The sequence below is a fragment of the Gavia stellata genome, chromosome 6 (assembly GCF_030936135.1).
Source record: "Gavia stellata isolate bGavSte3 chromosome 6, bGavSte3.hap2, whole genome shotgun sequence".
Classification (NCBI taxonomy): domain Eukaryota; kingdom Metazoa; phylum Chordata; class Aves; order Gaviiformes; family Gaviidae; genus Gavia; species Gavia stellata.
The window spans coordinates 36,497,388-36,631,866 of record NC_082599.1 but is presented as its reverse complement, the minus strand read 5'-3'; the positions used below and the strand labels follow the sequence as shown (position 1 = coordinate 36,631,866).

The 134,479-nt window shown below is 39.5% G+C and overlaps 2 protein-coding genes across 6 annotated transcripts; both read left to right on the top strand.

The window, feature by feature from the left end:
* Positions 1-5,445: 5,445 nt before the first annotated feature.
* LOC104263537 (cytochrome c) lies at positions 5,446-8,307 on the top strand. 2 transcript variants are annotated; one of them, XM_059818644.1, is made up of 3 exons: positions 5,446-5,555; positions 6,689-6,865; positions 7,032-8,307. In XM_059818644.1, the coding sequence occupies exons 2-3, from the start codon at positions 6,697-6,699 to the stop codon at positions 7,178-7,180; spliced, it is 318 nt and encodes a 105-aa protein (XP_059674627.1). In that variant the 5' UTR covers positions 5,446-5,555; positions 6,689-6,696; the 3' UTR covers positions 7,181-8,307. The 2 variants fall into 2 exon arrangements, with proteins under 2 accessions (XP_059674627.1, XP_059674626.1); XM_059818643.1 differs by having other exon boundaries at positions 5,446-5,559.
* A 55,303-nt stretch (positions 8,308-63,610) lies between these two features.
* Positions 63,611-132,886, top strand: OSBPL3 (oxysterol binding protein like 3). Of its 4 annotated transcripts, none has more exons than XM_009810938.2 (23): positions 63,611-63,734; positions 87,969-88,210; positions 96,405-96,521; positions 96,727-96,780; positions 96,979-97,092; positions 97,871-98,041; positions 101,388-101,514; positions 102,358-102,461; positions 102,612-102,704; positions 103,318-103,474; positions 105,883-106,013; positions 108,823-108,930; positions 111,720-111,854; positions 112,552-112,645; positions 115,863-116,113; positions 118,108-118,245; positions 120,951-121,014; positions 124,009-124,087; positions 126,055-126,199; positions 127,551-127,695; positions 128,360-128,486; positions 129,053-129,175; positions 130,735-132,886. In XM_009810938.2, the coding sequence occupies exons 2-23, from the start codon at positions 88,118-88,120 to the stop codon at positions 130,829-130,831; spliced, it is 2,667 nt and encodes an 888-aa protein (XP_009809240.1). In that variant the 5' UTR covers positions 63,611-63,734; positions 87,969-88,117; the 3' UTR covers positions 130,832-132,886. The 4 variants fall into 4 exon arrangements, with proteins under 4 accessions (XP_009809240.1, XP_059675098.1, XP_009809242.1 ...); XM_059819115.1 differs by having other exon boundaries at positions 96,402-96,521; XM_009810940.2 differs by lacking the exon at positions 108,823-108,930.
* The last annotated feature ends 1,593 nt before the right edge of the window (positions 132,887-134,479 follow it).

Below are 134,479 nucleotides of genomic sequence, written 5' to 3'. Positions count from 1 at the left end.
CATGTTGATAAACTAGGCTTTGAAAAAACTGTGGAGAGATAAACCTCTATCCTGAACAATTTCAAAGGCAAAGATTAAAAAAAAAAGTAAGTCTTCTGTACAGCTTTAGTACAATTCAGAAATTATAACAGTGCAAATTAGTCAGTACTGTTTTGTGATGAGGTAAGATTTATGACTCAAGCTCTTTCTTAAAACCAGCTCACGCCACCATGACTGCAGCACAAATCAGGGACTCACCAACACTGGCACAGTTAGCTGATAACTAGCAGCAGCTCAGGCTTGGCCCACTTCCACGCAGTAAGAGGAAGAAAAGAGGTCAAGGTACTCAAGCACCTAATCCCTGATGATTTCAACACAAGAAATGGGTTCTAAGGTATTTGTCAAAGACCAAACAAGAAGTTTATCACAGAACTGAGGAAAAAAAAAAAATGTTCTCCTGAGTTCCAGTCCAGGCCCGTAAACCCATCTTTCTTCTTTTCTCTGCAGTGCACCTCTTAAAGAGAACTGGTGGGCTTTTTTGCCATGTTTCCTTTAGTATTGGATGTCACACATTTGGTTTATTTTTCCTTCCTTCAGGACAGAATGACATAGCAATAATTCTGATTGCAAAATAACTATTGTTCCAGTGTGTAACGGTCTGAGGTAGTAAAAAGACAAAAGTATTTCAGGTGTTACCACAGTGAATAACTGAAAGACTAAAATAGGAACCTCCTAGGCAAACCACACCAAGGCAAACAGTCTAATGAATGTTAATACATGTGGGAAAGTAATAGTGCATTGAAAATGCGCCCTGAGTCATTTTAGTTTACTCCAGCAATTCAAACCCACAAAGCCAGGAAAGCCCTGACTTTGTCTTCAGCATTGCCTCTGGAAGTCCCACATATTCTGCCCTACAGAGAAAGTCATACAACATGTGTGGGATTCACACATAACATACACTACAGATGCTATACATAAGAGAGAAGGGTAATATTTCACTATTAGTCTGTCCTACCACAGAGAGTTTCAAGAAGTAAAACACTGGGCACCTTAAACGACCCCACTTCCTGCACCTCCTACTTTACTTACAGACCAGTTCTTAGCACTGTGTTGCCCCAGATTCACACTTTGTAACACCCAAATGGGCTTAAACAAATAAGTCAAGTCCTCTCCATTTGAGATACCTCTTCTTACTGGTGAAAACAAATCTTCTAAATTAATACATTTTTATATTACACAGAACCTCTGCTTCCACTAACAATACAGTATGCAAATCCACAAATACTCCACTTGTATCATTTACACCTTCATGAAAGGGTATTACATCATGACTGCTGGCAGTCACTCACACAGCAGACATCTGCATGGTCAGGTGTAAGGCAGAGAAGACAACAGTTCATTTTACAGACTGATTTTTAGTATACTGATCTTTAGCGCTGAAAACCTCGCAGGTTCAGTATTTTCCCTGAGAGCATTATTTCCTTATTTCAAAAGTTTAACAAAAAATGACTCAACTGTCTTGAATTACGGCACAGTTTTCAAAAACAGCTTCCTGGAGAAAAATTAAAATAACATTCCTTACAGTGTCCCTCCACATGCATCAGGAGGGTTAACCATGAAGCTCAACATGCAATGCTCAATATGGAGCATACATATTTAGAAGGCAAAACTCAACAGAAATTAAGAGCTACAGATGCTTGAAGTCTGCATAATGTGAAGAAAGGAAGAACCTTTAAATGGGTATCAGTGGGCAACAGTCCACATCAAGTGCTTAAAGAAGCTTAAGAATTTACACTACTGTAATTTCTTAAAGCAGCTTAAAAGGTACTTTCAGCTCCTTCCTCTTTTAAAGAAAAGAGAGACATGGGGTCTTATCACGAGTCTTGTGATATTAAGCTACATACATACGGCTCCTGGAATCATATAAGACACAGAAGACTTACTAAATAAAATTATAGTCCTTACAATCATGATAAAAAGTCTAAAAACATGAGTGAAGTGCACCATGAAGGTTCAAAACCAAATGGCAAATAAAAGAAACAGAGAATGCCTTCAGTTTTTAAACTAGTATCTTTCCAGTCAACCCCATAATCCTGGGAGTCTAACATAATTTGAGTTGGGAAACAATAGAAGAAGTCAAGATGCCAATTTAAAGTGGTTCCATTGCACATATATTACCTCACTCCCCATGAAGTATATGAATTTAGCTGTATATCTTAAGCAAATTCGTTTTATTGTGGTAAGTGTACTGTCAAGATTACAGTGTTAATTGTTAAAGTTTAGGAGTGTATTAATAAAATATTCATGTATACCTAGCAATGAAATGTTAGAAACCACACAAACATACATGTCTCATGCTCTAGACACCATGAACACTGGAAAACAATGCACTCTCTCCAAACTAAGAAGTGGTAATTCGCTGAATATTCTTATGAATTGCCTGCAAAATTCTGCCATCAGAGGAACCTTTGATGTATTTTTACCCTGTCCACATTCCCTCCTGCTTCATGTTAGAATCATAGAATTGTTTAGGTTGGACAAGACCTTTAAGATCATGAAGTCCAACCGTAAACCTAAACCTGATAAGTCCACCACTAAACCATGTCCATAAGTGCCTCATCCATACGTCTTTTAAATACCTCAAGAGATGGTGACTCAACCACCTCCCTGGGCAGCCCGTTCCAATGTCTGACAACACCTTCGGTGAAGAAATTTTTCCTAATATCCAATCTAACTCTCCCCTGGCACAACTTGAGGCCATTTCGTCTTGTCCTATCACTTGTCACTTGGGGGAAGAGACCAACACCCACCTCTCTGCAACCCCCTTTCAGGTAGTTGTAGAGAGCGATAAGGACTCCCCTCAGCCTCCATTTCTTCAGGCTAAACAACCCCAGCTCTCTCAACCGCTCCTCATCAGACTTGTGCTCCAGACCCCTCACCAGCTTTGTTCCCCTTCTCTGGACACGCTCCAGCACCTCAACATCCTTCCTGTAGTGAGGGGCCCAAAACTGAACACAGGATTCCAGGTGCAGCCTCACCAGCGCTGAGTACAGGGGGACGATCACTTCCCTGCTCCTGCTGGCCACACTATTTCTGATACACACCAGGATGCCATTGGCCTTCTTGGCCACCTGGACACACTGCTGGCTCATGTTCAGCCGGCTGTCAATCAGCACCCCCAGGCCCTTTTCTGCCAGGCAGCTTTCCAGCCACTCATCCCCAGGCCTGTAGCATTGCATGGGGTTGGTGTGACCCAAGTGCAGGACCCGGCACTTGGCCTTGTTGAACCTCATACAATTGGCCTCGGACCATTGATCCAGCCTGTCCAGATCCTTCTGCAGAGCCTTCCTATCCTCAAGCAGATCAACATATCCACCCAACTTGGTGTCATCTGCAAACTTGCTGAGGGAGCACTCAATCCCCTTGTCCAGATCATTGATAAAGATGCTAAACAAGACCAGCCCCAATACTGAGCCCTGGGGGACTCCACTTGTGACCAGCTGCCAACAGGATTTAACTCCATTCACCACAACCCTTTGGGCCTGGCCTTCCAGCCAGTTTTTTTACCCACAAACAATGTACCCATCCAAGCCATAAGCAGTTTCTCCAGGAGAATGCTGTGGGAAATGGTGTCAAAGGCTTTACTAAAGTCTAGTTAGATTATATCCACAGCCCTCATCCACTAAGTGGGTCTGATCGCCTGGTTGTCCTGTATGTGCTGCATCATGGCACTCAAGATGATCTACTCCTCCTGTATGTGCTGCATCATGGCACTCAAGATGATCTGCTCCATAACCTTCCCCAGCACCAAGATCAGACTGACAGGCCTGTAGTTCCCCAGATCCTCCTTCTGGCCTTTCTTGTAGATGGGCGTCACGCTTGCTAACCTCCAGTCCACCGGGACCTCCCCAGTTAGCCAGGACTGCTGGTGCTGCTGGTGGATGATGGAGAGTGGCTCGGTGAGAACTTCCACCAGCTCCCTCAGTACCCCTGGGTGGATCCCATCCGGTCCCATAGACCTGTGTGTGTCTAAGTGGTGTAGCAGGTCGCTAACCATTTCCCCTTCGATTGTGGGGGCTTCATTCTGCTCCCTGTCCCTATCTTCCAGCTCAGGGGGCTGGGTACCCAGAGAACAACTGGTCTTAGAATTAAAGACTGAGGCAAAGAAGGCATTAAGTACCTCAGCCTTTTCCTCATCCTTTGTCACTACATTTAGCCCCACATCCAGTAAAGGATGAAGATTCTCCTTAGCCCTCCTTTTGTTGTTAATGTATTTATAGAAACATCTTTTGTTGTCTTTTACGGTTGTCACCAATGCTGGCACTTCAAATGAGCACTGCTCCACAGGGAAATTACAGAAGCACACTTACCCCAGTTCCAGCACAGCATAAAAGCACACACAGAAGAAAAACTTTTTCAAATGCCAGACAGTGGGAAATTCTCAGTTTCAATGTGCACAGTTAAGACAAACAGTTCACCTCTTGTCATCACTGCCTTTTGATCACTGGACATTATTACACTAGGCTTTTTTAACAGCTCTTCTTCCTCCTTGCCAAGGAGAGTGAGATGGCAGTAATGTCTGAAATTCATTATTTAAATTCTGTTTAGAAGTTCACAATGTATGGGTATCAACACATCCTCTTCAAGCACCACAATGCTGCCCAGACTGCTGGGAAGATGTCTGGGGCATCTTCTTTTCTTGTGGTGGTTCCTTCTGTAATACTCACATCTTCTTCAAAACTGTGTAATTTTAGCACCCTACGAGCCCTGCTCCCCCTCCAGCTCCGCGTGGCGGCACACTGGGCAGCGCTCCCGGTCAGCCCTTCTCAGGCCTGGAGGGGTTAACCTCACTTCTGCTACCCGCGAGGGCTCCACCTCTCTGTTCTCTAGGCTCCCTTCAGAAAGTTTCAACGACACGTACGGCGGGGGGCAGCGCTTTGCTCGGCTTCACCTCACGAGCAGCCCCGGCTGCCTCACGGCTCCTTCCCTCACCCCTGGAAGGTGCCAGAAAGCGCCGCTGCCAACGGCTGCCACAGCGCCAGGGGAGAAGGGACTGAGGCTCCCGGCGACGTCACGGCCCAGGCCCCGCCCACCGCTCCGCCACGCGGCCGCCTGAACCACCCGCTGAGGTCGGAGGCCGCTCGGGGCGCTGCGCGATCTGTGCTTCGCCTTCCGCTGTGCGCACGCGCCCAGAACCCGCCCCCACTCACGCGCCCCCCGTCGTTCTGTACGTACCAGAGTAACGTCTGACGCCATTCCGCGGGGAGGGGGAGGGGGAGGGGGCGGGGGAAAGCAACCCGGCGCCCGCCGCCCGCAACCTACCCCACTAGCCTGCAGCGCCGTGACGTACACCTTGCCGGACAAGGGTCGTATCCAATCAGAGGTCCCAGGGCGGCACTTGATTGGTTGTCAAGTCGGGAGGGGTGGGCCGAGTGCCGGCGTGGCTTGGTTGCGGCAACACCGGCTTACATAGGGCGGAGTACGGCGTGTCCTTGGGCTCAGACGCCGGACGGTGCGGGAGTTACGGGGGTTGTGGTCACCGCCGTGGGCGCAGCGTCAGCGGGGCGGCCAGCCAGGCAGGTGCGGGCAGCAGCCGGCAGGGCAGCCGCGTGCGCGCGGCCTGGCCCTGGGCCCGACTGGGCCTGGGCCCGGGCCTGGCGCCGTGGCCCGGCGCCGTGGCCCGGCGGGACCGTTAGTCCGGAGGGGGGCCGTGAGGCAGCCGGGCGGGAGGGGGTGAGGGGCGGGAGGTGCTCTTGTCTGGCCTGAGAGCGCGATTCCCGCTTCCGTGGGCCGGGGTGGGGGGGCCCGGGGTCGCGGCCTAAGGAAGTGGCCGGGGTGCGGCGGAAGGTCACTGCGGGGCCTATAGTGGCCCTACCTCAGGCGGCTGCGGCCGAGGCGGGGGGGAGGCGGGGGGGAGGCGGGAGGGACCCAGCCCACCCGGGCTCTACCGGCGGCCCCTCGAGGTCGGGAGTGGCGCGGCCTAGTCCGCACGCCCTTGCGGGGTGAGGGCGCCAGCCGCCGCTCTGGGGTCGTGCCAGGGTCGCGTCGCTTGCCTGGAGGGTCCCCCTGCGCCGGGAGCCTGCTCCTCGCTTCAAGGTCAGCCTCCGCGGAGCTAGAGACGGAGCTGGGAGGTGCGGTTGCCCTTGGGTGCTCTCACCATGCCACCTGCAAATAGCGTTGCTCCTGGCGGCTGCTCGGGAGGCATCCCGGCTCGTGGCGAGAGGGGAGCAGGCCAGCTTTGTGCCTGCCGCCCTCGGCTCCGTCCAGTGTGATGTGTGCTGGCGCGCTTTTCCAGCTGAAAAGGAGAAACATACAAACGGTCCTGTCCCTTTATGCAAGATTATTGATGGCTAGGAAACTTTCCTATTATACCTATACAAACTATATGTGGAAGTCGTGTTCAATTTACTCTTCAAAAATTATCTCTATACTGTTTAAATGCTGTGAGACAATTACTTTGGCTGAGGGAAGGTTTTTTCCTGCTCTTCAAGCGTGTGTATCACCTTGATACCTTTTATGTAGTCTAATGATTCTATGCTAATCTTCAAACCCAGGATCTGTAGCTTGTGTATAGAAAGTGTGCTGGAGAATTACTAGACTAATGGGCCAAATATATGGTTTTGTAAACCAACAGGACACTTTTAAAGTTTCTGTTGAATAGGTGACCTTGAAATTGCGATACTGACCTCTGTGTGTGTTCTTGGTCTAGTACTAAAAATGGGAGATATTGAGAAGGGCAAGAAGATCTTTGTCCAGAAATGTTCTCAGTGCCATACAGTCGAAAAGGGAGGCAAGCACAAGACTGGACCCAACCTGAATGGCCTGTTTGGACGCAAGACTGGACAAGCTGAGGGGTTCTCTTACACGGATGCTAATAAGAATAAAGGTAAACTTAAAGCTGCTTTTCTGAGTTACTAGGAACAAAAATATTCAGTTCTCAGTGATAGTTCTAGAGTACTGAATTCTGCCAAAAGTAAAGTAATATGGAGGACAAGAATATAAATGTGTTTGTCATTTTGAAGTCACTGTTTTGTTTTTTTTCTTCCCTCTAGGTATCACCTGGGGTGAGGATACTCTGATGGAGTATTTGGAAAATCCAAAGAAGTATATCCCAGGAACAAAGATGATTTTTGCGGGTATTAAGAAGAAGTCTGAGAGGGCAGACTTAATAGCATACCTCAAAGAGGCCACTTCAAAGTAAAAGTTGTCTGCTGCCTTATTTATTTCACAAAGGAAATGGCAATGGAAATGTCTGTGATGAGATTGGTTTTTAAACTTTCTATTTTTACATGTACTGTGTCTAACCTTAAAATCTGTCTCACCCATCAGATAACGTTGCTCACGGTGGGTCACTGGAGTACATGCTTGTTTGGCAGCCATTAACTTAATGGAAACTATGTAATTGGGTTGATTCAAATTACTATAATGTTCAGTCATACTTGTTCATAGAATTAAAAAAATAAATAAACATTTCCTGCCTCTTCATTGTTTAAAAAAAAAAATCTATAAATAATCAATTGAGTAATTGTCAGCAGCATAATAGCTTTGACAGCCCAACTCTTCCAGATTAAAAAGCAGGGTGGTTTTTGGCATCTTCCACCATACATCTTCTTTTACATTACTTTAAAGTTTTAAAAAAAAACCAAAACGACAAAGGCAAAAAAAAAAAGATAATATTTTTCTAAGTTTAATCAGTGCTAGGTGTTGTGGTATATATTGATCTGTCTAAAGCTTGCAATAAAAATGCATTTCATCTGACTTAAATCCTATTTGTGAAATGGCAGTTGTGCCCAGCCACTTTTCTTTTATCTAGGGGAAGCATGTTACCTAATTTATCCAGACTTGACAGCGGCATGCACCAGTAGAGTATAACTCCCCTTCAGAAACATCTTCAGTTTTTTAAATGTTACTGAAACCCTTTGTTCAGTAAATCTTCTGAAAACAGCCCTTCTTAGTGTAATGAATAGAACAGAGAAACTTCCTGTTCTGGACGTACAAGTGCCAAAGACCAAGTTGAGAGTTGTTAAATCTTCCTAATTTAGCAGAAGCGTTCACCTAAAATCTACTGTTACAGGCAATTTCAGATGAAGGGGTAGAGGAATGAATGCACTGGTAGACTAAAGGGAAACAGTCTTTCTCTGTGCCTGGCTGTAGCCAATGTCATTACTTCTGAAGGTTCTGTTTTGCAGTGTAAAGTGGTATTTTTAATGTTTTAACTGCATTTTTTTTCATACTAAGTTAATTGTTCAGATGAATGTATTTACTGTGTACCAACAGTAAGCCATAACTCAGTAATCAATACTGTAAATTAAAAAAATTTAAAGTCTTGTTTGCTGTATGTGTCTGAAATTAAGTGAAAAACAGTGGGAATGTAGAGGAAAAGTTGGGCATCCAGTTTACATCATTAGGAAACAAGACAAGGAAAAGCTCAGCATGAAGAAAAGTAAGTGCTAATGGAGTTGGTCTGAGAGGCACAGGTGTGGCAAGGTTAGAAAGTATTGTGGACTAGAACTAGCACAGCTAAGCTCTTCCACTAGTGTTCTCTTTAACAGCACTTTTGTTATTTTTTCCTGGGTGGGATGGGAGAAAACTAAAAAGTAGCTCAAAAGCTGTAGCTGTGCTGTAACATTGGCTGAGTTTGAGTTTTGTCAAGTAAATAGTGTGCTTAATGACTGAGTTGCAAACAGCTATTGTTCAGAATTAATGAGTGAGAAGTGAGAAGAATTAAGATTACTAAAAAGTTGTCTCAATGGTTGCTACCATACATTTTGTGACTTTTCAAACTAAATGTGCAAGCAGCATTCCCTGCAAATGGAAAGGCAGACTTAATATTAACCAACAGCAGCTTCTTTACTAAAAGCTTGTTAAGGGATACTTTCAAGTTGTAGTAGTGAATGACTGTTCTAATTTTCAGAAGTGATGTTCATCATAGCACCTTTATGGCTATGCAGAACTTAGCTTTCACTGTGCCAAAATCCTGATAGAGCAGTCACAGAGACAGAATGTAACCTTTACCCAGCTCCACAGTCTTCTGAAATTACTATGGTGGATTGCATGGAGAGACTTGTGACACTTTCTGTTCTGCAGCACCTTTATGAGATGAAAAAAGAAATTGTGATCTCCAAGCTGCTCTTCTTCCCTAGTTGAGCTGGAGAGGAAATGGACTGTAGTGAAGAGAATTTTGCAGTAAGGTGGCATTTAATTCTGCACAAGCAACAACTTACAAAAAGTTAAATTACCCATCATCAGAAAAACTCCTTCAGGAGAAAGCAGAGTGATCTTTTGTCCAAAGTAAGTAGGGGACACAACTTAGCTTGTCTTGTTCTATCTGTCTGTAGCTCAGAGACCTTGGTACAAAGACGAGTGCAGCTTATACATAACCATTGAAGATGGAGAAGATTGAACTTTTTAATTCTAGACTGGGGATGCATCCTTGTTTCCATTTTGGGGAAGAGACCCTTCTGACCTTTAAAATTTCACCTTTATGCATACGGCCCTAGACAACAACAGCTTGTAAGATTTGCTGTAGCTGTTTACCACTGGACAGATACGTACTATAGTATTTCTAGTAGTGGATCAGCAAAGGAAGAGTATTGAAATGGAAGAAGGTTAGATTATCACTTGTTGAGATAAATATTAATGCAAGTGCCTGGGTGGGTTTTTTGGAGAGTGGGAGAGAGGTGTCCGGATTGGTTGTGGAATCAAGCTTTAGTTCTTTGATTTCTAGTGTTACAGAGTAGGTGAGTGGGGTTTGCCTTTGTTTTATGAAGTAGCAAGTTTTTCTTTCTGATAGTGATACAAGTTTAGACCTTTGGTATTTCAGTAGTTCCTTTACAGTTCCAAATTAGGGAATCAAGGCACCATTGCCAAACATTGCACCATCCCATAAAAATGGTTCTTGGCTACGAGTTTACAGATTTGATGGGACATGCCTTTAAAACTGATCTTGTTATATTTTCACATGTAGTTACGCAAATGCATGAAGATTGTCAATGTCAATAAAGACCGGACAAAAGGTAAAATTCAAAAGTATACTTTTTCACAGTATGACTTTTCAAAACCAAAATGAAAAAGGTAGGATACTTTTAAAATTATAGAAGTTATTTTTGCATCCCAGTGACATTTAGTTATACAGAAGCTCTTTTTTATTTAGTGAAGTGTAATTGCTCTACAAACAGCTAAATTTGGGAAAGTTCCATTCATAGCCATCCACGCAATTGTAGATAATCAGTTAAAGATCTGTTCATTTTAATAGTCTAGTCTTGTGGGGGATTATATAATGCTTTCCGGTTTTGGTATAAAATACAGTTATCAGTGATCCAAAACAAATGTGATATATTATACTTCTCTTATGGGGGATAACAGAAATTAAACAGCTAGTAGTTAAGAACTATTAGATATTCTAGTCTCTCATGTATACCAAAGGTCATTAAAGTGCCCACATTTACCTTTGTAGTAAGCCTTGCCATTTGCCTATACCTAAAACACATCCTAAAAACTCTTCCAGGGTCAAAGCCAACAGAATTCTATGTGTAACTGCGTATAGGATGAGTTGAACTGTTTCAAACTGATGTCCTGAAAACCAGGTTATTCTGGGAGGGGAGCAGCCCAGAGGTAGCAGTAGGAAATGTTAACCCTGGGGAAGGGTGTGAAATCCTGTCCCTTTCCAGCGCTGTAATGGCTAAGTCAGGACTCCAGGTAGTTATCGCCAGCTGCTCATGATTCAGAGCTTGCATGTAAGTACTTGCATGTTTTTTTCCAGGATTGTTCTTTCGATCTGAAATACAGAAAATACGATGGTCACTTTTTGAATAATTAGTTTCTGGTTAGAGTTCTCACAGGAGGTGAGAGCTGTGAATAACATGTTTGCTTCTCTGACAGGATACAGATTCACATCCCCAAATTCCCAGAAGGCTGCATTATCCGCCAAACTGAATATGTGTGCTGGGAAGAAGATGTTCTATACCTCTGTTGGAGCTGTCATTATGCAAAAGGAGAGCCAGAAAGAAAAAGAGCAAAGGAGAAGCTAACTATAGCATAGTGTTCAAAACACATACCTTGGAGCAGGGGAGAAGGTGTGTTCTTTCCAGGTTGTTTATGCATTTAAATTTAAACAGCCTTGGATAAAAATAAACCTGTCAGTGGAGATCAGAAGTCATTACTCTGCTGGTTTTACATCTCATTAACGCCGTTCATTGCAGCTTACTCATGCAATGTGAGTCCCTGCCTTGTTCCTTTCAGAGTCACCCAACTCTCCTGATGCATCTTCCCCTTCCTCATTCTCCATGTGTTAAAACATACTTTTGTATGTAAGACTGTGCTGTCCCTGTCTTACCACACTGCCAGTCTTTTGGTCATAAGCACTCAAAAGCTGTTGATGGAAACATCAAATAGTGTTCTCATCCTTAGAATAATCTGCAGAAATTCACTGCTGATGTCCCCATTCAGTCATGACTGTCTGGTGACAATTTCTTTTTAAGATGTCTGATGGTTCTTAATCTATGTGACATTGCCTTTTATTGACCTTTTTTAATTCTAAATTTTTAATAGATCTAACTAAAGCAGGTAAGAGTTTATGTGGCTTTTACCTGCACTATGTCTCACATTGTTTTTTTTTACCTGTGAGATGCAGCATGATGATGTTAGCATTCCCTGATGTGTAATGCTTCCAGACAAGTAGGAAAAATGCACCACACACATACAATGAATTTTAAAAATATCATTGGTGTCACCTACATGTCACTGGTAGCCTCAAGAATCTGGTGCTCTTACCCAGGTTTCATTGCAGGGATGTGCCTATGCTGACTGTAACCAGCCTTTCCCTGAAAGCATTTCTTGCATTTCTCCTTCCACTCGCTGTTTCATTGTTTGGAGAACAGAAAGGAATGGAAATCAGACTTGTCCATATCTTACCATGTTTCCTACAGGACTCTGTCATTTTATTTCCAATTATTCTGTCAGTTTACTTGCTATTGATATTAGATCTGGAGTTCTTCTAGTGCTATTTTTAAAGGAAAGGTACCACATTTTCAATTCCACAATTTTTTGCCATAGTGAATGATTTTAATTCTAATTCTCATGTACAAATTATCGCTGGTTAGCTTACCCATCTGGTCTTTCTCTTCTTCATTTTACGTATTAGTGTTACAATTTACACTTTTTTTGTATTGGTTGAACTGCAGGCAGCTTCTTGTACTTTACTATTCAAATGTACTCTTTAATTTACACATCTCTTAACTCTGGAGTAGACTGTTTTTTAAAGTTTCCAGGTAATGTCTTTACTTGAGAAATCCTTCTTTCATTGCCTTTTTCATTGTTTAAAAACTTTTTTTAAAAAATTCACTGAAAAGGGTTATTTTTTTAACTATCCTTCACACAATTATATTCTATTTAATTATTTTGTATACACCACTGTTTTGGACCCAGCTATTCTTATGTATTGAACAAGGATTGTGTCCTTCACATGGATACCTGAGAAATAGTCTTGTTTTGTGAGTCTCAGAAACACGCTTCCAAAAAGCAATCATGGTACGTGCTGAGAAACTTTTCTGACTGGCACTATTTGGTCAGTTTATTGCTTACACCAAATGAACAGGAGGGGGAGCCAAGGTACTGAAAAGCTGCAGAAGAAATCCTAACCTGCACTTGAAGGTAATTTTGAACAAACCTTGGACAGTTTGAAAGACGAAGTTCATTTGTACAAAAAGCAGTTTTACTGCAAGTGCTCAGCAAAAAGCGCTGGAGGTGATTAGTACAGCTGAATGCATTGATATGTCTGCAATAAGTTTAGGGTCTTCTGAATTCTTAAACTGATTCATGTTTCACATTTCATCAGGTTAGCTCAAGTTTGAAATAGCCTGTATTAAATTTCAACATACTCAAATGGTAAAAGATTCAGTTAGAAAGCAAAATGTTTCTTTCTGACTACTCAAAGAATCTTAATCAAGAGTGGCAATCTTTAATGCATATTCTGACTTTGTTCCTACTGTGGAGCTCACATTGATATCATCAGTTGAAGTATTATGCTTGAAATGGCTATGCGGATTGTAGTATAGTTTCTCCACTAGCAGTTAGGTAGGAACTCAATGATTAGTTAGTAAAAACGCACTTTAATTCTGTTTTTAATACTGTTTTATGGATGGTGTTTGATGATAGACTCAAATTACTCTGAAAATCATAAGAATTTTTATAATACAAATATAACTAAATACTAGCATTGTTACTATTTAAGGTCCTAGGAAAATTAACATTTGTAACATTGAGTCACAATTCTACTTCGCTGGGATATTTCTCATGGGGATATCAATTTTAATTTAACTATCAGTATGGTTTTTCTGGCACACGCCTGAATATGAAGCCTTTGCAACCCTTCAAAAGACCATGTTGCCTTTCTTCCTATCAATCCATAGTCTACATATATGTTGCAAGTTAAGGTTGTTTTTCAGTGCCTAACTCTATCAGGAGCAGTGTGATCAGACATTAAAAATTTAGATTATATGTATGTTTGCTGTCACTCTGAATTCTCAGAAAGATTACATCTGTCTCTGTACCAGCATGCAATGACACACCAGAAATAACTCCCCACAGAGAAGCAATCCAAAGGGAGAGCTTTGCAGTTGAAAGATACTTCCACATCAGAAAACATATCAAGAACATAGAGTAGTCATCTACAAATTAACAGTCACAGGATAGAAATCAAGATGACACAAATGAAGCAAAGAAAGGGGAAACGAAGTGGAAATGAAGCAAGGTTAGTACAGGGTGAAATATTACATTCTCTCATTACACGTTCAGCCGTTACAAAGATTGTGCCTGTGCTTTAACCTATTGAGCTTTAACCTATCGAGTAGATGCCAGGTTTTGCAGTATGAAAGCAAAAGCAGTGGAAACCCAGAAGCAATAAAAACCAAACTTGCCTACCTTCAGCTGAAGGTTTGGCAACTCTGTGTGTGTTCAGTCAATATCCCTTTGGTTGGATGCCTTTAATTTTGCTTCAGCTCTGTGAAGTTGTCCAATTGACGCTACCTGGCTCCAGCGGTCTGTGCTTTGCTTCCACTTATTTTAGTGATATATATTCCACATTAGCAAATCAGCCAGCTGAGAAATGGTGTCATGTTTACTCACTGCATGCATCAAATGATGTTTTGCAGGACTGTAAGCTCTGATCCTTCTGTAACACTAGAGCCTAATGTCTCCACTTACTCAAGCACAACATGCTTGAGTTACACTGCAGTTGATGGCATAGCTTTAAATTTTGCTCCAGCTTCAGATCTTACCTGAAAAGTACAGATCAGTAATCTTCAGTAGCTGCAGTGAACATAATACAGAGATAACGAAAACAAAGAAAGACTCTAAGCACAGGAGTCATACAGTCATACAGTGGAGTCAGCATGAAAAACAGCCTTTGTTTCTTAGCCAGAATATATAAAAAGTGTTGATGGGGAGCATGGCCTAGATTACATTCACATTGCAGATTATTTTTTTTAATTCAGGGATTCTCTGAGCTTCTCTGTGTCAATCCAGAACTCAGTTGAATGTCAAGTCATCAAGAAAGTCATCAACAAGTGAAGATAAAAAGACCCAAAGCCCAGTGAATCCACATCTACTACAGTACCATCTGTCTGTCTCTTTAACAGTTTTCAGTTTCTAGACAGTGCAGCCTGATGCTCTGACTGATCAGGTTAGCCAAAATTATGGTTTTTCCTCTCAGATAATGGTTTCCAATAACCTTTTTTCATTATTTCAAGATTTTAAGAAAACTATTCCTTTGGTAAAGCAGTTGGTTTTATTTTTCTCCTATCAATCAAATTAGCACTGTGTATAGCACTGATGCTGTCACCAGGAAAGCGGGAGAGGGCAAAGTCGCACTGAAGGCTTCTCCCACTGCCTGCAGTGAGCTGGGGTAGTCCCCTCCAAGGGTTTCACACCATGGCCCGGAGACAGCACCGTCATGAGTTTTGCACCCATGATAGTCTGGTGCCTGGGAGCTGGGGTATTTGTGTTATGGCTGTGAAACACTGCTACCAGGCTGGGGCTCTGCAAAACATTTCCCAGTCCCCTTTTTGTGATCTAATCATGTCAAGTCTATGCCCACTCCTACTAGGATTAAAAAGGGGGATGGAGGAAGAGACAGAAACTGTTACCAGTTTGTGCACTGTGATGTAGGGGTTCAGTATCGGAGAGTTTCCAGTTTGGGCTGGTGTGCTGAGAGGTGTTTTGCCACCCAGAGTGATCTTTAATCTTGATCTTCCCACCGCCCATTACTGTTAAGGTCTCTGCTACCCCTCACCTCCCCTCACTGCAGCTCCTTTTCCTGTGTGGCTGCAGCAGTAACCCCCACCAGGTCTTGGACATGTTTGACTTCTTCAAAAAGGGGGACAGTCTCCACTGATCTTCCAGCTGGGTGTGATTTTCTTTCTACTCTGTTACAATTTCCAAACATCCTTTCTTTCTAACCCTAGGGTTACAGATTTTGGTTCTTACTTTAAAGAGTAGCACAGGATGCTCTCCGGAACAGTGATTTCTTAGCTAGTCTTTTAATTTCTCCAGCTCTTTCTTGGGCAATCCAATCATGTTTGTTTGTTTTAACAAAAGAGTTGGGCTCTTCATGTTCTGTAAGGTCTTCTAATTTCAGGAGGGTGGGTTTTTCTGGGTTGTTTTTTTGTTTGTTTGTTTATTGTTTGTTTGTTCCGTTCTTTGTTTGTTTTGCAAGAACTAATAGGTTTTAATTTAGAGAGTCTCTGAATGGCCCAGCCAGTCCCTTCCTCATGGGAGAAGAATATAATAATATGATCACAAGGGCTTTGCTTTTTTTCCTATTTTTCTGACTGCTTGAAGGTGACTCTGAGGGACTTAAAATATTGGGTAATTATTGGGTAAGAATTTCTTATTAATTCATCTGCAGAAGTTCACTTTATTGCTGCACATCATATGCTCACTTTCTCTTCATTTATGGACCTAATGTAATTTGAGAGCTTATAACTTCACTGAAAATAGTAGTAAATATCAAGTGTACATTTTATGACAGTATTCAACATCAAGGGGTTTCAAAGGCAGTTTTCTTAATTTTCAGTTGCACAGGTGCATTAGTCTAAACAAAAGCTTTATACTAGCACGATGAGCATCTTTAACTTGGGAGTTTCATATTAGAACAAGAAAATATTAATGAAATTCTGAAATGTTTGACCCTCTGGTGACCCATCCTGCTTTCTTTTGCTGTCTTCAGCTATTACAGCTACATGTCTCCAGAGAATCAAATACATGGCTGTAGTGATTGCTAAGTCAGCTAGCAGATGCTTGTTTTAAGCTATTTTTAAGGGAGTTCCTGCATGAACACAATAGCTTCTTAATTTTTCTTTTATTTTTGTTTAACTGAGACCCTTGTCTCTCTCTCACACACACAGAGGGTGGAAGAGGAGAGGGGCTAGTGAACTCTGACCACTGTATGGAGCTCTTTTCCATAGCTGTGGATGTACCCTGTATAGGTGGGACTTTCTTTTTTTCCTGTGACTTGTTCATGGTACCGTTTCTTTCCATTCACGGAGGAGGAGACATTCCCCCTTTTGTAAAGCCATCCTTTGAAGGAAGGCCTGTTATTTTGTTGCCTAAGCCTGTCTTTTCCAGTAAATGTGTATTTCAGTATGTGGAATCAGTCTGAGTTTGTACACTCTTGTGCCTGTCTCTGAAACGGTTTCTTTTCAAGTTTTAATTGGTGGAGGAGGTTTACTTGATGAACAGGAGCAGAGTTTTCGTTACTGCCAGGAGTGGTATCCACTTACAGTTGTAAAATTAAATGCTTTGAACTTTCTAACTCTGGGCAAATATGCATTTGTTTAAAATTTGCAAGTAGGTGGAAGTTTTCTGTCCTGCCAAGCTTTGTAGCAATTACGTGGTACTACAAGCAATATGTAAGTATTGAATAGACTTTGATTAGTTAAAAAATGCTAGGGTTTTTCTGTTATACTTTAATGGATATATGGGACTGTGAACCTGCCAATATGTATTTAATCACAGAAAATGCAAGTGCCAGTAAGTCCATGCAATGTGGGCAAAGCGTGCCAGAGGTGTGAACTTCACTGTTTATTTCTTGTCAGTCTCAGGAAATTCAAGGTCTTAAAAAATTACAGGTGTCAACTAGAAATTAATGTGGCTCTATGTCTCACACATGTCTGCTTACACCCAAATGTCATTGGAGAGGATTTACTCTCCGTACCGGCCTTGGGTTTAGTTCCCTGTCACCATGGCCAAAATGAGAAACCTGTTCTGGGCATTGTATTGGCTGGGAAAGCTGGGTCTAGATCACTGTATTAAAGCATCTCAGTAGGGGCTTGCAAGGCTGGCGTATATATATATATCAGGCCTGAAGGTTTGGGCTTTTGTTTTTCAGCTTTGGGCTTTTGTTTTTCAGCTTTCATTGTTTCTTGCTGATATGTCCTTTCCTGGATTATTTCTCTTTAGGTTCAAAGCTTGCCTCAGAAAAGGTCAGAGGCCAATATTTGTATTCTTTGTTTGAATTCCATTTTATGGAAGACGTAGGAGAGGCAGTCCAGTACTTAAAAAGAAGTGAATGTTTTGCTGCTGATACCTTGAATCTCTTATAGCAAGAAAAGCTAATTTAATGACTAAAGCAACAACTTTGGTTAAAAAGACATCCTATACCTGGAATCCCAGATTTATGTCCTAGAGGGATCAACTCTTCATCCTTCATTTATCCATCATTAAACAGTCTGTTCAGAAAGAGCTTGTCTACAGTGAATAGATGATGAACCTTCACCCATAGCTCCTTCTGAAAAAGAAGTTGTGGTTTCTCTATTCTCTCTGAACAAAGTCTTGTCTTGGTATTGTTCTGCTGTTTGCTCATTGATTACTATCTCAAATATATATATGTTCTATATTCTCTTGCTGCTTCACAGTGTATATGCAGATAACTAGAGATTAAAAGTCTGCACCGTGTAAGTTACTACAATAATAATTACAGACTCAGTGCACTGAGTGGTTTTATTTTTTTAAAGTAATGGTCCCTAGCAGTTCAGAATTGATAAATAGGGTATTGGATAAAGATATCTAGCCCAGAACAATGTTTTCCACAATCCTGTTTTTGTAGCTCCTTTCCTACTATTCATACATACGCATTTTCTCAATATGTGTCTGAAGCTCAGGAGGACAATAATCAGCTTTTGTGGGATTTAGACATTACAGTGCTTCTCTATTTCTAAGCACTCAAGTAATAAAGGCTTTGGTAATCATCTGCAGCATACAGTATTACTATCTTTCCAAAGCTGTCATTGCTGTTAAGTTTAATGGCTACTCTACAACTTAGAAGCCGCTATGAAAATCAAAAAGGATGGCACCACAACTATAGACTGAAATCCAGAAAGCTGTGGTTCTTGCTCCAAGAAAAATATTGAATGCATTAGCAGAACATGACATCATTAACAACATTCAAAGTTGTCAGTTACGGGAAGGCAAGCTCTACTTTGGCACTTATTTCAGTGAATGACAACAACTTTTTGAATATTTCAACTAACGTGCATTGACAGCTAGTTTAGGGCAGCAAGTCTAAAAGCATTTAAGATTACAGCACTGTTCTTTAGAATAATATGAAGAATTGTTATTGCACTCATTTTTTTTCATTTTAAAAAGACATTTTGCAGAATGTTTAGCTTATACTAATGTTCATATATAATTAAAACCACAGGTATGTCTCCTAGCTAATTATGTTGCCCAGTATCTTTCTAAAAATATTGTCTTTTATACTTTTCTTTTTTCTTCATAGTAGACAAAGAAACATATTCTAAATTTTGCTCCTTCATGGCTTTTATAGTTTTGCCTAGGGTTGACTCAATTTTGGGTCTGGGGGGGTTGGATTGCTTCCTTCTGCTTCTCCTCTATCCTCACCTCTATACATGAAACCTACATAATTCTCATCAGTCCTTTCTGCAGCCCTGACTGGATTTGTTGATGATGTCTTATTCCTATATAGCCAGCAGTGAGTCCTCTCCTAGGCTGCTGTCACTGCTACTGCCATGCTGAGATTTAGCTTTTGTGACATTATCCATTCTGGGAACAGCAGGACAGATTTCTTGGATTTTTGCAAGCCACCAATCTGAATAAGAATATACCACTCTGCTGCTCAAAGACTGCTATTGTTTCCTGAGCCAGCAAAACAATATTGATCATATTTCTTAGCTGTTTTGACAATTTGGTTTTTTTTTTTTTTTCAGTCTCATGATTGTTACATGAATAGCTGTTATAATTTTGATTTAGGACAGCATCATTCAACGTTTCAGAAAATCAGGTTCAATTTCAATTAGGCTTTTCCAATTATCTTTTACTTACAGGAAAAAAATCGAAGTGGGTAGGAATGCTATTACGTCTCTGGGGATTTCTTGTTTACAATTGTAAGGCTTGATTGTCTTCTGTTTTACAGTGATACACATGAGGCATAAATGTAAGGCACAATGTAAATGTAGACTGGAGTAAAAGCAGGGGGGAGAGCAAAGAGTATCTCTGATAGCACAAAATAACTCATTGAGCTAAGCCTTATTTGCAAACTCACATAATGATAGCAATTCTTGGAAGCATCTTTCATTGCTGGAATTGATAGTCCTATAGTGTCATCTTCTAATTAAAGTGGCTTTGGCAATATGGAGTGGGGAAAATTACTACCCAAGCTCTATTTGTATTCCTTTTAATAATATTGACCTACAGTTCAGTAATAACCCAAATGTTGCTTATATGTAAATATATAGAAAGTTTCTATCCTCTTGATAATAAGTAAATGTCTAGGAACATGTGAAGCACAGGTTTAATTTCAACTGGAAATGAAGTTTTAAATAAGTTCTCGCGCCTCACAGGACAGGCACATTACTGGGTTTTTGATGATAGTATTTTCATTTCTGATCAGCTTCCTCTGTTTCTTGAATTTGTGCTTAGGAGAAGGCCTGGTATGTTTCAGCAACCAAGTAAAAACTCCTTTAGGAAGCAATGTTTGCATACTCCAAGGTGGCAGCCAAAATGGGAGCTTCTACTGTTCTTTTCTGCCCTAGGCTTGCTCTGGCTTTTCACTCTGTTAGGCATACCTGTGCTGCACAATGCAGCACTATGTAAAGATTTCCAGACTAGTTCTTACTGAGCTAGCATTGCTGTCAAAGAGCTGCATTATCAGAGCACTGCATGAGACCCAAGTTCTGCTGCCGAGAAACTAGCTGGGATGCCTCTACTCATTTAGCACCAGGTCAGGCGTCACAGCCAGGTATCACGTTCTGGCGTGGAGACGTGGGCAATGTTTCTGAGGGGAAGAGCACTGACTGCTTCCCCAGGTGATTCACTAGCAAGCCTGCCTGTTAGCAATACATGCACGGTGGCCCTGTGGTTTTCCAAAGGGCATAATTGTTCGTGAGTGACAGAGCAAGGCCGAGAGACCTTTGCATCTTTGGCTCCTGACCAAACTCCTCCATGAGAGGAGAGGCAGGCGGGTGTCAGCGGCTGACTGGGAACATTAGTCTGGGTATTGATTTGTTTCTTTCTCCAGCCTGAGCAGAGCAGCATCCTGCCGCTCCTTTCGAAGGGAACTGTCTGTGCGGGGGCTCAAAGCAGAGCAGCCTGTGTCAAGTGCTGGTGGAAATGCCTGGGGAGGCTCTGCAGTCATTACAGCCAACGCTTTACCCAGCACCAAGAGCAGTGCTATCGATTTTGCTCCGTTCTCTTGTCATCAAGCTGAGTCAAGACACAGTTCTTCTAAAAGCTGCATTAGAAAGATGTCAGCGGAAGATCTGCTGCACCTCCACATATTGTTCAGAAAGCTTGTGTGATTAGCTAGGCCTAATGCAGTAGGACAGTATAAAATCTTTCTCTTTGATTGCTGGAAATCTGTTGTTATGCCAGGCTCTGCCTGTCCTGAGAGAGGAGTAATATTGTGCCAAATTTCATACTGAGTGAGTGCAGTTCTATAAATCAACGTAAATGCTTAGCTTATTAGAACTACAGGCAAGTAAAAGAAGGCTAAATGAGCAGGACTGTGTATTTAACTATGTATGAGGCACAATTCAAACAGCACAAGGCCTGTGTATTGGATGTACTGTCAGTGGACTCAGTAATGAAGCTGTTTACTGGGGAATACTTACTTTCCTTTAGCCAAATGACAAGAAATCCTTTTTGGCACTGTATGACTGTGATGCTGCAAGTTTTGCAGTGCGGAAATAAACTTGAAAATCTAATTTAACACTGTGCAGTAGCTTGCTGATCACAGAACATAACATTTATCTTAAGGTAAATCACCTTCCTCTAGACAACAGTAATTAATGTTTAGACATAGCAGTTCAATAGGCAGTTCAAAAAGAGAATGTCTTCACCCCTGTGTCTCATAAACTCATTGTCTGGAATGTACATAGCTCTGCGTAACTTTCACCAATGTCCTCTGCAGAACTGACTGCAAGTGTTTCAGACATTTGCTTCTTAAAGGACGCTCAAAAATATAATGAGATGAAAATGGTTGTGATTTATTCTTGAAGCTGTTTGTTGCAAGATTCTGACCCAGATTCAGCTCTCCTTAGGGCGGTTTTGCACTGCACTCTGGGCAGAAAGCTCTTGAAGAGGGCAGAGCTGGTGGTGTGTTTGTGGACTACACTCCAAGGTGTCTTAAGGAGCAAAAGTCAAACTCTGCTTGCTCTGTGAACTTTTTTTTAAAGTCAGAAAAAGCTGAAGGCGAAAAAAGGAAAATATTTAGTTTGCAAAGAATATGCTGTCTAAAATCTGTGTTGAGATCATGTTTTGTAAACAGTGCATTAACAATAAATCAAAGTGATTCCTCCAATAAATCTGAACTCAGACCTTATTGTTGAAAAAAACAAGAGAGGAAATTAGCCATTCTAGCTAGTACCATTTGGGTTTGCACTTTGGTACTGATGCTGAAAGTGCCAAGTTGGCACTCAGAGTCCAGCTTTACAAACATGACCCTACTTTTACCTTTTCCTGAAATGCTGTGTAACATAATGGGGCTCTCATTTCCTTTTTTCCTGAGAGACAGGCTTTTGTCATCCTAATTCTGCTAAGAAAAAGAAAGGAAAAATTCTCATAGGAAACATCATCATCTCCATTGGCTTTAGCTTATACCTGAAACTTACTGTTCTTCCTCCAGCCTGTCCATTCTGCATTCTCCTTCCTCACATCCCATTTTCATTTCTCTCCTTCACCCTTCTCCCTCTCCCTCTCCTTGAGCAGGTAAGACTGCACACCTCCGTGACACCTGGATTAGAAAGCTATGCCTTAAAGAGGCTAAATGCTAATGCCAGCTCACCAGATTTCACAGGCTGTGGATTTAACCTAGCTACAAGGGTGCAAGGAGTGCTGCAGCAGCACAAGCCTCACCTGTATCTCCTGCACTTTCACTCTACTTTGACCACTTCGTTTTGTCTTTGCAGAAACACAGCTAATTTCTCAACAACTCCGCAGGGAAAGACCATGCTGTCTGTTCTTCTTTTCCAGAGACTCTTTTCAGATGTGCTTTAGCTGCTGGAATGATCAGATAAGTGCATCAATAAGGATTCCTGTCTCACTGCTGCCAGACCAGACAAATTCATCTTGATCCAAAGTAAATCAAGTTTGTTTGCTTTCCCTCTGTGTGTCTTACACACAGACACGTACACACATATAGCTTCCTTCCTGTTGTTTCTATCCCTCTGGGCCTGATTGTCACACTAGCAGGCTATAGCATGATGGAAGGACATTTCCACTCCTGTATGATTAGATTTGTCCAGTGACATCCCACATCATGAAGGAGAGCCAAGATCCAAAGCATCCCCCACAATCTATTACTTGTGGCTGATAAGCCGCACTGTGCATTGGGAGTATCATCAGATGTTGTATTCCCCTACGAGTAATGAACCTGTTCTTCAATGTTTGGCCTGAATTGTCTCACTATCTGTCCTAGGACTGAGCAGGCAGCGGTAGCTGGACTCATCACTGCAAACTACATTTAACTATTTGCTGTCATTCAGAGAGACGATTGTGCTAGCCCTGCTCATTCACCTGGCCTGTTTCACCACCAAAATTAGCCCAGTGCTTGCCACACACTTAGAGGCTGTTATATAGGAATATAAGAGTGCTATTAGGACTCCTCTCCACATATCTGTTAAAGGAGGCCAGCACAGCTGATCTGCAGAGCCTGGGGCCTAATTCTTCAACATGAGTGAAGCTGAGATGGAAATGTCTCCCCACACTTCAGGTAATGCAGAAGTCAGAATGGAGAAAACACTTGCTGCAACTGATAGCAGAAGTAGACTATAATCAGTCCCAAACTGCAAGTAAGTTCATGTTATAAGATTAGGTGTGAATGCCAAAAGATTCAAAGACTGATGCAACCTGTATGGTTTCTATCAGTGTCACAGTTCTGGCTTTCCTCATTAGAGAATAAATGGTTTTGTATCTTCCTCAATGGAAGGTTTTACAACAAGAGTGAAGCAGGTGTGCAAGTGTCAGGAATAATCTCCATAGTCTCCCTGCTGCCAGTGTCCTTGAGAGCTGAAATGGAATTGACATTTTCCTCCTTTAATTATGTCAGTTTTAATTTGCTGGCTGCTCATAGGGAAGCTGCTAGCCTGGAACAGCTGCTGGGGCTGTGTAAAATTAACCTGAGCCATGTCCAGGCACTAGCAGACGGGTGCTGCTCTGCACAGTCTGACGCATTTGGTGCTAACATCCCGTCTTGAAGCTGAGTGCAGAAGGCTGAAAGCTGGATATGCTCTGGAGATTCAGTATGTCCTGCCTTTCTCTGCGTTTATCTTCTTAGGCCTTGCAGAGATGGATTTATGGGGGGAAATCGGGAGGAGTGTAATTCTCCTCATCTGTAAGTACCATAGCGTATTTTGTGTCATGAGATGGGGAAGTGACCATGGCAGGCACCGTTTTCTCCCCCAAAGTGCTATCGCGACTGCTTTGTAACTAACCCTGAGCTATGGACACATAGGTAAGATACATTTGAAAAACTCTGACTACCTCCTGCACTCCACTTTCCACCCCAAAGAACGTGACAGAGTTTCTTGAACTAAGGCAAATCTGCCCTGGCTGGAAATTTTTAAATAGATAAGATACATTTGGAAAACCCTAACTACCTCCTGCATCCCACTTTCCACCCCAAAGAACGTGGCAGAATTTCTTGAACTAAGGCAAATCTGCCCTGGCCAGAAGTTTTTACCCCAGCTAAACCACAGGGTGATTCCTATCTTAGCAAAGGTGTTTTACCCTGGGAACAGTAGCTGGTGTGCTGTTTGTTGGTCTAGGGCAGCTACCTCTGGGCTTTTGCCTGGAAACTTTTATCTCAGGGCAAGTTTGGTTAGTGCTTTTGCTCTGGTTTTACCTGTTCTCTGAATGATACTGTGCAGTCTCTAGTGCTCCCAATGCAGTGCTTGGCTGCAGTTTGTCCAAGACTCATTCCGACCTGTCACTCTGAATGCTCTTATTTCAAATTAAGGCTATGTTTCACGGGGAAAATCAGCAATGTTATGGTGAGTCAAGAAGAAGTATGAAGTCAGTTGGCATAACTTAACAAGGGAGAAACCTGCATGTTGAAGATTTCATCCTACAAAATGCCTTTGAATCAATTCAGAGCACTCTTTCACCGAGGGCTAAATACCTAAGGATTAAGGACCACTTTAGTCACATTAGGACCACTTTAATCCTAAATGAGGACATCCATTTGAGGCTTTAATGCATGTTGATTTCCTATGGTCAGACGAATTGGCTTAACTCACTGAGTGTCCCCTTGCAGACAAACCCTAAGTGTCCTTTGTTTTGCATTTTTGCAGTGTCCTATAGCAAAGGACTGCTGCGTCACGCCTGCTACCCTACAAGTATAAATCCGCTTTCCTTCTCTAAGTCACTGACTCATCCCTTTCGTCAACTCTTGACTCTCTTTGCAAAGTTTTGTATGCTGCAAGCTATATAAAGTAACAAATTGCATTCAACTGTATTAGTAAGCAGCCTGGAGGGTTTTTGTTTTTTTTTCTTTTTTCTGTGCAGTGCCAGAAATGAATTTTCCCAATTCTTCAAACTTTCTGAAACACTTGACTGACATTCCTGAGTTCCTTCATGCCTTGAAATTACTGCATATGGTCATGTTTTACTCCTTCATTCACTGTGTTCTTTATTCAGAGAGGATAATTTTTTCAGAAATTATTTAGATGATGCTACAATTAGCATATTTCACATAGAACTAGCAAGTCCATCTACTCTCTCACTGTAATTAGAGAGAAATGTAACACATCTGAAAATAAATAGCCCAGGCGTGAGGTGATTTTGTGGAACAATACAGAACAAGTGGGTGGACAGGAATGTGGAAATAGAGCCAGGATTCTGGGTGGTAGAAATTGGCTCGTCTCCATCAGCTTGCTAGAGCTACAATAGCCTGAACTCTCACATTTGGCAATGAGCTATAAAATGATAAAAATACATAGTATAAGGAGAAATGTGTCCTTCTAAGTTGTTCTTTCAGTGGGGTTCTGCTGGCAACAGCACAGCTTCAGAAACAAACGATCTAAACTTAGGTTTCTGTAGTTGCACTCTTGGCTGTAACTCATGTGGAGTTACAGCAGAGGAACTGTGCAGAATGAAGGGGTCTCTGTGACAGCTAGAATGATTGGAGATACACAGGAAGTAAATGAAGAGTTTTCTCCATATTGTAATGATCTGAGTGACCAGGAAACATGATGGCTCAGACTGACACTTTATGTTTTCTAATTTTATGCCATTGAGCAGTGGAAAGAGAGGAATATTGAAAAAATCCTTGGATTTTTTCCCCTTCTTGTGAGCACAGCTGCTTCTTTTCCTGGGTTAAATTCTGGAGTACTGTTTTTAAAAATGCCTATATCTTTAGATATCTTTAGAAAAATCAGGATACAGATTCCAAATTCAAGGTGCTGTTGGAAGTTGTAATCCCATCCTGCCAGTCATCACTAACTTCCTATCACGAGTCTCCTGTACCACAGCTTCTGTTTATAATTTCTCACAGGCAGATTTCTGGTTTGTGTAAATTGATTGGGCTCTTCTGGCATCTTCCAGGAGATCATAGGCACTGCTCAATAAAGAACCAGGCACCTAAAATCTGCTTCAGCCATCATTTTGTCAGCAGTAAGAGGAGAAAAGCAGATCTTTGTGGCCCAACTTCCTGGTGTACTATCTATGAATAGATATGTGTCTTGAAGCAAGAGCTTATCTACTTGTCACTGTTTAAGGAAGTCAGGTCATTAAATCCAGTTGTTCATATCAATCTTTACTTGAGAATTTTGTTTGTCTTCTCTATTTTTCTATAAGTCAAAGATTTTATGACAGCTTAGAAAGATCTCATCATAGCTGTGCTATATTTATTAGTTAGAAGCCTGATAAGATGTGGCCTTTTCTCCTTATGACTCTCCAAATATATTCTTCCACTCATTTATTTGCTACTTCTGGCTGACAGCAGCTCTTCAAATGGCTTAATATAGCATGTAAATATCATGAATTTGCAGAATATGGAGCATCAAAGAAGAGAATTATGTTGTACTGTGTCCTCCCTCATTTCTCAGGCTAATATAAAATGTCATATGCTTCTGTTATTGAATTGGAAACAAGTTGTTGCTTTTCTTTAAATTTAGGTTATGGTAAAAGGCTAAGAGTACTCCCACATACTTACATGGGAAATATTGTAAGTATGAATCATCATCATTGCGTTTTCTTCCTCCCTGATGCTAGCAGTAGGGCTAGTGATCTCTCCCAGCAATGAGGTTGTGTGTGCTGTTCCATTTCTTGACATATGTCTGATGGCTGGGACTGGGACCAGTACTTGGTTTTCACAGTCGTCAGCTGAGTTTCACACTTATATTACTCCTATCCTGAAATTTGCGGGACAAAAGTATTTGTGCAGAGCTCTACTGAGCTGTTAACGTAAGGGCTATTGTTAGGATACTGTTGAGAAGCAAGACTCATTTTTCATTTATTATTGAATGAGGTATCGTGACAAGATTATTTAGTGTAGCTAACTCAGGTTCCCTACAATGAATGATCCAACAGTCACCTGTATTGCCACTGATCACACAGAGGTAGACCACAGGAATACTGGAGGACCAAAATTTGCTCAGAATTGTTAGTGTTGATACAGTTGAGAAGTCTGTAGCCTTTCAGACAAGATCTGCAGCTCAGGGGAGGCTGTGTAGGGAAGAGTCAGAATTGAGTCTGAGAACTTGCATGGTGCCTCCCCCCTCAGACGTGATGGGCCTTCTGGGCTCAGTGCCCAGGGAGAGCCGCCAGGGACTGCCATCATCACTTATCTGCAGACAGAAGGACATGAGTAATGCTTTGGATGTCACCCCACACCTCTCTGGCTGCAGAGCAGTGGTGCTGCTGCAGCAGAGCCACAATCACCCCCTGGAATCCAGGGCAGCAGCGGGAATGCTGTCCCGCTCATGTTTCGTATCTCAGACGAACCTCTGGGCATAAGTGACACTTCAGCCTTGGCTAAGAAGAAATACAGAGCTGAACCTGACGTTTTTTCCCTAGATTTTTGGTGGTGGTTCTGTTATTTGGAGCTCCATGCACCTTCAATCCTTTGCCAGGTTCTCACTTCTATAGGTCCTCACTATCCAGTGTATAAGGATGCTAAGTGTGCACACTCTTCTTCGTGGGCTATTTTTCTTAGAGAAAGAAGGAAAGAGCAGGTTTGTTTGGTTTTCTCACTTTTGTGTCTTCAGAAAATAAAGTCTTTGTCAAAGAGTTTTAAACATGTTAGCCAATTTCAGCAAAAGGAATGACTGGGCAGAGAACTCAGTCATGAAGATCTGACAGGTGACTGGATGGGGGCAAGAAAGAGGGAGCAGCAGGGGGAACTCAGATGAGATTTCTCTCTGACAGCAGCTGTTTAACCAGGGACTGTGTCTGTAGCTGTTCATACCCTGTGCTCGCTCATGCTCAGCAGGAAGCCTGAAGGCTGAAAAAAAGGGACCTAAGTAGTTCTTTGGATGTTGTATGAACAGATCAAGGGACTGTAAGAGGAACTTGAGGGGAGGAGGACTTAGGAGAGACAAAGATTGAGGGCATGGTGATGGCAGTGCTGCAAGAAACATAGGTGAGAGTTGGATTACATATATGGATTAGTGCTCAGGACACAGAAAATACATAGGTAAGACGTCAGGCTTAATTTGTTTTACTGATAATGGAAAAAGTCATTTCCCACTTCAGTCCCAATTGCTATAGCTTTGTTTTTGTATCGGCTGTCTCATCAGCAATAACTAGAAAAGCAGACGCAAACTTTTGCAGCTGCTTGAAATTTTAGCATGGCAAAAAATAGTGTTTCCTAGCCAGGGAAAAGCTCCCTAATAACTGCTGTAAGCAAATGGAAGAGCCACAGCTCTAAAGTGCGTGTATGCATGTGTCAGCAGCAGTTCTCTCTTTCAGTGCAGCGATCAGTACAAATTAGAAGCAGAAGTCACTACAGAGCCAGCTCACGTAAGTAGAGCTTACCCAAAGTGTAGTGTTTAACACCTTCTCCTACTCTTGGCTTTCTGATATTTTTAGTGTGGGTGTTCTGCAAATGTGAATAGGCCTTATCAAGCTGTGGCCTTGAAAGAGCTGCTCTTATACAAGAAACCAGATTCTGCTTGTTACAGTACTTCTGTAAAAGCCACTACCAGTCCACCATAGAGTTATTTGACACTTCCTCAGTGAATGGAGGTTTTTTCACTTGGCAGTATGCCTAGTTCAGAGTTTGTACCAACCAGAGACTAAATCTATATGGGATATGACAAAGTGAAAAGACTTGGGATAATTACCCTCAGACTTCCAGAATCCATGTTACTCATCATGTATGTGATCTGATGCAAAGTACTGTGGAATATTACAAGGACCTGAAAAAGGAAGAGCTGTGCTTCATCAGGGAACAAACAGCGGTTTGAAATCCTGGTTTCAGGAGCAAACCAGAGGCTTTGTACAACAGTCATTTCACCAAGCTGAAGGATGCTACAACAATATTCTTTGTAGACAGGTAACGCACACAGTCTGCAAAAATGGTCCAAAACAAAAAAAACGCACAAGGTAACTCTGCAGAAAATAAGACCATCATTTATTATTGTCCTAATCTAGGATTGTGAAGATATAGCAGTAAAAAGTGACATGGAAACGATCTGCCAAACTAGTGACACCTTTCGTTTCCTTCCAAGAGTTACACCACAGCCAGGGTCCTTGCTACTTTGTCTTGCTCCCCTCACCAGTAAGTTTCAGAACCTCTCTGAGAAGATAATTGTTTGTAGCTTTTATGATTACATCACTGAAATGTTGTCAGAAGAAAATGCTTGCCCTGAGCTGCCACAAGGTATTGTGCTGCCAAAGAAAGTGGGTCTTTGTAACTGAGCAACTGGAGATCTCTGACTTTTCTCAGCTCTGCTTACAAGACTTTGTTGAAAACAGCAACAAAAGGCTATGTCCGCATGGACAGCTTAACATGCTCATGAAGCACATATCTGACCATCAGAAAGAGTTGTCAAGAATTTATTGTGGACACAGAGGAGAAAGGAGAAACAGATTGCTAATACAATACTAGTGCTTATTATCTAGATGAGCTTAATGCACAGTAAGATGTAAGATGTCATTGCAAATCTCCAGTGCTTCACTTTACACCACAAAAAGGACTTGGGCTTAGTCACTCAAAGGTATGTCACTTTTAGATGCAGGCAATTTGTTTGAAAAGTAAGTATTACCATGACTCAGCTACACGCTAATCAATCTTATTGCATTGTAAATTGATTGTATTCCTGATAAATTGTTTTTAATTGCACACATTTTAACAGTTTTCAGACTTCTTAATATTGATGAGTTTCCGTATTAGCTCTTTTTATTACATCTGGAAAAGGCCCTTCCCATGCACAAATATTTAGAATACCAACATCTTTTTGAACCAGACCAGTGTTTACCTTTTACACCGCATTACTCTGGTTCAGGTGCCTACTTTCAAGGTTAAAATTGTCAGTGTTCCTCTCCCATTGAAAGGTGTGCTTTGGAGTGCTCGTGTATCAGCTGAGAAATCTTCAGAGGAAAGCAGTAATTATATGACAATGTTCTTTTTAATCTTTTGTATCACAACAGCAAAGAAATGTACAAAAGTCACATGAGGCTACACCATCTCTAGCCCAGGAAATGCAGGCTACTTTAAAAAGGGCAGTGTCATGGATGAGACAGAGTAAATGACAACCCATGGTGGATCTGGGAACTGGGGGTTACTTAACAACCAACAAGATTAGAACTTTTACCCCTTAATTATTTCACATACTCACTCATTCCCACCACCATCCCAGTGTTATGTCCACTAGGTCTAACCTCCCTTCCCAGCAGGGACATCACTGTCCATCCAGGAAGGCCATCCCCTGGCATTCACCTACACCCAGCCCTCTGGTCTCTAGGATTTTCCCCCACTTTCAGGACCTTTCCTCTAGCCAAGATCTTCACCTTTGTTTGTCCAGGCCACCTTCTTTTTATTGAGACTGCTTCTTTTCGGGAACCCTTCATTTTATCACCAGCTCTTCTTCCCAGAATTCCAGGACCCCATTTTTCCCAGTCTGAACAGCCAGTGTGCAGAAGCACAATGCGCATGATCAGCTTTGTAATTGGTGGTTCTGTCTCATGTCTCTTCACTAAGTGCAGGATTCAGGATGTGCCACTTTGTTTAGTCCAGGTGTTACCAAAATTTACTACCAACCTGTACCAGCTGCAGTTAGTAAATAGCAGGCTTCTGCTTGACAGTTCAGAAGTTCCATTTCAGACATTCACCCCCACACACATACACCCAACTATCTGTCCCCAGTGAGCTTTCACAATTTAAGCCATTTTTTCACCTAGTACAGGCAGGACAGAATCTTTCCACATTCCTCATCCACTGCATTAGCTGGGACTGGGATTAAAGGGCTTGGGGTGAATGCTTGAGGACAACTAGATTTTAAAGTACATCTAGTTGGAGAAACACTGCTGAATCCTATCAGGGCTGTACTGGAAGAAAAAATCTAATTGGGAATAACATGTTCATTTCTATCTTCCCGGGCAGAGTCTACAAAGGCCACCCTTGGGTTGCTGAGCCAGATTCAGGAGCACAGTTCTGCCAAGTTAGTCATGAGCGAGGTGTTAGGATAAGCTAGACAAGACAATAACAAAGTTAATACAAAGCACTGGTAAAACTTGGCATCAGCACATATAAAGAGATTTAATAGTAGGCAGCTCTGCAGTACAAGGCTCTCCAAACTAGCATGAGCTCAACCCTGTAAGTCCTAGAACACATGCCCATGAAAACACGGGTATGTATATTGCTTCTAGATTCAACCTGGCTCATGTGTGTGATTGTCTCCGTGCTGAAAGCACAGTTACCATTCCACCTAGTTAATTCTCCCCCAGCTAACCAGGAGGAGACTGTTATTGCTTTTGTTTTGGATGGGTTAATGTAAACTAAAACCCACTTGCCTGTATTTCATACAAGCTACAAAAGACAAGAATGACTGGATCGGATGAACAGGATGGCAGTATTTTACCAGAAGTCTGCTCCATACTTGCAATGCTTCAGCTTTTATTAGAGATTCTTTTGCCTTTTTCTTCTTTTGTATTTCTAGGAGCTAATTTCCATTTACAGAGTTATTTCAGCTGGATTGGATAGCTAGGCTTTACTTCTTTTAAAATGGCTGAAAATTATTTAAGTCTATTCATTGTGAAAAGAGCCCCCAGAGTGTTGGGCATTCACAACGGAGAACTATTTTAGTCTGTTTTCTTAAGGAAACAATGCCTACTCAGACAAGCTGTTTGTTCACCCATCTATCAATTTAGTTCTAATAACTATGAACCTGCAGACTGATTTCAGCCAGATTTGGCAAATTTGCAAAGTTCCTGCAAACAGTGTAAAAAATCTGTGGTTAAATAGAAAAAGCCTGTTATTTCCTTCATGATGCTGTGAAAATTCAGCTATTGTTCTTTTGGGCAAGAACAGGCTGGCCTGTTAGTCTGTGTTACTAATTGACCAGGTGCAGAGCTCTAATTCAGCTACAGCACATCTGGCCTCTTCCCTGCCTGGTAATTAGAGGACCTGGAGTGAGGTGAGACTGTTATAGGAGAGCTTAGGGATATGTAGGTAAACTGGAAAAGATGAGGGGAAAACTGGGGTTATTGAGTGGAGCTTTGCAGGAAACTTGTAGAAAACCAAATCTGTAGGAGATCAGACTTTGTTAGTTCTGCTATCCATGAAATACTGTCTTCTCTTTCCCTCTGGAGTTTCTTACTCTGATTTTTTTTTTTTTTTCCTCCCCCCATTTATATTCAGAAATCTCACCTAAATGACTCGGATATTTTCAGCTGGCAGTTTAAAGATGTCATTGCCATTCAGCCTACATTTACTGGATAAAAACAACAGCCACCTTTCTGGGCACATCCTCCCCGAGTTACTTTGAGAACTCATAAGGCCAAGCAGCACACTCCATTTTTCCCCACAAACATTGTCTGTGTCACTTTCCTTCCTTTTCTTCTTTTTGGGAGTGAATACTGAATATACACCTCACATTGACACTGGGGAACTTTTATGATGACAGTCATGATTTGTGAAAGTGTCAGCTGCTTATGTCTGGATCATTTTCTTTTAAGTGTGAGATTTCAAGAATTGAAAGCATAGAGATTTTTAGCATGTACCTGCTAAACAAGGTGCTTTTCAAATTCAAGTTATTCTCAATCTCAAATACATACAGAAATGACAGGATGGTCACCTGAGGAGGTGAGAGGGGGAAAAACAGAGGAAAAATAGTAGAGGGAATGTTGGGGTCTGCACTTATGGTACATGTGAGTCTGGTGAAGGAACAAAGGGGAAAAGAGGTAGATGAAATGAGAGAGTACGAATGCAAAAAGCTGCACAAGAAAGCAATGTGGGATGTCTTCAAAAAATGCTTTTAAGTCTCAAACCTTCTCTGTAACAACTGTTTGTTAACTGACAAAGTGAAGGCCAAAAGAACACTGCACGGTGTCGTTTTGCTTATTATCTTTCATTTTCTTCTTACAAATGTTAATACTTTACTCACTTTTTGACATCCGCTGAGCACTCGGCAGATGTCTTGGATGAGCCGCCAACATGCACTTGCATCTTGAGCACCACAAATTGATTTGACAGCTAAACTGGACAACTGAAACAAAAATTGGTTACAATCAGGGCTGAAGTCTATCTTCTCATTGCTGAAACAAAACTCTGAAAATATTACTGTTCCTGTTTCTTCAGTGAGTAAGTACTTGTGCTCCCATGATGTAGGAGCCCTAACCACCTGTCGAAAGCATTTGCTGGGACAGCTGAAAGGAATCAAGGCTTTTTTGGCAAACAACTAATTAAACACACTAGATCAGGTAGAGGCATTAAAGCACTGCATCTTGTTAGGAATAGTTTAATTGCTGCCAAAGTCAGGGATTCATTCTCCTTTTTTTTTTTTTTTTTTTTTTTGTCTGAGTAAATGAAACCCCTCAACACACACCCTTTGGCACAGCTTGCGCTGTGGTAGCTCTGGCATTCCCCCATGAGATATGCACCTCTCTCACAGGGGAAGAAGGGGAACTGGTTCTCCCACACCTTTGCCAAGTGCTCCAGTTACTACTTCACTTTTTTGAATCTGGCCCTCAAACATTTATGGGTCTTCTCTTGCTGAAACTATTTGGCAAAGTAAGTACATATTTGCAAACAGTCTTGAGATGACAGCAATCAGACTGGCAGTTTTACTGGAGGTTTTTTAATGGTCTTCTTGCCAGTTCTCCTTAGAGCTGTCATTGGAGGTTACAGTTCATTCAGAGCCCACTGCATACAAGTGTGCCACAGCCTACCTTCCTTCCAACAAGCCTTATCTTGAACTCTCTCTGTTGGCATTTTGTTTACAATTATATTGCTTCCAAACGTTTACAGTAGCTTTATTAGATTCATCTGGTATTCTTCAAAATCCTCCCAACCTGTGACAAACCCAAATAATCTGTATCACAAGCAAATTATACTACCAGACCATTCATCCTCCCAGACTGAATAATATACACAACACTGGCTCCAGCTGGGGTCCTTGGGGCATCCTGCTATTAACCTTTTTTCATTTTAAGAGGTAGTAATTTATTCTAGCACTTTGTAGTTTCTCTCTCTTAGCTATTTTTTAATTCATGACAGAACTTTAACTTTCACCTCTGATTCTCAAGTTCCGTTACAGCCTCTTTGAAATAGACTTTATTGACAGTGTTTCAAGACTCTGAATTAATTGCATCCCCTCATCCTTCATTAGTCATTATTTTAATATTGAAATAATATTTACATCTTAGGAAATAAATGCTTTTCCCACCATTAGCAAATGACTTTATTTTGGCTTATCAAAGCCATTGCAAGGGAGGCATATTCGCTTGCTTTTCTCCCTCTATTGTTATGGCTGTTTGCTTCCAGCCTATAATAGTCCCTCAGCTGCCTCAGAAATCCACCTTTAATTCCTTACCTCAACACAGAGCTAAAACTCTATAACCTATATGACTCCTAAAATCAACATGAGTTCTACTTTAAAGAGCGAATACTATGTTTTTCTTTTTCTCCTTGCAAAGTAAATGTTTGCCATAACACATTGCTTTAGCTCTTTGAGGTCATATAAACAGCCCGTTTAATTCAAAGTGCGTTTTTCATTTTGTGGGATGGCTTTTCCTGAATTCAGCTGCTTCTTATTTTAGTTCTCACTAGACGTTCCTATATCACCTGCTCCCAGTTATGTAACTTGATTTAATTTCATCTTTTCAAAGATGTCTCCAGGAGTCTTTTGCCTTTATTACTTTTAAAAACCAAGATAAAACCCTGAATTCCCCACAGGTAGATACTTCCTGCCATTCCATTAAACTAGTGTGATAATGAATGTAATAAACAGCTCCGTGTCTCATGCCAAATATTTTTCTTCTTTGGTTATGAATGGAGGACTTCCCCTTTTTAAAGACTTTAAAATACACTTGTTCACTCTTGGTTCCTACAAATGTGTACAGACCAATGACCTCAACATTTGTGCTATAGTACTTGCTTAACTTTTCAACAGGGTTTTTTTTTTTAATTCTATTAAAAAATAGCAGCTTAGTAAAATAAAAATCTTGACAGCTGGTAAATCCAAGGAGATTTTAAAACTGGCTGGCTTTAAAACTTTGTAGCGATATCCATTTTCCACACCTCTTCTGGAAGCAGGAAAGTGGAAAGGCAGCTGCACATATCTATCATGGTTGAGGGCACTGTTAATTGAATTTGTGCCAAGTGACTAGTTGGCTGATTAGCAACTGACTGGATTGAGGTGACCGTGATGAACTGGCTATACCTGGGCTGCAGTTGAGTGAATTTCCATTCATGCCTTTTGCTAGTGACCTCTATATTTGTGTTTGCCCAAGGTAGGCTATGTGGGAGGTTTGCTTTTTCTCTATTATACTTTATCAGTCAGTCGTGTCAGACTGTGGCACTAATGCCATAAATACTTTTGTTCTTCTCTTTCTTGGCAATCACCTTTGAGTTCAATTGAAGGCTTTCATTGCTTTATCATTGTCAAAACTTTCTTAACCACAGAGACTCATTCCTCAGCAGCAAACCCTTAGGAAAACAGCAGGGATTAAAGGATGCATTGAACAATAGACCGGGTAGCCTATCTTGCCTCAGTTATCATGGGGCAATAGTGGGGTGAGGCGGTTGTCCTCCCAACAGCTGCCTGGATTCTCATCAATGTCTTGAGATGCAAGAGAAAATCCCAGCCACTCAACCTTTTGATCCGTTAGGTGAGGCATCTGACCCAAAGCTTGCTGAACTTGAAGGATGATTTTTCCATTGATTTCAACAGCTCTAGATCTGGTCTGACGCAGCTGCCTGGAACTCTAATGCTACTTCAAATAAAGGTGAAGATTTCATTTCTTGGACATCCTTTCTGCCTGGAACCATTGCTAGCCTCTGGCAAAAAAAAAAAAAAAAGCAAATCTGTCTGGACTTACTGACTTGTTTTGTGTGAGTCAGGGTTATGATGTCTGGGAAGATGTATTTTTCTGTCAAATAAGGTCTGCTGGCATTATTGAAAATGGGAAATAAGCCACACTAGCATGCTTCTGAATTCATTTAAAACTCAGGCCATGACACTAATGGCTGCGGTACAGAAAGAGGAGAGGCTGCTACTGTACATCAGCAGAACTCAACCCACCTAGCTTAGCTTTTCCCCACTGAAACTTGGCAGCCAGACTGAACAGTTTTCCTGTTGGAATAAGTGTTTGCTAACAAGTTTAATGTCTGTAGGTGGACTTGCACACATTGTCGGGCTTGTGCTTGTTACTGCTGTTATTGACCCTTGCTGAGTATCACATGCATTCAAATGAAGCACTAGCAACTTTAAGGAGTTCACACAACGGAAAACTTTGCCTGTGCTGGCAGGAAATGTACCTTGTAGGTACAATTTACAAGGTTTGAACAATATAATTTATTTTTACTTTGAAGTGACATGCAAAGGCATCTATCCCATGGCCTTCCAGAAAATGCCTTCCAGATACAAATTCAGTGCCTTATCTTACCTTTTGCTTTCATGGTCCCAAAAGAATGAAATAACTTGATGTCAGCAGTTTTTATGCATTAATGTTTCCACGTTTTTTCCTATTGTGTGTATTCAAAGGAAAAGAATAGCTAAGCTAGCCCTAATAAGAGAAATCTGGATCCTATTCTCACTGCAGAAAACATGACAGTCTTCAAAGATTAAAGAATCTGCATGCAGTTCCTGTGAGAAAAGGAAAGCAGGGACCTAAACTCTGGACTTGAAATGCTCCATGCTGTGTGCAATAGTTACAGAGAAAGAATAACACAAGAGGTATGCCTGGGCCTCACCCAGAGCCTAGTGAAGTAAGTAGAAACTTTGGTTGCAATGTAAAATATATTAATTCTTCCATCTGCAACTACGTAAGACTTTAGAAAGGCAAAAGACCCTTGGGTGTGGAGTATGTCTGCTAATCCTTGGTGCCCCACAGGAGGTTTCTGTCTCTCCTACTCCAGAGAGAACGCCTCACTAGCAACCCAAATAACCAGGCTTGCATCAGTAGGGAAGGATAATTCAGCCCACAGTGCACTGAATTACACTGTTTCCTAATAGCTGTATTGCTCTCTGCCAGTTGAACGGCATCTGGATGCCAGATTCTGCAGAGACCTGTATCATATCTCTGTAAACATGCTTTCTGAATATGGTAAATTTCCATGTACTCTGATATTTTCTGCTTTAAGTAATATGGAAGAAACAGGACTATTTTTTTCCATCTGACTGCATTTTAGATAAATACTAAAATCCCAGAATACTTGGAAGAATGAGTAATAGTGACCAATAAGGGGGAGGAGGATAAATGTTATAAAACAGCGTCTGGCGTGTATGAAACCAGCACAAGACTGACAAATCCAGAATCTTCAATTGCCAGTTTATTTCGCTTTTCCTCTTAAAGGAAAATGCTACTATTTAAAAAAAATCAGAATCATTTTCTCTTGAAAACCTTGGAGTTGCCTCTCATTTCCAAGTCAGTATTAAAGTTACCACTTGAAGTATGTCCTTGACTGTACGAAGCAGAAACTTAGTGATTCTTAACTCCCTGTTTCTCCAGCAGTCTGGACGTTAGATTTGCTCATTTACCACACGGTGACCGCCTGATATTCACCAGTTGGCCCTCAAATATGGTAAGCCTGGGAGCTAGACCCCATACAACTGGGCCCTCCCAGTTTCCCCGGAGCTAAATGGAACAGACAAATGCAAGTCAAATCAACAGCAAGAAAAGTACTTTTAGCACCAATGATGAATGTTACTATTTGGAATTCGGGTATTTCCAAGTCCACAGATACTATTGTGGCAGGTGCTGCACAAACACACACACACAAAAAAGACAAGATTCTCCAGAGTCTGCATTTTTGGCTTTTGGGGTTTTTTTTAAAGAAGTTTTGTTGCATGCCTTCTCTATTTCTTTGGTGTGCACTGGTGCCTTCCCCTTCCGGGATGGATCAGCAGTGCTGTGGAAAGAGGCTGTAAAGCTATCATGTGTCATGTTACCCAGCAGGTACGCACTGTGCATGGCAGCCACACTAAATCTGTGCATCTTATTAATGTTTGCTGCCTTGTTCATCCTACTCCAGCTTTGTAAGTTTTGGGCCAGAGTGAACTTCTTTTGACCATTTGGCACAGGGACTCTCCTGAAGAGCAATTTGGGTATGGGAAAAGGAACATCTGCTTACTTTCTTCACTGTGGTACACTCCACAGAGATAATTCCTTGCTGAGTGCCAAGCTGGTGGATATTCATTCCTTTTCAGTTTTTCGCCTTCCCATTTTGACTAACTTCTGGCCACACATCTGCTTTGCCAACATGGAAAGACTGTAAGACTTCTGCTCCCTCTGCCCTCATCTGAATAAGTAAACTAGAGCCAGTTAAGCAGTTTGTAAGGAGAAGAAGAGTAAAGGTTGCTGTGACAGCAGATCTGCTTTCCCCTACAGCTGTAGAGCTCTGATCACCACACAAATGAAGAGCAGAGTCAAGACTGCTAAAAGTATTTGCAACAATTAATCAATTTTGCAACACATATGAGATGCTTTCACATGGGCATTACAGCATCAGGCACTTCAGAGGTGAACTTGGTACCTCAGAGGTATTCAGAAGGGAATTTAACAAGGCTAATTCTAGCTGGGAAGCCAGAGAAGCCATGGAAGAAGGCCCAGTGACTATGGTCATGTGAAAAGAGGCCTCGGCAGATTAGGAAGATAGGCAAGCATTTAGCAATACCAGCAAGAAAGACACAGGAAAGGTAGAGCCAGTAGCTTACATAATACCAGCCTGTAAATGCAACAGGACAACAGCAACATTTGCCAAAGCATTGTCAATAGTATAGAAGGCTTCTCAGCGGTGATCGAAAATAAAATAAAAGGTACTGGCATAAGGACAGAAATGACATGATGGGGAGGGCTGGTGGAAAGAGGAAAACTGCCAAGGACAGATTTATTTTGATGCACAAGGAAAGATATTGCTGAATTTTCAAGAGAGAGAACTCCTGCCCAGGACTGAAGATACATGTGCATAGTCATCAGAAGAGAAAGATAGATTAATCCAATAAATTTGCAATGTACACAACTCTGCTGCTGCTCACACCTTCTCAGCCACAAGGATACTGATAAATATATTCCTCTGCTGTTACTGATAAATATATTCCTCTGCTGTAAATGTAGAAGCTCTTCAGAAGTCTTATTAGTCTTAGCTGTTCAGCTCAAACCACAGGACATAACCTGTATCTCACAATGAGCCTTTCTCTGTCTGGTCTGTATGGAAGCTTGTTCGCTCACACAAGACTAAGATTGCTTAAACATGAAACATCATTGCATGTCTTTGAGTTCAATAGAGATGCAGTAATTATTTTCATCTAATAATTAAAAAAAAAAACCCATGGAAATCAAAAGACAATCCCTTTCATTGCACCACTGGAAACATTATTGTGAACTGTCTTTACAAAACGCTGGGAAAGAGCAAGTTAAAAGGACACACATAGTGGTAGAGTTTTAATTCAGGCCATGTAATTTAATTCTGAATTAGATCAAAGGGAAACTGAAATTTAAAAAAATACCTGTTGGATTATGCAGAATGGAGTTCCTCTTCTTAATAGCTCTGGAAAGATTACAGTGTCATGAGGCTCCATCAATCAGAACAGAAAAACCAAATAGCAAGGATAAATCGAAGGTTAAGTGCATGGTACTGAGGAACACACTAACCACCTTCCTTTCACTATTATAACCCAGATGGGTTTGTGTTTATGGACCTATTAAGAAGGAAAAACAGCAATCTGTATTCAGACAGAGGCTTTCTGCCTATATATTTCCCCTGATGTATACAACCATCTTGTATTTTGCCATCTCAGTTAACAGACTGTCTGTGTTTCTTTGTGTGTTGATTTTCTAACAGAAAGGATGATTTTATTCTCAAAGGGCTGCCTATTAATTTATTTCTAAACTTTTCTTTAGCCCAGGAAAAGACAGCACTCCAACATTTTGTCATTGTTTCTGTTCAACAGAAGGGCAGAACAAAAGGAAAGGAAACAAAGCCCTAAATCCTTAAAAAGATCAAACTCCTTCCTGATGTAACTCCAGTGAAATAATTTAATACAGCTCAGAGCAGTGCTCAGTCCATGTTTTTTGCTGTGATGAACACAGGAACAGTAAATGTCCTAAATGTTTCAGGAACCTCCAGTACTGCAACGTCTATAAGGCAGGATTCAAGATGGAGATTTTGGACTGGAAGAGAATTTTATTTTTGCTTCGTTCGTTTCCTTTTTGTTGCAGGGCCTGGAGACTGTACATCCTCAGGGAGCCACCCAATTCCTTTCTAAATCAAGAGGTGGCCCGAGTTTTGTTTCAGTGGGAGCTGGAACAGGCCGCACACACATAGGAAACATAGTTACCTAACAGTATGTTATTACATCGTGTGATCACTGGAAAGGTGTACCATCAGCATATTCCAGTTGCCTAATTTTTCCTTAACTGATTTGCTGCTGCAGGCTATTTAGTGCCTTTAGTTCAACAATTGTGCTCTTTAAAAGGACAGTACTAATTTTGTCTAAAACTTGCATTTATAAAAACAAACTTTTCTAAAACCTGAAACCTAAGGAATTTCTGTGTGTTATTTTTAAATTCCAGTTGTTTGCAAGCTGATAAATACCTTCTGGCAATACCTGAATTCCCACACAGCAACAACTTGAAGCTACGTTAAACAATATAATCAAAACTAAACCTAAAGCTTCTGTTGCTTTTCATTGACTTTGTTGCTTGAGTTTTCATTGTGTAGGCAGTGTCTCCTTAAGCTATCAGGCTGTATGGCTACAGTAAGGAGCAGAGGCAACAGAAGACCTCTCTGCTGTAATGGCACGTAGGCCAGCTCTGAAAGCGGCATTCAAGGTGTTTGGGTCACTTTGTTGTCTATGGTTTGGAAATCCTTTGCTGGGTAGCGTTCTTAATAAATGTGACACTCTGTGGTATCTCTCATGCCCATGTAAGATTTCATTCAAAGTGCAAGGTACTACTCTACTCCCACGTTATGCTACCACAAGTTCCCATCCATGAATACCCTCCCTACCTTTTGGGATGTCACTTGAGCTTGCTTTTCTAAGTGCTTCTGCTCTTTTCTAATGCAGTATGAATGGTATAAATGAAGAAAAGCATTTCTGTTTCACATAATCACTCCAGCTGAGAAAATCACTAACTTCTGAATGGAATCGAAAAGCAGCTGATCAGTTTTGGGCACATGAGGCTGAGTAGGGAAATCAGGGTGGTTCTTCCCACCCTCCTCCCTTTCTCTTCAGTGAGGATTAAATCACACTTTGTAAATAAAAACTGTGTGAACTGTGTGCCAGGTCACAGCCCATCTACATCCTTGCAAACGTAGTAATTTTTGAAAGATTTAGCGCAAGCACTAAAGGGTTTACAGAAGCAGTCCAGAGTGCTTCTAACGGCTTGGATCTAATTAGTCATTCAAGTTGTTTCTTTTTAAATAAGACTCAGAGGAACACGCTAATTTTAGGATGCCGGTGCAGGGCGGGGGGAAGCGGAGAGGGGCAGGGAGGGGTGTTTCTCTCCCACCGGAGGACCCCTTCTCGAGGCGGCGGGCAAGGCCGGGCGCGGGGAGCGCCCGCCGGTCATTGACTCCCCTTAGGCCGTTGTGGCTGCGGCGGCCCCCGGCAAGCCCTCCCTGTCGGCGCCGGCTCGCACTTCGCCCCGTGGGCGCAGGAAGCCGCGGCTTCGGGACGAGGCAGCTGAAGCAGCCATCGCTCCCCCGGCTCCGAGGCTCCCGCAAGGCCGGTGCGGGATTAGCTCCGCGCCTCTCCCCCGAGCACCGTGCCCTGCCCTGCCCGCAGCCTGCCCTGTCCCAGCTGCTTAAGGCCGGCTCGCGGGCTCAGCGCCGGCTTAGCCCAGAGCTCCTGCCCCCGCGTCCCCTCAGGGACCGCTCCCCACCTGTCCGCCGGGCGCCGCCCGTGACGTCATGGAAACACCCCCTTCCCCCATCTCAACGGCCGAGGAGGGCGGGCGGGAATAACGCCTCCTTAGCACGGGGTGGGGGGGAAGTGAACGGGCGCTTCCCGTTGGCCAGGGCGGCTGCCAATCAAGCGCTACGGTCCCGCCCCCGGTCCCTCTCGTGGACGTTCCCCAGAAGCCGACGCGAGCAGAGGTGTTGCTCCGCGCGCCCCCGCCGGGACCGGCGCGGGTAGAGCGGCTCTTTATGGTTGCGGCTGTCGCTCCGGCCCGATTCCTTCCTCTCTCCTTCCTGCAGGCTGCGGGGCGCCGCCGCTGCCCAGGGGCCATGGCGGGGGCGCCCGGCGGGCGGTAGCTTGGCCGGCGGCAGGTGAGGAGCTCAGGTGGGTGTCCGGGTGGGGAAGGCGGCCGCGGAGCCGCTTCCCCGCCGCGCCGTAGGGACGGGGCAGTGGGGGGGCGGTGTGGCGGGGCGTAGCCCCTGGATGAGCGGGCGGCGGTTGCGGCCCCCCTCGCTGAAGCGCCGCGGCATGCTGGTGGCCCGCGGGGCGGGCCGGGGGGGCGCGGCGGCCGCCGGCGAACTCAGCACGCGAGAAAAGTGGCTTTTTACCACAGAAAAAGCACCTTTCTCGCCCGGCTCACAGCGAGAGCCCGAGGGCTGCTGGCCCGGGCGCGGGCGGGCGGCTGCTGCCGGCGCAGCGTCTTAGCTCCCGCGCCTCCCGCCTGCCCCACCGAGCCCCTCTCGGGTCACCTCCTGCGGCCCTCGGGGTTCCCCGCTGTTACAGCTCCGCGCGGCTGCTCCGGAGCGGCAGCCCACTTAAACCTGCTTCGGGAGAGTGCTGCAGGGGGCTGCTCGTCATTTATTTAACTCCCGGTGTGCTCCGTGTGGCACCGAGACGGAGCGAATTCCAGATTAGCTGTGATACCCCGGGCAACTGCTTCCTAAACGCAATCTCCGGGCGGAGAGGTGGCTTTCCCGGAGGGGGTGGGCAGGGGCAGGTCTCCCCGCCTGCTGCGTGCTCTGGGGAACCGAGCTGGCAGCCGGCTGGCTGTTAAACGTAACTTCAGAAATCTTGGACGTGTTTGCAAAGCCGTCGCTCTCGTCTAAATCTGTGGTCTCTGTGCTCGTGTTAAATAAAATATGCCACCATTTTTTTTTTTCCTTCCTGCCCACATCTTCAAGAAAATAAGTTAATTAAATCCAGTCACTTCTGTTTCCAAATTGATGTAATCGCCTTTTGAGGACAAATTAGGCAATTTGAGCATTTAAATACTCCATTACTTGAAAACTGTTCGGTACAGTTCATTGACAGTGAATTACTCTTCACTGACACTTGCTGATTTATTTTTACTAGGAGGATATCTGGAATGGCTAGAGAAAAGTGCGTTTAATAAATTTACTTCTTCCTTGTAAGGTAGTTTATCTGCCTTACATATTTGTCCTAGGCCTCTAATGATGGTAACAGTGTTCTTTTTTCTCTGCTTTCTTGAGAAGGGACAGAGGGAACAGTTGGCTGTTGCTTCATCCCTTGACTTTCATCGATTAATCACAGAGTTCAGAATGCTTCTCTCTACTTAATTTCAACAGAGCTTGTAAGTCTGGTTTGGGTATTTAAAGCAAGTGTTTTCGTGAACATTTTCTGTAAAGCCATGGGTAACAACAGTTTTAATTCCCATGAGTTTTGTTTTTATTATTGAAAATGCTTAAAATAAAATCTTAAGTAATATTTCCTAGTCTGTACTTCAATAGATTAAGCTAAATATTTTCCACTGTGGCTTCTAGTCCATTGACAAAACAATAATGTTCACAATTCCTTATTCTCTTTTTCTTTACTCTGATATCCCCCTCCCCACACACTGTGTTAGGCACATTTATGTCCTCCTTTATCATTTTGTGTATTATCTTGGTTTGCAGGCAGGGAAGGTGAGAGGAGAGTTTTAGGGATTGGAGATGCTCTCTGTATATGAGTGTGCATATGCATGCACCGAACAGTTGTGGTTGGGCTGAAATTACTAGCATGTTCACCAAGGACAGGAAATGATGGTGAGACTCAGCTGGAGTCTGCTTATTGCAACACTGCATGTGTGGCTAGCTCAGTCACTTTTGTAAATATATTATATGCAAAACCTTATTTGTTTCTTTTTTTAGTAGCTCTGTGTATGTTATAAAGAATTTGGTCTAGTTCAAACCACATCTATTATAAACAGATGCATGTCAGTCTAACAGCCTTTCCTTTATTTGTTGTGTTCTGTAGGTCTTGTTACCTGCTGTGTAGAAAAGTAGAGTGAAATATAGGGCATTATTCTGGCGGTCTTGGATCTTATGGTTTCTAATTGTAAAACTGAGTTTTCAGTTGCTACAAACAGTGCTTCTTAGCTACAAAATGAGAAGAGCCTTCCTATTCAAAAGGTAATTAATATATAAATGGCTAATATATTTTAGGCTTAAATTTGTTTTGCTGTAATGTGTATTTCAGAAAAAATGCAGTGACGAACGAGGCAGCAGAATGAGCATGTGACTGTGCACTCATGGGGTACTTTTGCATGTCAGAAGCAGCATAGTGTGTATATCAGCATATTTTGATCTTTTTGAAGTCAGTCTCAATTGATAACAGTTATGTTAAGATTTGACTCACCAAAGGCACAAATTTTTGCTGGTAAAAGGTTCAGCAGTAGATACTGTGATACACCACTGCTAAGGTAGCCAAAGAAACTTCTAGGAGAATCTAATTGCCTTTTTCTGTATCAAGTTTCAGATAATAGGATGCAGATATTGTCAGATATGACAAACAACTCTCCAGCCTGGGACTAATGTGTTTCTGTTACCAAATTTACCCAGCTCTGCTCTTTGAGATGCTGGATTTTCATGTCTGCCTTCTGCATCTGTGGTTGTGTTCAAGCAGTATACTTTGGGGGACAGACAACGGTTTTAGTCTCCTGCAGCTGTCACTTGTGGTACAAGTATGTAAATCCTTGAATATTGTGCCTCGAAATAAATGTTTCATTGCTTTAGTTTCTTGTTTATCTGAAGGACAAGGAGGTTTGTGTATGTAACGTTCTGTCCTGTTGTGGGTACTTGTCCTTATTCTGCTAACAGAAAATATATGTCCTGGATGTTAATTTCTAATTACTTTAGAGTGAAGTTTGCTGTCTGCCTTCCAGGTTGAGGGATGTGGGTGTTGATGCTAATGAATATGACAATCTAGGTAAAGTTGGAAACATAACAACTAAGAAAAGCACAGCTGTGGGTCTGATCCTGGGAGGCAGGATATCCGTAACTCCTTCTCCTTTCAATCTGTTTTAGTTTGTTGCTCATGCAAAGTTCTTGAAGCTGCTTGTGACTTTCATATAGCGCATATGTTCAGAAATAGCAGGTTCCATTATATATGAAGCTATGACATGAATTAACACAGTGTTAAAGTAGTGGTTTTGGAGCTCTGTCAATATGAAACTCATGGCACATTGTTGCAAGTTGCTTGAAACATTTAAAAACGAAAAAGTTGAGGACAGCCTCAGCGAAGGAAGAAAACAGAAAACTTGCACAAATTCTTTCTGATTTTCTGTATTTATGTGTTCCAACTGAGATAATTAAGTGATCAGAGTTATTTTTTTTAATACAAATTCAATGGCAATTCTGGTACCTGCCTTGTTAGTAAAAGCAGTGAGCGCTCTAAGAAGTGCTAGCTGAGATCAAGAAATGCTTTCGGTCAGTTCAGCCCAGTGCAGCTCAGCCTCTACTCTTCTGCCTGTCTAGTGTGCCAGAACAGCACTGACTCACTGCAAGCTCCTTAGGGTAGAAGTCACGTGTTAGTGTGTAGCACTAAGCGTGGCAATGCTTAATCCTATTTCAGTGTCTGAGCACTCCGGGATGCTAACCACGAAAGTAAAGAAATAGTTGAGCCTCTTTTGATGTGGAAGGTGCTAAGCAATTTTTGCAATGTCTGTTTGCTAATGATGCACAGTCTTTGGATGAAGGCTATTCTAGACATGGCTCTTGGGTCTTTTTCTGTGGAAAATAAGTACTGATAAGCATGACTTGACAGGAATCCCTGTTATGTGCAACAGGCGGGAGGCATACGGGCGAGAACTGACTTTCACTGACCTCTAAGCCTTAAACTGAAGTGTAGTGTATTGAGAATTGCTGTGAGTTTCTAGCTCTTAGAGATGTCCAAAATTACTAATTGTATATCTGGCTGTAAGACAGCCTGACATAAAGGTAGTGGCTGCCTAATAGCACCTGGTAAGTCACAGAAAGAAGGCTGCAGATATGATTCTTTATGTGCCTCTGTGCATTGCTTTTCAATTTTGTAACACTTTAGGCTGAATTTGAAAAATCCTTCCTTTGAAGTCATTGAATAGCCTATTAGCTAAGCTCTGCATGCCTTATCTGACCAAGAGGTGTGTACATATCTGTGTTTCTAGATTTCAAGTCCAGTTGTTAAATTACAAGTACTTGAACTGAAGAGTCCCTCTTTAGTTTTTAAGTTGCAGGGTTTTGATGGCTGAATCATATTTAGGTTGGCAAACACAGCTGCTGCCATGTCAACACTTAATTATTTCTTTCTGCACATTTTATTTGGCATTTATGTTAACATGGGTGTGCAAACAAATCTCCCTTTCTTCTGTCTTCCAATGTAATGCATGAATTGGGAATTAAGGAGATATTTCTTTTGATTCATCTTTCTATAATAGCTACTTTTTAAGAGATAGCTTCAGATTCTGCCTGCATGTTTGTTGAGCTGAAACCTTAAAAAACCGTCACAGCAAAAACATGGTAGTCTGTGGTGCTGCAGTTGTCATGAAGCACTTCTATTGTTACTGTCTTTATTCTAAGAACAGCAGTTAAACACAAAATAGTAAAGGTGAGAAACTAATCCATGTTTGTACCAGTGTTTATAACTATTCTGTGTTTACTGCATTAATAGCTGTTAGACTTTTTGTTGCCATTAGAAAAACCTGAAGCATTGGGCTTTCTGGCTATTTGGTGTATCCTCTGATGAATGTTTTCAGGGTAGAAGTCTGAAATGTTTCCCTGGCTGAATGTAGTCATACTCTTCCCTCATCTTAATTTCTGCCAGTTCTGTTATTACTGCTCATGATTATACTGCAAAGAGTCTATTATCAGAAGTGTCATCTCTTATCTGTTGTGGAGGTTACTTTTAGGTCACTTTTAGGTCACCTCTCTCTGATCTGACTTACAACACTTTTTCCTGTGATTCTGGAGGCTTTTCCTAGTCACAGCATATGAATTGTTACTTTCCAGATTTTAGTCTGTTCCATTTTCATATAGATGCTAGTGAAAATGAATGATGTTCCTGGTCTTAATGGTTCTGATAAAGAACAACTGTGTGGGTATACATTTGCCTTACATGTTTACTTCTTTCTGCGCAGAAAGTAGTTGAAACCACAGAAGAGACAATTTCTGAACAGCTTGTCAATCACCAACAGAACCGTGTGGCAGGAGACTTTATCATTCTCAGTGCACAAGCCCGTCTGTGTCACTGTTAATTCTGCTTGTTACAGAAGGTTAAGTCCTGCCCTTCAAGCTTTCACATGAGCAGAGTAGGATACAGGTCTCTGGCACTACTTTCTTCCATCTCACCAACCACTCACATTAAAAAAAATTTGTTGCAAGGTGTCCCTCTTTTCCAAGATAATTGCTTTGTCAGTGTGTCTAGAAAAATAGCCTTGAGAAGGGACAGAGAGTTTCTTCATACTCTTAGTTCCCCCAAGTACAATTCTTATTTTTACAGAACTTTTGCTGTCCTGTCTGCAGTGGCAGCAGATGGCTTTGAAACCAGCCATGCTAAGTTTTATTGTCAAAAGGGTTCTGCCGTTGCCTCAGGCTGCGAGGCATAATAGCAGCGTCTCCCCGAACACGATGAAGAACGTGTACCATAGCACCTGGGACTATGCTGGCTCCAACTGTATTGCTAGAAAAGAAGCTTGTTTAATAGTCTTATAAAATACTGTATTCTGAAGGAGAGTGAATGGTTCTATAATTTCTTTCTATATCCCTTGCTTGTGACAAATATGAGTGCTGAGATCCCCTAGACAAAGCTTTGATGGCATAAACTATGAGTTTAAGTGCAACTTGTAATGTAGGGGGAGAGGAGGGAGAAAGTTTTGCTATGAATGTAATTGTCACTTACTGTCTCGTGTACCTTAAAAATGGAAACAGTGAGTGTCTGTTAGTCTTCTGTGGTACTGCTTGAGCACTTTAAAACAATGAAGTGTAAATCATCAGTAGCAGTGGTGATCCCTAAAACATGCTAGTGATTACTGTCTGCATACTGGGGAGCTGATGGACCTAACTCCAAAGGATGTGGGCTACTGAGTCTTTGGTTGTTCATTAGGATGACTGTGGTAGGAGTTTGTGGTGGCTTTCTCAGGTTCCCTCCCTGATACCTTGCTTCTTGCCAAGGGCAGAGGACAGGCAGGCTGGTACTTGCTGAGAGATGCCTTTCTACAATTTGGTAACTGTGGGGTTCCTCCCCCCCACCCCCGCAGTTGGATGTATCTGTGTCTGTGTAACTCAGTGGCACGTGACCTCTCTGTTCTTGGGAACTACGCAGCCATTTAGGTAGCAGATGTTCTAAGAACTTGCTAGTCCATTTTTTAGCAATTATTTCACCACCTCAAAAGAAGCATGCATCAGGCTATTTGGAGCGTTATTGCTAAAATATAGCAAGTCTTTGCTTTTTAAATAAGTGATAATGGAACAAAGAAACAAAAAATAGTAAGAGGTGTTATTAAGACCATGCCTGAAGAAAAGATTTCTCCTTAACTTTTCTTTTTTGCTAGTAAGAGTGATTAGTAGGGCTCTGTGGTCTACCCTGGTGCTGTGATGTCCTGGAAACTTCTCAGAACTGCATCTTATTTGCTGTTACTGTTAAATAGGGTTAGTAGAATCACTCAGAACAGCTGTGTTTAGTTTCCTTAAAAGATCACATTCTGATAATGGTTTTGTCACTTGTTAAGAGATGTGACAAGACCAGAGGCAATGGGCACTGAAACACAGAGGTTCCTTATGAACATCAGGAAATACTTTTTTCACTGTGAGTGTGATTGAGAACTGGCACAGCTTGCCTGGAGGTGTTGTGGAGTCTTCCTCCTTGAAGATATTCAAATGCTATCTAGAAATGGTCCTGGGCAACCAGCTCAAGGTAGCCCTGCTTGAGCAGGGGGAAAGGACCAGAAGACCTTCAAAGGTCCTTTCCAACCTCTACCATTCTGTGGTATTTCTACTAGTGTATTTTGAAGTTCAGTGTAGTGCAACTCTGCTCTTCAAACTCTGTTAGATCTAGAAATTGTTTTGGAAAAGCCAATCAGAGTCCTGGTATTCTTTTCCAGTCTTGCCTGTGCCTTAACTGAGTCAATAACCAACCTTGTGGTTGGGATACAGGTCATCTTTCGTACAGCAGGGTGCAATCATTGTTGGAATAGGCTTCTTATGGAGGATTAGTGGTGCCTGTCAGACAGAATTTGACTTCTAGAAACAGAGCTAGAACTAACGGGGTTTGCTAATATGCTGATACTAAGGTCAGATAACAAGCAATTTGTATATGAAGAGAGGAGAATCTAGGCTAAATCTAGTCCTGTTATTGAACTCCAGTAACAACCATGTTGGGAAAGAAGAGTTGATATTTCTTGTTTGTTTTCTGACTAAGGCCAAACAATGGAAAGAAAAGAATTTAGTGTTGGCCTACAGGATTTTGTCATGTCTTAGCAAGAAAGCTACTGGTTTTTTTAAGAAGTTAATTCAGTAGATGTACCCTTATTAGCATCAACAAATAGTATTTACTGAATGAAATGATGGACAACTAAGATGTATCATGGACCCTCATTTGCTTACCACTGTGGTATCTGTACCACTGCTAGGTTGAGCGGGCACCCAGCTAGGTTTCGATTCCTGGACTGGGTATGAGGGGCTATTTTCCCTTGTTATTCTTAACTTCCCATCCAAAAAACAGATCTAAAGGGAAATGAAATCTTAAGTTTTTGTCTTGAGCAAGATATTAGGCCAAAGTATTATGCTTGATTCTTGTCTTCCTTAACTGAATGGTGTTGATAATTTTTACTGAGTGACCTAGCTAGGAAGTAACAATTCAAAGCTCTTGCACTACTGCCACAGCTGCTGAAATTCAGGAAGTATAAAACCCATTCATTCTTTTCTGTTGTTTTAAAAAAAAAAAAGTGATATTGCTGAGTTCATTTGCAGATTTGTTACTCTCCTTCAAATCCACCTATCTCATCTGCAAGGCATTAAAACTGGAAGCGCTCACAGAATCACTAAGGTTGGAAAAGACCTGTAAGATCATCAAGTCCAACCATGAACCCAACACCACCATGCCCACTAAAACATGTCCCGCAATACCACGTCCACACGTTCCTTGAACACCTCCAGTGATGGTGACTCCACCACCTCCCTGGGCCGCCTGTTCCACTGCTTCACCACTCTCTCAGTAAAGAACTTTTTCCTAATATCCAGCCTAAACCTCCCCTGGAGCAACTTGAGGCCATTGCCTCTTGTCCTGTTGCTAGTCACTTGGGAGAAGAGACCAACACCCACCTCTCTGCAACCCCCTGTCAGGTAATTGTAGAGAGTGATAAGGACTCCCCTCAGCCTCCTCATCTCCAGACTTGAACAACCCCAGTTCCCTCAGCCGCTCCTCATAAGACTTGTGCTCCAGACCCCTCACCAGCTTTGTTGCCCTTCTCTGGACACGCTCCAGTCCCTCAATGTCCTTCTTGTAGTGAGGGGCCCAAAACTGAACACAGGATTCAAGGTGCGGCCTCACCAGTGCCGAGTACAGGGGCACGATCACTTCCCTACTCCTGCTGGCCACGCTGTTTCTGATACAGGCCAGGATGCCATTGGCCTTGGCCACCTGGGCACACTGCTGGCTCATATTCAGCCGGCTGTCAATCAACACCCCCAGGTCCTTTTCTGCAGGGCAGCTTTCCAGCCACTCATCCCCAAGCCTGTAGTGTTGCATGGGGTTGTTGTGACCCAAGTGTAGGACTCGGCACTTGGCCTTGTTGAACCTCATACAATTGGCCTCGGCCCATCGATCCAGCCTGTCCAGATCCCTCTGCAGAGCCTTCCTATCCTCAAGCAGATCAATGTTCCCACCCAACTTGGTGTCATCTGCAAACTTGCTGAGGGTGCACTCAATCCCCTCATCCAGATCATCGATAAAGATATTAAACAAGACCGGCCCCAAAACTGAGCCCTGGGGGACACTGCTTGTGACCGGCCGTCAACTGGATTTAACTCCATTCACCACAACTCTCTGGGCTTGGCCGTCCATCCAGTTTTTTACCCAGCGAAGAGTACACCTGCCTAAGCCACGAGTCGCCAGCTTCTCCAGGAGAATACTGTGGGAGACAGGTTTGAAGGCTTTACTAAAGTCCAGGTAGACGATGTCAACAGCTTTTCCTTCATCCACTAGGCGAGTCACCTGGTCATAGAAGGAGATCAGGTTGGTCAAGCAGGACCTGCCTTTCATGAACCCGTGGTGGCTGGGCCTGATCCCTTGGTTGTCCTGCACATGCCCTGTGAACGCCCTCAAGACGAACCTCTCCATAATCTTCCCCAGCACCGAGGTCAGGCTGACAGGCCTGTACTTCCCCGGATCCTCCTTCCAGCCCTTCTTGTAGATGGGTGTCACATTGGCAAGCCTCCAGTCACCTGGGACCTCCCCTGTTAACCAGGACTGTTGATAAATGGTGGAGAGTGGCTTGGCAAGCTCCTCCGCCAGCTCCCTCAGTATCTTTGGGTGGATGCCATCAGGCCCCATAGACTTGCGAGTGTCCAGGTGGTGTAGCAGGTCGTTAACTGCTTCCTCCTGGATCCTGGGGAGTTTTATTTTGTTCTCCATCCTTGTCTCCCAGCTCAGGGAGCTGGATACCCTGAGGATACCTGGTCTGGCTATTAAAGACTGAGGCAAAGAAGGCATTAAGTACCTCAGCCTTTTCCCCATCCTTGGTGACAATGTTCCCCCCCTCCTGCATCCAGTAAAGGATGGAGATTCTCCTTGGCTCCCTTTTTGTGGTTAATGTATTTGTAAAAACATTTTTTGTTATCTCTTACGACCGTGGCCAGATTGAGCTCTAGCTGGGCTTTTGCCTTTCTAATTCCCTCTCTGCATGACCTAACAAGATCCTTCTACTCTTCTTTAGTTGCCTGTCCCTTCTTCCAAAGGTGATAAACTCTCCTTTTTTCCCTGAGTCCCAGCAGAAGCTCCCTGTTCAGCCAGGCTGGTCGTCTTCCCCGCCGGCTCTTCTTAGGGCACATGGGGACTGCCTGCTCCTGCACCTTTAAGATTTCCTTCTTGAAGAATGTCCAGCCTTCCTGGACCCCTTTGCCCTTCAGGACTGTCTCCCCAGGGACCCTCTCGACCAGTGTCCTGAACAGGCGGAAGTCTGCCCTCTGGAATTCCATGGTAGTGGTTCTGCTGACCCCCCTCCTTACTTGACCAAGAATTTAGAACTCTATCATTTCGCAGTCGCTAAGCCCAAGACGACCTCTGACCATCACTTCTCCCACTAGTCCTTCTCTGTTCGTAAACAGCAGGTCAAGCAGGGCAACTCCCCGGTAGGCTCGCTTACCAGGTGTGTCAGGAAGTTATTGTCAGGCTTTCACAAAATTGAGTATTTTATAAGGATGACTAGTAAAATTTTTTTTTTCCTTTATTGCAGGAACACTTAGGTATACAAAGTCACTTTTTTCTGCCATGTCACATGCATGCAATTGTTACTGTACTGAAGATCCCTTTGTGGTGATAACCTTGCATTTTAAAAGATCAAATTTCAAGTAGTGGGACAACATTGAGTATTTTTTAAATGCATACAAGATCATTGTTTTCATCAGGCAGGCTTTAATAATCTTCTTTTAGTCCTACTTGATTAGTTTGATAAACTGAGCAGGGAAGATGCAACTTCCCATTAATTTCTAGCTGTGTTGTCAGCCATCTCTTTATTTTTAAACAAGCAGCTTTCTTAATTTCATAGTAGTTGAGTGGTAGAATGGTGGCTGTATCTCAGTATCAAGTGACTGAGTGTTCTCACTTTGGGAAACATTTATGGGGCTTGTCTGTGGTGGTGACTGCTTCCTACTTGAAGAGGCTTAGGAAATCTTGGTATCTGAGGCACGGCTCAGCATTTGAAAACATCTGCATTTTCCTAACTGTGGATGCCGTTTCAGTCCTGATAATCCAGACAGAATGACAATTCACATTGAACTACCAAACATTCCTTGCCAAATGAGCTTGCATTACTTACTTCAATATGACTAGAATGCATGGTTAGCATAAACGTACGCTCTATTCGGTGCAGGGTGAGAGTTGTTTGCTTCCAGCTTTTTCAAATTAAACTGTTATAGTTCAGTGTGCAGAGCCCTTCTGCAAAAGGATCATCTTTGCTTGCTGTTAAGTGACTTTTATGTTCCAAATAAAAAAAAATCTTTGTCCCTTGACTATTAGGAAGATGTAATGTTTTCTTGCTATGGCCTGTCTCCTTGCACTCATATCTTGCAGTACTTGAATTCTTGAGGAATTTTCATTCTTAATATCATCGCTTGACAGTCTGCAAGTGCATTGCCACTTGATCTGCCTTGCGATGCATAACTTAAGAAGAGAGAAGGTGTAGGCTGTGCATCTCTTGTGCACTACTTTATCAATAAAATCATACTTCTATATTAGCCTAGCCTAACGCACTTAGAGCTGAGAGGAAGGGTGGTATTTGGTAAGGGAACTAGAGATGAAGGGCAGGAAAACAGATTTTTATACGTTAGTGTACGTAACTTTAACTCTGACTTCTTATTTTGGTTGACCAAACTGCTTTTTTACTTCCCTGTGGTTCATTTTGTCCCTTGAAAATAATGGGGGTGTTCTGCGTAAAAACAGGCAAGGCATCTTATGAAACGATTTTGCCCAGTCTGAATGCCACTGAAACATTTGCATGCAAGAATGTTTTGTGGAATGTAGGAGTGCAAACAAAAATCACAAGGCATAGATTGGCTAGCCTTGTGCTTGGATTGGCTTTGTTGAAGAAGGGAATTGAAGAAAACTGTTTTGATCCCTTAATTCTTCTCTGCACTGAGATTCTGAAATGCTTGTTTCTATATATCTGAGTCCCAGAACTCTGGAAACTGCAGTCATCATCTTCGGAAAGGCATGGGAATGCAAAGTATTGACATCAAATCAAGATTAAAATACCAACAAATTTCATTGACACAATTGATGTAGTAGAAGCTACATATGTCTGATAACCTAAACATAGATTCTAAAAAGTACAGTTTCCTTGACCTGCCACTTTTTGAAATTTATATTCCTTAAAAAAACCCCAAACATTTGATCACAAAAGAAATACATGTAAGTGAGTAAAGCTGAAGTAATTTATTTTTATTAATGGAAACGTTGGAGTATTAGGGCAAGGTCAGTTTATAGCCCAGGTTCAATCATCAGTAGTAACATTGGTAAGTGGTATATAAAGACTTCCTTGCTGGAAGTGGCTGTTCTGACACATCATAGGACTGGAAGAGAGTTCCTGGACACTCATATTTGTTGCAGTCAATAGATTTGTATATTCCCTTTTGTAAAGTGACCAAGCATCATCATAAAATAGTCAGAGCTTTGTCCCCAGGTGTCCAATTAACAAATTATTCCAAAACTTCCCAGCTCTGACTAAAACTTTATTCCAGGATTCTGGCTAAATGTATCCATGACCACTTTGTACACCTGGCTGAAACTGGTATTTTCTTTCAGTGTTTAGAAGAGCATCTGCATTCCCTCTGAGCCTTTGTAAACTGGTTAACTTTTTTCTCTGTTTATGTGGGGGAGACTCTTCGCACATTCAGTCTAGGAGACCTGCATTTAAACTTGAAGAGATGCTGAGAATTTTGTGATGTGGCTGACTAGGTATGCTCATAGTATTCACTTCAGGACAATATTCTGCTGTCAGTCTTCCTTGCATAAGCTTACATTGATCTCAGGTATGTCTTAGGTGCTACTTTTTGTTTCCTGACCAGATTAGATGCTGGCAATGCCTTGCACAATGACTTTTTTTAATGCTTCCCTATATGTCTCTGTAGGAAATGCTTTACTTTATGTCAAGGGTAGCTTTTTTCTCTTTTCAGACTTCATCAAATTGGTGATTGAGTGAGTGTGTAATCAGCTCATACATGTGAGTACCTTCCCTCCTTGGTCACTTCCAGCTGTCATAGCAGAACGTCTGCTTATCTTACTCCTTTTGTCCTGACCTTGCCTTCAGGACTAATGAACTGAACTCTCTGTCACCGCTTCTGTTCATGTAGTTCCTCTCACCTGGTGTTTTAGTCATTCGGTGCATCAGAGGTACCTCTATAGTCTTTGTCAGCAACAATTTTTATTAGACACCTCAATTCCCTTGCCACTATTAGGATTGTTAAAACTTGCCCCAAGATAATTCTTGGCAAACTCTTCCAGTCATCTGTGTCAAGCCTGGTATTTTTTTTTATCATCTTCTGTGGCCAGTTACTTAGTCACTTTGTAATTCTTCTACTAAATAAGATCATTGCCAGCTTTATTAATTTTTTTTAATGTAGCTGTTGTCAGGTCCAGATGAGATCTACAGTTTTCCCTTGTCTTTTTTTAAATTTTTTTTTTTAAAGTTAATCTGTTACCGTTGACTTTGGTATTTCCTTCTGACTCTTTGACCTAATCTGAAATCTTGCATGTTACTAATTGTAGTAGGGCTGATTTCTTTTCCCTCTTTTCCCCTCACCTCCAACTCTAAGGACAGGTATACTGTTTGCTCTCCTGCCATCATAGAGTATCTCCCACTGTTTTTTTTTTTTTTGTCTGCTTAAAAAGTATAGATTATGTTTTTTAAATGTTTATATTGGCTAGATGTGAAGTAGGCACAATAACCTGAGAATGCATGGAAGTTTTATTTGCAACTATATATGCAATTTAATCTGCCTTTTCTTTCAGAAATCGGTAGCAGTATCATCTGGTTTCCTCAACTCATGCTCAGGAAGCTGTTACTTTTGATTCCATGCTGATTGTGATAGTTTCAAGGCCTGTGTCATAGTAGACAATCCTGTCTTTGTTTCTTTACTAAGAAATATTCACTGCCAGGTTACTTCTTCACTTAGTTTTGATGTGTTGCTGAAGAACTTTGTTTTTAATATCTTTTAAATCGAATTTTTTGAAAGTTTTAACTTTATACCTGTACTTTAACATATGAGGTGCAACTTCTTTAATCAACTCCTTCCCTGCCTTTTTAGGAGGTGTGGGGAAGCTATTTATCTAGTTAGGCCTATTTCATCTTGCAAGTTGTCTACTGCACACTGCATCCCATGAGGCGTTTCCAGATTTGTTTCTGCATGTTTAATGAAGCAGCAGCTCAGCATTATCAATTTAGAGAGTCTGAATTCCTCAGTCTACTTGACTAAAACTAGTTCCTTTTGCTTATCACTCATTTGAGTCAGAGAAGTTAATCTCCTGTAATGCCCCATTCACCAGGGGGTGAATTTTTCATTCTAATAAAATAAAATCTGTATAAGGCTGGTTTCTTGGAATCTACTGCAGACTCTCAGCACTCTGAGCAGGACTGTCCCTTTTTTAAAGTGCTTTTTTTGGACCCAGCCAGATTCTGTTTGCTCTTTTGCAGTGGTGTGTTTGGTTTTTTTTTTAATCGATCACGTTTTTAAGTGGGGTAGATATGTATCGCCCCTACCACTACTGGCTTTTCTGAATAGCATGCACATTTCAATACATGTTTTAGCCACTAAGACTCTGTTGTCCCTGTGGTATCTAGTCTTGTATTTAATTCACATTCATCAGTTTTGTAGTATAGGCCTGGGTTGGGTTTTTTGTTCTGTTTTGGGGTTTTTTTGTACACAAGACTTCAAAATGTTTTATCTGGTCATGCGTGCTTACCAGGGCAGACTACTTGTCTGCCTGACCCCTGCTGTCATCTGTGTTAGGACTTTCAGTCCTCTATCAAATGATAAGAGATAAGAGTCCTTCTTGGCCACATCCTCATTTTCCTTTGCTAGTGCAGTGAGGTTAGATGTGGAGATTGCGTGGGTGCTCAACAACTTTCACTTCTCACTTTCATCTGAAATCCCTTCTTGGGTGTGTCACCTTGTCCTAGAGGGTCAGTGTCCTTGTCTCATGAATAAGAGTTCTTCAGCAGGAGAGTCCTGCTGACTCTGAATACTCTAGAGTTTCACCCATCTTTCTCTCCTCGTTATTTTAATGCCTCTCCATCAAATCCCTTGAGATATAGCTGGATCAATTGTTTGAAGTCCTGCCATATAAATAATCTTTAGATTTCCTGCCACATTCTGTTCTCTAACTGTAACTTATGTAACCTTGAACACCCAGAAAGAATATAGCTTTAGATCAGCAGGGAAATATATGAAGTGCAAGGAGGAAGGGGAAGGGCTGACATACATGAATCACTTGATGAGACTGTGAAAGCATTCACTTAATATATAAATATAGTAATATTTTATATCTATAAACATTAAAAAAAATCTCAACTTGCATTTAAGTGAATGTATATATTTAACTGAAAATATTTATGTATAATTTTCTTTCCCCATGAAGTCACAGATACAGTAGTAGCTATTGCAAGATCTTTTCAGCAGCTAATGCTACACCTGAGGCAATTTTGCAGGTCACCAGATGTAGAAGAAAGCATCTCGTAAATAAATAGATTCTGGAATTTTTAGCCATCATAACTGGCCACATCTATTTCTTTATTTCCGCGGGAAAAACTCTCTGAATAAACTTAATGTGAAGAGGTTGCAGCTTCTGTAGGATGGTATGTATTTATTCTGGTGGATCCTGGAGAATGGTATATATTTACTCCGATGGATCTTGTTGTTTTAACATAATTGATTTTTAATTAATGCTTCCATTAAAGTTTTGTGAACGTTTAGGCCTCAACTGTCCTGACCTGAGGCTGATGATGCTTTTTTTTTTTTTGGTGCGTTTCTGTGTATACATGTGACACTAAGAGGAAAAGAAGGGGTTATTCTTACATAGGTGTTCTAATTTTGGAGAGGAGAATAAAATCTCTCTAGTGTTACTGGTGACAAGAAAACAAATCACCTTTTTCTGGTATCTTTTCTCTCCTGCTAATCCCCAGATCCAGATTTACTGGATAGTCACGTAATGCTATGGTAGCTGCATGCCTACTTTCCCAGACTAATGTCATGGTTGTTTTGGCTGATATCGACTGTTCTTCCATCCTTCCGCTTGTGTAGGTTTTTCTACAAGTTTCTTGTTAGGCAGCACGTGGTATTTCTCTACTCACTGCACCTTACATAGTGGTTTCAAATGTGGGGAGAGGGTGAGGGTGAGACTTGTGCAGCCACACCTGGCAGGCTGCCCTGCCTTGCCTGTATGTGGTTGCTGCTGCCTGAGAGCAGAACAGCTGAACTAGGAAGAGCACCGTGGAGTTCTAGGTCACTCACCTCTGATTCGTGATAGTTAACACATAGCATTAAGAGTATATTTATCCATGGCAGATGCATGATGTCGTGTGTGGTTTTTTTTAACACATTCATTTGTACTAAATACACTGTTGTGATTAGCAAAGTTTTAATGTAAAAATGCCTTCTGTAAGAGTGAGAGATGTAGTATACAGAGTGCTTCCAGTATTCATCCCTATTTTTGATGCTATTTATCCATATTCTGGTCTGTTTCTTCAGAAGAAAAAAATCTTAATGGCAATGAGTGTCATGATTTTGTGCTTTATCATAGTGGGTAAATGAAGTCTGTCTATGCCTGCACTAACAGTAGGGAGCCTTTCTGTTCTGCAGTAGCTCAGCTAGCAATAGAGCATGGATGTTCCAATGCAGAACAGTGCACGTCAGGAGGCTTGGTTTAAAATCTCTTTTAAGCAACAAATAAAACAAGTTAAAGGAATGTCCATCCAGCCTGGTCTGCACCTCAGAAATGGTAGGTAAGAGGACAGAAAAAGCTGTGGCATACTACCTTTGGTCTTGTTCAGTGTAGTAGGTACTTCCTGGCAGACCTTCAGCTGGCACTCCTACAGTGCAAGCACAGCTTTAACACAGGCAAGCCTGGAGTGTTAGCTGGCCCATCTCTTCAGCTCTAATGTGGCATTCAGTAATTCCTGTGGTCTGACAAATACTTTATTTTCTGTAAGTAGTGTTATTCTCTTCCCCACTTACCAAAGACAGGGATGAAGAAGACCGGAACGCTTAATAAAATTAAGAGTTCATCTCAGTAAAGAAAACAGAAGGTGGATCAAACCGCAGAGAAAATAGGTAGAGGGCACAAGCTAGTGTTGGGGGGGTGGGGAGAAGGAGGTTTGCAGTCATGGCCTGAGGGAAAGTGGAAAGACTGTCATTGCAGCAGTGGCTTTTTTTTAATTATTGAACTCCCAGAATTGTAGAAAAAGTGCAGGCCCTTCAATTACATAATGACCTCTAAAATGAAGGTGGACAGAAATGCTGACTCTGTAGAATACATTTCTAGCTGACTCCTCCTCTTCCTCTCCTGTGGTGCCTAGCTAGGTGGCACAGGAAGAAGCATGTGGGTACCAGGGCAGCTTGCTGGTAAAGGCAACACCTTGACTTGAAACACGGGGCAAGCAAGATTCAGTACAGTCTGCTAATAAAGCAACGAAATGGCCTAGTTAGAAAAGGAGCAGGTATGCATGCTTCTGTCACTTGCTGTAACTGGAACCAGACTGGTGGAATAGGAAAGCAATTGGTCTCTTGAAAATAGGAGTTCTGAATGAGTGTTGGAGACTCTAACTTAATCATCTTAATGGCTTACTTCCTGCTTCTCTGTGGTAACATGCAACTGTGTATGCCTGCATGCTTTTTCTAATGGGAAGATTTTTCTCTCCTTGAAAGACAGAAAAGCTGAGGAGGAGCTATTGAATCCTGAAAGCTATATTTAGCTCAGAGCAATTAAAGCTAGTACTATATAAGAACACTTGTAACTAGTTTATCCATCATGCAAACAGTAAGATTTTTAATGTTTGGTTTCAGTCAGACTTGGCATTACTGGCAGCTTTTGCTCACATGCATCAAACTCTGAATGTTAGAAAGCATGTCTGTTGCAGGTTGTTTTGGGCAAGTCACTTGCCTTCTTATCGTTCTCTGTCACTTTGTTCCTAGTTCCATTTTCAGCGTAAACCAACATAATCCTGTGTTGTTTCCAAAAGGGGTAGTTCTGCTCTACCCTCCTGTCTGCAGCTGCCTGATTTGCTCTTTTCATCTCCGATATGCTAGCAGCATGTTCATGCAGTGAACTGGTTCAGCAAACAGTGGCTAAAAATCTCGCTTTTTTCCTGGTTAGTTATAACTGCATTCATTTCCCACTCTCATTCCACTCTGCAGTCGTGTTGCTACTGATTTTAGTAGAAGTTGCAGCAGAAATAAATGTCTAACTTTGAGAAGGGAGAGAATTGGCTGGTTCCTCCAAGGGTTTAGGTTTGCCTGCTGCAGATTTACACCAAATTATGCTTTACTGACAGATTAAGTCTTTGTTGCACTCCTGGTAGGCTCTTGCAGAAACGCTTACAAATACGTAGCTTCTCTGGGACTAATGCAGTACAAAAAAGATGAATGAATTGTTGTAGAGTTGTTAAAAGTTCAGTTATTGCATGCTCATTCTCTTTTTTCCTTGGGTACCAAGTAATTAATTTTCTCTGTTCTGCATTAAATGAGCATTGCTCTATGATGCTCACATGAACTGTAGTCACCCACTGTGAGATGTAGTTATTGTTCACTTTATCCTTCTATTCCAATGTATCGGGCTTTAGAATTTTTCTAATGTCTGTGAGTAAGTCTGTACAAGCATGGATTACTTTTTTTATTTCATAGGCACAAAAATCAGTTATAGATCAATCAACAGTGCAGTTAAGCTGGTCTGAATTTCCCAGACGATTTTAGGAAGTGTGCACCCGTACTGCAAAATACTCAGAAACAAAGTATCATATGGGTGCACCACTATGCTCACTGATCGGATTAGATCACTGCAGCATGGTGGTTTGGGGACCAATGGGGAACATGGGACCTTTTCTGGACCAGCAAGTTATGGCGAAAATTTCATTTTGGGAGAGGGAGGACTTGCTGTGTGGGCAAAAATGTGGAAAGATTGTGGAACAACAAAGGAATCAGTTGGCTTTACGGGGTGACTAAGTGGTTGGTACAAGCCTCAGCTCCCTGACTGACTTCTCAGATACCTTTAGAAACATCATTCAGGGTGAAGGCCCCTGCATTTGGCTTGTCCTAGGTGGTGGGGAGTTCATGAATTCTGCAGTTGTGAAGACAAGGCCAAACTCTTACACAGGAGGCTGCACAATAAAGTGGAAAATCCTGGGTGATGTTTTGGGTAACTCTTAGCTAAATAAAGGCTTTGAGATTGAAATGGTGGAAATAGCAACTCCCCTTTCCTGTCCTGCAATCTGTGGAGTTGCTGCATAAGGTCTGACCTTGTGGGCTGTGTTGAAAAGCTCAATTATTTTTCTTAATTTTGGGATAGTGTTGAGGGGGTTTTTTTGTGTGAGGTTGTTGGTTTTTTTTTTAAGTCGTCATGTTTTGGAAGTTAGTACAGAACTGCTGATGCCCTAATGTGTCTAGTGAGGGAGAATGCTTAGGTTGTGTTCCCGTCTATCTGTCACTTCCCTTTGGGGTCCCTCTAGGGTCCCTGCTATTTTAATGTGATATGTAATATACTCCTGATAACTGATGTAATTGTCTTAATCTCTATCAGATTTTTTTTCCTATTTCTCTTACATTGTTCATGTAAATAACACAAAGAATTAAAGGCACTATTTTTCAAAGCTAGGTATTTTTATTTGTTTTTTCAAAGGTTTGTCATAAGGTGATTTTGTTGCTTTAACCATGAGAAATTTTTAGTGTATGATTAGTTAGAAGTTTTAAATGTAGAACAGCTTAATTTCTGAGTTACTGGGAAAAATGCCAGCCATAGATTTGGGAAAGTCTGAGTAATAAAATCATAAAGCTGGTTCATCACTCAAATATGTTATTATTTCAGCTACGTCTGCCCACTACATGCTCCTGCAGTCTAAAAATGTCAATAGGTTCTTACATTAATAGCTATTTTAGGTCTCTAATGTAAAAGGCAGCACAAATGAAAGAACCTTAGATTAATATAAAATATCCAAGTTAATACATCAAGTGTTCTTTCTTGCTCTAGTTTTAAAAACTTCTACCCTTAATATTTGGATTATTGTAAAAAATGTACAAGTTCATACATTAAAAAAATCTAATCCTAAAATTAGATCACAGATGTTTAGACTCCAAACCAGCTGGGGGTGGTGGCATTTTCAGGAATGTAACAAATAGAAGAAGCATAGAATTGAGTGTAAACATGAAATTAGGAGTTATTAAATGTAGACAACTGATAAGAGAATGCAAAAGTGTTGCTCAAAACTCAGTGAGTTGAAAACAGAGAAAAGGATTTCCTTTTTCCTTGGAAAACATGCTAACACTTAATGCTAAATAAGGGCAGTAATGTCGATAATTCAAGAAATGCAGAAGAACTTAGTTCCATTACTGAAATGAAGCTGTGTGGTCTATTGGCACCATACAGAAATAATAACTAAGAAAAAAGTTAAAATAATAGCCTTAGCAGTTATAATTTTAAAAAACCCCACAAACTACACAGTGGATAACAGTTTTGAATCTAGGGTACAAGTAACTTGAGGAATTCTCTGTTTCTCATATTGATCTTGAAGAAAGATCAGGAAAGCCTCAAAGCACTGGAGGAAGCTTAATGATGTGCTAGTTTTTATAAACAGTAAATTATATGGTACCCAGGCCATGGTTCATCTGGTGTTGATTACAGACTTTTGGAAATATTATCCTCAAGCTGATAGGGGAACTGACTCAGTGCAAAAGAAATTCAAATCTAATAATTGGAATGAAGCACCATAGAGTCTATGAATATAGAGGCTAAACTATTGATCCTTTTTAGCTAAAATTGAGCACATTAAACTTTGTCATAAGCCATTTCTGTTTGGTAGTGTTCATATTGTACAGAGAAGTCCTGCAGGCTGCTAAAACTGTAAAATTGGATTGTCTTCAGAAAAAGTGCATTTGACTAAATGTCAAAACTGCACGTTAGTTGCTTCAAAGCAACAGTTGAATAGTGGTAAGAGTTTGTCAAAGATTAGCAACCCCCGGCATCTCTTTCTATGCAGGATTCTTCTTCCTTTTTTTTGTGCTGACAAGATGTTTGAGTGGGTTTCCTATGCCCTCAGAGTTACACACAATTCTGGATCCCTGGGGCAAGAAAGATTTCTTCTTACAAAATGCATTGCTCTGTTTGTGTGTTAGTAGAACAAAACTTAGTTGCTTAGTTATGTAGGAGAATGTTGCTAACCTGAACTTCTAATACATACCTTTCAGGAGAGGAAGATGTAGCTGTAGGTGCTGTATTTTAGGGAAATATTTTGGAGCGGGGGGGACACACAAAAAAACAAGGTAGAAAATTTTCTAGATAGTCATATATTGTACTCCTTACCTCCTTAATGCTTTCAAGGTATGGAAGGACAATGCAGCAGGAAGTTTTATTTCTCATCTGATTTTTTTTGTTTGTTTTTCAGCTCCAACACCAGACTCATGTGAGCTTACCACACATCTTGCCTAATGGAATTGCTCAGACTTTCACTGCTGTAAAAGAGGAGGAGATTTCGATTCTTCGTAGTTGGCACTGAGAGACTACCCACTCACTGTAAGTCAGTTTTTGCTTATATAATGGATGTGATGCCCTCCCTATAGGAAAGCAGAAGTTAAACTGATGTGGAGCCTGTTTCAGCCTAGAGAGGACATGATGAAAGAAGCTGTGTAAGAAGGTTCTTGCTATAAAGAATCACTCTATCAATGGAAAATGGGAGAGGACTGTAGTATAGCTGGCTTTGGGGATGATACATTGTGCTTAATTGTGGACTGTAGTATAGCTGTGCTTAACCATATGTCTAGCAGAAGAATTGAAGGCTGTAACAAGGAGATGGAATAGGTAAACCTGAAGTTGTGCTAATGTAACCTTGTATTCTGCTGAGATGAGGGTAATTGTTCAAAAATACCTCAAAGCTATGTTACTTTTGAGGGAACTGGGAAAAAAAAACCAAAACATTTGTTGGGTTGTACTGTGTTTGGATTCCCTATAATCTTAGGCTTTGGGGTTTCCACTGATCACCTACCACGTCAGGAAGGGACTCTCTCACCCATTGCACCATGGGACTCTTTGTGGTTTGTGTCTCATTCTGAAATGCTCTATAGACTGCAGCCAAAGATAGGACTTTGGCAAGGTTGAGATTACATTACCAGTGATACTGAAAAACTTCTGTGTTGCTGGTGGGTGTGTGTTTTGCCTGAGTATTCACTAATTGTGAGATTTATCATTAGGAGGAAATTCTGTCTGAAGTCATAATTGCCAGTCATGGAACTTGTGGCATTTTACCTTCTCTGATAGCGTGTAGATGTACTCACAGAACATCCTGAATACTTAACAATTTCTCTTTTGGGGTAGGGACATTGATAATGCACTTGAGCTTCCTGGCTAGCTGCTTGTGCTGCATTTTAATTTTTTTTTAGTATATTCTTGGCCTTTTTAACCTATACGCATTGAATTAGTGTTACAGGGCACATAGGACAGGTAGGATGTTGCAGGTCTTACATACGTATAACTTACTTATTTGTTTGCAGTTGTGGAAGGCTGGATGTTCTGAACTATGCGGTTCTTACAGTCCTGTGATTCAGTTTATAACTGAAGTTTTGAAATTAGTCTTAACAGGCTTACATGGATCTCTTACCTGTAAAGCAGAATATAGCACTGCTGTTCTGCACTAATTTCCCATTATACTTGTATCTGTGTCTCTGTAGGCTTAGTCACTGCTTTAAGCTTGGTGAATTCTTTTAGGCTAAATCTCTCACAGTTTCTATTGTGAGCATGTAAAAGGTATTGCTAGCTGTGTATTGCCCATTAGGACTTACTTTCCTGTGGAAAGCTGGAGATGAGTCATTAAAACTCAGGCACAAGGGTTGAATCTTTGCTAGAGGTGGCTGCTGTAAAGCACATTAACATCCATGTGTGTTTTCAGCTTCTACAAATTAGAAGCTGAAAAAGAGTCGGAGGAGGAGAGCAAGGAGTGGAAAATACTTCTACTTAGTTTATTTGTGTTGGTAGGTACTGCCATGCTGCTACAATGGGCTCTCTCTGGGAGGTGCCCAGTTGCTATGGGATCCTTTTACTTACGCAGGTGGTAGAGGTTATCAAATACTATTACAAAATAGTTATCTGATCATGTTGGGAATTTTTATGTTTAAGTAGCAAAGCAATGTTTCATGATTGTCTAATGACTTTCAAAGTTTCAGTGTACTTAGTAGAAATGAATATAGACCTGCCCCACCCTAGTATGCAGCTATGTGGCTATTTTATTCACAGAGGGGGTTCCTGTGGAACAGGTATGTTCTTGACTTCACATGGAGTCATGCAGGAAACCTGTGAAAAAGTCAGGGCAAGCCCTCACTTTGCTTATCCTAATCTTTCTAGTGCAAGAATGTTCTCCATTGAAAGACAATTTTAATAGTTGCTAAAAGGAAGGGTGGTGGGTCTACAGGGATACAAAACTAACAGAGTTTGAACAGTTACAGAAGGGTATTTTTCATTGCCTTTCTAATAGCTGTAGCAGAAGGCTGCAATGAGAACTAGTATTTATCCTAACAATAATATTTTTGTTTTCATATTGACGTAGTACCATCCTGTTGGCATATGTTCTTGGAATGCATTAATAATTTGTAACACCCTTTTTTGAGACATTAAATCTCACATTAACACATGGTGTACTTTCACTGAATAGCTCTATGTCTTTGAAAAATAAAAGAAACAATACTTGGTGCTAAAAGTGAATTCACCTTAAAGTGAAGCTATCTTAGATTCAGTTTTCGACTTTGTAAAAATGAATTTATAGCTGTTACAGAAGCAGTTTCCATATGTTACTGAGCCTTTAGTGGAATTCTTTACTGCTCTCTTGAACGTAGGCAAATATAGTGAAGGAAGTGATCCTCATTCCTCAATCCTCATAAATTTTATGTAAGAAACTTCATAGAACCCCTGTGTATTCTTTTGTTGGTATTTTCTCTCAGTTTTGCCAACCTAAAATTCCAAGCTTAGTTCTTCACAACAAATACTATGTACATTGATTTTTGTTTTTCTCTCATTTGGACCACTGGCATAGTAAATCTTGTAAAAAGTATTTAATTTTACTTTGTAAGCTGAATATTGACAGAAATGTTAAGAATATTGGCAGCTCAACATTATCTGCTGGCTCTTTACTAACTGTCTTATATGAGGAACGCTTTGTACAGAACTAAATTCTGTGCTAAATTATGTCATTTTGTACTTCCTTTGAATGAAAATGAGGTCAAATCTTAGTGTGCGTATACTTGTAAATGCAGAAATAACCAATGTGCACAACCCTAGCTCTTCTTTGTGCACAAGCTTATGTCTATGAATTTAAGCTACTTCTCTCAGATGAATTCCAAAGTGTTTCTTGTGGATTGAGTTATGAATACTTGCACCAACTTGTTCAATGGATAGTAGTATAGGTAGATATTCCTGCAAAAAAATAGTGGAGAAAGGGAGAAAAAAATGTTTGTTAACTTACTGTCTTACTAGTTGCTATTGAAACAAATTAATTTTGTGTTATTGTTTAAGACTAAAATAAAAATATACATCTGAGCATCATGGATGGCATCTATGGAAGGCAGGGGTGAAGAAGCAGGATAACTTTACCTCACAGGAGCATAATTTGTAGTTTTTAGTTTTAGTCATAGGTACTTTGATCCTAAACAGATGAACATTTCTTCTGTCTAATCAGGTATTGAAACAACTGGACTGTTGATTAGTATGATTACAGAATAAAGTCATTTTTAGAATTTGCATCAGTAGAAATCAAATGCTTGTAAAATTATGAGAAGGTGGATCAAATGTACAGGTGCAGTTCCCTTAATACAGTATTGTAAACCAGTCATAGCTTAAATGGATCTTTTAGGGCAAGTTGTCACTTGTAAATGCCAAATGTGTCAGGCTGATGTTGGTCTTGAAGTGGTGTGAAAAAGTTGTGAACTCCTTGGTCTTGTGGTGTCAAGGCCACAGACCGTTCTCCCTGCAGTAGTGACACAGTATGTCTCAGACATGAAAATTCAGATGTTTTTTATAGGTACTGCTTCCTACCTTGGGAAGGCTATGAACTTAAGTGCTTGAAATAGGCAATTCGCATAGCCAAACTAACTTACAAGAGAAGATCATGAATCTTGTCTCCTGTTATTCAAACTTTTGATTCCTTATGCTTATATGCAGAGAAAAGTAGTAACTGCTGTCTGTCTCGTCATTCCAGAGACAATCAGGTTGGTCGCCCTTCATTTTAGCAACAGGAGCAAATTGCCTTCTTAGTGGCATTACAAGGAAGATTTTACAAAGTGAAATTCTGCATTTTGCTTCCAGAAAGTGATACAGATAGTCCAGATTCTTACCACTGAAAATGTCTTCATCACACTCTCACTGAGCAGAACACACACTTTTCAGCTAGAGGTCATGAACTCAGTCCTTTGATGTAAATTAGTTTTGTGCTTGGAGAAGCCATGAAAACTTGCCCCTAGTTTTAAGTGTAGCTCTAAGATACCATCTCTGTCTTTCCATATATGTTTGAACATGTGTTTCCCTGAGCCTTATCTTTTTTAAAAAGACTAGGTAACTTTTTCCTGTGTTTGCTTATGTAAACTCTGATAAATTGTTTATTTATCCAGCATGTGAAGAATAAAAATAATGCTTCAGATATGTCAGAAGAATTGTCATGTTTCAAGGGTGGCCTTAGAAATTTATTTATGAAGAGCAGCTGTTGTATAGCTTCAGGCCCCCTTTCTTTCCAGCTATGCAATAGCAAAAGTTTTGCACGCAAGCTAATTGCATGAGAGGGGAAGAGAAGGTTGCAGTTTTTGGTGGACTTCTTTAGTAGTATGGTTATGAGGCTGTGGGACTGAATCGCCAATCCTGGCATGTGTAATAATGAATGAGGTATGGTTTTGGCCTCCAGTGACTACTTTGCTCATTCACTGACTCCTAGTTTAAATGCATTGTACTCCCATTTGCTTTTGGGAAAAGGTCATATCCTCATTTTAATTCGTAAGGCAAGTTCTTGTAGTAGTAGGTATTTGAAGAAGAAACAAAAATTGCATTGTAACTTTAGGTTTGAAGAAGCTTCCCACACTAAGCAGAAAAATATTATGATTATTAAAGTAGGTACTTTTCAAGGAGAAATAAAGATTAATTTAAAGACTGAGTAAAATTTTAACAGTATAATTTTTTTAAAGCCATCTGTGTGAAGTTCACTATCAGTGTGCTTCTGTAGCAATGTGTTTTAATCTCGTTTTATCCTCACATGTTGGTCCAAGCATGTAGTCTGTTGTAGACTTTTTTGTTGCATATCTTATCAAAGCATGTATGAAGGATGAAGAAAGATCAAGCCTGACCAAGGATAATTATCAGTAGTGATTAATAAACAGAAATGTATTTATGAAAATGTAACAAGTTTGCAATATTTGATTAATGAGTTTTTAAACTTACTGACTTTATGCATGTGCCACACACTTATGGAATAAAATGTCTACTGTAGAGACACATGCTTTTTAGTTACAAAACCATAGCAAGAACTTTTGAGAAGAAAAATATATTCTCCCATCAGCCGAAGTCATGTTGAAAGAACATTAAGATTCTGGCAGAAAACCAGGCAAGCTCTTATCTGGTAGGGAGTAAAACGTGCTGGCTGGTAACTTGCAGGCGCAATAGTGTGCATCAGAACAATACAGTATAAAATTATTTTAAAAAGCTTTAACAAGATTTCAATGCAGCAGCATATTTTACTGTAACTCTCACTGATCTTCCCTTCTGTCCAGGCGACTTGTGTGTTTCCATATTTCCTGAGGGAGACCTGGGCTCTGCTGCTGTATTTTTGGAGGGTGGCAAGTTATTAAAGAAAAGGAAAAGTTCTTGATCTAAGACCAGATTTCACATGATACCTTACCTTAAAAAGTATCAAAAATTTTCCTTTCCTTTTTTTTTCCCCCACTAAGTTTTGTCCATGTATGTTTGTCCCCAGGAGTTTTTACTCCCAGTACTTACATATCTGAACAATTTGACAACTGTCCACAGGTCTGTTTGAATGTACTGCAAGTAGTAGCTTATTTTAAACAGCAGAAATTGTGCTTTCAGGAAAATCAAAGACATTTTAATTATTATTCTACTTTAGAAGTCTAATACTAAGTGATTAATGAAAATGTTGATACTAGAAAATTGTCCTTCTGTAGTGCAGCAAGTGTTTGGAACTGCTAACAAGCTGTCAAGTGCTACAAAATGAAATAATTTTAATTCTTGGGGTCTCTTATGCTAGCTAAAAGGTAGATGCTGTCAGCTACAGTAATAGTCAGAGGCAGCAGTGCTCACGGTGTTGGCGGTGAAAAAGCTGAGTGTGTTTCTGGTTGAGACACATTTGGTGTTGCTGCTGAGAAGGATAAGGAGGAGTTCAAAAGTGCCCTGTCCCTATATGGGTGATTTTAATGCCAACTTTTACTGGGCAGCAACTCTTTGCTTCTAAAGATTGAAACTGTTTGTTAATGAAGTTTTTAACACTTAATGACGTGCCACTCCCTACCTACTGATTTTATTTTTGTCATCACTGGACAAAATGATATTAACAAGTGGTTGGCAAGGTAAAAGGTACCCTAAGATAAGCTAGTTTATAGTTTTACCTGTAATACCTTCCAGCATCTGGCCAGCAGCTATTGAGAGAAAACATTTGGTTCAGGAGAAGTGGAAAAAGCATTCATCGTTTAGGTCAAGCTTTGGGACTCTGAAGGAAACTGGATTCTCCACTGCATGGAGGGAGACAGGCTGCAAAGTTAAGAACTGAAAAGTTCAGTGGATTTTTGATTTATCATGAGGATAGTATAGATTTGCAAACTTTCTATGCTTGTTGATGGCTTTCATAGCTAGTAAACTTCTGACTAAATTTAGCGCGTTGTAATGAAATGGGGATGCAAAAATATAAACAGAGCAGACTGTGTTCTCTACCTGTAAAAAAAGGAAACACGCTACAAACCTCTGTGGTCATGTAAATTAAGGTGATACTGGAAAACTGCAAAAGTGTCCCTAAATTCAGAAGAAATTTTTTTTTTGCGTTAATCTTTTTGTATGTTTGCTTTTTATGAAGATATGGAAAGACTGATTCTCATTAAAACCTAATGAACTATATGTGGATATTTAGGAGTAAATTTAGCTTAGCGAAACAAAGTACTTTCACAGACAGCTGGACATATTTGTTTAATTAAGTAATAATTTATATAGCATTGCATATGTTTAATTCAGATTCTTAACTTACTTGACTAAGATGATATTCTGCGTATGATCTGTGGTAAACTGCATTTCCACGGAAATTGGTTGAAATACTGAAAAAGTAATTTTTAAAATTAAATTTTAAAATGTGCAACATACATAGAACTAATTTACTGAACCAGAAATGTACAATTGTACCACTGCAGTGATTTGTTTCTGGTTGTAATTCAGAAGTGTAAAAGCTGTTCCCTTGCACAGTTTGTTAGTATTTTGTTAATTTATTAGCTGAAGAATCAGCAGTTTTTTCAATTCCCATTTGTCTCCCCCCTTTTGAGTGAGCAATATACAACCTAAGACTAGGCAGCATACATTACCTGAAGAAGATGTTGCTATGTAAAAGTTCATGTTAACTTTCCAGAGCAGCCTTGATTCCAAGTGGGTGATTAACAGCTCTTCGTAATCCCATGGTTAGCATGCCCTCAAAACCTTCCATTTAACCATATGCTGCTTGAATTTGCTTTTTTCAATTTAAATCAAGTTTAGTAGACTATTGTTAGGCAATGTAATCATAACTTCAGAAATAAAATTTCCAAATTAAACATATTGACAAGATTATTTTTTGCTGTTCTTTCAGGCTGTCCATAATGACCACAATTTCAGTTTTTCTAATGTTCTGTCATCATCTGGGGTGACAGAATCCACCTGTCCTCTGAGAAACAGAGGACACAGCTCTCCTGTCTCTTTCCTTTCTGTTCTTTTAATGGGAAAGACAACAGGTCATAAAATATGCAAAAGCTCTAACTGCCACACTATAAACAAAAATCAGACAGTAATTTGCTTTTGATAATACATTTTACAAGGAGTAACTACTTAAAATTTTAAATTAACTTGGTTTTTAACTTTTAAATTAACACTGGTTGAACTCAAGGTTTATGATCTGTAGTGTTATAGTTTGGAAAAGATGTTAATGAACACAGTGGTTCACTCTTTTTTTTTTTTAAGGAAAGAATTGCTGTATGACCAACTGTATGTTGCTGTATGACCAACTATAGAACTGTGCACATCTGTGTCTGAAATACTGATAAACTTTTTGGTTTGGTTTTCTTATAAATCAGTCCTTGACAGCATGCATTTTCGTTTTTATTTCACCCATTGTTGTTGGAGAGAAGAAGAGGGAGGCCAGCAGTGGGTGAGGGAGGACTGTGGTTGTCTGGCTGTAAGAAAAGTGGGGGGTTTACTGTTCCAGTTAAATCATCTTCTTGGCTTTGTGCAGCATGGGTTTTTCTGCAGAAGTAGGCTGGATGGGGCAGTCTTCCAGAGAAATACTTGGATGTATCAAACTTGGAGACAAGGTTTATTTCCTTACTAGCCCAAATGCTGTTGGGGGGTGGCTGAAGAGTGAGGGAGTTCACTTGCCTGTTTTCAAAGTCATCCTGTGACCAGAAATTCCAAATTTTTTTAAAGTCTCTCAAGTGCAAAATTATTCTTCCCTCAGGGTATGATTCATGCTTTCACTTAGCCACTGAATCTAGAAGGCTATTTGTTCAATTTGGCCAAATTGTAGTTTATACTTCACCTTTAAAATTTTTGCGTATGGTTTATGTTTTGGTTTTGTTTTCTTTTTTTTTGTGCCATACAGTTATCAAGGAAATCTAAAAGAAACCACTAATTAAGAGGTGGTGATAGCTAAGTCACAGCTGTTGAGGGCATGATTCAGCATCTCCCCCTGCAAGTTGTGAGATTTCGATCTGCCCTATGTCTGCAAACTCCTTGGTGAAGGAATGCTGGTGACCAGGGTGCAGGGGTTGTCATGATGGATGTACTCTGTGATTCTCTGTGCCTGTCTCTGGCACTGGCCGGTACCAGATGCTATAGAAGAAAGTTTGTAAGACCCTTCCTCTAGTCTTCCTCAGGGTGACTTATGATCTGGTGTGAAAAAGTCTGTCTTCAAATTATCTTTTCAAGTTTATAGAAATTGCACATCCTATTCTAGTAAGTGTATACCTTGATGGTATACATGGAGCTAAATTTATATTATAGGGATTGACTTTGGATGTATTTGGCAAAAATAAGTCTGTTTTCAAGGGTGGTGTATATTCTACTGGCAATAATTGCTGTGACCTAATGTAGCAACTTGAAAAATAATGCTCATTTCATTTAAATAAAAAAGTGAAACTAAACAAAAGAAAATCCCCAAACACCAAGCTAAAGAAAGCAATGACTGTCACAAACTGTAACAGCTGCAATAACAAAGAAATTAAATTGGCCCTTGAAATGAAAGAGGGGGTGAATAAACACACACACCATGAAGTAGCTTTGCACTGTATCATTAAATCTCACTTGACAAAATCGAGATGTCTTGTTCAAGACACTTGCAATGAGAAACTTCATTTTTCATTTCAGGCTGTTCCCACCCCCAGAAATGCCTGCAAACTGTTACTGGGTTTGACTGCGTTCTCTGCAGTTGTATTTTGGATGGAAGATTTTTGAACAATATCACAGAAGTATTTGTCAAAAGAAGAAATGCGTAACATTCTTAAATACTGAGTATCTTTCAGATTGTTAATATGTCAAAACACTATCACTGAAATGAGCTGTGCTTTAATCAAAGTGGATGTGGTGGTAGGAGAGTGGCACCACGCATCAATAGTCATCATCTCTGCATGGCAGTGGGAAGTACAGAGGACAGTACAGCTGTGAGATGTAGAGGACAGTGACTATAGACTTTAGAGAAATGTAAAGAATGAAAGAAAGAAAGGAGTGATAAGAATTTCTTACAACTTTGTATTTCCGCACTTAAAATCAGGTGTTGGGTTTTGTATGATACATGTATCTTTTGAAGCAGAAGTAGAAAGGCATTTTCAGATCATGAATAGATTTCAGGGTTCTGTAAAATATAACCAGGCTAAAATCTTATTTCTAAATGTATTTCATTTTATTCCTGTCAGTGTTGTCTTGCCTCTTTTATATTTTTGAAAAAGCAAATGTAAAGGTTTTGAAAACCCCCATTAGGACTGAAATGCAACTCAACACACATGACTATCACAGTTTTCTTCTTTTCTTTGAAGTCCTAATGGAGGAGATACAAATACCTCTGCAAAGTTATGTTGGTCAAGCCACAGGTTATTTAGTGTGCATCTGTTTAGGCAGATTTGAATATTTTGGGATTTATCTTGTTAACATCTTAAGATTTGGTTAGTTCATGACTAGCATTACAAAATTTGAGGAATCCTTCTGAAGTGAGATCTTTGTCTATAAGCTGGAGGCCCTTTTAATAGTGGCTTGCAAGGGATAAGGAACCACTAACACTGTCTTTTGCCTGGATGTCTGGCTGTGCGGGGGATGCTCCAGCTATGCTGTTAGAATGGTCATCGGTGGAAAGATAAATTAATGTTTTTCATTTACATAACTATGCATCACATTTTATTTAACTTATAGCCCAGAAGTCTGACCACAACATGCTAGATATGATGTATGCATTTAAAACACAAAGGCATTGTGATAGAAAAAAGAAATCTGCACATTAAGACTTGATTAAAAAAGGATCATTAACACTTGAACCAGGTGATAGCATCACTGTAGATGTACGTATAGAACGCATATATAAAAATATGCATATACTTTGCATGTGTTGGAAATAAGTAGCTCTATGACCTCTAAGAATTGCGGGTTTTGCCATAGGTGCTGCAGAAGTACTTAGCCTGATAAATGGAATACGGCAGCTGAAGGTGTATTTGGGAGAGAGAAAGGCTGCGGTCTACCCAAGTCTCCCAGGCAGGTGGCATACTGACAGATCCAAGTACAGTTGCCAGCTCGGAAAGCCCAAGGATGCAGGTCTTGAGTGAAATGTCCAGATCTGTTCAGACTCTGCAGTGACTCAGAGCTAGGGGGCTTCTGCCTTAGCTTCCAAATATGCTCTGTCATGGGGCTAGTGTAATCTAATAGGCAGTGACCTTAAATTGTCCTTCAGCATCAGGCTGCAACTGCCATGATTATTAGTCAGTAAAATTCTGGAGTCTGAGAACAGGCCTTCATTCTTCTTTTTTTATGGATAGCTTTATTTGAGTCTAACAAAGTGTCCTTAGCAAGGTCTTTGCTTATTTAGCTGGTGTGAAACAGAGTAACATGTTATAAAGTGCAGGGTAAGGAAGTTGTGCCTTCCTTTATAAAGAACATTTCTGTCACAAAAGTACTCGTATTTCTGCGTGTATTTGTATTTCAGAGTACTCTGAAATGATTGTGAAAACCAGTGTTGCTGATGTTTGTTTGTTTGTTTGTTTATTTATTTATTTATGTTACCAGTGGTGAACAAGTCCTGATTCAGTATGTTCCAGGGAAGAACAAATGGAAGGCTGTTTAGTGGTTTTGGATGAATCATAGCAACCCAAATTGAACTGTTTGCTTTCACATGATTAATTTGCTACCTGTGAAGTACCCTCTTTCTGTGCATGTAGACATGAAGGCTGATTACTCTAAGTAGATGTTGTTCCAATAATATCTTGCTGCTTGCTCAGCTGAAGAAAAGTTAGGCCTGCAGCATCCCTGGAATTAGTTCTGAATATAAAAAAGCTAGTGGTTGATTATGTACAAAATGTTAATTGTCATTCTGCTCTGTTCAGACATAACTAATGTGTGACTTAATTTAGATACATTAGCTGAGAATCATTAAATTCACATGGGAAGAAATGCATTTATCACATGTATTTACTTTCTCGTGCTTGATGCATAACATCCAACTTGACAATTCCTGCACTTGTTGGTGAGTTTAAGCCTCTTAAATTTGCTGTATAAGGTGGTTAAGCTGCCAGTTTTAACTTTCAAATGCCTCGTGCTTTTTCCATGTCCTCACCTAGCTCTCTAAAAGTATTCCAGGCACAGGGAATGGGGCAAGGAGGAAGATGGAGAGAGATGGAACTGTGATTGTACGAACAGGCAACAGGAGATGTGAGCTCTGTTCAAGCAGTTTGTGCAGTCCCCAGGCAAAATAAATACAGTCGGATCCCTCTGCACAAGGCAGCAAAACCAGTACATTGCAGCATTTACTGGAAGCTCTAATTATTTTAAAGCACTATATGCTGCAATTGTATAAACAACCCACCAAAGCAAACGACAGACTTTTCAAAATGAGTTGCTGGATGCCGTAGGGAGTAAAGACAAATTTCCATCCCATTTTGGGGAATGATACTGAATTTTTTAATAGGTTGGTGATTGGTGACAGGTCAGAACTTGTATGGCTGGGAATGCTATCATTTATATGAAAGCAAATGTGAAGTGTGAAAGTTTTAATGCAGTTTTGGGTCAGTCTAAATGAACTGTGCTTTAGGGTGGGTGTTTTGGGAAACATGAAGATATGGTCATCTTTCACTGGATGCTCTTCAGAACCTGACATGTGGCTCCCCATTTGTTCCACTCTCAAAATCTTTGTTGAAAAACCTAATGGTGCTGAAAGGAGAGAAATACAAGGAGAGAGAACAGAAACTTTTTCTCCAAGTAATTCAATAACTTTTTGTACTTGACACAAATATAAATTATTTGAATTTAGATGTGTGGGCTTCCTAAATGAACTGGCATGCAGCTCTAACAGCATTTTAATTCAATTTACCAAAATGAAGAGACAGAATACCGCACCAGGTGCTCAAGAAATGTGTTGTGTTGTGCTATACCCTGTATTTCTTGACTTTCACCTTTTAAAAGTATGATGCCCATTCAGCATAAGTGATCTATTCCTAAAATCGTCTCTCTAGGTGATGCAAATAATTCTGGACTGTTACAGGAGATCTTGCTTGCTTTGTCACTGTATTTTATTTTATCGTTTGATTACTGACTTGAAGCAATGATCACCTTCACTGTTCATCTGCCTAACTGGTATTGTAAAATCACACTAGAGAACAACCTTTCAATTGTGTCACTCTGGGAACAGTGTAGGAGTAGCTTCAACAACAACTGTATTATTCTCCAGATTAGTGCAAGTTTTCTACTCTGGAAGATCATTATAATGAGGGACATCAGGGGGCTGGTCCTTCAGTCAAAATAGGAACTTTTTTGTCCTTTTGATTCTCTGTCCGTATGTGCAGGCTTTCAGAGTTTTGTTAGGCAATCAGATATGTGTGGTACTTTTCTTGACATCTTTATGTTGCTAACCACAAAATGCAGCTCATAGATTTCATCCATAAAGAATTTGTTAATAGAAGCCCCCTCTTCTACTCCAGCAAAGCCTGTAAGTCTTTCTAAAAGGATATTTTTACAGCAGTCTTTCCATTGCACATGAAGTGAAAATATGCTCAAACTAACTTCCTCTTTTCCCCAGACGCTGATGAGCAGTCAGGCGAATTAGCATGCCTGAGAATGACAATCTGAAATAGGAGCTGGGGGACTGCCAGCTCCCACGGCCACCTTGTCTGTCCTAGCAGCAAACAAACCATTGACTTTATTTTCTTATTTTTGAGTACAGAAGAGAAGACTGGAAAACTGCAAATGCTGATCTAACTTCTCCAAATGTAATCCTTCTAATGGCCATCGGTCATTCCAAGATTTATCTTTAATGGGATGTTCCATGTAAATCTTTGTCATTTTTGAGTAACAAAAGTAAAAGATTTTAATATTTTTGATGTATTTCATTATGTGCTCTCAAAAACAGTATAACATAATGCTTGGGAGAAAAGATTGGGTGCATTTTATGTGGAAATTTTAAATTCTCTTGACTTAAATTACCATTCACAGTAATTTATTTTCACATTTCTCCTCCAGCTCTTCACTTTCTACATGCATTTAATTTTTCTACCTTTTCACAATTAAATGCCTAGAAAAAAAAATGAAATTCAGTTCAATGGTTATGTTTTAACTGTCTGTATGGCACAAGTATATTTTTCTAGAAGAAAGTGTGAGTTATGAAAATGCTTTAATGTCTGCAAACTCCAAGTTATGCAGTCAAGACTTGATGAAAATTTTGTACATAGAGTTCCAATCTTGAGCAGCCTTTGAAAAGACAGTATTATGTCAAAAGTGCAATTTTATGGTATAAGCTTTGTAAAGGTGTTTTCGTCCTTTGTGCGTTCTGTGTTGTATCATGTAAAAAAGATGTACTTGAATGAGTTTCTCAGACCTTCTGTCTTAAAAGTATCACTTGCTGGCAAAATTCTGGAAAAAACAGTCAGCGAAAGATGAATATTAATAAAAGTTAAGGAAAAATATGTAGCTCAGCATGGGTGAAGTGGGGCATGACTGCCATCTGTTAAGAAATTAGTGTTCAATATTATGTTTCCTGAAACCTCATACATTATTATTTCAGACATATTTTTATTGAAAATAAACACCCCTTTTAGCTCCTTCCCCTAAGAAATTGCTGGTTTTTCTGTTTTCATAAATTCATCAAGTGCATTATGTGAAAAATTGTGGAAAATGTCTTGTTAAGTATGTCAGGATACACCTTATGCTGCACTATGCATAATTAACCACAGGTTTAATTTACTTTTGTGTTGTACGTCCTGATATTCTAGAAAACCCAGTACCATATGCCAGCATTTCAGAAACAAACACAAAAATTATGAGAGGTTGGGAGGAGAGTAGAGAGATAGAAGACAAAGACCAAGAATTGTGGCACTCTTCTAATGTTAAGCGGTTTAAGGGGAATCTACATCACTTGTAAGCACTTCTGTTTATTGCTGCTTTTATAGCCTATAATTAAAATCCAAGTTGTTAGTTGCCGTTCAAGTATAGCCAACCTCATAAATGCTATGAAGCAACCAAGATGCTAGACTGCACACATTATAAAACTCTTCATGTTGTTGTCTGCTGCCTCTATAGCCTGTTCAGTGACTGGAACTGAAGTAAAAAATGAGTGTGCTAATTAGAAATAACAAATATGGATTGTTAAGTTGTAGCACCCTTTCACTGAGCTCAAATCAAGTTCTTTGTAAATTATTCATTCTTTCATATTGCTGAGGCATCCTGATTAAAAACTTCCATCTTATAAACCTCTAAATCTGCTTGAGAATGGGAGTTTAGCTGAAACTTTTTTTAATCATGTGGAATTTCTGTGGGTTTTGATTAAATTCAAATAGATAGCCAGTAGCTTGCACTAACCTGAATCTGAATGCTAAATGTAAGATTAGGGACAGAGTATCTTTTTCAGATCTGTCTGGATCAGTTGAAAATAATACTGCTTCCACTTTCTTACCCACAAGCTGGTGATAATCATCCCTGCATTTTGACCAAAGCAAAGTATGTGAACTACCCTCTGTGACAAATGACTCTGCACTGAAGTGGATTAGGAAGGAATCCTGAGATTTTTTTTTTATATATAATTTATTTATTTTTTGGCAGGGGAACTACTGATCTCCAGAAAAGGGACAGTAACAAATTGCTTGGGAGCAAGAATTTCTTTAACTGCTTTGGCAGTTCTAAAAGTGAATATGAATTTGACTCCATCAATGGAGGCACTGGGCTGCTACTGAGACCCATAGAAGTTCTCAGCAGCTTTGTATTAACTCTGAGCTCTGTTGCTGGAGGCAGGCCATATTTTGCATTGGGATGTCATGCTGTAGTAGACTCATATAAACAAACTTAGTGCATTAAAACTCTATACATCTTCCTTGTTCTGGGCTGTCTGTAATAGTGTTAAACTATTTACAAAGTCTTAATTGAAGTTTTCCTTTTTGGCCAATCTCCTAACTTGCTTTTAGATTTTGTTCCATTGTAGGTAGGCAGTGACAGGACAAGATCTGACATGAAAGCACTCACTCTGAAATGGACCTTCTGTTCTTCCCGAGCATGGTTGCTGCTTCTGCAGCTTTGTGTTCACTTTCTTCCTTTTCCCAGATCAAAAGTTCTCTTACTAGCTCTGTCCAAGTAGAGCCTCTAAGGTAACCCTAGCTGGATTCGGGTTCTCCTCCAGCATTTTAGAACTTGAGGAGGTGGTGGTGAGGTTCTACCATTTGAGGTGGGGAGAGGATCCCTTTTATGGTCTTTTTCCTGCTCAAGAGCTACCCTGTTAACCTAGTTGGAGGCCCTCATCTGTAGCCTGCATCTTCTTTGGCCGACCCAGCTATTGTGATTGATACTTTCCCATTTCATATTACTTAGGGAAAACGTTGCATGTAATCATTCCAATTTATTATCTGGTTTCCTGCTTCTAGGTCTCTCTCAGTTCATCTTTATCCTATGCCATGAGGATGATGTTGCAGAAAACCTGATCCATGAAGCTCTTTCCTGGTTCCTGTTGTCAAGGTGTTCATTACAATCATAAATATGAATGGATTTAAGACCAACTGTGATGTAGAATCTTCCAAGAGCACGGTTCACTCCATCCGCATTTGCTTCTCACGGTTCTTGTCACCTGCATACATGTATGAGTATGTGATATGTGTTTCCAAGCAAAAGGACAGTTGCAGGTGTCATCCTGTCTGTTCTTGAAGAGCTCCAGCCAAAGCCTTAACATTTTTAATTTTTATTTAAAAGAAACACATTTCTGTGTACGCTTTTTTCTTTATATTTGCATTTTTTTCATTGAAAGCTTGGAGTTAACAATCTCTTACCTTTTGGCATTAATAACAAGAATACTTAGCACTTGTAGTACTAATATATACTCCGAATACTTCATATGTATTAATTGTTTCCTACAATGCTTCTCTAAAGTGTCAAAGTTTATTCACACGTTGCACGTTCAGAAACACAGTGTTGGGAATTTAGTGGCCCCTCGCCTAAGATGATGTTAGAAAGGGTTAACACTGATGTGCTAACAGCTACCTGCCCTTGTTGAGAATACTACACACCTCTTTTGCTGTTTTGAGCTATCTTACTATAAAAGACCTTTTGTAAAGAAATAATCTGTATAATATTTAAAAGAATGCTGTAGCTCTGTTTGCATTTATAAATACGAATGTTGTAAAGTATGCTGAAAAAGGTGTATTGGAATGGACTTAGAGATAGAAGCCTCTAAAGATCATAGAATGGTTTGGGTTGGAAGGGACCTGAAAGATCATCTAGTTCCAACCTCCCTGCCATGGTCAGTGACACCTTCTACTAGACCAGGTTGCTCAAAGCCCCATCCAACCTGGCCTTGAACACTTCCAGGGTTGGGGCATCCACAACTTATCTGGGCAACCTGTTGGGTCAACCTATGGTAAGCTGACCAAGAAGAAATGTGACATTTTCATAACTCATGGTCATTACACTTTACAAAGTGCATAAATTAATTTCTGTGTGTCCTAGGAAGAACTGAATCTTGTTACCATGGTCATTAAAGTTAATGAAATTTAAATTTTTACCTAATAGGCCTGCTTACAAAGGAGAAGCACTAAACATTCTCAGAGGGAAGTGTTGTTTCCTTTGTAATTTTTTCTTTTAGAAATTAAGTGGCATACACAAGACATACATGACAATTCCAGTGTATTGTGGAAAACCAGATATCTGGGAGGGGGACCCTAGTTTTTTGGTTGGGTTTGTTTTCTTTTTTTTTGTTTGTTTGTTTTTGTTTTTAGAAAGTAGATGATGCCAAAGTGTGAAAAGTAAAATACCACATCAAAGAGGACAAAGCAGGTTTGTTGGATCCTGCTGCTGTTTCTGCACGATAAAGGATCTCTGTGTTGTGCTTGCTGTTCATACATAAGCCATGATGTTTTTCTTCAGACTTTGGTGAGGATCATTCCTGGGCCACCAAAACTCTTCCAGTAGTCCTATTTGCTGTTCTACCTGAAACTACAGGTGATTGGGTTTGAGTTTCTTTCTCCATCGTTAAACCAACTGTGTCAGCTGGTTTAATAAAATGTATTGCTTGATGTCAGCCTTGATAGATTTGTGCATCTCACAGCATTATGTAGCTTGTCAGGTCACAAAGAGACAGTCTGATTTGAAGTTACATGGATGCCTTCAATGATTTGACAAGAAAGTGATGTCTTTTTCTTGATGTGCAGGCAGTGCTGTCTTAAGATCTTGAATTACTACATGCTGGCAGACTGACAGATATTTCCACAAGAAGTCACTGACTTCCAGAACTAATATTGTGCCTATCAAAACTTAATCTAGGAAAACAAACAGTGTGTGTATTTCAGTAACATTTTAGCAATAATGAGTGCAGTTTTAAAAAGGAATAAGCCTTGGGGCATAGTGGAGTGTCTTTGTTTTAACAAAAAAAGAATAGCTTTAAATAGTAACAGCAGAAAAATGAAAGGCAACCAAGCTCGTGCTAAAGGTCTGATGGTAATGTTTCCACTTGCACAACTCTGGGACACTATCACTAACAGATGGGCCTTTGCAAGGTTTTTAGTATAGACTGTAAAATGATACTAGATGCTTGTTACTTTCCTTACTGAAAATTATAATAAGCCTTTCTCTTTTTTCTATTGCCTGATCATCCTTTGTCTTTTCACTTGTAAGGTCTTTTCTAGATGAATAGCACTTCCAGTGCAAACAGACCCATTGCTTCTTTATTATTTGAGCACAGGGAGGGCTGTCAACCTCGTTAGCACTGCTGTATGCAGTATATGTGCTCCCAGCATAGTACTGGATCACAGCTCAGTAACTTATTTTCTGCTTCACCCTCTTGACAGGGAGACTGTGGACCCCTCTGTTACTGGGTCACAAACAGGTTCCTGTGGTCCCCCAGCTTCTGGCTTCTCAGTCGAGTATGTAAGTCACGCTAAGAGCTGGAAGGGGGCATATGGGACCCCGCTCAGTCTGGTAGCTTGTGCTAGAGAGCTCTGAGCTGCCAGGCTGTCCCTAGGCAAGGCTCTTTCTGAAAGGGGTGGGGGGAGAAGGAGAATTATTAATTATTTAGGACCTGACTGTGAGCTAGGTCAGTCCTATTAGTTACGATTCTTGACTGTGATTACAAGTTGGGTGGAAAAGGTGGTACAACAGCTGACTAATTACCGTAATAATACAGCCATTACTGCATGTATTTTCTGTATTGCTAGTCACTAAGATTTTTAATGTATCTATCTAGAATGTATACCCAGCAAGTTTTTTTATACAAGTGTAATCTATCGCAGATCTGCTGGGGGGGTGGAAACAGTGTCAAGATTACTCATTTAAAATGAATCATGTACCATACAGTATTATCGTCAGTTTCTATGGTGGAAGTGAGGGAAAGGTGGTATTTTTATATGTACTTATATTTCAGGATGCCGATTGACCTATTTCTAAATTTATATAAGATTTTTCTAATATAAGGATTGAATTATTCACCCCAAGGCTTAGTGAAACAGCTGATATTTGCTTTGCTTCAGGAGAGTCTGACTAGACTTGATATTGAAGCATGTTCTTCTTTGTTGTCTTTCTTGGGATGTATTCTATTGGATTGTTTCTGGTTTTTTGTTTTGGTGGGTGTTTGTTTTTTTTTTTTTTGCTTTCCATATACTGGAACATACAGGATTTTCTTTCATCAAGTGATGAACATTATACATGAAAAGTAATCTGGTGTTAAATATGTTATGTATGTCGTTTGTCTAGCTTTTTCCATTTCCCACTCTGTGTCTCTCTTGATTAGACAATTAGAAGAGTTTTGTTTGAACTAAATTTTCCTCTTTTGGGTCACTGAAATAGCATGATTTAATTACTACAATAGCCTCCTTAAGGAAGTGGGCTAGATGGAAGTAACTGTTTCTTTGTATCACAGACTACTTCAGAGAGTAGTATGTGTCCATGGCTAATGAAAGCATCTGCTCAACAGAGGTTGTGATTTGAACGATGTCTAGAGACAGCACCTATCTGATGGAAGGCAGTTCTGAAATACTTCCTGTTATTGTTAGTCTCCCTAAGTTGTTTGAACTTTTGCTTTCAAAGGTAGTTTTAATAACTTAATTGTTTTAAACTATTTTATGTTTGTTTCTGCAAGTTTTCTTCTATAAAGAGAATAGCTAGCAACAGTACAGTATTCGTGTGCTTTATCCTTTAATAGTATGAATCGTATGGTAATTCAGGAACAGCTAATACCCTCCTCGAAAAGACATCTCCAGTAGTTGTACATGGCGTATCTGTGGTCTATAAATAATTCTTTCCTTTTTTGAGCCAGATGAGACACTGGGATAGATTAAAGCTGACAATTTGAACTATAGTAGATAAAGCCATGAAAGCATTACTTGGTAAAGACTGTTGCTTTGTTTATCCAGGTGGATGTGAGTGAAGGTAACTTAATAATTTAATAATAGCTACAGAGCAAAGGTTTCAGCACGAATTCTTTTTTAAGTCGGTGAAAGTCACTCAATGTTGCTTGCAACTCTGATTTGGGTTGCTCAATCCTGTGTTTGCTGTGTCCACATGACTCTCATCAGGCTTCCTGTTGTTCCTATTCTTCTATCTACAAAACCTGAATTGACTACAGTTATAGAATGAGATGTGTGCTTCCAGTTTTGCTGCTCAAAATCTCTCTTCAGTGTTTTTTCACTGCCGAATCAGCTCTGAAGCAGCTGTTAAGGCTTTATTTTTCTTCCAGAGCCTTAACAAAAATAATTGCATAATGTTGATTTTTTTACTGCAGTTTTCCATTTTTTTTCTGAATTTCTGACTTTCTTCTTTTATGAGATGTGGAAAAACTTGGAGTTTGCTGTAAGCTTATTGCTTTCAGAGTTGCAAGAGATGAACTGTGATACTGAGAGGTTGCTTTGAATCCGTGCAATTTTAAAGGTTTGAGAACAACTTGGGACATTACTTTTTTTTTAAAATAGGTCTTCCTGTTGTACATATTATTGTATGTTTACATTAGCTTTAACTGATGTAGAATGATAAGGCTCTTAGTAACAGAAGATAAGTAGAGATAAGTGCTGTGTATGGGTTTAGGATGTAGTAGCTATAAATAATATTTGATACTCATGTATTCTTAATTCTTTAAAATGCACCTGGCAAGGTCATTTGCAAAAGTACTCTTGGCCTACTTTTGCTGCTGTTGACTTGATAGTGAAGAATTAGGCCAATACTTAGTACTTGTGAAAATTCCTGTCCTAAATTTATTTGGATTTGCCTCAGCATCACACCTTTGATTTGTCTTTTAGGAGTAGACCGAAGTAAGTGGCACTGTGTGCTCCAGAGGAAAGGTGGGAACAAACACAGTTCTGAGGTTGTCCTGTGTCATGGAGAGGAGCAAAGTGTATTGAACCTGAAGCAATTGGATCACGATGACCTCAAAACATCAATTTTAGTTGCAGTCTTAGCTTAGTTAGCAGAATACTGATTTTTATGCCTGCTTTAAAGTTGTAATTGCTCTTGTACCTGCTAGCCTTAAGTTCCACAGGTAATGGAAAATACAAGTCGCTTGATGTCTAGGGCCTAGAGAGGCCCAGTCTGATGACTGGGCCTAGAGAAGCCCAGTCACTGCCGCTGGCAGCCAGAATGTCAGAGTCAGTTTGGGATGCAGGATCAGTGTTTTCACACCTTCCTGGAAGAGTAAGTAGGTTATTGTTGAAGGGCAACCACAGTTTTGGATTTTTCTTCCTGAACTTGAAGAGATTTTTAAAAAAGGAACACGAAGTAGTTGCTGGAACATGCAGCAGTTTTCACAGATGAGTTGGAGCCATGGTCATTATTCACATACACTTTCATGTTCAAATGTGGAAGTTTCAAGGTAATAACTTAAATTAGTGGGAAACACTAATAAAATAATAATAAAACACTTCGGAGAGAGGGCACATTTCACTCCTGCCTTCTTCAGGGCTGGTAACAAAAGGCTTTTCTTCAGCCCATGTAGTAAATTAATTTGAAGGAATAAAGGAAAATTCAAAACCCCAATTTTGGAAGCAAACTGACAAAATACTTCAGGTGCTCTCTGTCAGATTTACCCCACCTGTCTCCTCCCCCTCATTTAAGCACCTCTGGTTAGGTGGCTGAGTCACCTTCAGCTCATTTGAGTTCTGGAAAAGTGCCTGTCTCTCTCTCTTTTTGATTCCAAAAGGACAAATGACATTGCCCTAGGAGATCTTAAGTACTTAGGTGGCATAAGTCTGTGTCTAGATGACGTCAATGTCAGCAGGTAGAGCAGTACAGTGAAAGTGGACCTTTGTAGTGAATCAGTTAAAGGTGAGGACCCAACATCTACACCACCGTGGGACTAGTCAGAACTAGCTCTAGTCTCGTGCCAAGGACTCAATGCTTTGAGCACTGGATGCACTCCTGAAGCACATTTCATCCAAAAGGGATTTGGTTTCCATGCTCCAAGACTGCCCTTCAGTGCAAACCTAAATGTGGCAAGAGGGGGGGACGAGGAGATTTGCAGCAGAAGTGCCCTTCTGCTCTGTCCTAAAATGCTAATGTAGCCACACCTTAACTTCGTTTAGGCTCCACACCAAAAACATGATGATAGAAATACTCTTCTGATTGTATGGCTTCTTTTTGTGTTAAGTCCACGAGACCTCTGTTTTTTTCAGTTACCTAACACTACCAGGACATCACAACCATTGTGCTGTGTGTTCAAACAGGCAGAGGGCATTGTGTGACTTAAATCTAGTGTGTCCTGAGATATACTTGCAAGGTACTGATGACAGCAACTTTCAGTGCATTCTGCTGCAAATTAGAGCCTGTTTCTTGCCATGAACTCTGCCAATCTTTGCCAAAATGCCAGATAGTCATCAATGAAAGGCAAGTGATAAAGTGCTCATTTTGAACATGGAGCAGTGAAGAGGACAGGCGAACAGTGTGCCAAAAAGGTAAAACACTTGCTGCATGGTACTTACAAGGGGGTATCTGAATGATAAGTTTGCAGGAAGCGTGTTTCTGTTCCTGTTGTGAACATTTGACCTTTGCTTGTTAATAGAGATGTTATCATTAAACTCTTTTACTAAACACAGCTTGAAACTAAGCAAGAAAGTTATACTTTATACTTACTCCACAGTTAAAAACCTGCCTGAAGTGAGATAAATCTAAAACTGTTAAAAGTGACAGTCCTTAATGAAATGCCACACAAATTTGTTTTCCAGATAGGAAGCAACTACACCTTCTCCAAAATGCACTATTCCTAATCTCAGTAGTAATTTCAGTCTAAAACACATGTGCTCGGCCCAATTCAGACCTTGCTATCCCATTGCTGTGCTGTTCCGGTTTCCTTCGGCTCCTGCATTGTGCTCACTGGTTTTGTACCTGTCTGATGGTTCCTGGCAAGCTGACTCACCAGTGAAAGAGCCCCAGCAGAGCTCACTTTCTCACCTGACTTTTGGAGACTGGCCTGTTTCATTACTGTTGCTGAGCATGGATTTGCTCTGCGGGTAATTTAGTATTTCTAACTAGGTCAGGTAAATGCCACGAAGAGAGACCTTGTTTCAGGTGAAAAGAGGGCATGTTGGTTGAAATGGTACAGCAAACTATATTGCCAAAGAGGCGCTGTAGATTGGAAAAGGTCTCTGTTTGGAAGTCGGATGCTTTGGACTATGGCAGTAGGGAGAGAGGTTTTCTGCAGCATACTGTTGTCTTCATCTTAAATACAGCACCTGGTTTTATTTGTTTTTTGGGGGTTTTTTTGTTTGTGTGTGGTTTTTGGTTTGGGTTTTTTTTAAAGGGAAATGAATTCTTAAAATACACAAAATGTTTTACTAGGGATCTGAAAATGCTGCTTCTCTCAGAATAGGTTTTTAAGCCTCTTCAAAGAAGATAAATGGCAAACTTCAATAACCAGTGATCCCAGTTAAAGACTGTTCTGACAGCACGAGGGGATTGCGAAGTAGTGCCTCCCTGTTTCAGTAATGAAATTTTTCTTCTCTTTGTGGAAACTTCTTTACCTTCCTCAGTAGTGGTTCTTGCAGTCTTTCTAGTGTGCACGTTCCTTGCCTGAGACAATAAAATCTGAGGTCGTACACAATTTATAAAGCTCCTCCACCACCCCAAGTTTTGGAAAGCATCACCCTTTTGTTATGTCCTCTGTTTGGTTTTAAAAAAAATACGCAGTTACCATGACAACTCTTGCCCACACTGGAAATCCTTTATTGGGAGTTTCTGGCATGGCTTTTATTTGCATATGCTGCAAACAGCACTGTTATTAAACAGACTGTTAATTATTCTTCCAGTCACTGACTGAGACAACTGATGTGACAATAGTTACAACTTTTTGATTCCAGGTAAAGAGTGGTCATGCACAGTTCTATGCAACTGAGTTTGCATGCTCACTACTTTTATGTATTGCTCTTCTATATAGAGATTTATTTTTTTTTTCCTTACAACCTGAAGCCATGCTTACTTGTTTAAATTATCAAGGAACTGGGAAAAAGAGGTATTTTTTTGATTACTCACCATCCTTTTTGTGAGATATTTTATTAGATGCTTTCTTCTCAATTTGAGGCTGTTTTGGTCTATTTTATATAGATATTTATTATACTCTCTGTGTCTTTATTAATTTAATTATTTAAAAAGGTGCTTGATACTATACTTTGTCCTCTGAATAAATAGTGACAATTAAAGCATGTGTTTAGGATCCACAATCCATGTTGTTCCTGTTTGAGACGTGAAAAATTATCTTCAAGTGATTGTTGAATTAGTTTCTAATAATGTACAGTAATGCAGTCAGCTTGTATTACCAAAGGCTTTATTATGATTCATGCTACAGGATGGCAGTAAGAGACGGCATCTGATAACCTGGCTTTTTGGTTTTCTTTTCCCTTTTAGGAATTGCCATGGGATGCAGATCATGCCACCGGACTGCATTTGGTAAAGGATGAGGTCTGCGTTTCTCTCAGGAGTCTTCCAACACATTTTCTAAATTACCTTTTAATGGTGTTCTAAGTGAGCTTATGTGAAACAAATGGTATTGGATCATGAGTGAAGAAAAAAGCTTTGGTGTATCCCAGAAAATGTTGTCTCCTTCAAGAAGTACTAGCAGCTGCTCCTCCAAGCAGGGAAGTCGACAGGTAATGCAAACTTTTTTAACCAAACGGAAAGCATTACTAAGATTGACTGTTACTTTTGCTCTTGAATATGGGCGAATCTCTTAAACTCTGTTTTCCTGCTGCTTGCTTGGTTTATTTAATTACTTCTTTGTTTTCCTTACTCTTTTTTTTTGTTGTTGTTGTTGGTAGCAGCATCTTGTTGTGAGTCAAGTGCAGTAAACACACATTACTGAATAGCAGGAACTTGTAAAACTGGAATGCTAACAGTGAATTTGAATTTCTACCATGTTGTATGTATGGTGTCTTTATGGTGAAATGTTGCTGCTGTAGGATCTTGGTCTCAGTGATCCTGAAATCCCAAATCTTCCCTGTAAGATAGCACTTGTGGTGGAGTATTGTGTAACTGCTCCGCTTATTTCAAGTTTCCAGGGAAAGGTGTGCATGCATGTGTGAAAGTCATCGCATTTTTCTGAAGCTTGACGTAGAGCCTCTTTGACAATGAAAAAGTTCCTGTGAATGTCTGTGTGTGCTGGTTGTGGCTGTAGAACAGTAGTTATGAAAATAAGTATTTGTGTAACGTGATGCATCTGGGTGCCTAATGCAAAGGACTCTTTGTTTTCTGCAGAGATGATGCTATTCTTTAAACCTTACATTTTTAAAAGACATGTCTATGAGTGTTTGCACTTAGCAAGTGAAACTGCTGAAGAGAGCTTTTGTTTGTGGGCAAGAAACATTAACCTGTGGCCACACTAGAATTAAGCTTAAACACGCTTAATCCATGCTTGCAAAATCACGAGCCATATGCTCAACATAAACTTTCATTTGTACAAATGCTGGCTTAGTGAAGCTCTTGAAGCTGCCTCAGGTTGAAATTTCAACTGGATTTGAGCATCCAAATCCCCCAAAAGCTTTGGAGACCTCAGCTGTTTTTTGAAATAGCACCTGCTTTTCTGGGACTTCTGGCCCTGTATGTACAATTGGCGAGGCAGACAAACCTCTGAACAATTTATGCCTTTTAAAGTGCTCTGCTTGTAAGAAATGCTGTGCATTTCTAGTATAGTGAGCAAAGAAATCCTTGCTTTCAGGATGCCTTTTTTGTTTTCCTGCAACTTTATTTTTTATATCCTCAGTATGAGATTACCTTTAAAAAGTGTAATTTAAAACATTTGGTATTGTCTGTTTCAACAGTTCATGTCTATCAAGCGTTACCATGTAGTATTTAAATAATAAGCATACATGAGCGTGACTAAATCCACTGGTGTGTTACACAGTCAATATAAGCAACCGTATTCATGCAGAAGCAATTTCTGCAAGAATCTCTCTTACTGCCATTTAACATGATCAAATCTGTTGGCTATCTCAGGCTTTTGATACTATTATTAGTCGGTCCCATTTCTTATCCATTTTGTTCTTACCTGCTCTCTTTGGAGAAAAGGAATAATTCAGTAAAGTTTAATGTCATCTTGTCAATCCCCAATTTTTTAGTCTTTGATCCTTGTACAAAAATGCAACGTGTACCTGACCAAGGTGAGAGATGCAACTTGGTGTTTTGTTTGTATTCTTGGTACATCTGTGCTCATTCATTACAGTCAGGCAGATAATAAATTGCCTCATACACCTATCAGGTCAAGCTAAATGGACAGCTAAAGTAGGTTGTTTCCCAATGTATACTGAAGGGTGATACAGTTACTTCTTTGTGATAATACGGCGCACTGTGATAATTATCTCCACGTTGATCAATGTTTCAGTATTAATCTTGTCATCGTCAGTTGTTGCAATACCATGTAAGTAACAGTATACTTTTGCTTCTGGGGAACCTACATGGGTTGACTGATTGTCCATGTTTTCACAGAGTGGTAATGATAGAGGTAAGCCCGCAGAAGTTGGGGAGTTTGTCTGACTTGTTATATGCTGGGAAATGATCACTAAGCAGGGCTAAAAGCTCTGCTTGCTTGGTTTTTCTATATAGTCTGAAAATTTACAAACATGTTTTCTAGAAATTACGTGTGCTTTTCAAGGTTCCACTGGTCTTTCTGATATTTTTATTTTTAAATAGAGACTTCTAATATTTGTACGGAATACTTTAACACTTTCTCTATTTCCTTCTTTACCAAGTGCAACAACTTTCTAGCTTATCCTTTAACTTTGTTTGCATCTGCTGAAGTGATCTAGATGTCTTCCTTCAAAGTAGAGAAATTTAGAAAGAAAAAAAAAAATTAATTCTAAATTACAGTTTCTTTCAGCATTGTCAGTGTTTATGTGCATGGCTGTGTATTGCTGTTCCTTCCTTAATTCCCTGATGTTTTTGGTGTTTTTCACATGGCTGTTTTTTCACACTGAAGTTGTCTTGCAGTTTACAGAACAAACTGTTTTGCTGGGGAAAACAAGGATTTAAATATCCTGTGCAGTATGCACTCTGGATATTTACTTGAAAATAACTTCTGTGGGTCATTTTCCCTTACATTTTTTTAATTTATTTGTTAATTACAGTTTGTGATGGTCACATGTTTCAGTGAATATTTTGTTAGATATACTCTTCTGTGCTGCATGTGGAAAGACGGACCTCTAGGTCTAACAGAGGCAGTACTCTGCAAGACTTACTGGCCTGGATGCAGCAGTGCTTTGGGTGAGGAACGGATTATCTTCTCCCTGTTCCTGTTCCCCAAAAGGCTCTGATTTTGTAGTTTATAAAAATCTTTACCTTGCTGGATAGACCCTCTCTTAAGTGGTGTAAATCTAAATTGTTGGTCTGGGCAGTGAGGATGTTGAGATCTTTCTCGTGTCCTGTCCCTTTGCTCCCCCCTTCCCGCAGAGGATTTCTTGTCACACCTGATCAAGTAGTTTTGTTTATAGCATTAATTGCTTCTTTTCTCACTCAGCCTCTTGTATTGGTAAATTGGGGCTTCGCAGTCTATCCCTACGAACATCCACCTACTCAGGGCTGACAAGACTGGGGATGAGTGGTGCCACCATCTGAGAGTTATTTAATTTGCCCTTTTCATCTGCATGTTAGTTTAAATGACAGCACTTTAGGTGTTCTATTAAGAAAACAGCAACAATCTAAAGTTCTATAAATCTGTTTAAAATCCCCTAATCTAAAAAGTACCACAGATTTTTTTTTTTTTGGCCAAGCCGTGGTAGAAGAATACAATGTAACACTGTTACTGATACTTTTTTATTAATAGTATCATGCAAGTTTAAATAATTTTGCCATGTGCCGTGCAGATTGTGGAGTGAAGTGCTATGATTTTGTTATTCTTTCCTTCATCTTCCAGCTCTATGCAGGGCTTCTTATTCCTCCTTCAAACACTTGCACCTCTCTCAGGGACCTTCAGAGCTAGGCTCGTTGCTTGTAGGTTAACAACAGATCTTTTCTGAAAAGAAAAGGTACTTTTCTCTGTGCTGCTGATCTGACACAGCAGTTCTTTTAATCTGATTAAGTAGAAAGAAATTCTGAAACATGCAGGGGAAGGGACCTGGACAGTTCATTTATTTTCCCCCCCCCCCCAAAATAGTGGGATCTGTATTTTGAGTCTCTCTGATTTCCTAGGCACAGACTCTGTTGCAGGTAAACACTAGCACCAAATAATAAGAAGCTACCTGGGACTGGGATATGGAACCCCTGTAGTACAAGGCTGCTGTGCCTGCTAAAATTTAGTTATTGCTCCTTGCAGAGCAACATGTGTCAGTCATGTAGTGCATAAGTAGAGTCCTGTGATGGAGAAGATGGGCCACTATGCCAAAAAAGAGTTGTCTTAAGCATCACTGCAGGACTTGGAGAGGCCTACTCCTTCCTTTGCTAAACTTGGTGCCCTTTTTCTGCCAGATGCAACACATCTGCAGTGTGAACTGAAGATGCTAACAGTTAATCCCATTCCACTAAGTTCACCTTCACCTTGAAGACCCATAGCAGCTTGGAGGCTACTGTCACATCCTACCTCTGCTTTTCTCTACTTTAGTCATGGAAAGGGATCTCTTCCACAAAGCCACAACTCAAACTGTATTTTGTAAGGAAGGAACCCTGGTGTTGGTCGTCTTTATATTTAAATTGACCTTCGATTGAAAGAAAATATATTGTGGTAGTTATTTTTAAATCTAATATGTTAACTAACTTTTAAAACAGATTCAGTTGGGAAAAGCTTTATGTCAGAAGAGCTGCTTAAAAAAACTCATGTTCTATAAAAGAAAATTAAATCATTTCTGCCAATTTTATGAACCATAACAAATGCTTTAGTTGCAGCTGATGCCAAACCTTATCCTCCACAAAGCGGGTTTCTATTTTTGGCACTTTAAAATATTCGGTACAACTGACTGCATTTTACACTGGAATAAAGTCTGGCACTGTCATCTGTTTTGTTCAGGGAGCTGCAAGTGCAAGCATCGGTCTGAGAGCCATTCAAACTCATTACTTCATTCTTTCTCCTGAAATAATTCACCTTGAAGAGCTGTATGGTACAGAATATTGCAGAAAATGAGGAGGCTTTTATTTTATTAAATAAAGAAAATGACTACAGTTACCTAATGACAGACTTATCTCCCAAGGCCAAAGTGTATGGGTTTTTTTTCTCAGCCGCAGAGAAGGTATAAGCCAAGTAGCAACTACAGGATGAATTTCCAGTGCTGAAATGGGCACCTCTGGACCTGAGAAAAGTAAATAGTATGTTCCTCCCTCAGCCTTGAGTGAAATTTCTGCCTGGGCAGCAAATGCAGTGTTGATCTTTTTGTGCATATATTGGCCCATAATGATACAAAATCTTTTGTAATGTCATAACCTTAAGACACTACCAATCTGGACATCAGGCTCATTCTAGAATTGTTAATGCCATTCAGCTGGGAGTTTTGCGGGTTGTTTTTTGGGCAGGGTGTGGTGGCTGTTGCGTTTTAATTTAGTGCTGTGTTTTGGGGTATCTTTCAGTTCCCTGTTGTGGGTTAAGGATCAGGAAAATGGAGCATAATCTGAATGCTTCCAGTAGCTTTCAGGAAATCCTGTATCTCCAATTTGCTACTCTGCTATTTTAGACAGATGAGAACAGTTGATAACCCACCAGCCTGATTCATTTGCCTTCATTTTAGAGAGTAAGCAGTTTTCTTTCACTTCTGCAGCTGCTCACAGCAATAGCCAACTGACGCTTTTTCTTCAACAAATGAGGTGTCAGATCTCTTGCAAACCAAAATACCGAACAAGATCCCGTAGGGTCTGGGTCACGAGTGGACAGATCCAAAACCAGTCACAGCAGCAGTGTTCTGAAAAATGTGGGAGTTCGGTGGTTCAGGTAGGAAAGGTTGGACTCTTCTGGACGGATGTATGTGGAAGAGGACCAGATGCTGTTACTGCAGCGTTGCACCTTGCATGTATCCAGCAGGTCCCCAAACTGTTAACTCTCTGAGCTATTCCTTGCCTTTCCTTGGGTAACTTAGTTGATTAAATATTCTTGTGCTTTTAAAAGGATCCATTTCTAATTCAACTAAGCTACCTTTACATAAAGTTTGAATTGAAGTGTGAGGTTCCCAGGGCAGAAATGTGAGCAGGAGACTTGCCTTCACCACCTGAGATTTGGCAGGCTATTGGGCCTGCTTGATGGGAAAAAGTGCTCCCACTTCAGCTTTTCTTCCCATTTTCACACTTTTTAATTGTGAAGGCACATTCTTGTCTACCTCACTGACCTGAAAAACAGTGAGAAATGTGGCTCTCCTGCAGGAATGTGGGAGACACCTTGTGTCTGGACTGCAGGAGAGGCCCAGACAAAATTGGAGTTGTAATATAGGACAGGATGTGCTGTTTTTAAGTTTGACCAAAACTATTGATGCTGTGTATATTCCAGGTGGGTGTAATTGGCTGAGCTATTTCTCAGCTGCTTCCTTTCTCTCACTTCAGGAGTCCCTTTCTTTCTAAACTTATCCTTATAGAAAGATGAAACTGGATTCTTGTGTTTTTCTTGATTATGCTCAAATTTCTGCTTGTCTCCTGCAAGCAGGCCACTCTATCAACCGTATACTGTGTCTAAGCTTAACCAAAGTCTGTGAGAACTTGATCCAAAGTTCAAGAAAGTTTTTTCGTTAGATATAACAGTAGAATATTGAAAAGGATCTGCTGTTCACTAGTCTTAACTGCTATCAGGTTAATTCTTCGCTTTCAAGGTTGTAGACTGGAATGTTCTGTCAAAAAAAAAAAAGGGGGGAAAAAAAGTCCTTAATTGCGGAGGCTTAGAGCTGCCTTTGTACTTGAATAGCTGTCAAACTGCAGCTAGCAAACTCTAGCTAACTGTCCTTGCACGGGCACAAGCTGGCTCTCTGCTTCATTCTCTGCCAGCTTCACCCTGTGAAAGACCAATGCTTTTGGTCTCTAGAGCGTGCGCTGCTGTGGCTGGTGTTAGGCTGATGTGCCGGAGACAGCCCAGGAGGCCTTCTGTTCTCCCTTCAGCCCGCTAACTCAAGATATCAATGAGTAACTTCTCTTTTCCCTGATCTGATGTCATAGTAATTTACCCCAAAGCAGGAAAAGGTTCATGATTATTGAGAATTCTAAGTGATACCCAAAGTAGTAAAAATTAAAAATAAAGAATATGGAGTGTAACTTCTGGTTTTCAATAGGAAAAACAGGATTTCATGATCGTTGGTTAGAAATAACGGTATCTAAGTAGCTGTCAAAATATCTCTCAAACTGGAGGGAGTGAAGAAGCTATTCGTTACAAAACCGACAAGGATAAAACCCAAACCTGGAAGGGCAAAAAGTGTGTACCCTTTGACTTACCTTCAGGTAGTAGAACATCACTGGGTGGTCTGCAGGGTCTGGAATGATGGGAGCTGCTCAGCCCCACATTTCTGCTGCTTGCAACCTGTTGTGTGGTGAGTGCTGGCAAAGTGAACTCAAGCCAGGGAAGCAGAACAGCTTTCCAGTTTGTTCCATAAAGTGCAATGCAAGGAAAATAATAACAAAATAGTGGAGCGCTGCCAGTAATGTGGTGGAATAAGAGATCACATTAAGCTGTTCAATGAATGTCTTGTTGAAGATGGTTTGCCGTTATGCCTTGTTACTCAAGTAATGAGCATGTTACCTGATGTAATTTTTTTTCTAGGTTTCTAGGGGTGAATTTTAAGGATTCTGGAGATGAATAAATGAGCACAACTAGCACTCTTGCTGATTTTTGTTTCATATTTGTTTTAAGTTTTATTTGAGTCAGTCAAGTTCTTTTTGGGAATACTTCCCTATATATCTTACAAGGAGGACCACAAGTACTTATCTACCTGGTATAGCTCTGTTTTCCCCGAAGTGTTTCATACTAGTCCTTTTTTGTCACTAAATTCTATATGTTAAAGTATTCTTTGTATCTTTCAAATATATGGGGATGGTACTAGCACATGACATTTCCTGTCAGTTGTTCATAATTCTAGATCTGTGAAATCCTGTGGTAGCTGGCAATAAATAATTCATGAAATCTCTGATCAGAAATCTTGAAACTCATGTTACATTGTTATTAGTAGTTGTTCCATGAATAAGAACTGTAAAAATACTATGAGATTTATTCTCTTCTCTGTTATGTTGCTGCAGGGTCTTTCGTTTGAGACTTTCTGATCGCAAAAAAGAGAGGTCCTCTTTTAATTAGAGGTGTATCTGATGAAGAGTGGGGTTTATTTTTCTTGTACTCTCCCTTTATGTCATGTTCCTCATAGTACTTGAGTTACTTCCCTGGCTTTTCCATTTGTTTTATTTTATTTTATTATTTTTAATAGGCTGCAATTGACACCAAACACACAACCTTGACTTACTGAATATGGGCAAAAGAGTTTTATAGAAAAGGTCTTCATTTTCAGTGTCTTTTTGTTTCTGCTTCATAACCTACAAAACATCCTTTTAGCCTGTTCTGCGTGTGATGGTAGAAGGTTTTTCAGGCTACATTGTGACTAGGCTGTGGCTATACAATGTGTGTATGTATGTACAGAAAAATATACATATAAAATTCCGGTAAGCACATACATTCAGTGAAGGATGGTGTCATAAATATAGTGGTTTGTTTAGTTTGTATTGTTTCTATCAAAATAAAAAAGAATCTTGTCTCCTGGAGGATACGTAACAAAATGTAAAGATGGATCTAAGGTTAGATTTCAACATCATTTGGGTTTTTTTTACTTATAGCCTTCTTTCTCTTGAATCTCTCTTAACAATTCTGTTCTTTGGAAGAAATAAGATCTACATTTGGATTTTCTGTTTAAGCAGGACAGCTGGGAAATTGTGGAAGGACTCCGGGGAGCAATGAATTGTACCCAGGAGCCACAGAAGCAAGAGGGCTGCTTGCTGAAAAAGAGGAAATGGCCTTTGAAAGGCTGGCACAAGGTAGGAAAGGCATGTGTATCTGAAAGCCTGATGCCATGTGAGTGGGACTTGCTTGGTGTGGTTTTGTGGCAAAAAGGTTACTTAAGAGCAGAGAACCTGTTCTCCAAAGAAATGGGGGTGGTTTTTTTCACTTGGGGTTTTTTTGGATGTTTTGTTTTGGTTGGTTTGGTTGTTTGTTTTTAATTCTTTGTATTTCTGTTCACAGAGATACTTCTTTTTGGACAGAGGGATTTTGAAGTATTCTAAATGCCAAGCTGATGTAAGTAATCTGAAACCCTTTAAGGCCATTATAAGGCAACAACATTATTTTAACAAAAATAACATTGTTGGCAATGGGAAATAGAGTTTCAGCAGTTCTAAACAGTAGGTTGAAGGGGGGAAAATGATAGTTTTGGCAGGTAATATCTATCCTTTTGCTTTATTATGAAGTGATTGTATTATTTTTACTTTTTTGCAGATAGAGAGAGGGAAGCTTCATGGCTGTATTGATGTTGGACTTTCTGTCATGTCTGTAAAAAAATCAACAAAATGTATAGATTTGGATACAGAAGAGCAGATATACCATCTAAAGGTAGGTCTTCAAGATTATTATACCCTTGCTCCCAAAATAACAACGTTAGCTGTGTATGGTGGAGACCTTATTTTTTTTTAATAGTAGGAGGTCTCTTAGTTACACTAATAACTTACTTTTTAGTGTCAGCAGACTAGTTTACACTTCATAACTTGAGAGGCCTTGTTGTACTGTTCCAGAGTCAGCAACCCTGTTCTAAATAGAAACTTCAAAGGTGCCTCATGTTTGGCAGCACACTTTTCACCCAGCACTTTTTTCAGCAAGGGGTATGCTCACAAGTGCTTTTATTTTCAGTAGTTGTATCTTGCTCTTTGTCTTATCTATAGGAAGTATTTCCCACAGTTAAATGTGTGGATTATCTATGCTTGTGGAATAAATTGTTTTAAAATACATCACCAAGTCAAATTTCTATTTGTAATTAGTTAAATGTAGACTAAACCTTAAAAATGGCAGTTAAGAAATGACAAATTAAATATTTTTTTTATTTATATTGGGTTTTTTTTTCCATTTAGAAGTTGCCAAGTATTCCGTTCTGCATTAGAAATCATAACTATACTAATTGAAGTTTCTCTTTTTCTTGACTTTATCTTGTGATTAGTTTTCTGTCATGCTTAAGCTCATACAGTATGCATTTTAGTAGGACCATCATGAGAAAAACTTTCCTGATATTTTACCAATAAAGGTCAGCCAAGCTAGCTGTCTAATGAGCACAAAATACCTTAGTTTCTTTGTTAGTGATTTTGAATGTGAGTGTTATAAAACCTGAAATTTTATGTAGGTGAAATCTCAGGAGCTGTTCGATGAATGGGTAGCAAAACTTCGTCATCACAGAATGTATCGTCAGAATGAAATCTCCATGTTTCCTCATGACGTCAATAATCTTTTCTTCCCTGTGTCTACTACTGCGGACTCTGTCCCTGGTTTCTGTGATTCTACTCCAGGTAGAAAGGTAATAGTTCTGATTTATAAATAATGAGCTTTCATCAGGGATTAAATTACTCTGATTTGTGTTTGTTAAGTAAAGACCATAATGGAAGTTTGTGGTAGGGTTTAAGTTATGATCTAAAATGTCAAGAGGAAAATTATATTATTTATTGATTTACTCCCAAGCAGTTTTCTCTATGATGCTGTTAAATTTTATAATATTGTCTCATTGTTTTAATGCAGTAAATTATATTTTCATGATGACTTTTGAAACTGGATATTGAGTTAGAATCCTCATAATTTTTGTGACTTATATAGGTATTTGTCTGATATGTGCTGGTGAATATTAGTCTGGGTGACAGAAGAGCACTCAGCTAGATTTTTTTTTTCCCTTTAGCATTTTTTTATTTCTCCTTTAGCTAATAAATCCTTTCCCCTTTTCCATTAATGAATCTGACTGTGCTTGCCTGAGGAGTATATAGGAATTATCCAAGAGCCATCACCTGTGGCCACTATTTATATTTTTAACTGAGGTAAATTATTCAAACCAATCCAAGGACCACGCTATAGGTGCATATGGGGTCTGGATGGGTCCAGTCGGCAGTGTGCTTCTCTTTAGGTAAAGTCTGTGACTGTTAGTTTCACAAATGACCTGACAAATGCTCAGTCCGACACCATAGCTGACCTCTCTGATGCAGTCTCACGGAAGAGTGATTGTGTTCCGTGACTGAACACAACCTCTGTGCCTTCAGTAGTCTGCACATTGACTGGCTGATGTTCACCCAAAGAAGCTCTTCTGCTCCAGTTTAGAACCAGTGATCTCTTTTGAGAATAATGTCTTTTTTAGCAATAGTGTGTTACTTACTATAACTGAAACGGCTCCCTGTTTCTGACAACTCCGGAGTGTCTCCTAAGTAGCAATTGCCTCTTTGTTACCCTCCTGTCTATGGTTTTCTTTCCCCTGGCTATATTGCTGTATGATCTGAATGGACTTGTTCCCCACTACCTGCAGGTCATCACTTTGGTAGGACTATCATGTAACAGTATGAGTTTTACCAAACACAAATATGTGCTGGAACAGCTTTTTGCTAGTGGCTGAGAGGGAGGGGATCTATGTGAGTAGGCAGCTGAAAGAACAGTAACTCACCCTGCTGTAACAGGGCTGTTCTGCAAAGAGCTGTCTGCATGCTTTCTGTGGTGCCAGCACCTCTGTGGCTCTGACAGCCTGCTCTTCTGAGGCTGTGTCTGCAAGGAAATGGCAAATCTCTTGCAGCCATTTAGTTTGTCCCAAAATAGAGCAGGGAGAGATAGAGGGGCAAAAGTGGAACATTGCAAAGCCCATAATACCTCTATGCCTATGCTCTCAAAAAAACCCCCAAAAACAAACAAACAAACAAAAAAAAACCAAACAAAGAATCCATGTGACCAGCATATATAAAACCTATGCCCACTGTCAGGAAACTAACCATTTCTTCTTTGGTGTGAAAGACTTTAATTCACTTCTAATTTATTAATCCAGATTTGCACTGCAAAGAAGCCCTACTTATTTTCATGTGAAAAATAGAAAGGGATAGTTCTTAAGCTGCAGTTTATCACCTTAGCTCTGCTGAAGCTAAATGGAAGTTTGCCAATTTACACTAGCCCTAGCCTGATGTTAGTTGATATCAATCCATCGGTTAGGTTATTTTGAGAAAAATATATTGACTGAACTTTGCATTGCATTTTATTTGCTTTTAGAAACACCTGATCAGTTTTGACATCTGTTTTTTTGTTGTTGGGAGGTAGGTTTATGTATCTACATATGTTTATGTGGAATGCTTGGATTCTAAAGTTTAGCCGTGCTGATCAAAAGCAAAACTATGCTAACTGGAGCTACAGAAACTCTCTTTTGCCTCTTTCTTGGCAATGCCTACTTCCTTCTTCCCTCCTGCTTGTGCCCCTTGTATATGAATTCTGGAAAAAATTGGTTATATGAAATAGATTTCTGAAGAGATAAATGTGGGACTTGTTCACAAAATGCCAATACAATTGCTCATCTTTTAAATACAGTTTACTTGTGCTTTTAAAGGTGCTGGGATTATTATTTGGGTATACATATATAGATGACTAAAGCTTATACCGCTTTATGTAGGAATAAAACAGCCAAACTACACAGATTAATTTAAAAATAAGCGTGCTTATTGATGCTTACTACTATTGCATACTGCCTATATAAATTGACATAGTACTGAATGACATCACATGGATAGTGCATTTTATTTTATTCTGCAACTCAAGTTGGAGTTTATATTGTAAATTTAGAAAGACTAAGTAAGAAAACAGCAACTGACTGATGTTTCCTATGAGTAGATTTAAAACTAGTACTACCTGAGTTTTGATATAAGGTGAGCAAGAGGTAATGAAGTTTGTAAAATGTATGCTTTAGAGAAGAGCCAAACAATCTAGTCAGCTTTTCTCATAACCAATAAAGTGGTCATGTAACGGCACTTAAGATGAAACATTTTAAAACTGATTTTAAACAAGATGTTGACAAAGCATGTAATTTGTGCAACTTCCTGACATAGATATTATTAAAGATGAGAGGTTTAGTAAGGTCTAAAAATAGTTACGCATTTGAATGGCTATTATTTGTAGTTACATTAGAGAAGAAAACAGCATTATAGGCCACAATCAACTGGTAGTAGTATTGGGTAGAAATTCCTTCCCATTGGAAACCACTTAATTGTACTGCTCAATTAGCTCTCACTCAGAATTTCCAGCATCTCCTGAAGCACCTGATAGTTGGCACTGCTGAAAAGAAGTTTGAAAATGGTTACTAAGACTTTGTAAAAGGGTAGTATTTACCCAGATGAGGTGGTCACACAAGCATTAAGGCCTGTCAAGGCAAATCCATGCTAAAGTCATACAACCTTGAGTAAATTTTTTAAATAACTTCTAGTACATCTTGCTTTCTTCACTGAAAAATAGCTTTAACAAATATGTGCATGTTATATTTAAGTTACTTTTGGGGCTTCTTTGGGGAGCATGGAGAAGGAACAGAATGTCTAACTTTGGTCCTGTTCAGATATGGTGCTTTAGTTGTATTAAGTTGACTTAATTGATGCAGAACTTTGCCCTTCCTCAAATTTTAGTTTTCAGCAAATTTTTGTGATTCCTTTAGTATTTCCACTGATCATGGACAGCAGTTATGTTAGATATCCTGACATTATGCTCAATGACTGTACACCTAGTCTAGTTCATACACTTTTTTTCCTTCATGTTACTGATGCCTTTAGTCCTTGTCATGGACCTCAACAGTTGGTTGTAAAAATCTGTGCATACAACATTAAAATATTGTTTGTTAATTATTTGCTTGTTCTTCTTTGGAACAGGCAGGCAGCTTGACCAAACAGAACTCATTGTCAGCTGGAGGTAACTTGTCATTTTCCTTTTCAAGTAATGAGTCCAGGATTTCATCTTGGCTACAGTCTTCTGAAGACATGGAAAAATGCTCAAGAGGTAATGATATTTGAAGGAAGTTGAAAGTAGCCTAATATTTCCCCTAGTTTTTCTTGACAACAAGAGTACTACACCATAAGTAGTCTTTACAGTTAGAGTGTTCCTGAAAGTGGAGGGAGGAAAGGGGTGGTTGTTGATTAACTGGCTACTCACTTATTTTCAAAAGGACTAGTGATTTTGGATGTTGGGGTATCAATTGTGGCCACCTCTTCAAGGAACCTATATATTTCAGTACATTTTCTTTCATATATGAACATCACCTTCAGTAGTAAGATTTGAATTTTCTTAAGATGAGTATTCAAAAAAGGGAAGCATCCAAAATCTAGTTATTTAAAAAGCACTAAATCTTTGTACTTCAACGTGACCTTCTGCTTTCATGCTATCCAAAAAGCATGAAGATCTTTCTCATGTTGGTAATGTCTGTGTCTGTTAATTATTTGGTAAAGTGCTACCACCAGCGAGCTTCAGCTCTAATATAGAGGAGCCTCATCTCTAGCTCTGAATGTACAATTCAGTCTTGATGCCTATGGCATTGTTACCCTCACCGTGAGGAGCCCTGACTAGTCCCAAACTGCAGTAATTATCACATTATTCTCATGTTTCTGCAACGAACTAGGATAAAATATCATTATCATTATACACACCATATAGATGCATTTCAATATTTTGAATTTAAAGTTGAAGATAGGATACAAGCTTTTTATCCAGTTGTCTAATAATGTGCTTTTAGTCAATGAATACCTTATGATAGCTACAAACAAAGTAAGACTAACTTACAGAGAAAAAACTTTCAGTGTGTCTGTTACTTTAGGGCAACTGAAAATATTCTCTTGTTCAAAACAGACCTCTCCAGCTGTCACACATATTTACTGGAAATGAACCAGCTGTTACAGAGCATGGATGTTCTTCACAGGACATATTCAGCGCCTGCTATAAATGCTATGCAGGTTTGTTGTTTAAAAAACAAAACCAAACCCAGTTTTCCCTTGCAATTTCAAAAAACAACCCCAAATCCTAAAGGATCAAGGTATTTCTTCTTAGCTCTGCTAGTTTTCTGGCAATCTGTATATTTTTTTTGTCCTGTGTGTTGTTAAAAGGTTGGACCTTTTGAAAGCCCAAAGAAGGAAAAGAGAACACACAGGAGGTGGCGATCCAGAGTTGTTGGGAAAGAGGCTAAAGGAATGTTACAGGTAACTTCAGTCCTTTCGGTGCCCATCTTTCTCCAAATCTTTGTTATTGATCACTTCTTGGTGTAACCAGTTTAGGGAATATGAATCCTTTCTAAGTAGTGTCCTGTGTTAGCTCATTTTAAGTGGTAATATATCAGACAAAACACAAATATGTTGTCATTGATATCTGCAATAGGATCTGTGCTGTTACCTTCAGGAGACTGGCAATGTTTTTTACCCATGTTTTCAGTCTGCCTGCAATTTGGGCGGTTGTGGTGTTGGGTTTTTTTTTTGTCAGTACAGAGTTTTGCAAATTCTCCAGATACTTTTGTACACATTTGCATCCAGAGGCCATGTGATTGGATGCTTAGAAGTGGGGAAAAATAGTGTAGCATATGCTACAGCTCTCAATGGGCTTGTTTCTTGGAGTTTTGCCAAATCTCCAATTATGATATCATGGGCAAAGTTATATCTATGGTTTCATTTGCCAGGTGTCATCCATTCCAAGCCTATTGGTAACTGACAGTAGTTTTTCCAGTTTTGGTGTCTCCGACATGTAACCCAGATGGGTACAGTAAAACAAAGTTTTCTTTACAGTTCGTAAAAACATCATAAATGGCTATCCTCCTTACAGGTGCCTTCAGTATTTTCTGCCCCTATGAGACTGCATGCTTCCAATCCTAACTTATCTACAATAGATTTTGTAGAGGAGAAAAATTACCCTGATGGCTCTGAAGCATCATCAGAATTTACTAAAATGCAAGAGGACTTATTTCACATTGCACATAAAGGTAAATGAAATTGTCTTTCATATATGATTTTATATCATCACAATTTAAATAATGATGTGACTTCTGAGGATGCTTCGTTTTTAATGTTTAGAAAAAGCAGAAATGCCCTCACTTCCTTTAATTCCCTGGAGGAATTGCAAATGTTGAGATCGTCAGTCATTTGAAAAAAGTGGCTTAATCATCACATTTTTAAATTTTTTGTTTAATAAAGGACATCCCTTTGTTTTATGTGCTAAAAACCTAGATTGTATTTTTTTGGCTGAAAGGTAAAAATCCTAAAATCAGTTGCTGTAAACACAACAGCAGATTTATATTCTTTTGTGTTTGCGTGCATATGTGTGCATATGAGCACATGTATGTTTGTATATTCAGAGTGCTTCACTGTATTTTAGAGTCAACATTTGTTGGTGATGCAAGGGTTGCTATGGTAGTAACCTATTTTTAGTGAATACAGAAGAGTAAAATCACATAAAGCAGCCAGAGGGGCAGCTTGACTAGAAATGTTTCTGCTCAAAATCATTTTTCATTAGCAATGCTTTGCTCCATCACCCTCGCACCGGAAACATTTTTATTGTTTAAGCAGTCTCGGTGAGGAAGGCACTTGAGCATTTACAGCTGAAAGACTTTTGGGAGTATTGGCTTTCCCCCCTTTTGCACAAGATAATGGTTGATATTATCAATAAGCATTCTTTGCTTGTTTTTCCCCTCTAGTGCTGATGTATCTCAATTCCATTACGTAAGAAATATATCTAAGTAGTAAACTTTATAAAAAGTCAATTATGGTCAAAACTGATGTATGTTTTCCAAAAAAAGAAAAGAAGTGGGGGTGGGGTGCAGTTGGAAAAGTTGCTATTAAGTGGAGCAAAGAAATTGCCTACTCAAGATCATCTTACCTGACATGTCCATGCTAGAAATTTTGGTTAGATTGACCCATGCATTGAAGGGACAATTGACTTGGTACTCTTTAATACAGTATCATTTTATTAAGAGTAGAAAGATTTTTTTCTCCGAAGTTGCTTTATACCACACCCCTTCTGGAAAAGGGTAGTGAAGACAACTTTTGCTTTAGTTTTTGATACAAATTAAATAAAATGTAACATTAGTATGTAATAATTCTTGAAAATTTAAGTTAGCATACAACTTATTAAATGACATTTAAGGTCACTGAAGAGTCTGGTTATGTCATCCACATATGAAAGGCTAACATAAAATAGATCATAATGGATACAACTTCCTCCCCACCCCCTGTGATACTGCTAAAGATTTTTTCAAATAGGTTAAAGTATGAGAGTTAGCTTTGGTAATGATTTGCAGTGTTGAAATATACCTTAAGAATATTTTTCTTAGAAAAGTAAATTAGGTTTACATCAAATACTGAGTGAAGTGATGATGATTAAAGTTAACTCTGAGTGGATGATTAGAAGAGAGACTATCAGAGGTTTCTTGTTCTTTGCCCTTCCCATGCATCCATGCTCAGATTTTATATCTCTGTTTCCCTGTAAATGGATGTATTTTTGCATTGGCAGTTTTCATGACTGTATTACAAGGCTTGATTAGGCCCTCAGAAATCCTCTAATTCTCCAGTTAGATGAATGTTGAAATCCTACATAAACGAATATTACTTGAATAATTTTTTATTCCTTGTGGTTAAAGAAAAGACGAAATTTCTTAAAAATAAAAAAAATAAGGAATGTGCATTTTCCCTTTAAAAATCTAGTGATTTTAAAATTGCATGGTCTGTTGTCTGATTTGAATTTTCAGGCTGGTGATACTGGCTCAGGAAGAAGTAGAAGTAGCAGCGTAATGTGCACAACATTCAGGATCTGACCCTTAGAGTCATTAAATCATCTAACAAGCTGAAATTTCTTTATCCCAAAAAAGAGATAACAAAACTCAACACCACAGTTGACTTGCTTCTGGGGAAACTGCTAACCCTATAGCTGTGGCACAGTATGTGTTATAGCTGCTTTTTTGGTTTTGTGTTGGTTTTTTTTTTTCCTATTTCATTTTTTTTCTTCCCTCTCTTGTTCTCCCCCACTGGAATACTTAAAGGAATATGGAACAGAGTCATGACCATCTGAAGATTCAAGCTAATTGGGGAACAAAAGAAAGTGAAGAGCAGATGTGGTTAGTTAGCTTTGTTGCCATCTGTCACAAATAATCAGAGTAATTTTGACTGTGGCTAATATAGTCAACATGGTAGCATTCACCATAAACATTTCTCCTACTGAAAAATCTACCCTATAACCTTGATTAATATTACTTGTTTTTAGTAACCCACCCTGAATCTCTCAATCTAAATTCTTGTTTCTGTCACTATAAATGATGTTTCATTGAAGTTTTACATAATTGGTATGTATACAATTGAAAGCTGGTTTTAACTGTCACCTTTTACAAAATGGTTCTAGTTTACTTCACCTTGAGGTCAGCTTTCAGCACCATATCTACAGAGAGAGAAAAGCTGAAGCAGATGCTGGAGCATGATGCAACCTCGTCTCCATCTGCACAAATAGTTGGCTTGAAGAATGCCTTAACATCCGTAAGTGACATGCTGAAATTCAGCGAGCTTCATTGTTATCAGATACTAGTTTTAAATTTTATAGTAGTTAATTTCTTTCTTTAGTATCTGTTCTGTGCTAGAATTTGCAATATTGAAGCATAGTAAGTTATTATATATGGTGTTTTTTAAAGACTCACTCCTAAATGTTAAAAGTATTGTGAAATTACTGAAGTTTGATAGATTGATTTAGGTATATAGTATAATCTGTATCATTTTAATGTTAAGTATCAGAGGGCTGCTCTGTGATGATAAGTCTACTTTCTCTCGAAATATACACTGTTAATTCACTCAGTTCTGGTAGGTTGTGGGTTTTCTTTTCCTTTTCTTTTCCTAAACAGCACTCAAGTATTCATTGTATAACCTGGCGTAAAATAAAGGTGTGAGTGGCTGAAAGCACTCAGCTGTCCTTTCTGATGCACTAGAGCTTCACCATGCTGCACCAAGACACTGCAAAGCAAATTTATATTGACTTTCAACCTTAATTATCTGTTAGTTGTCTAAAAGCAGCAATGGAGCTGTTAGGACAGAGTTCTAAACAACAAAATATTGTGCTTTTTAGAAAGGTGGAGGTTTTTGGTTGGTGTGCTGTTTGTAATTGGTTGAGACCAGAACTTTCTGGTTGGTTATGTTTGAACGTGTCAACCAAACAGTGATCTGATTTCAGAGCAATGAGGGCCATCATCACCACGGTCTTAAAATTTCAGTGCTTGTTGCAAATTGCTAATCAGAGGCAGGGGAGACTCTCTGGCATTGATAAATGTCACATAGATCATCTTAGAATTATTTCAGTATGAAAACTTCCCTTTGCTTTACAAAAGCTGCATATGCTTATAGTTTTTTAAGCATATAACATGCCTCTTTGCCTAGACTTTTAGAGGCCGTGATGTCTTCATAGTATTTAGAGAAAACTGAAACCTATTGCATAATAACTATACTCACTCACTTGCACTTCTTTGGTTTTGGCTGTCAGATGTTCCACTTCTGATATTTGAATAGGTGACTTTTATTTTTCCAGTGTTATTTGCCTACCATTTTATATCAAAAAATCTGTTTTAAGATTTCTGAACTCAGTGAACACTCAGCTTAACATGAAATTTTTTTCTGAGCAATGAAATTCTGTTGTCCATCTTCATCCTGTAAATGTCTTTTAAAAGTCATGCTTTTAGGTCTTATCTGGTACTTAATAAGCCTTTTGTAGCCCATCCAGAAGTCATCTGTGAACCTTGGCAGTTTCAGCAGAGGTTAACACCTGTGAGAGCTATTCTTAGCCTGCAGATATGTAAAGCCATGATGCCAACAGAAATTTTCTCACCCTGTACAGCAGAGACCCTGTAGGAGAAAGGAATAAGCTTCCTTTGAAGACATATGGAAGCACAAATGTGATAAACTTGACATATTTCTAAGACTTCCTTGCAAGAGAGTCCTGTGTTGATGACTTTGACTTAGTGTTTGTTGTTGTTCATTTCAGTTTGTTTTCTGTACATGAGGAACAAAAAATCAGACTCACGGGTTGAAAGCTATCAAACATAAGTCTGTTTTGCTCTCATCAGCCTGGCAGGGGAAGAAAAGTGAACAGATTTAAAGTGGATAAAACACCACAAAATTAGCATCTCTGCTTCTCCCTCATTAACCTAGACACAGTCTAAGAAAAGCAAATACAGAATTGGGAAAAGTACAATGTTTTCATTTTTGGGGAAGAAGCCAATAGAAGGAAGAAAACACTTTGTAGCAAACAATGAAAATTGGAAGATGCTATTACAGGAAAGCTGTGTAAATTCTTTTTTGCACTTATTTGATGTTGCGAGTATAACACAATGCTGTCCACTTGAACACTTGACACAGAAGTGATACATGCCTGTATGGCAAATTCAGACCACACATATGTAAAGCCAGAAATTGCTTTCTCCCCTCCATCATCACTTTGAGCTTACTGTCTTTCCTGCCCTCAAGAATATTTCGAACAAAAATTACTGTTGAAATCAGAAGCATTTTTGGGACAAAGCAGATGTGTAAACAGCAGGGTTCTCCATACCCTAGAATTGATTAAGATCACTAAAATGGGCAGTAAGTCTTCAGTATTGCTCCAAAATTAGTAATGCAAGCTTTTTTTTTTTTTTTAGAGATATTTTCATTGCAGGTAGGGTTGCATTCTCTTCCTACAAGTCTACTCTAACTGACATCTGTCCATCAGATGCACCCAGCATGAGTACATAACATGTAACAAACATGAGTTTGCAGTAGAGGCTTTTTATTTTGATCGTTGCCATTATAAGCTGATAGGACACAAATTGTACCTGTACCTGTCTGAATTTAAGTCTTATTTTTCTGTCAGTGGAAGTCAAAGACAACTGTCAGTATACCAGGCTGATTGGAAAATCAAATGTTTTTGGATGTGGTAAGAGTAAGAATTAATGTTGAGAGAGGCTACGTTGGAGATAGGGTTGAAGGAAGGGAGCTTGAAAAGAAAAAGTTGCACAAAATTAATTTATGACTTACTAAATCAGCTTGTGAAACCTGGTAACTTGAAATATCCCTGCCATCTTGGATTTTTTTTCTCCATTTATGTGTCTTTTCCCTCACACTGAACAAAAATAGTTTTAATTTGAGAGATAAGGAAAAAGGTTTGAAGCATTTGTAATAAATGATTTGCTGAACCAGTAAAAAATCATGCGGTGGTGGTGTTTTATATTGCACTTTAAATATTCCTCACTCCTTTTTACACAATAAAGCCACGTTCACGTTAGTTGAAAAAACTTTATATCCCCAGTATTTTTGTTAAATATTCCAGGCAATAGCACAAAACACAGATCTTAAAGACCGGTTACGCAGAATACATGCCGAATCTATGATCCTTGATTCAGCATCTAATGCAAAATCAAGTCCAGATTTGGTGAAGGTGGGTATGGATTTCCTCTTTTAGTGATGTCTGTTCCTCAAGCCCTTACATCTAGACAGTGCTGCATAGCTGCATCTTGTCCTGTTCTTCATGTCTTCCCTATGATGTACTGTGTTAGTAAAACAAGTCCGCTTTCGTGGTTATGAGTCATTTCTGATGACGCATTGTGTAATATTTGATTTGAAAGACTTTCCTTGTGAGCAATTTTCCTGGGCACACTTCCATTGCTTTTTGCTACTGGTTCCTGGTGTTCACCCTTGCCTCCTGCCCGCTTCCCATTCAGCATGAACAGAGCTGCTGCCTTGTTACCCTCATGCTACTGTTTTTCTCTTCCTTATTCCCTTGTTAACTTTCAAGTTCTGTAGTTCTTTCTGTTGCCTGTCTAAACATTGTTAGCCCAGAATGCTGGCTACCAGTGTGGATCATGCAAGGTTTAGAACAGCTATCAGACATTTCCATAAAGGATCAAAGAAATGAGACATACAAGAGCCCTTCCAGCCATTTAGTCTTCTTTGTGTGAAGCCAGGGAGTCTTCTACATATCCAGTTAGCCAGTTTGAGACATACTGATGTCCAGACAGTTTTTTGGCTTGCTGCAGAATGCATGTGAATGTGGTGTATTTATAGGTCATAGGATCTAGGTGTTAATGGTGCTAGTGAGGGAAGCAAGAACTGTGTTATTTCTGATGGATTTTCCTAAATGTTAACTCATACAGAATCTTGTCATATAAATCTGTCATTAGAACTTGAGTGGATGTATCGCTGAGGCTTTTATACAATTTATTATTTCCTTTTATTTTTAAAAACAGTTTAGTCATTCTGTCTGTTCACTTCTGGTTTAGTTCTGTTTTAGTAAAGCTGTGTTTTGTTCATATTTAGCTGTTTGGGTGTTTGGTTTTTTTTTATTAAGGTAGTTGATCATTCTAATGCCTTTTGCTTTTAATCCCATGAGAATTTGAACAGCACTTTAACTGCTATCTAGACAAGCATTAATGCATTGGTTTTTAATTTCAGGAGTTATTTGTTTTCTTATTCAGTGGAGGTCCTTGCAATGACAATGGATTATTTCTGAAACTTGTTCTATGCACTATACACATGCACACCCACATGACAGAAATAGCTTTCAAAAGGTCCTTTAGAGGTTTTGTTCACAAATTCCCTTTGGCGTGATTTGGGATGGAACTTAAGGATGAAATCACTTATACTGGAGAAGTTTCATTTTAGATTTGTCTGATGACTATGATACAGTAGTGCTGCTGTGAGGAAGACAGGGCCACTGCACAAAACTTGGCTCTAAATGATACATCAGGTGTTGTCATAGACCTGTGAAAATTGAAGCAGTATAAACTAGTATCTCAAGCCTTTGCATAAGGTAAAATTTTAGTTTGTCTATTGGGCAGTTTATGTTGTAGTTTATCATGCCAGAGTGGGAACATGAAAGGACAAACTGAAGCTCTCATGTGATAGATATAAAAACCTGCTGTTCTTTTATGAGCCTTTCCTGCTCATTTTCCTTCTCAAATTCAAAATGGTATTGGAAACAATCCCAGTAGCAATGCTCATGTGTGTAGGATTTTTTTTTCTTTTTACTCGTAGGCTAGTGTAATTTCCTTCCCACAGAAGAGACAATATTGAGATTTCCTCTTTTCTTGCTGCTGTATCAGAAGCATTTTTTTAAAAAAAGAAAAAAAGTCTTTTGTATGATAAGTTTGGTTTGTTACCATGTCACCATTATCAGCATGTACTGAATAACATTCCATACTATAGTAAAATCTAGCAGCAGAAAATCTTTGAAGGAAGATTTGTCAGTTTGATTATAGACTTGTCAGATTGGTCATTATGTTGTTCTGAAAGTAAAACACTACAATTCCTGCAAAATTATGATAGGACAGTCAGGGTTACAAATTAGTAAAGTGTCTCACGCAGAAAAGCTGAGAGCAGCTAATATACTCCTTTGGGCCAGCTAGCCCTTTTACTTAGCGATGGTGGAATTATCAGGAAAAACAATAGTGCAAATGCTCTCCAACCCCTACTGCATCCACAGAATGAACCAAGTCTCACTGGTCACCCCACCTTTGCTAGGCTACCTTTTGGAACTCTAGTTACGCAAATGATCTGTAGAGCTTCCATGGCAGGAGTTACCGAGATCTCCATGGCAGTCGAACGAGCCTGCAGCAGCAAAAGCAATGTCAATTATGTGGCTTTGATAATATGTTGGTTTTGGTTAACATGGAGCTATCTCAGGCATGAATACGAAGGAAAGCTTTCCAAAGCACAGCATTCTTCTAGTGAAGAAGGAGAGCTAGGAAAGCATTGCTATTATGTAGAAAGCAACTTTGCCCTTCTGAATTTTGTATGCCACTGCACCGCAGGATTTGCATTAAGCAAGGCTTGGGAGGAAAAGACTAATTCATTTGCTAAGATCAGCTGGGATGTAATAACATAAAGAGATGGGAGTTTTGTTCTTTTGGGGGCTTTTTGATGATACACTTTTATATCTGGCTAAATCACTCAAATATCAGCGCATTTTTACTTTTTTCTTTTTTTTTTTTACTGAATATGCATTGCTTTTTTTTTTCCTTCTGTTTTTTCTTCTTCTCTTTGGTCTGTTTTATTTTGGTTTTAAATTCCTCTTTGAAATACATGCTACTTTTCACTAAATTGGAGAGAAGTATGTGCAATCTTCACCCAGTGTTTTACAGCCCTTTAAGTTATGTGACTGTGGAATTGCATGCATGAATGCTATTTGTGGTACTTCTTCTCTCAAAACTTTTTATTTCATTTGAACAGGAAAATTCGAGAGAAGAAAGCAGAGGTCTGGTTCACCAGGTCTCCAATGAAAGCAGACTCTCTATAGCTGACTCTCTCACAGAATTTTTTGATGCACAGGAAGTCCTACTGTCTGCTAGCTCTTCAGAAAATGAGGTCTGTGCATTAAGATTGACATCATTCTGATGTAGTTTCTTACCTGCTACTTGACATGCTATCTTTCTGAGTGCTACCTGCACATCAGATTACTGCCAGAAAATGAAATTTTTCAAAACATTTAGAAATTAATATGCTGCGTGTATTTATTTGTTGTCATCATCTCTTCACAGTAAAATGTAGCAATCATTATGGAGAAGTCTTACATGCACATTGAGACAAATGGCAATTAAGTAGCTAGTATGCAGATACTGCATATATTGTACTGTCTGCCTTGAGTTGTTATACTGGTGCTTAAGAAACTGTATCATAGAAATATATATTCATACCTGTCCTTGTGGTACCTGTAGGTACCTTGGGGCTGACGTCATGCATACTGAAACTTAATAGCTCATTTTGTCACCTCTCTCAGACTGCATAAAAACCTTGGCTTTTGATATGAGGAAAGCCTTCCTAGCTGTTGGGCCAAGAAGATGAAGCATGTCTCCACTAAAAGAACAGTTGAATTTTCAATGATGGTGATCTCTCCCAAACTCAATTGTGTCATCCTAGGACTTCTCAGTACTTTCCTGTAATACTGAAACACAGTTCAAATCTATTAAAACAATAATTGCAGCAGAAATTAACAATTTTAATGTGCATATGGGGTTATTTTAATGAGTGATGTATCTTGCTTATTTCCCCCCCCAACACTCAGGTATCAGATGATGACTCATATGTAAGTGATATTAGTGATAATGTCTCAGAAGATAACCTAAGCAATGACATGGAGAATGAAAGACAAACTTTAGGTAAGTTCAGTATTTTATTATACCATGTTTTGAGAGTATTTTTTGTTTCTTTTTGGGATATTTTTTCCTTCTCTTACTAGAAATAATTTAATATTACAGGTTTTGAGATGTAAACACCCTGTCTTTTTTCTCTTACAACCTCAGATTAGTTTTGAACAGCACATTCTGGCTAATCTGATTAACAGGGCCTGGGCACCGTTGATTAAGCAGGGTGGTGCTTCTGTATCAGCAGAGAAACACCTATTTTCTTGGCTTCCTTGGTGCAACTCCCACTCCTTTTCAGTTCCTTTCATGGCCACAGGATTTTTCAAAGTAGCAAAGCCTAGCTGCTTTCTTTTTTTCAAAAAGTAATTTTCTTCTTGTCACTCATTTTTTTCAGTCTGCAATTTAACAACCGCATTCAGAGTTCTATTGTTTTTAGCAGAACTCAGTGTTTAAAGGAACATGAGAATAATTACACACTGACAGGCCTGGTGTACAACCATAAAGATTTCTTTTTTGCATCTTTTAATCATAATAGTCTTGTTAGTACATATGCTTATTTAACTGTCTTGCTAATTAGAGACAGAATCGAAAAAAGAGGGAGAAGAATTGGTCATAACAAACTAATTGGCTTTGTGCCTTCAACTCCTTTCAGCTAACCACAGTGTTCTTCCCATTCTGTTAATATATTTTTATCTTCAAAAATGCTGAACAGTGGTTTCTTACTAGCAGCTGTTTCCCAATCATCTCCAAGGACCAGTGGATCCCTATAAACTTGGGTAGTTTGATATGCCTGGAGATCTCTTCTATTCTGTAACTGTTTAAAGATGAAGATTTTTTTTTTGAAAGATAGGAAAGAATACAAATTGATTTATCTCATGATCTGATCTTAGAAAACTATTAGCGTGGCTGTTTATCTTCTTGTAACAAAGACTATCACTGAAGCTCTTCTGTATTAGCAGCACCTCCATGTGCTTCTGGTACCTGCTATTTCTGTGCTTTGGGCAGCCTGACGCTCCCATTAATAGCAAACTGGATGTCTTTTTTCCTACAAGGCTTTAGCTAAACCATAAATTGTGGAACTATGATAAAATCCTCTGGCCACTGTAATGTAGAAGGTCAGACCAGATGATGGTAATGGTCCAGTCTGGCCTTAAAAGTCATTGAGTTTAGCTAGAGGTCAGATGTCTTAATCTCCTTCAGTATTGTTGCTGGCCATTTGTCACAGCTCTTGCAAACAAGAACTGCATGGGCTTTTCTTTTCATGAGGGGTGGACAAACTTCACTGTATAGAAAATTTGGTATCTGAATATGTTAGTTGTTTCTCTACTCTGTTTTGTCACCGGTTTACCCCAGTTAATGGGCTAGTCCAGAGTATGTAGTTCAGTCAATTAGTATTCTGCTTTTAATCATAAGCTGTCAAAGGACATAGCCAAATCCCACTTCAGAGAGGTCTTTTGAACAAGGATAAATTTTTTGTATTTACCTCCTTCCTCTCCAGATATCCCCTCGTTCCTGAGGTATCTAAGGGAACATCCTTCTTTTTGGCCTCTTCTGATATTAAATAAATTCTTCCAAGAGGGAAGTATGGGAGCCAACCTCTTAACTATTAGTAATATAATTGTTTCAGGTAGATTTTTTGATTCATATTACCCATGCTATTTTTATGCAAAAAGAAAGAGATAGGCCGTAGGCTGCAAATAGTTCACCTGTCCTTGTTACAGTAACTTGGTCATGAGAGATATTAGAACTTCTGGTTTGTGAGTGCCAGGAAAGATGGAAACTTCTTCCTCAAAACTTTGAGGCTGCTGATTTCACTTGAAAACCTCCATCTGAGGCATGGGCTACCATACATGGCAGTAATGGAGAAGTTAGCCCTTGTGGTTATCTGTACTTTCTCACTACTGGAAGCAGTGTTGATAACATGCTTATGTCAGTGGACCAGCAGAGGAAATACTGGTTGAAATCGTGCATTTAAGGGCAGCGATTCTTTGGGCATGTGCAGCACAGGAAAGATGTGCTGCCTAGTGCTGTTTTAATTCCTCCAAGACAAAGCTGTGTGATGAAAGCCAGATGAGGACAGGGGTTGACAGACTGGGGACCTGAATGTCTCCAAATGGTAACTGATTCCAGGGCAGGAGCTTCCGAGATGTTTCTAAGGATGTGTAAGAATAAAATATGTTATTGTAGTGGCAACCATATTCCTCTCTGAAACAAGACTGATATATAGCTAAGCAATGTAATCACTTCAGACTAGTGGCTGTTGCAGAAGCTTGTAGCTCTATTTTGATCCTGCCACAAATAATGTCATGGCACACTTAGAACTATTTATCCTGTTCCGATTGCTTTGACATAGCAACACAGACCTCAGATATTCATGTCAAGGACTCTTGACATGGTCCTTTTTTTTTTTTTTTTTTTAATCTTCAGCAAACCCATAGCTCCACAGTTGCTTCAGCTTTTCTGCATTTGGGCATGATGGTGTGTGGTGTGGTTTTTTTGTTTGTGGGTTTTTTGGTTTGGTTTTTTTTTGTTGTTGTTTGTTTGTTAATGGTTGGACTTGATGATCTTACAGGTCTTTTCCAACCTTAGTGTTTCTGTGATTTAAAACAGGCCATTTTTCCACCAATGTATTGGCATATCTAAAAGCTAACATCACTAAAATTTTTTAAATGCTAAGCACTATGGGGAGCATTGTGGAAAAGCCTGCATGTAAATCTGTAGTGCAGTAAATTTCCCTGGTAGGAGTATTCAAAAAAGTAGGAAAAGACAGGTAGGAGTTGTTATTATGCTTGGATCTGTAAGTTACGCCTTGCCTTCTGAGAAGTGTCAACTTAATTGAAGCTCTGTCAAGGAAGGAGGTTTTATGTCCCTTAAACAGATAGAAATCCATCTCTGTTACAAATAAAATAGTTGTAATATTTACTCTTTCAAATTCAATGGAAAGCCTAAGCCTTTCTTATAGCCTTTAAGGGGAAGGAAGGTAATTTTTTAAAGCATCTTTTGTGTCTGGCATTTACCTCAGTTAACATACAGAAATTAAAATTTTGGTTTTAATTTTATCATTTTTGTTACAGGCTATCTTCAAACCACAAGTGAAATGCTTGAATGAATTGTGAGGGTGGAAGGAAGTTTTGACAGAAAAAAGATGGTTGCATTTTGATGTATGTTTGCAAAGGGGATGAAACTAAGTAAACAGTGAAATGAATTGTTCTGCCACTTCCTTCCTTTTCAGACTGTATTTCTGAAAGTGGAATTGGATGCAATTCAAAACGGAGAACATGTTTACCAGCTCCATGTCCTAATACGAGTAACATCAGCCTATGGAATATCCTAAGAAATAACATAGGAAAGGATCTCTCCAAAGTGGCCATGCCTGTTGAATTAAATGAACCACTTAACACCCTTCAGCGTCTCTGCGAGGAGCTGGAGTACAGTGAACTACTAGATAAAGCAGCGCATACGCCTAACCCATTTGAACGGATGGTAAATATGTTACTCCAAATACTTGGTAACATTCAATATAATTAGAATAGAGTAAATATAAAAACAATCTGCCAAAGAAATGAAGATGTTGGTTCTGTTTTTCTTTTTCTCCCAGCTGAGAGAGGCAGACTCTCCAAATATGTGTCTGTACATACTTACATACCCACTATTTTTGACTCTTCTGCATAATTTCTGTTGCTTTGTCAGGAAGTCTCTCTCCTCAAGTACCTTGCTGTCCTGCAAGATTAAACAAAGAAGTAGTTTAGTTCTGTTTTGCAGCTCTTACTCTGTAAGATTAAAAATTTACAGCAAAAAGGGAGGGGGTGTTTAACTAATATGCTTCCTCTTGAGTATGAAAGCTACAGTGCATCTTTTCTTAAGGGTGTCTAATCTGGTAACACATTTGTGCATAGAGGATGCTGGACCTTCTAGCCCTGCACTACTGTGATATCTTTATATAAACCAAATGAGCTCCATTTGTTTTATTAACTGGTTTTGTGAAGTTTTGGGGTTGATCCAAAATGTTTAGGATCTGAATGTCTGGGGTTGATCCAGAATGTTTAGGATCTAAAAACCAGGCAATATGAATGTATGTTGGGTACAATAATGGAGTCATCTTCTGCCACTGCAGAACCCTGAATTCAGCATTTGGCAAAAGAACAAGAGAAAAATGCATTTCAGTTGTTCTGCTTCCATGTGCACAAGAGCTACTTACTTAATATGTAAGCCCATAAATAAAGGATCTAAAGCTCTCTAAATTCTCTTAAATGGAAGCTATAGATTATCCCTTAAAATGAATTAAGTCTTTGCAACTTAATATATCTTATCTTAAAATGAGGTTATTAATGAATGTAAGTAGTTGTGTATGAATGTATTAATGTAAATAGTTGTGTTATAAATACTGTTGGAAAAGCCTCTTGCTCCATTCTGACACTCTGCAAGGGTTACAATTTAGGACAGAGGGTGTACAATTTAGGACACCCTCAGGACAGAGGGTGTGGCTATTAACTGGGGTTTTAGATGCTAGCTTTTTTTGTTCTCTTGAGAACACATGTTAAAAGGAAAAGGAAATGAGCAGTAGTTGTTCGTATAGAAGTGAAAAGAAGCCTTTTCCCTCCTTCCCACACCTAAGCATCTGGAAATTACCTCAGAATGGAGTATTCTTTGCCTTTGAGAAATTCCTTAGGCAAAAGAAATGCTAGCTGTTGCATAGTAATTGCAATAGTTCATAAAAGAGCCATTCTGAAGTGGATTCAGTTTCTGAAATTGTGAAAGGAAAGCATCTACACTTTCACAAGATGAGGAAAAGGGAATGAAAATGAAGAAAAATGGTACAAAAGAGACCAGAATCAAACAACCCCAAATTCTAATTCCTCAGGTTTAGGAGGAATCATGCTTGAGTTGACTGCAAAAAATTTGGAAGGGTTACCTATGTCTCAATCATAATCAAGAACAGTTTCATGATTAGGTAATAGCACACAGTAGATAAAAGGCAATTCAATTCAAACTGTATTAGAAATAGCAAACTTGGTGAAAACTCATCCAATACTTCCTGTGTCATGTTTAGGAAAAGGATAATTGGTAGATCTATAGAATCACAGACCACAACTGTAAAAGCCAGTTATAATACAAAATATAACAGTGATTTTTAAGGTTACTGCTTTGAACTATGTTGCAGAATGCTAAGCTGTTTCAGTTTTCAGAAATGCTGTTTTCAGTTGATGGAAATTTGCAGTGTTTGACCCTAGTAACTCTGTCCCTGGACCATTGAATGACTCTCTGAAAACTGAATAATTCTCTAATGTGTGAGCTAGTGCTTAACTTGCAGGAGGCATACATGTTTGTAGTCTGCAAATGATGGGAAAAATCCAGAATCTGATTTCAGGATAAGACCTTTTTTTTTTTTTTTCTTCTATTAAATCAGAATGTATAACAAAAATTGTGCATGGCTGTGGTAAAATAATTAATCAAAATTCCACATACGTTATTCCCAGGTGTATATAGCTGCATTTGCAGTCTCTGCATATGCATCCAGTTACTACCGAGCTGGAAGTAAGCCATTTAATCCTGTGCTTGGAGAAACCTATGAATGTATTCGTGAAGATAAGGGTTTCCAGTTCTTTGCGGAGCAGGTACTGTATGCTGCAACCCTTAGATTTGCTAGTTGATACACTTCTTAATTCTAAATGCATGGCTGGAATCCTCTGGAATTAAGCAAAATAAAAAAATTACTTTACATAACCTGAGCCCAGCAAAACTCAAGAGACGATGCAGAATTATAAATGAAGGAAATTCTTTTTTGAGGGAAGTCTGCTAACTCTGGTATGGAACATGACAACCAACAGCTGACACTTGAGAGGCAAAGGCTGGCAGGCTGCCTACTACAGTAACTAGATAATTTGGTTAAGTAGAGTGCAATTCCCCATGCTGAAATCTGATCACGACTGTAACAAGCATTCACACTCTTGTCACTTTTTTGTGTGTGTAATCATTAAAAATACTGTATCTTCAGTTGTTTAATGTCTTCTTTTATAACAAATATTTCCCTTGTGTGACTCAATCAATCACTAGTATTTTCTATGGCACCATGAATATTTCTGCTTCCTGTCCAAATACTTTGTGGGGTAAGCCTTTCAAATCTGGTACCACAGCTTAGTAGGTGAAGAATGTACACAACACATCAAGATCTGAGTGTTTATGAAAATAATTCCGCAGTAAGAGAATAATTATTAAGTATGGGCGAAAATATTAAATCTAAACCTGCCAAGTTACCAAAATTGCTAAACTTGAGACATATGTTAAAAAGAGATAAAACTTAAATAACCTGGTGCCTAGCAGAGTAAGAATGATTGAAAGCTGTCTTGTTCTGTCTAGACATAACAAAAAAAAATTACAAAAAGTGCAGTGGGCAAGGGTGTACAACCTAGAAATTTGATCAGACAAACCCTTCTAAGAGGCTTCCTTTAGGAAATGAAAAGCGGTTTTGACCACCTCTGAAGATACAACATTTTGTACATTATGCTTTAGAACTGACAAAAAGAAGCGCTATGTTATCTTTCGTTAGCCTCAGGAAATGTCACAGGCAAGAGTAAAATCAAGGAAAAAAAAAAAGCAGAACAGTCAAAGCAAGAATCAAATTTAAAGTTCAAGTAATGTATCTGGTTCTTCATTGTTCTTCATTCTAAGATGAGGTGTATAGAGCACTGCAGTGGTGAATAAAGGTTGGTACTGAACTTAATGTTAGATTGAATTAAAGGAAGAGATTTTCCCCTGAATGTTGGCTAAATCACCACAAAGGCTACTTTTTCTAAAAAGGAATTTTAATACATGAGGGGGCTTGGGCTGTTAACAACTATTGTTCTAATACGTGCAATAAGTGACATGAGTTTACAGAGCGGTAAAGTTACTGTAGTAGTATGGGGTGGCGGAATATTAGGAAGGGAGGGCAGTGTAGGAATAAAGAAATTTCATGCAGTTTGCAAGCATTAAATATTTCTCTTTGCATCAGGAGCTGTTGCTTATTGCTTATTTGTGCAAGCATTTTGATGGTTACTCTAGATAACTTGTTAGTGCAGATAGTATGTAATCCATGACATAGATAGGCAAAATGTATAAAGTAACAGATTCTGTTCTATTACTAGAGTGAGTTTAGAATAACTCCACTTAGCTCCATGACCTTACTCTGGAATTATAACAGTTTAAGTGAGAGCTAAGTTTAACCCATGAATTATAGTGACATCTGGGGTTAATCTCGTATGTATGTGAGAGAGGGAGTGTTGCTCTTGGTGGATTAGGGCATAGCTGAGAGTAATTAGTACTCTTCTCTTTCTTTTCTTTTTTTTTTTGAAACCAGATAGAGGATGTTCAGTAAATAACTGGATGCCTGCAGAAAATAATCTTTGATAATAGATTTGCAAAATGAGTAAAAAAGAAGGAAGTAAAACTACATTTGAGTTATGTAGGTGGCTAAGAAATTAAATTCATAGTGGGAAGTAGCCATTGGACATGAAAATAAAGTTGTCTGTCAAAAGAACAGTAGGCATTACACATCAAAGTGTCCTGGTCAGCTGTTAGTCATGTTCACGCAGAAGGGAGAATTTACAGTCGAGGAAGAGTGGCTGCTTCCACTTTGTGAAATTACTTTATTATTGACTCTTCCCCTTTAATAGTCTGCATTGTGTATTTCTTTGTTTACTCACAGTCCTTGCTTTGCTGTTTTGGTGGTTGCCCTAATTCATGTATGTGCTATTACCCAAAGCCAATAAAATGCAGTGTGCGTTGTCAGAATTTCACACTAGAAACACCTGAGGTGTCACTACTGCAGTAGTAGGGGTTGCTAGATGGAATTTCATGGTTTGATTTTTCCGCCCATGGCCCCCTCAGAGATGCTGATCACTGTTTCCTCCCTCATAGTTAGGGTTTTGTGGATATTTACTGTACAGAGGAATTTGGCCCTTTGTTCTTTTTATTTTGTCTGTGTGCCTAAAATGCGACTTCTGTTAATATATTAAGGGGGCCCTAAGGGTAAATGTAATTATCATATTAGAGACAATGTACAAAATATATAGCTAGATTTTCACTCGATGAACAAAATTCACAGGCCTTTTAAAAAAAGTGCTTCCCATTTCTTTCAAGGCCTCTTAGGTCTCAGTACTTTATTAATCTCACTGACTCCCCCTTCAGGACACAACTGCAGAAGGAAAGTAAATGTTCAATTTGTAAATGCCATATATGAATGGAAAATGAAGGAGAAAAAAAAAAGGAACCCAAACCAAAATGACTGTTCAAGTGTTAATATGTACATCTTTTTTTTTCTCCTTTCATGTCTTGGTATTAGGTCAGTCACCATCCACCTATTTCTGCATGCCATGCTGAATCTGTGAATTTTGCTTTTTGGCAAGGTAACTCTTCAATCTATCGTTTACTTTTAGAGTGTTCATAATATTTTCATTGTATGTCTAACATGAAATATCCATAAATTGGGAAAAGGTGAAATTCCCTGCTTAAATTGCATTAGAATGGCTTTAGGAAATGCTAGCCTATACTCACTTACATGCTTCTTATGTGAATGTTCTGCCATTATAAAAATGTTCAAGTTTTTTTTATAACATTAATTGATTATTCTTTTCATGTACAAATACCTGCATTTCTTTAAAATGAGGTTTGTTTGGGGGTGGAGGGGGTCTTTAGTAAAGAAGAGTAGTACCTCAAGCTATTTATAAAACAAACAAGCTAGAACACAGCTTGAAAAACTGCAAGTTAAATCCTGAGCCTTGGCAGATCTTGTAAACCTGTTCTGAAAAAAAATTCCTAAAATGAGCACAACAGCAAGGATAAATAAATTTACCATGTCTTTATCTGTTGGTATTGTTACAGTATGTAACATTTTGTGCTATATGATTACTAACACTGTCTTTCAGAAAAACTGTTTTGGAGCTTTGGTTGCTGTGTAATGCTGGTGGTGTTGTCAGCCAGTCACAGTACCCGTGTGGTTAGTTATTTTTGGAGTGTACACAGAACTGTAAATGTGTCTTTTAACTCTGTTAAAATCCTTTACCCCGAGGTTTGTAAATTCACAGTGTAGCCATATTGTAACCTTTAATTTTATTATGAATTATTCTGCTGACTTGATTGTAGTTATTATGGGTGGAGCCATACTGAACAGAAATTGGAACTCTGTCATTAGTCTGGGTCTCATTATTCAATATAATTCTTTGCTTTGTAAGGAAATACAGGGACAAGAGTCCTTTTGTTCTTAGCCAAAAAGCAGAGATGATCAAAAATTTATTCAGTAACTCAATACTGTATAAATAAGACTAGATAGCAGCCTGTCTTAATAAAAATTGATGGGACTGATTTGTTTAACAGCTCTTGACAACTGTTATCACTCAAATATTTTAACATTTGCATTTAGAGAGCAAAGCTCTTCTGTAAAGGTGAGAGCGGAGAATCTGACCAATGAGAAAGAGTCTGAGATTTGGTCTTGATGAGCACAGAAGATTCAGTCAGGGTACTGCAGGGTTTTGGGGTTTTGTTTTGCTTTTAAATGTGGCTAGCTGAGCTTATGGGAGATGTAGACAATGATTTTTTTTTTCCAATGCAAAGGCAGTTTGTAAATGCTGTGGCCTGGTGTTATGGGCCTATATTAACTTATGTGGAAAGATTAACACCAAGTTAATCATAAAGGTAGCTTGCCAGTGAGGTACATTCTTTCTGTGTGCAAAGATCTTTTCACTTACCATATTATCTCCTCAGCCGACAAGGAGACAATCCTCAGCAACATTGCCAGAGTAGTGCTGTCATCCCACCAGACACAGTTCATCTGTTTCAACATCAAGAAATCTCTTGATGATCTCTAGTGAGCCAGAAGACTGGGTTCTGACAGGGACAGTTATTTTGGAAATTGTTTTCCCTGACTTATGAAGCTGACTCTGCTTTTGCAAAGGAGTGTGGACACACGAACAATGGAAATGCAGAATAGAAAGTTCCAGTTATTACAGCATCTGTGCCTGAATTAGTCTGAGCATAGCTTTGAAAATAACACTTTGCTTTTCTTAGCTATCCTAAAATTTTTGCATGATCAAGTTACACACTGGTTCCCAAGACGTTTCCCATGTACTGATCTCTCTGGGACAAATGTGCCATTTATGTGAACATAGAACATAACACAGTCTGATATACATTTTAACTGTTAAACTTAACAGGGTGTGCCTTTGCCCTTTCTTTTCCATCCCACTGCAGAAGAGAGAAAGCTAGTACAGAATTTGGCTCAACAGCATCATAGTTAAGGTAGTTTTGTACCTCTTATTGTGCAGTATAAGAATCACAACAGAAGTGCTGTCACTAAGGATGCTGGCCCAGCATCTAACTTAAAAATTAAAAAAAAAAAAAAGGGTCCTTTTCTCAAGTGATAAGAAAAGGATTACTTTTTTCATGAGGAATTCTGCCCTATGTCCCGTTCCAGCCTTTGCAATGGTAGGCAGCTTGGTGTGGCTCAGTCCTGTCACTGGAACGTATATACTCAGGAGATAAGTAATCTCCTAGCTACGGTTTGAGCATCTATCTCACAGCCAGCATAACAGCTTCCCCCCACAATTGCATAGGAAACAGTGTTTTAGTTTTCTTTGTGTTAGTACTAGCATCTTTTTGAGACTAGAGATGATTTTTTTTCCCTCCTTTTCCGATTGGGCAGGGAATGGAGATCCTAGTGTCTAACACAGCAAGGATAGTATTCCCCTGAGCTCTGAAGTTACTATGAAAGTTAATGCCTGATTATCTAGCCTAATTTAACTCTATACCCCTTCTGCTGTGCTTCTCCCTCCATGTTTCTTTCTCTTCTGGGTGTTTTTGCCCAATAAATTTGGCTAAACTTGCATTGAGATTTCTCACCTTTTTTGGGAGAAATGACATGAGACTTGGACACATCTTTCTGTGATTCAGACCAGATTTTAAAAGGCCAGTTAAACTTACAGAGGAAGCTGGACTAAATCCTTCTGCAATTTTGCATGCTTTGAAACATTCTTTTGCTTATTTACTGTGGATGTTCTTAGTTGCTATATTTTTGTATTTGAAATTCTGCTTTTGTTTTGCGTTCATGTCTGCGTTCATTCACTAGCAACTGAATTGCAGATAAATATATGCTGTCTGTAGCTTATTCAAATTCCACTCTTTTTTGAAAAAGTTTTTGAGAGAGAACTTTTAAACCTCTGCTACTTTGCTATTTAAATAACCAATAATATGTTCGAAGGTCCACAGCATTCTTTGAACACTTTTATTATGTTGCACTTCGTTATTTTGCATTTCTTGAAAATAAAGTACAACCCAGAAATAGAATGATTCACCCACGCTTATGACTAAACTTCTCTTTTTTTTTTTTTCCCCTCTTCCTGTTTCAGATATAAGATGGAAAAACAAATTCTGGGGAAAGTCCATGGAAATTGTTCCAATTGGTACAACACATGTAACTCTTCCACCGTAAGTGCTTCAATTGTGCATTGCTGTTCACACACAGGCAAAGACATGCTTGCACACACTGGAGCCACATTTATCCAGATGAGAACAGGCTGGGCTGTGCTCTATTAGACCTTTAGAATAATTGGTGATTATTATTTAGTTTAAAAAGAAAGACAGGAGGGAGGGAAAAAAGAAAAAAACCACACCCAAACCAAAACCAGAAGCAAATAACAGAAGCACTAACTCTTCCAAGGGTTATAAAAACCAAAAGATTAAATAAAATACATCACTCCTGTGTATCTTGAGAAAAGCGAAGTTGGTATTTTCATACTTCAGTTGAATTTCAAGCTTCATGCATTTTAAACTCACAGGGAAAAACTGCATGGTAGAGGAAGCTATGTATTCTTTTGCTTGAATGTGGGTTTGGGGGAGAGGGTGTTGTTGTTGTTGCTGTCTTTTGTACCTACATTTGAACGGACGCTAACACCATGGGGTCCTGGTCTGTAGGTGAGGCTGGTAGCTATCATGACTGCATAAATAATTATTGTAAGTGATAAATAGAACCAGTTACATATCTGGTGTTTATTAACCAAGGAAGTAAGCAGCCACTGTACTTGAGTGTAGTTTAATTTTATTTTTTTTTTAAATAAAAATCTGCACTGTTCCTATGCTGGCTTGTCAGAGTGCCCATTATAGATCAACAATTAAAATCCTTTAAAATTTGGCCTATATCCATCACGTTTGCAGAACCAGAGGTCTAAAGGTTCAGTAGTGTTCCAATTAAATGTGTTTTCCAAAGAGAGTCTACAAAATTAATTATTCTGCCATCTGAAAAAAGAAAAATAACCCAAGAACCTTGGACTTACCAGACTAAGCAACTAAGCATGCCTTTTTCTTTTAAGTGGGTAAAACTGTGATATAGTAAGATAGTATCCAAAAGGTGATGTATAAAACATGTTGTGTTCATAGTGGCTAGCCTCAGCTGTGGAGTGAAAGGTCTTTACGATGTGAGTGAGGGTTGAGAGTCAAGGTAACTAATGGATTAGGGCCCATGGTGGGCTGATGAACTGGAAAATAGTCTAATTTATGTGTGGTCTTCATGTGCTGGTTTGTATTCCTGTGTATCTGATATAGAATTGGGTACAAAAAGGGTACTGAGGCTATAGGCAAAAATGAAGCATTAGTATTAAGGTTATTTTTAGAACAAATACAGTATTTTTAGCATGCATAATAGAGCATGTGACCTGGAGGTAGGGGCAGGAAAAGGAAAAGGGGAGGTAAGGAAAGATTCTAATATCCTCATGGGATGTGTGCTAGGCAGTTGCTATGGGGAAACTGGTGCTTTGTAAGTTTACCTATTACCTTACCCGTAGTGACTTAGCTATCAATACCCAGAACAAATTGTAGAATATATGTCTTCATGAGGCTTTCCTTTTCTTGAAGTTTTAGAAATCTGCTTTATAAGAACATACATACTTCTTTAATAAAGGGTAAAATGCTATATTACCTATCGGTATTTTTCATCTCTCCCTGTCTGCTGTCTTCCAGTGTGCAACTGCATCTTCACCTACTTAGTGAGAACTTTTGCTCTTGCCTGAAGCACACACATAGGCTCAGCCTTCTGATGACTCTGGCCCATGTCCTTGTGTTTTCAGTTGTCACTGCGTTACAAGCTGTGAAATGGGCATTTGAGCCAGTAGAAGATATTAGAATGATTACTTTTGGAAACTTAAAACTGGTAAAGAGGGGCAAGTAAATTGAGTTCAAGACCAAATTTTATAGCAGAAGTGAAAAGGGTTTTCTGGGAGACAGGACTGTTGTCATAGGGTTTGGTTTTGAGGTGGGGGACAAGAAGATGAGGCATTCCAGAAAAAAAAAAAAGCTTTGTGGTGTTTTTATAATGCAAGCTCTCTGCAATTTTTTTTCACAAGTTTATGAGCTCATTTTAACATGGCATGAGATTTTTCCTGTGTGTATTTTTCTTGCAGTTTTAAAGACCATTTTGCATGGAACAAGGTGACATCTTGCATCCATAACATCTTAAGTGGGCAAAGATGGATTGAACACTATGGAGAGATCATCATCAAAAATCTTAATGATGACACTTGCCACTGCAAACTGACTTTCATAAAGGTAACCACAGCAGTAACCACAGCAGTAACCACAGCAATGTTGGCAGTGCCTTTTCTAACAGACACAGCAATGGGTCGATGGTCTTTGCTGAAGCTCAGTACAACTGCTTACAAGCTGTATTTTCCTATAGGTCTGCTGTAATTGCCTGTGATTCTTTGAGAAACTTTAACTCTGAAGGAACTGCTACTCACTAGGTAGAGCCAGACAAGAAAGTGAAACAACAGCTTTCTCAGGTGATTTCACTTGAGATGCAGAAAAGTATGGGGAAAGGAAAGGAAGAAATATGATGAAAAACCTGCTCTGTGTTTGATGAGAGAGGTAGGCACAAGGTGGTTTACTACATGCCTCCTGCTAACGCATTGGCATGTGCTGTGGTTGCATTCATTCAGCAACTGTAGAACCAGTGCTTATGTGGGGTGCTTCACCCAATGCCCTTCTCTAGCCCTTTGCACGTACTCAGAGGAGCTTAAGTGAGAAGTTGTGGTGTTACTCAAAGCTTTTGCTTCAGTACAAGGCATCAAGATACGACTTCCTCAGAAAATGCCCCTATAACTGAAATTAAAATCAGGTTTTGTCAATAGATGACTTCTTCCTAGTAAAGGAAAATCAATGAAAACCTAAAATGATGCCAAAATTTCTAACCTGAGAAACAGTTTTGCAAAGCATGCTAGGAGACTTACCTTAACCTACATTTTCTGTATCTGATTGCTGGAGAAAGGCTGTGCTTTACATAGAAACAGACCATACAGATACAAGCTAAGTACTTCAGCATATCTATAGAGCATGGCATGCTCAGCAGCAGCAGCAAAGTTTCCTTTTCATATTTGTTTTCCTGAATACTTTGTGCTTTCTAAAAAGCATTAGGGCGATTTTTTTTTTCAAATACATATTCAAAAGTACTGTAATGTATTTGCAGAGTCACAATGGATGTTTAGAGTTCAAATTTTAAAGATCAAGAGCCTGCAAATCGTACACCTTTGCTATTGTAAATTGTCTAAAGTGGAGATTACTGTATCAGTTCCTTCTCTTCCTCTCCTGGAAATTTGGGGAAGATGTCGATAACTCAGTCAGGTGTCAGGGTTACCTGTCACTGGGCAAAATTCAAGGTCAGCTATGCTTCACCTAGTACCACCCCGAAAAAAGGCAAACAAAATAAATACAATTCTCAATGTTAATATTTTAATAAGCCGATTAATAATACTAACAGCAGCATATGATATTGTAATGCACACCTAAATGAATAGTTTTCATTTCAGAAAACCACTCTACAGCATGGTGCTACTGACATGGCAAAGTCACTCACATTTGATCTCTTATGCACATTATTTCCCCTTGTTTCTTTTGATTTTAGGCAAAGTATTGGAATCCAAATGCACATGAAATTGAAGGCAGTGTCGTGGATAAAGCTGGGAAAGTTGTGCATCGACTCTTTGGGAAGTGGCATGAAAGTTTGTACTGTGGGACGACTTCATCTTCAAACTGCATATGGAGAGCAAGTTAGTGACCAGAATGGCTAATGCACAGAAATTAAGATCTGTTTGAGAATAAGCTTACTATTTTCATCTCTTTATTAGGCCCCAACTTCCTGTTGTTTCTAGGTGGAATATTAGATTTTTGTCAAGCATTTAAAATTTAGACCAGAAGAATGTATCATTTATCTTAAATAATATGGAGAACTTAATCCCGTGGCTTCCTGCATTGTCTCCATTCTCCTTCATTTTCATATTTGGGCATGAAGTGGGTATTGAGGACTCTAAAAGGAAGGAAAAAAAAAGATAGGAACAAAACCCTCCACCTTTTGTGTAGAGAAGTGTTGTGCATTTCATGTATTAAACATTGGACTATAGCCCACAAAGCTCAATTCTGTAATGACACCCATACCTGAATTTCTCCCAGACTTGTAGGGTTTTGTAGTTTGAAAAAGCACTATGATAATAGCATGGCTTTCATCACAGTTGTGTTCTGATTCAGCTGAAAGAACAGAAATCTGTTTTGTTGCAGTGCAGTTATCAAGGGGGATGTTGTCTTTTGTCACATTATTAAAAACCTTATTCCCCCAGAATTGAGACCGTGGTTCAGAGATGAACAAATGACTGAGGGGAGCTTCCTTCTAAAGATAGCATTTAACTGGAATTCTGAATGTACTCTTTTCTTCTGTAGATCCGATGCCTAAAGATTATGAACAGTGGTATGGATTTACTCAATTTGCACTGGAGTTAAATGAACTGGACCTGCAAACGAGGTCATTACTCCCATCCACTGATACACGTTTTAGGCCAGACCAAAGGTAAGAAGTTTTAACATTTAAGTATCTTCCTCAAATAGTTCTTAATCTTCTGTATGCTCACTTTACCCTAAGCTCAGACTATTTTGTGTAGATACCTGCAGTTTGTTTCTATTTCTACATTAATGTGCATCTGAAACAGACATTTTAATCACTTACCAAGAGATAGTCATTATGGACCAGTGTTTCCTAAAATTGGCTCTTGGATGCTTCTAGATAACTGCCTTTCCAAAGATGTTAAATCTTCAGTACTTCAGGTACTGGATGTTGAGCGTACTGTGTTTGAATAGCCAAAAACTGACATGTGAAATTTCTTTCTGAAGTGGAATTTCTAGTGTTGCTAACTTCCAAGTAAAAGAATATAATATAACGATGAGTCTGAGCTTTTTATAAGAGTTACTTTTGCTTAAGTGCTTTTTCATGGTGCAGTTGTCTACAGATGTAGCTGTTTAGCTTTAAAACACTGTGAACTGCCTGCTGTAAAAATTAGATTCCAGAGCTCTAGAGGACCTGTCAAAGATGGGGGACAGGAGCACCAATTATGTCTCTTACCACTGCTGATGCTACAGGTTTCTAGAAGAAGGGAATATTGAAGGAGCTGAAATGCAAAAGCAGAGGATTGAGCAGCTACAGAGAGAACGGCGGAAGGTGCTGGAAGAAAACAATCTAGAGCATCAGCCTAGATTTTTCAGGTACTGTATAATAATTACCATATACTATCATTTATTTAAGTTCTTATTATGCATCTCGTTCTAAACTGCGGTAGAGCAGGCTCCATTTTTTTCCAGGTTTCTTCTATATTCTTGATTTTTGTACTTAGGCAATGTAGAACACTCCAGACTTAGTTAAAACTCGGAATTATATATTGCTTTTTCATTAGTGCATCCCTGAATTTCTTTCTAATTTTTTTGCCTTAATGGTGATTGATATTTAGTCTACATTTTAATTTGCCTGAGTGAATGTAGCATCTTTGATTCTTTCAAGCAAGGTGAAGTAGCTGGATTTAGCTTAATTACCTCTGCTGAATTCAGTGGGATTGCCTTGTGCCAAAGTGTGCAGACTTGGAGCCTTTCATTTCCAGGGCTAGTTTTGAACATATTTCCCCTTTTTCATGGGGAGAGAATTATCATTCAGAGGGCACTTTATTTCTTCCTGTTGTAAATCAATTAACAGGAGACTTCAGCCATTGAAAACCAAAAATGAATTCTAGTGAGGACATGGCCTTTTGCCCTCCAGCTTCTCTGTTGTCCTGCAATGAAAGAGTTGGAGCCAAGCTGAATGTTGTATGGGCCTATGTATCACAGTTCACAGATCTGGGATCCTAATTTTTTTCTGGATAGATAGATACTGTACTTCTGACGAGCACAGAAACATTTAAAATAGGTGCAAAAAGGAAATGCCTTAGACCACTACTTGTCCAAGGAGCTGGTGAGCTAACTCATCGCACGGTAATCACACCTGCCAAAGAGAAGCAAATGTTGCTTCCAGCAGTCTAAAAAGACAGGCTAGAGACAAAGTCTAATACTTTGTAATTGTATATTCATAATGAGGACTGTGAGTGCAGATGAGGATTTGAATCCTCACAATGAGGATTTGAAAATTGAGATTTATACTGTAGATTTAAATAACAGAATAAAAAATTTAATTACTATATAGCAAAAGTGTTACCCAGTGTTAGAGTAGATATGAATTATGCGGTTGGCTTTTCAACAGTGATTTCTCTCTTCAACAAATCACAAGCCTTGTTTTACTTAAAAGAATAATTTGCTGTTGTGCCAAAAATGTTTTACGCTACATTAAAAGCAGACTGATTCCTTCAGGGTATGTACAGCACCTAGTGTAATGAGTCTCGCCTCTTGACTGAAAGCTATAGGCTCTCTTTATGCAATAATTGTGGTGAGCCATCTTTGGAGAGGTAAAAGGGAAGTTTCCACTTTCCACTCAAAGCTGCCTTTGAGACCACTAAATAAACCTGGACTGTATGCTAAGCACCACTGGCATGTGACAGTGAAATAAGAGTGTTGATCTCAGCTGAAAACTAGCTTACTGAGGTGTGTCTCCAAGGCCCAGTGCAGACATACCAGTTCGACTCCCCAAGCTATATTGCCTTGTTTGAAGGCTGTCCTGAGTTGCACTGCACCTGGTTCATGGGCTGGACTGGGTATCTATGCGTAGTGCTACACTGCATTACACAGCATATGTATGGAAAATACAAGCTTTACGTTTAAGACATTTTATTAATCTTTGATAGGAAATCCAACGATGACTCCTGGGTGAGCAATGGAACCTACATGGACCTTAGAAAAGAACCTGGTTTTTCCAAACTGGACAATCCTGTCCTCTGGTGAAAGAGGAGCCAAGTGAAGATATTCTGTGCTGTATTCTTGGATCTAATTTAAAAGAAGTCTATATAAAATTATCTATATATACACACACACACATATATAATATATGTGTGGGGTGTGTGTATGTGTGTAAGTGTGCATATCTCCAGAATTGTGCTTAATTTAGAATCTGATAATTCATTTGTTTTCTTTACTCTATTGCAGTGATTGTTTGAATGTATAAATACCCTAACTTCTTTTTATAAAATATTTAATAAATAGTACTGAATGTTAACAGCGAGAGGGAAAAGAGGAGCTTTTACACTACTTTTCCAATGTGTAATAATGTCAGTTCTGAGTTAACTTATGCCTTATTGAATTGCATTGGAGACAGTAGCATCAGCATCTCCCAGTTGTGCTGAGAAATGAGAGGGCAAGCCTTAGTAACTTAAACTCTAAGTAGGCTTCCACAGTTCAATGAGTAGTTCACCTGTCTCTGAGCTGATATAAATTGCTAAAACAGATTATCAGCTGGTGCTGGAATCTGAGTATGATCCTTTGCTGCCTGTAGAAAAGATTTAAATAAGCTTTTGTTTCTATTAGCTTTCTTCTTAGAGGTAGTTCTGAGCTTACCTCGGTGGTTCTACTGCCTTATACATAAACTGTACCTGGCTAAATGTAGTGCTAGAAAATCAGGAATCACCAAAATTTTCCACTGGGAATCTTCAGATTATATAGCCCCCAACAGGGCAAGAGGAGGACATCCTTTCTACATAATGCCTGAGCACTGACTAGATGAAGAAGCTCTCTCTTTTTCCAGTAAGTAAAATCTATCCAGAGCACGAAATCCTGTGCTTCCATAGCTTCATTTGTTTTTATTAACCTAAAAATTGCAACAGTAAGACTTTTTAAAAAGTAAGCAAACTGATTGTTTTAAGCTAGAAATTTTTTCTTAGTATTTTGATATTTTCTACCTCTTAAGAAATAAACAGCATATTTAAGATCTTATATTTAAAAAATGACCATCTGCCTTATGGAGAATTGTGTGGAGTCTTTGATCTTCCTCTGTTTGTTTGTTTTGTTCAGATAAATATTCAAGTGTCTTGCACTAAATCAATTGCATCTCTTTCCTGTAATTTTATACATAAGGCTAGATTTGTGAAACTACTAAACCATAGGTCAGAAATTTATCAGGAAACAAATGTAGCAGAAGTTGCACTTTTGAATGAAGATTATAGAGATGGGCAGTATTTTTGTTTTTTCCATCAAATCACAATGCCACAGTCATTAACAGAATAATTCGCACTCCTACCTATCTGCAACTCAAGCATGACCCATGATTCTCCAAGTCTGTTTTATGTGTCTGTGACTCTCTGCCAACAACGCAGTTTCCAAGTTTAGATCTACATCCTGTCACCACCACCACCCCCTTTTCTTTTTCTCACATGCCAGTTTAATGACACAAAACAAACCCAAATGTTGTTGGCATGTTAAACTGGCTTACGACTGGAACAATTGGACAGGGCATGGATAAGGGAGACTCCTAGGGGGACTAGTAGATTAGATAAGCTTGCACTTTACTGTGTGATGCATTGTTCTAAAGAAAACCCATTAAAAATGGATCCATGTATTATATGTAACATGAAGGAAAGACTATGAACGATTCCATTTTAAACCAAATCTGTGGTGTCAGATTAGATGTGTATTTGAATTTTACTTTCTGTTACCTTGAAGCCCCATTGTCTTAGAGGCAGATGAATGCTTTTTCACCATTTTTCACTTTGCCCAGGAACTCTGCCTCACTATCATTTCTGTAATTTATTACCAAAGAAGTTAGGATAATCCTTTCTATTTAATAGGTCTTCTAAAGACTTGACTACCACGCCAGCAGCTTACAACAAGGCAAGGTTCACATCAATATGAAGACAAAATCTGGGCTTTGATTCCAGAGGAAATCTTAACCTTTGGGAGCTGTTTGGCTTTTCAAGGGAAGTGAGGATCTCTTCATGGCTTGTTCCTTTCCTATGTTTTATTCTTTCATTAACTGTCAAAACTTGGCACAGAAATGAGTTGGTATTTGTAATTATCCTTGCTGTTGGTAATTACCATTTATACTAAAAATAACATTCATTTAACAACAAAAGAGGGTAGGGGAAATAAAAAAGAAAAAGCTTTTAAGAAAGGGAGCAAAATTGTGGAGAATGCATTAAACTTGCTAATCATCATATTTGGCAGCTACCGTGATTACTGTCTGATCTGATTGCTGGGTTTGTATTTTCTATGTATGGAGGGGATTTCCCCATACTTTGTCATATGACCTAATAGTTGATAGCATCTGAAATTAAAGGATTAGAGGCCAAAATGCAAAGTTAAAGAACTGTAATGCATTAAAATCAGCAGGTGTTAAATGAAACTAATATCATATTGGGTGTTTGAGTAATGATTTTTGAGAAATCAGACTGGCAGTGTTGCCTTGTGTCTTACAATCTAAAATGTCTAAAATACATTTGATTAATGACAAGAAGCATTGGGCTGAGTAGTGCCATATATAAAATTTTCTTCAGCAAAATTCCCATATCAAGAAGGTAAACTTCAGAATTTTACTATCATCTCCAGAAAAATAATGCCTGAGAATAATCCAGGGCATTTCTTAAATACATAGAGCAAAATCATTGCACAATAGCTGCTTTTGTAAATATCTGATACACATCTGCAAGCATGATGTAACCAGTTGTGAATGATCCTCTGACCCCATGTTTCCAGCTGAAGTATAGTTGATCCTGCTTACTTTTGTATGAAACAATTGGGTTTAGTTGTTAAACTTCTGACAACTATATATTAAGAAGTGGAAGAAAGCTGTCTTGGTGTTACTTCTGTGTATTTCTGCATAAAAATATATTCACCATTCACAAACCTTAATATACACTATACAGTTATTGTTGGTAAAATATGAAATTTTGGTAATTTTCTTCCCCAAAACTTCAGATGTGTTAATGGGTGCAAAACTTGCATTAGCTTTCTGCAATCTCACTAAGACAGCTGCTGTTTTTAATAACTGACATTGAGGGACTTTCTTCCGCTGTTTCTACCCTGAATGGTAAAAAGAACGTATCAGGCAACTTACTGCTTTCTTTCATACACAGCAGTAATCCATTTAGCTCCATGGATCAGTCTTAAAATTTCCTGATGACCACTGCCTGCTGTTACAGCTCTCTTATTTGATGACTTTATAAACATTACTTAATACTATTTTGGAGGGCAGTTTGAGAAGCATTCATCTAGCACCACCTTTCTTTGTGCATCCCTTCACAAAGTAAAACACTCACTCTAAACTTACGTCAAGATTATGGAGCAGCTCAGGCCTTTGGGTGTGTGTTAAAACACTGGCTCAGTTTTCAAATTACACAGCAAAGAAAGGAAAAAAAATCCAGGGAAATAGTGTTCATAGAAACAGAAAACCACAGCTCTACTTCCAGATTTGCAGACTCGACAGTTTCTGATTTTGGTACAGTGTAAGTTTGGGATTATGAAACAGCGTACCTTATTTAGGAGGCTACTCTTGGTAGCCTAAAGTGCCCTTTAGACTGAGTGAAACTGGAGTGCATAATTAATCATTGCATTCCTTTCTGAATCTCTGCTCTCTAAGATATTCTTTATGTGTTAGTTTGCCAG

Excerpts from the sequence above, each read along its gene's own strand:
- LOC104263537 (XM_059818644.1), top strand. The coding sequence starts at position 6,697 with ATGGGAGATATTGAGAAGGGCAAGAAGATCTTTGTCCAGAAATGTTCT. Across the intron at positions 6,866-7,031 it reads GGATGCTAATAAGAATAAAG|GTATCACCTGGGGTGAGGAT; the intron begins GTAAACTTAAAG and ends TCTTCCCTCTAG.
- OSBPL3 (XM_059819115.1), top strand. The coding sequence starts at position 88,118 with ATGAGTGAAGAAAAAAGCTTTGGTGTATCCCAGAAAATGTTGTCTCCT. Across the intron at positions 97,093-97,870 it reads AGCAGATATACCATCTAAAG|GTGAAATCTCAGGAGCTGTT; the intron begins GTAGGTCTTCAA and ends AATTTTATGTAG. Across the intron at positions 111,855-112,551 it reads CTAGCTCTTCAGAAAATGAG|GTATCAGATGATGACTCATA; the intron begins GTCTGTGCATTA and ends CCCAACACTCAG.